This window comes from Ambystoma mexicanum, chromosome 8 (assembly GCF_040938575.1).
Source record: "Ambystoma mexicanum isolate Mex_15411 chromosome 8, UKY_AmexF1_1, whole genome shotgun sequence".
NCBI classification, from domain to species: Eukaryota; Metazoa; Chordata; class Amphibia; order Caudata; family Ambystomatidae; genus Ambystoma; species Ambystoma mexicanum.
Window position 1 is genome coordinate 1,510,655,524 of NC_090929.1, and position 144,179 is coordinate 1,510,799,702.

At 46.2% G+C, this 144,179-nt stretch overlaps 1 protein-coding gene across 1 annotated transcript; it reads right to left on the minus strand.

Annotated features, from left to right (window-relative positions):
• Nucleotides 1–20,270: 20,270 nt before the first annotated feature.
• Nucleotides 20,271–108,497, minus strand: LOC138473168 (calcium homeostasis modulator protein 1-like). The gene is made up of 2 exons (XM_069611710.1): nt 107,408–108,497; nt 20,271–21,674 (listed from the first exon to the last, which is right to left on the minus strand). Exons 1-2 carry the CDS (start codon nt 107,954–107,956, stop codon nt 21,210–21,212), a joined length of 1,014 nt encoding a protein of 337 aa, XP_069467811.1. The 5' UTR covers nt 107,957–108,497; the 3' UTR covers nt 20,271–21,209.
• Between the last annotated feature and the right edge of the window lie 35,682 nt (nt 108,498–144,179).

The window sequence follows — 144,179 nt, forward strand, 5'->3', positions numbered from 1 at the left end:
TATGGTCCGCAAGACAGAACATGGAAACCTTGCGAGTGTATCCATGCACCTCGTTTGCTCAAAAGATTCCATCAAAACCATCCAACCAAACCAGGGCCAGACAGGAGAACCACCATGAGAGGGGCCTTAGGGGGGAGTGCTGTCATGATCCCTGCCCCCAAACCCCTGAGACAACATGCTGGAGCCAGGCCTCGATCACCCACATGGACCTTAAAGACCTCTCCATCTTATCTGAGACCCACTTGGAGTCAGACCTGGCACCTGTGGCGCCAGGCTCATACATAACTCTGAGGACAACTTGGAATTGGACTCTGTAATGTACTGTGGGCAACATGGATGCCCCCACATAACTCAGTTCTGTGAACTGAGCTATGCGGTCTAGCTTTTGGGTGTGGTTCAACCCAGGGATACCTGGGATACCTGGAGGCTATTTAAACCACACCCGGGCAGAGGAACACGCTTTGCGTTACTCTGCACCTGCAGCGTGACACTCACCGTGTTCGACTCAGTCTCCTGTAGGCCTTTGCCTTTTCCTCCGCATCCCGCGCACCTGCAAGAACAAGAACAATGTTAATATTATACTTACATTGGGGAGTATCCTGCTTCCATCCATCCCTCCTCCAGTTCTGTGGGCAGCATTCAGGGCGGTGTCATCTCCATCTCGGCACGCCACATCCTGGAAGAAGCGAACGAAAGGAAAAGACATTAATACGCATACTCGTATCCCTGCTCACTCGAAAACAGCAAGAAGAGTCAAACGCTTACCTGGACTCGAGTCATTCAGGGAAACTTGAATTCCGGAGCACACCATCAACCTGCAAAGGGAAAAAGACGAGACAGGTTAGCACATAAAGGACGACAAGAAGGTGCTGCATATCGCGCTTACTCACCGCACCTTATTCTCTCAGCTGGCAGCCACGCTGGGACGTTTCAGCGCCTGTAGGGGACAGAGAGGGAGACATTGATCAGCACAAGAAAAAGCGAACAGTGCAGAGCATCGTGCTTTCACTCACTGCTTAGTGGTCGGCTCCCTTAAGCAGCACAACACCATCTCCGACCTCGTCAACACCTAAAGGAGAAGGGAAAAGTTATAAAGGGGGCAAGAGACAAGAAGAGGACAATTCAATAAGAATCAACAAACCTACCTTATCAAACCCGATTGGGCCCGCACCAGTGAAGCAACTAGGTTGCATAGCGCCCACATCAACTGACACACCCCTGCACCGAAGGAGCAGGACGGAGAGCACACAACACCAGAAAACAAGGTGAGGAGAGGACATAGGGGAGGGTTTGGTCCCAAAGGGAAGAGAGGGTTAAGCATCCAGAGACAACAGAGTTTAAATCCGGAAATCCTGTGTTTCAGGCCCAGTCTCCAGCTGAACAGATTCCGGGGAAGGGTTTGAGGTCCTGAGAGGTCCAGACAGGCTGAGTGGTGTCCCTGTGGATACCAGGTGAGCGTTACAATAACCTCAATAAAGATATAAAGATGTTTTACCCTGCCTTCTTTATGTCACTCCTGGTTGTCCTCCCGGAGTGGTTCGTTAGTGCGCTCGGTGTTGCATTGTCCAGGTTCATCTGGTTAAACAAAAAGGCGAGAATTAAAATATCAACATTGACCCTTCCAGGGAGCGAGGGTGGTTTCGGTATTCTGGATTCCCAAGGATACTACCGGGCTTCACAGCAGAGGGTTATGTTTGAACACATGAGGGAGGATCAGAGGATTTACTGGACATTCTGGTAAGACCTAGAGGTGCACCCCGGGAAGGTGAGAGACTATCTCTGGGCCCCACATAACGATATTACACTGAGTCTGAGGAACCACCCAACCCTGGGGCCATCTGGCCTACATGGCGGAGAGGTAAAGCAAATGCCACCTTGTCTACATGATAATCACTGCTGACCTTGGTCTGGTGCCCTCTAATTGGTCTTGATGGGAGTAGTGTAAGTTTTCACAGCAATGGTCAGACGGGGGGGGGCAGTTGGAGCGCGCAGGTCAACTCTCCCACCAGGGTAGCTTTAAATCCATAGAGGAATTGCGAGAGGACATGCCTACAGTAGAGAGCCTTATTTTTGACTACTAGATACTTAAGGGGATACTCATGGACCCCAAATGGATGGAATTACTATCTAGGGACCTCACGTCGTTTGAGAGGGTGCTGAAATCAGCTACAAGTAGGATAGGGATGGTATTGGGCTCTACAAAGTACTAATTATGGGGGATCTGGGCGGAGGCAGAAATGTAAAAGACTTTGGGAAGAACTCGCAGATAGGGAAATAGGGGGGGGAAGATATCGGATATAGAAAAAATAGCCTTCCATGGGAGCCTGTTAACTGCCAGAATGGAACACAACTTCAAACTTCTCCAGGGTTGTTATAGAGACCCCCTTAAATTGTTAAAGATGTTCCCTCAGGTCTCTCCCAAATGTCCTAGAGGGTGGGGCCCCGTAGGGTCTTTCTCACATATGTGGTGGGGATGTCCAAGAGTCAAGGTGTTTTGGGCGGAGGTTCTAAGCTGAATTAAAGAGGTTTCTGGGGAACAGTTTGAGCTAGGCCCCCTTCAGCTACTCCTGGCTCCTGGGTCTCCCGACCATTGCCAGGTCAGAATTTAGATTGACCAGACCTCTAGAGACAATGCTGAGAGCGGCTCGAGTTACTACAGCTCAGAAGTGGAAGGGGGTGTTCACACCGACAAGATCAGTCTGGGAAAAGAAACTGCAGGACATGGTCACAATGGAAGAGTTGACAGCCATAGTGAACGATCAATTGGGGGCATTTCAGGAGGAATGGGGATTTTGGATAGCCAGATGGGAAGCGGAAGGTAGGGGAGATCCCGTGAGGGGTGGGGAGATGGGTGATAGGTAACAGGGGACGACTTGGTTGTGGTTGTATTGTATTGTGTTGTTTATTTATATACCGCCTATAAACAGGACAGCGTTTCAAAGCACTCAAAGAGGGTGGGAACAAGGGGAAAAAACAACAGTCACTCAGAGCCCTTGAATTTCTGAGACGATAATAGTCTGCACAGGCAGAGTACGCACATAGAATATATTTAACAGTTGAGACAAAGCAAATAGGCCTGACAACGATTCTGCAGTTTTACCAGTGCGATTAGAGCAAGAGGATAGGGGAGAACACCATAACGAACTTCAGGCATGTTGCATTTGGATCGTGCAAGTGCATAGATGGTAAAATGGCGGGGGAGGTCCAAGTGCACCCAGTTGGTGTAGACAAGGGTAAGTGCGAAGAGTGCGACTCTCTCGGGTTATTTCTAGTGCCGTGAAGGTGTATGGGTGTAGGGCCCTGAGGCAAGTGCGAGAGAGGACTGGCGGGGGTGTCGGGGACCAGTGACACTCTGAGGTATACCAGGCAGCCAGTCAGCAAGCTGTAAGGAAGAGGAGGGCGAGACAGAGAGAGCAGAGAGCTAGGTTAGAAGGATAGAGGGAGACCAGAGGAAGAGGAGAAGAGGAAGATCTTGAGAGGTTTCTGGAACTTAAGAAGGTCAGGCTTAAGACAGAGGGCGGCAGGGAGGCTATTCCAGAGGGAGGCATCTGCTAAGGATAAGGATCCCTCCAAATCTCTGCTTGGAGAACCGGCTCACTCGCAGAAGGTTGGAGGTAGATGAACGGAGGGTTCGAGAGGGACAGTAGTTAGGTAGGCAATGTTGCAGGTAGGTAGGTCCCAGGCCCCAGAAAGCCTTGTGGACAATGCAGAGAATCTTGAACTTGATCCTTGCAGCCATGGGAGCCAGTGAAGGAATTTCAGTGTGGGAGAGATGCGGTCCCTGGGCTTTAGGCCAAGGATAAGTCTCGCAGTTCTGTTCTGGATGAGTTGCAGAGAGTGCAAGGCTGAGGAAGGGAGGTTGAGGAACAGGCTGTTGCAATAATCCAGCCTAGGGGTCACTACCCCTAGGGAAACACAAGAGGTGTTGGAGAGGTGGGCCTTTCTGAGTGCTACACTGCATCAGTGTGCGAAATGGTTAAATTAAAAACTCCTCCCGGTTCAACCTAAATATGACATTGTTTATAGTAATCAGTGCCATGAGACGTTGTTAAAGGGGGGATGGGATTGGGAGGGGGGATTTTAATTGGCTGTTGAGAGTACGAAGATTTGCGGTTTGTCACTAAAGATCATTGTAAAAAAAAATAAACACGACCACACTTGACATTTTCTCCAACTTTTATCATGCCATTGGTTCTGAAACATAAGGATGCATTCTTTAGGGATAATATCTGCAGTGGTCCCCCCTCATCGTCAACCCATGTTAATAACCTTGGGAACTTAGACCATTGGTCCTTACATTCTTTTTCTGCATTCATCACGACTTCTTCCCATTGTCGTGATAAGGCCATTGCTTTACACACGACCAGTCCATCGGCCCATCCCTCTGGAGTCAATACTGTTCCCTTGATTTGTAATTGGCGTCTCTCACAGCATTCTCTTACTTCTTTCTCTGTTTCATCCTTGCATTCTAACATCTGATTTTCCTTAACCCTGATCCCTGCTCCACTTATTCCAGGCTGCTCATATTTTATTATTTGGTTAATAGTCTCTTGCTTTTCTCTCGACTTCATCTTTTGTACATAATTGCCTTCTCTTTGGGTTTTCGCCTTATTCTTCCGTACCAATGAAGCTGTCTTACCATAGAATTGTCCTGTGCAAGGTGTGTCATGCAGTGTGACTTTTTTATTGTCACTCCTGTGGCTATACATATTTTAGATGCTCCCATAGCAAAAAGAATAAGGGAACATACATAACAGCTTTCATGTTACATTTTTCTCCCTACTTTTTCATGTGTTTATACCACATTACTAACTCAGACAATTTGTTCAGAAATATTTAAAAAAACATAGTTTGTACCTTTGTTATTTCATCTGCATCATTAAGAATCAATTGTCGAAAAGCCAAAATAATAAGGAAGACAAGGCAAATTATTGAAGAGACTGACACTATAACCATCTATCCAAATGAACGTATTGGTCTTCTCTCTGACATGGTACTTCTTGTATTCTGAAATATTCTCATTCTCTTTTTCTTTAAATGCGTGTTTAGGTCACCATTATCAAGTTGTTACCCTTTTTATTACAAATAAAATTGCAATGATAGCTCTTAAAATGATAGGGCCGTTTTTAGGATCCAATTTCTTTTACTGCATTCATGTTTTGTCTTACTAAGGTTGTATAATATAGGTGAAAAGAGCATGCAAAAATGTACGCAATGTTACAGTTATAGACAACATGAAATAATGTATGTATATACCTTGTTGCTTTGTTTCTAAAATTGCTCTGAAATTGCTGCAATGTGCACTGCCCTTCAAATTTGGCAATAACTGAAAAGTTCAGAAATGCTCTTTTATTCTGAGAAATATTTGGTTTTCCCCTTGGTAGCGGGGAATTTCTTCTCTTGCTTCACTGACATTGGTTGCCAGAGGGGTAGGGTTCTCTCCTTTGTAGAGCTTTACGTCATTCAGATGCAGCCAGGCTCTTTGATTTTTTTATTTGACAGCTGTGGGTGTGACCTCCTCTTCTAGGTACGGTCCTTCAAAAATGGGGCTAACTGCAAGTGCGCACAAAGCTTCATGCTAGCACCTGGTTCCCTGGGTACAAATTAGGCTGTTTTAAGAATTTGCTGTAATCACTGGTTTGGCTGTCTTCCTCAATCTTCTTTGACCCTTCCCTCCGCCGCTTAACCTGTTGAAAAATAAAAGAAACACTAGTGGTCATATTTGTCAAATAATCATGCATCTCATCTCCTCACCTCATCTCATCTCTTAAAGCCTTTACTACACTGTGGGCATCAGTTTCTGTTCGAGTGGGAGGAGCAAGGGGTATTCTCATGCAACGTCCAGTCACCAACTCATGCGTAATTAGGGGGTGATCTGAACCCGGCTGGTTTCTTAGTGCAAACAAAGCAAAGGGCAGACAATGCAGCCACCCCTTTTTCAGAGTCATCTTCAATTTTGCTATCCTTCTTTGAGAAGTTTGCTTAATCTCTCACAGATACCACTGGCCTGTGGGTGATAAGCAGACAAAAACCTAATAAAAGTACTATTTTTTCGAAAAACTCATTTACAAAATGCGGGCCATTGTCAGACTGCAGGGCTTCACACACACCCCCATCTAGGGAACATGTCACGCACGAGGAATTTGTAGTGCATGTACTATCGGGGTGTGTGAATGAACCTGCCTCGATCAATCTGGAAAAGGAACACACTACCACTAACATGTACCTATATCCATTGCATACTTGCAACATATCCACATAATCTATATGTAGGTGCTGAAAAGGACCATTAGGCCTTGAGATTGCTCCTCTCACTGTCCTTAAGGTGTCTCCTGCTGTGAACATCAGGCATACAATGCAGTTCACAATAAACTGTGCCATATGTTCCAAGACATTTGGTGTGAACCAGTCTTCTGCAATTGTTGCAGCAAGACTCTTTCTTGTTCTGTGCGCTGGGTAGTGAAGCTGCTCCAGTGCCACCTTCAATAATGCCAGAGGCATAACTGGCTTTCAGTACTGTCCTGTCTCCCTAAAGCCTCAGTGGGGTATAAAGAACACCCACGTTTTTTCCATAGGTCCTGCTCTTCCTGTGGGGCTCGTGCTTGCAATTCAATTACTTGTACACTGGATAACATATTAAACCCTTCTGTCATTACCATGCACCATCCTGACAATTGTTTAACACGTTCTAGATCAAAATCAGAAATGGTTTGGAAATATGCTGCCTTTTTGGCTTCTACGTCTGTGGCTTCGTTACCGCAAGAAATCAAATCTGCCCTTTTAGTACGGGCTGCGCATTTCACAACTGCGATAGCCAATGGAAGCTTCAATACAATAAGCTTGTCCAATAGCGTTGCATGTTGCATGGGTGAGTCATCTGCATGGAGGAAACTCCTCCTTTTCCAGTGTGACAATCCTGTGTGTATGGTTGACATCACATAGGTGGTATCAGAGTACACAGACACTTCCTCATCTTCGCATATTTGGAGTGCGCCGATAAGCTCCATTAATTCTGCAGCCTGTGCTGAACAATGCGAAGGCAGACTTGCCCTTGTCACTACCGCGAATTCATAATTCTTTTCTTAACTTCACTACTGCCGTCCCAGTATGCCTTTCACCAGTTCTTTGATCAGTTTTTGAAGAACCATCCATAAAGAGAACTACCCCCCTCTGAGTGCATTTTCTCTAACATGGGGAATATCATCATATAACTCAGTATATGCGGTGCAGTCATGTACATAATTCTCTTTCCCTACTAATTCAGCTAGAAATGTCACTGGATTCCCTGTTCTACATGTAACAATTTTGATCGCTGGATTCAAAATAATCACCTCATATCCTGATGCTCTTTGTGCAGTCAATGTGCTTTTGGGTTTCTCTAGAATAGAAAATAAGGAGTGCTCGACAAATAATGTCATTGAGCACCCCATTGTAATACCTGCAGATTTTTCAATGGCAAAAGTGGCAGCAGCTAAAGCTTGTTCACAGGGATAATGTTCTTTCATTAATGGGTCCAGAATCCCACTATAATAAACTAATGGTTTATGCCCATGTCCTAAAGTCATTTTCTGTGTGAGAACTGCTATCATTACGTCTCTATTTGAGTGTGAAAACAAATAGAATTCTTCAATATAATTTGGAATTCCCAACACAGGGGCTGTACACATTGCTCTTTTTAATTCAGTCATTTCCTCTGTCCATGTTATCTTATCCTTGCCTACCTCTGCTTCATTGAGTCCTTTTAAGGGAGGTCGTATGTATGTACTGTAATAAAAAACCCAGGCCCTACAATAATTACATAGGCTTTAGAATTGTTGCATTTCCCTAACTGTCTCTGATTCAGGAGGGTTTTGAATTGCTTCTGCTCTCTCAGGTGTCACTTTTCTCCCATCTTGAGAGATTAACTGTCCTATGTATAGGACCTCTTCCTGACAATATTGTAACTTCTCTTTGTCCACCTTGTATGCTTTCTCTGTTAGTATGGTCATGAGTCAAACTGAGTCTTCTCTGTATCTTTCTTCTATATCACTGTTTACTAATATATCATCTACGTACTGAATTATTGTACTCTAAGGCCGTACATTACCTAGGTCCATCTGGAGGACCCTGTTAAAGATTGAGGGGGACTCACAGCACCCATGAGACAAACAAGTAGGTTTTAGACATGTATTTCTATACAAAAATGAAGTCAAATCTTGTGAGTCCTCCTGAAGGGGAATTGAAAAGAACACGTTTTTTAAATGTATTACTGTTAAATACTTGGGCGTGGATAGGATATTGCACAATATTGTAGCTGGATTTGGATCTACGGGAAACTCTGCTTCAACAATATTTTTGAGGGGGTGGAGATCGTAAAAAAATCTCCATGACCCCCCTTTTGATTTCTTCACGGGTGTACACAGCTGTGTTTCAAGGGGAATCTGATGGTACTAATATCCCTTGCTGTATTAAAGCAGAAATGGTTTCAAATATGCCCTCATCCTCTTCTCTGGAAATGGGTTACTGCTTTGCTCATGGCAGGATAGCTCCAGACTTTAGCTTGATTTTAACAGCTCCTACTCCTCTTAGTAGACCTGCATAATAAGGACTACTAGTCCACAATATGATTGGCACCTTTTTTAAATCTTCCTGAAATAATTACAGTTTCTTTCGCACTAATACCATTCCTTGTGGTATGTCTCTGTTCTCTATTTTAATCCAGTAAGTAAGACTTATAAAAAATACTATTTCATCGTCTGAATAGTCATCTCTAAAGAACTTCTCGTCTGTCAAATCTGTCAGTCTATATCCTTCACCAAGTGCTATCAGTGCTGTCCATCCTCTTCCCTTATCATCTGTCCCATGGACAACCACTATTTCCTCTCTGACTGCTGCTGCTCTAACTCTTTAGGAATCATCTGTCCGTCTTCACCATCCATAGGTATTTCTTGTCTAAATAAAATTTAATCAGGTATTCTCAATATTTTACCTACTAATCTGGGAAGCCATGTTAACAGAACAGTCACTCCATACAAAAATACCTCTGGGTATAAAGGAACCCCTTGTAATACCATCTGGCCTGCAAATGCCAATATTATCGCTCTTACATTCAGAAGATGTATTCCTGGAGTGGAACACACAACCCCTTATTGCTATATTGAATTTTGTCATCAAATCACATCCTTATATGTTAACTGGTGTCTGTTGAGAAAACCATAGTGGCATAGACATCATCATGTTCTCCTATGGAAATTGGTAATTCATCAGTAAAAGGAACTAAACTTGTCGCCCCAGAGAATCCCTGAGCATTAATGGCAATGCCAGACATTGGGTATTTTCCCTCTCGAACACAGGAACAAGTCGCTCCATTTTCTAGAAGAAACAAAAATGTCTTTCCTCCTATCATTACCCTGACCCTTGGCTCCTCTCTGGGGTCTGGTGTCACTGATAGTACTGAACAAATCGGGTCACTCTGTGGGCTGTCCTATTGTGGATATAAATTCATCCCAGTACCCGTAAAAGGATTTCCTTGCTACCATGGTCACAATCCCTATCTTAGGGGTGGATGTTTGTGGGGCCTCTGCATTCGTGTTCCATTGAGGTGCTGCTGCTTGCTGTGTCGGTACCTGCTGTGCATGTATAGGCACTTGTTGTAGATACCCCTGAGGCATCTACACTTGTGCTGGGTTTTGTAGTGCCTGCTGTATTTGCGGCACATGTGCCTGATTCTGTGTGTTATCTTGGGCATAATACTCTTGTGGTCTGTATTATACTGCAGAGAATAGCACATCCCCCCTCTTGGAGCCTGCCAGTTCTGCTGCATGCCTCCTCTAACTTCTACATGTTCGGGCTATATATCCCATTCTCCCACAATTCCAGCATTGATGCGGCTGTCCTCCATTAAAGCCATCTCCTCCTTGGGGGTTCTGAAATCCCCCTTGTCCGCCTATAGGTGTATTTCCTCTGCCTCATGGCCAAAATTTATATCCACCTGGACCTGAAGGATCCCCTACATTACTTGACTGCACTGGCTGTACTCCGTGTGTAACCACACCTTCACCACTTGTCAATACCGCTCATTCTATAGCAAATTTCAACCATTTATTCTGAACTAACTTTGCTTCCTCTTGCTTTCTACCCTCAGCTTTTTTCTTGTTCTTCTCTTGCAACAATCGACAATGATGTACAAACGTCAACTGTATTTCTAGCCAGGGCGTCGCTTCCATCCCTACCTGTTTCTTCACCTGCCATTGCACTGGCTTGGACAGTTCCTGACACAAAATGTGGTAAAACAATGCCACTGTTTTATCCCACAGTTCCCTCGTCTCACGACGCCAACATTCCTGAATCTTTTGAATAAAGGCAACAGGATCTTCATCCTCCCCCATTTTACTTGCCATAATCGCACCCATTTCTGATGTGTCGGAGTAATGTACTCTAAGCACTCTCCATATGTCTGCTCTGCAATTATTAAATGGCGCTCTGTCTGTACACTTGCATACCCTGCTCATCTCCACATGTCGTCAACTCTCTCTCCTAGAGTGGCTGCTTGCAGGCCCTTTACGGCAACCGCAGTCAAACTAGGCAGTTTAAATTTCAAGTTATCTTTATCCACCTGTGGCCACAGTCAAGATTATGATTGTCCTCCCCCTTTCTCTAATAATGGGAATTGTGTATACCCTCACCCATAATCATACCCACCTACACTTCTCGTTTTCCAGTCTCCATGTCGGGCTAGTTTGGCCCGTATGTCTTCGTCCTGGCAGCAACCTTAATCTGCTCACATATGGCGGGCATGCATCCCCTGCACTACACAATCAAACTGGTGGTCGTTCAGAATATGGTGTTGGTTCTGGTGTCTTCTCTTTAGGGTCTTCTAAATCTGACCGTTTTACCTCTTTTTCTCTACTTGAATCTATTGAAAAACCACATGCACCCTCTCTCAGTGCCTTCTCGTTTTGCTCCCTTTCTTTGTCAAACATCATTATACCTCAGCTTGTAGTGCTATCATCCCTGTTCTCATCGTTAAGGTCTAACCCGCTTACGGACAGTGCTCTATGTTAAGCTGCCATTATGTCACCCAATATACTTCCTGTTCCTTCGAATAGAGATCCCTCATTGTTCCCTTTAGTTTTATATCCATCCTTGTCCCTCATTTGCCTACACAGATCCCAATCGTTCTCCATAAGCCTTCTGCCACTTGCTTGCTATCCCATGTCTCTATTCACAGTATTCCCTGCAACTATCTATGGGGCTGTTGTGATCCTCTCTCTTCTTCCCATCGTTCTCTTGCTTCAACTGGCACAATGCATCTGTTAACAAGAAAATCTATGTTGCCATCTTTTTGCTCCCTGTTCCTTCTCATTTCTTCTTCCCTTCTCCTCATCTCCCTGTTCTTTTCTCCCTCTCGCCTTCTTTGCAACCTACATTCTTTCATTCTTTGGGCTTCTATTTCACTGTGTTTCTTCTCCTCTATTCTCGCTTTCTCTTTTGTTCCTCATACCTTCTTCGTTCTTCCTTTTCTTTCCTCTCTTTCTACTTCTTCTCCTTGTATGCTCTTTCCTGTTCCTTTTCTTTCTCTTCTCGTGGTTCTCTTTCTTCCCTCTCTCTAACACCATCAATACCTTTTCCGTTGAACTTGAGTAATATATGTCCTCCCATCCATTCATTTTGCAATATTTTTGTCTCTTGGCTTCCTCCTCTATTTCTATTTGTCTAATTCTTCGCTCTTTATATTCATTGCGTGTCGATATATTTCTTTTGTTCCTTAATCTTACTTTCTTCTATGCTGTCTACACTATTATAAGTGGGAGGTGTGTATATCGGATTGACATACCCTTCTTCTGCCTTTAATTCCTTTAAAGGATAAATTCCATGTTTACCTTATGCTGTACTGTCATTTTTGGGAGGAGTAAGAGGAGCTGAAGGTGTTACGTCCTCCTCTTTATGCTGATTATACATCCACTTCTTCTCGGGCGGGTCTTCTTTCTCGTTTTTAATAAATTTTCCATAATTCTAGAATAGATAATCTTTTTGTTAGCTTCTTCCCTGTATATGCGTATATGTAGCATACAAATACATTGTCGTATGTCGAAGTACTGGTTTTGACAACAAACCTTCTTGAGGCCACGGCATGAGTGTTTTATTAGTTGTGCCCTTTTTAGGTGTGTATCTTGGTAATGTCCTGCATATATGTAAAAGAGAAGTGTCCCCCATGATGACAAGTCGATCTCGACTGCCACTACTTACCGGGTTCTTAAATCACCTATAGTAAAAAATCAATTTGGGCAAGCACTATCAATCGCCGACCTTTACCAAAAAAGATCAATATTTTAACCAATTTTAAAGCCTTTATGATATTGTTTCTCTTTATTTCTACGTTTATAGTTCTACCAACTCATGCTGGCCTGTTCTTCTATTTTTGCCACCACAAGAAACTTTATTTAACTTTTACTATGCTTTCTCAGCATCGCTAGATTTTAAGGCCTGATAGTCAACTAATTTTATCACTATATTTTTAGATTTCTTAGTTTATACACTATTAAAATTTTACACTGATGTATTTATAACCCCAAATAAACATTCACTTTTCTGTTCCTGTGATAACCTGCCTTCGTGTTGGTGCGGATTACTGCATCACGTCCCCCATTTTGGATTAACGCTGCTTCAGGGCTGCGTACTTCCACCAGCCCGTTTGTCTCTATCTTTTCACCATATGTTCCCATGAGTCCCTCTGCATCAACTCTTCCCCAGTCAACCAGTTCAGCTTCAGTCTGCGGGGCACCTGTAAGGACAGGACAGGAATTTCTTCAGAGGGGCACCTGCCGATCGATTCTTTCCACATATGTGTTTTGCACAACGTTCTTCACAGGAAGCTCCAGGATCTTCTGGCTAATGGCAAAATTTGTGGATAGTCTGAGAGCCTAGATCTGGGCCTAGGTAGCTGGATCTTGAATCTTCCTCTGCTACCAAATTGTGCAGTAGCATCTTGGAGCGTATCTCATGCACAGAATTGAATTTTACTACTAAATGACCTCAGACCCAAATAACCGGACAGACTCAAAGAATATGGCAAAGTACTACTTTATTGTCAGCTCAAATAAAGTAGGGAAATCTGGTGACCAAATGAAATGCAGCTCACACACTCTCATCTAACTTTCGATTACACATAGACTTTATACTTCGATGTACATCAGCTATGACGTCATCATACGAGGCAAACAGTAAAACCTATTGAGGGGAGGGATTGGTTATGGGAACATATATACCTATAGTATGTATAAGTGTTAATAACATTATTGGCTGCCCTTTTTTGGCAGGCACGCCTCGAACTACCTCTAGATATGTATAATACTGATTATGAAAAATAATAACAGTGGATTGGGCTCTGCAACATTGTATAGCATGCTGCTACATGGCCACTCATGATTGGTTGGCATACTCTCCCAACCTTGGACATTCGGTTCGCTAGCAGCACATGAACCGAATAAAACCCAGGTACAGAGAACAACGTCAGACCACTGGCCACTTTGATCAATTAGCCTACCATCTCTCAACAGTCACACCACGAGCCAAGGCTTCTCCTTTGTAGTTGACCTTGCTGACTGTTTTCTTTTCTGGGATTTTTAAGGGAGTCAGGATACACCACTATCTTTGTCTGAGGTTTAATGAATAGACCTTGTTTTCGAGTCTTGCACCCTGTGTCAGTAGAACACACATGTGTCCATTTCAACCTGCTATTTACTGCTTTTTGATTTAATTATGCTGGGTGCTATTACACTTCTTAGCCTCTGGAGACTTGATTGCTCTGTCTTACATGTACTTTCTTCTTCCTTGAGTGTCCAATACTTGGCACATGCAGATGTTTTCACTTCTGCTTAATATTAAGAGAAATGTGCCCTTCGTTATAGCTTATCCTGGTTAACTCCCTTTGTGCTTTCTAATAATGTCTTGCTGTGTCATCTTTAGCCTCAGCAAAACAGATATTATTTGTTTCTTGCATGAAGCTGTTTCCTGCAGCGTTTCTCATCTGCTGTCCAGGTTTGTTTCTGAGGAGGTTTTGACACGATCCGACACCCATCTTTCCATCATGGCCACTTTCGTTACATTATAGTTTCTACTGTAGCAGCTTCTGGTTATCTCGTCTATCTTGCGTTTCTGCGTCTATACATTCACTACTCATCTGGTTACTTATCTTCTTTGTATATATGCTTTCTTCATGTCTGCATACATGTTTCTCTTGTTACTTCAGTTACATTATCATTATCATTCAGTTACATTATCATTCGCATATCGTTTCTCTACTTCTAAATATCTTCTCTTCATGACGTCACTGTGCTCCGACTTCTTTTACAGCTCTTCTATGTTTAATGGTGTATGCCGACAACCTTCCACCACATCAATGTGAGTGTACATTCGATACGGCTGTCTAAGTGCATAACGTCTCTCAAATCTTCGGTGCGGTATTGAGAGGATACCTGGTATCATGCACAATGTCTTCCTGTTTTGCTTCCAGTATGACGGAGACGAGGAGGTGGGCACTAGTTATGACATCGTCTACTTCTCTACAAAAATGAAGGAATTTTGGTTTTGGGTGCACCGTTCAGATGTTCACAAGTACCCCCTTACTGCATCTCCGGCACCTGAAACAGTACAATCAAATGCGTGATCACTTGCCTCTTAACTGTATGATAAGTAATAATCCTTTATGATTCAGATGCAACAGCACTTGGTACATAATAAGCTTTCTTTCGTAGGATTTTTTATATGGGTATAAGCATGTTGTGAATTTTTATATGTGGGAGAGAATATTTGGCCATATACATATATTCTGTGTTTTGCTCCTATCAACGTATCTACCTCCTCATTGCAACGTCAATTCAGAGCCAACAACCGGACACCAACTTCACTGATCCTCCATTTCGGGGGTTATCTGCTAAAAATGTTTGGTGCTTCTTTTAATGTTCTCTTTGCTGCAATAATACATCTATATAATGGTTTCCAATTGAAACACACATTTCAAGGTTCATCAAGAGCACGACAGCTCCACTTCTCTGACTGGGTACTGTACATATTAACATGTTTATGTTTTGGTTCTCTTGTCATAATAAGCATCTATGCAGGTAGCAATGTTATATGGTTAAGACATATAAAGGGGGGTGTGATGGGGTGGGTGCATGAACATGGGAGGGAACATATTTGGGGAAGGAAATATATACACTGACAGCTACACAGATGGATTGATGGTTGGCCAGAAAACCCAAGTGACCAGCTCAATTACAGTGAAGTGGTCATGCAGAGTAAAGAGGGAAGTAGGTGAAAGAAGATTATATGATGAATACAGAGTACTTGGATTAGATACAGTGGCAGATGTGAACCATTGAGAATGTGTGGTAAAGCCACATGAGCTCAGTGGGGAAACAGAGGGAAAATGGGAGCTGCTATGTCTGCTACTTGATCCCCCACGCGTCCGGAGCACTCAAAATGTTAGTATCCCAGGACACGTTATCTCTAGAAGCTCAGTGTTTAGTCAATCTAGCGCTATGTCGGATTTGCAGCTTGTTCCAGGGGCCCAGAGTACAACTTGTGAGGATGGACAGAGATAAAGTAAAATGCACCAAGAATGCCAAAGACCCACAGTGTAAACGATGCCCACTCTTGAAGATAGAAGGTGTACTATTTGTATCAGATAGATGCAAGAAGCGGTAGTGAGCTGATGGGTCATGAGGGCTGGTGGGGTTCGATGAAGAGGTCATATGGGACCTGAACAACAAATGCACCACAATATGGAACACGTATGTCCCAAAGCTAATGTGGATTGAAATGAGGGAAGCCCCTGTGAAAGTGCAAGCACCAGAAGAATTTAGACTGTGCTTCAAAGGCCTTGGCAGCGTTCCAGTGGCAATAGGGGCAACAAGACTATATACATTCCAGAAATAAACAAAGGCACTGCAGCATTAATGGATTTGTACTAGATGTGTGGCCAGTGGGTGTATTTGCACCTCCCACCATCAAGAAGGGGGGCGTATGCTCATTGGCAACAATGCATTCAGCCATACTTGTAGTTCCTGAAGCACACCTTGCAATAGCACTGACCACTGTCACTGCACAGTCAAAGCAACCCATATGCCAGTCCCTGCAGACAAAGAGAAAGTGGTCACTGTAAAGACAAAAGAGGAGATCAAATGAACTATCTGAAGATTCCTTCAAGGCACTGAAAGAAATACCAGACAAGTATCGGCTGTTCAGCAAGACGGAAGTGTTCTTTGCATCTATCCTGTTATCTGGGGTCCAGATGGCAGCAAATTCAAAGTGGCTCCAGATTGTAAAATGGTAAATTATCCGGCTGGCAAATGATACTGAGCAAGGATTGAGCAGGGCAGAGGTCCTGGACCTCCAAAACAGCTCTGCTCAGATTCAGGGCCCTGGTGCCGCCATGATATTGGTCACTCTATTTGAACTACTAGATGCCCACCATTAGAACTCTTAAATCCCTCACATGGTAACTGATTAATGTGGTCCTGGCAGAACCCAGGTGAAGGTCCAGGGAGAGGGCTGTTGCCAAGGGGGAGCACAAAGCAGGATTTCTTGTGATTTGTACTGCGAGTTGCACAGAGTGAAGATAACAAATCTAGGTCAGTAGCGGGGAGGTGTGGAGGGGCACCTATGTGTCTGGGATCCAAAGAAGTGCCTCGCATTTCAGAGGGGCAATTTAACCTCAAGACTATCCACCGAGCACATGTACGACTACCAGGTGCACATCACATGAGTTGTTTGTGGAGAGAAAAGCAGTCTCAGTTGGGGATCCAATCACATCTCTGGGACCCAACAGTAACAAGACCAGAGGTCATGTGGGTCATGTGGAATGGGATTGACTTAAAGTAATGATACCCAATCACTTGGCATCCCATATGGAGCGGGTGGTATTTACATAGGGGAGGGCCAATGAGCGGGGGAATTAGTACTGCATATTGCTCGCATCATGTGTGACGACAACTGCATATAAAATGTATTGTCCTGCTTTGAACTAACCAGTGTGCTTCATGGCAGTCGGGTTTGAATGCCCCTACTGACATGCTATTTTCATTATTTGTGAAATAAAACCTTGTTATCCTTGCAAGAGGTGCACCAAGCACCAAGTACTTTTTCCTTAGAGAATTGTCAATTCCTTGTCTGTTTGCCGGTGTAGACCCACAAATACGCCAAGCAACTGGAAATAGAAGAAGTATTAATATATTGTGAAAACCAGTTCAACATTTAGGGGAAAAAAGAAGAGATGATAGAAAAGAAAATTAGATCCAAAAATGCGTACAAGTCATATAATGAAAAAATAGAAACCAGATTTCAAGTATTTATAAATAAATTAAAGATGTAGATAGAAATCCAGGTGAAACGAAAAGTGGTGTATGCAACAAATCATAGCAAAGAGACCACTGAACTTCAAATGAAACACATCAAGCTATTTTATCATTAAGGCCATGAGGCCATAATGTTTATAGAGTCCCATTCCATAAGGTGTTTTAAGTGTTTCCACACTGCGTTTGTCGCTTTACAGAATATATACCTAGAAAGATGGGAAATTGAATGATGTTGTAAAGAAAATGTCAAACTTCAGATAATCTAAGATCTTATAAATGACGGGTTGAATGGTGCTCATTCTATCAGGTTTTTGTTATCTTGATTGTGTAGCCTACATGGTAACATAATTAAGATTTCAGGGACATTTGGTGGTATAAATCCCACTGCTACAATCAAAGGTGGTGTATGGTTGTAGTTTGAAAGTATTTCCTTTGATCACATTGTTACATTGTTACATTTTTAACATTTAAATATTGGAATGTACCCACTATTGGTTGTTGTATAAAAAATGGTTTCACAGCACTTACTTTGTCTGCTTTAATCATTTTGTTGCGTAGATTATTACTGTGTGAATAGGTATAAATTGGAAGGTCACCAAATTGTTCCAGCATTCTGTGATCTGATTTAGTATTTTCCATTTAGAAATAATGATAAGGGGGATTTGAAATCTCTGCTTTGATCTACAAATGCAACAACAAATAATGATAACACATTTGATCAACATAGGATACCTAGCAACTTTGGTTGAACAAAGGTTTTTCAAATCAAACAGTTTCTTCCAAATTGAACTACTTATACCTTAACCTAAGAAAGGTTCATCTGAATTATATTTTATTTCAACACAGACTTTTCTTTGATTGATGTAGTAACACTTCATTCAACAAAGTGATTAAAGCAGACAGACTATGTGCCAGGAAACGATAATTTCTACAATGACCAAGAGTGGGCACAGTTCCATGTTTAGAACTGTCAACATTGTGATCATTTCAACCACGAAGATAAAGTTTGGCACACAACACTGACACAACTATCAAGCTATAAATGTATGCCACTTGAGACAGTAACAAAGTATTTATTGCCATTAAATGTCCATGCATCTTTTACGACATAGGCCCAGCAACCAGGGAAGTGAAAAATGGATAGAATTACATTGTTCAAATATTGATTTAAAATATCTTAGAGCACTTGTAGATGGACATTTCCTTCAACAAGGTCATTAAATTCACAAATTCGTTTTCAGAACTTCTCTTGATGAACATACATTGACAAATTTATTTTAAACTTGAGTGATCTCCTTACTCGCATGTGTTCTTCATTGATTCTTGCATACAATTATACTGATTTCCTCTGAGTATCTAATGACAATTTTTGTTTGTTAATAGCTTCATCTCTTTTTATATGCATATATGTAATTTCTTTATTTTTACTATTCTACTTATATGCAATTTTGGATTGAACAATTTCTATCTTGCTTATTACCCCTTTGTCCCACTTTTGTACTCATTTTCACACAATAGGAATCTTTCTTCTAGTTACTTAGTTTTCAGTATTTGTAGGTCAACGTTTTTTACCGCCCTTATTCCCCCATCAAGTGAAAAGTTTTTTGGTACTTTGTAAGTACGTGGTTTATTTCATCTGCTATGCATGTTTCACTAGGTTCAGTTGCCTCTTTCACTTTTCTTCCTTTTGAAGGGGCAGTCAGGTTGAGCAGTGCATTACTTACCTTGTGGCTATTGATCCATTGTTTCACTATGAAGACGTTTATATGAAGTAGGACCTGCATAACGAAGCAATATGGACTTTTGTGTTCATATAGTGATATAGCCATTGTTCTTATCTGTTATTGTTATGTTTAGGGGTGAATATCTCCTGGATATGGTGCTTCCCGGAACAGTTGGTGGCCTTAACATTTTTTCCTGTGAGGAGGATGGTCTGGATTATTTCCCAAAGATCAGTTTCAATGAATTATCAAATAAATTATTATACATTGGAATTAAATGTTGTGATTAAGACACAAAAACATACAGGCATTTCGTAAAGTCAATGTTCAAATCAAATACCCTTCCGAGCATTCAGAGTCTGCTCTTTTTATTTTGAGTTCTTTTATGGACAATCACATTGCTTAAGTCCTCTCTCATTTTGTGTGCACTACAAGCCAATCGATTTATACCATCCTGAATTGCTTCTCTAGATAGTCAGCTGGGGTGTATTTTGGACAGCAACACCAGCAAGTCATGCTTACTAGTACCTCAATCTATTAACAGTTTTCAGTGCACTTTCATCACCTATTTTTTGTAAGGTAAAATCTGGTTGCCATGAATTGCCAATATATTATGTAGGCCTTGAGCTACCTACATCCAATGCACCTCATGATGTACCAGCCTCAAATCAGGAAATAGCATGGGATGGATGAAAATAGTCGGGGAAATTAGGTAACAAGAAAGTCAGTAATTCTAGATGGCTCATGCAATTGGAACTCTTGAATGTGTGCCACATACAGGTGTCAGGAACTCATCTTGACACATGAGGCTTTACTTTAGTTTTTTCAGACATGACTTAAAAGTCTTTAATAGGAAACAACCCTGCTGTGGATGCTCCTTCGTCCAATAACTCTAAAACACAAAATGGGTATGAAAAGACCAAGCCTAGAAGAAATGTGTGGTCACATTGAAATGGCAACCCAAGACCGTCAAAGCTGAGATGGACCTAATGGTTCAGAGGAAAGATCAGGAACAGTAGAACATGGCACATTGAACATTGGACCACATATACAAAAGAAACCCCTTGACCTCACAAGATCTCCGGCACTATTCTTTACATTAACGCACACATCGCACCTATCCATATCATAATGGACCTAAAAGACTCACATAACAGCAAGCTCAATGATTCAACAGGAACTACGAGCACGGATCCATGTCACGCGACACAGATTAGGAAAACTATATTTTTATTTACATTTTGAACCACACAATGGCATTGCACAAATGTGCTGTATGATACACTTACCACTTCTTTAACCAACTAGGGTGGAAGCACATGTCATTTCACTGAACCTCTGTATTCTAGGACCTGTAGACTTGGTTATCAATGCATCATGGGTTGGCAGTAAAATGCGCTATTAAGAACAATCCATGGATAAATACCTATCAATCCTGCAGATACAACATAATGAAAAATCTGTGTGAGCAGAAGGGTTCTTCTAAACAGTAAGAGACATCTGCCATTTTCTCATTGCTATACAATGTCAGAATGAGCTGACCTCTCACCCTGCTGATAAATCTAACTAAAAGCAGGAGTAACCAAGGCAGCGCGCACATGTTTCGACATTCAATATTGAAAAAATGCTTTCTACGGAAGCTCCTTTTTAGGTATTAGAGATTTTCTTTTGTAATACTGCCTAGCATACAAAGTCACTATCACCTAGTGGAATCCTTTTGGATCATTGCTGATGCAATATCATTAACCACAGTTTAAATATATTTCATTATAACGAATCCATGTCTTAGAACCATCTCTTTCAATGTTCCACACTAGCTTGCCTCCCATTTAGTGTGAGCCTGCTTCTTCACAGAGTGAAATTGGACGCATCGTTCTTGCGAAAAAGAAGTCTCTTGCCCGCATCTAAAAGCTCATGTTCGCTTAAATCGATCAAGTACATTTTCCAGCCAGAATTCAACCACAAATGAGATCCCAAACGGATCTCACATGATCAGAGATCCTCCTTAGGCTGCATCCTCTTTTCGCTGCATGTATCATCTCACGGTGTGATTGCAGGGTATATCGGCGCAAACGTCGTCAACCATATAAGTTGTGCGCTTAATTTCAATGCAAACTTTGTACTGTTTGGTGTCCGTGGTTAGGGCACAAATTCAGACCTTGCTGTAGTATGTTATAATCTCCTTCTTGGGAAGAGTGAAGTTGTTCAGCTCGTTGTGTTCTTTGAGGCACCCGTTTCCGTTCTGGTGCACCTCTTGGTTGAGGTTAAGAGCTGGTTTGCAGATGTGCCAGTTCTGCAGTAGCTTGTTCATGGTCCCCTGGTCCGTGATGCCCAAGAGCTTCTCTTCTTCCTCGTTTTCGGGCGCCTTGGGCTCCTGCAGGTGCGGGTGCACCAGTTTCATGTCTTTGTTCATGTTCTCGAAGAACTGCTGAATGCAGACTTTGGCGAAGCTCTTGGCATGCTCGGTGCAGGTTTCGTCGAAGAGCTTGCGTTCAATGTCTATGTAGTGCGACCAGTATTTGCTCTTGAGGAAGGCCGCTTGAGTGAAGCATGGGCGGATTGACCGAGCAAGGAAAGCCATCATGGTCATTAGCAGCACAAATGTCCAGCCGAGGGCCTGAAGGAGAAATGAAAACAGGAAGAATTTAATGTTGGGAAGCAAACTATGTGCACTATATTGAATGGCTGTTGGGTGCAAGTCATCTTTCACAACCATGCATTGCCACCCTTTTAATCCATTGTCTTGTCTGTTATAGGGTGTAGCTGTCCATAGCTGCATTTCAATCATTTGATATATCCAAGACTTTTCGGGTTAATCCCCTATAATGTCATATTATTCTTGCTCAAGTCAAACGTCATCTTTCCTCAGTTCCGTTTCCACACTATTATCATTTGTGCCTAGATATGAAAGGGGAGGGGGCATACCTCTATAGTCTACCTGTTTTAGGTCTGGGCTTGTTGATCCACTGAACCTCACAATTTGGACAAGTGGCAAGGCTGGATTTAGAGCCCAGGTGTCCTTCTAATTCAGCAGTAAAAGAAAGTTCTATAGACCATGTTTACTCTGCTGCTGCTATGTTTTGCTTCCAAACCTCGTTTTCTCATTGTTTATGTTTACATTTTTTTGTCGACCCCTGATATATTTAAGCAATAATTCCTCATTGTGAGGGCTGTATTGGGTGAGCCAAGTGTGCACACAAACAAAATACAGTATTTATGTCATCCATGGAAATGAGCGACTTTTTCTATTTTAATGGCTCCACCTGAAAGCGTGTGGGAGTCAAGAAGGTTGCTGGGAGGAGGGTGCAGTGCTGGCCACTACAAGGAAAGTGGGGATGGAGATTGGAAGTGGAGAAAGCATGCAGGAGACAGTGGGGTTCAGTGCAGGTGTAAAGTGAAGTCCCTGGCAGGCGAGAGTAGCCGGAAGCTCGCACGGAAAACAGAATTTTATTTATATAGCGCACAAACAGCCTGAGGGCATCGTGGTGCTGTTACAAGAAGGCATACTTAGTTACATACAAAGACAAGAAACAGTGGGGAGGAAACAAGGGAGAAGACAGAGATACAGCCTGATTGTGGTCAGTGGGTCATAGTGAGTCTGCTGACAGTAATGTAACCAGTCTACACTCTGAGTGCAGCTGTTACAAGGAGGCAGAGAGGGGTGGGTCTGAAGGGTGAAGAGCTGGGCACAGGTTAATATGGAGGGGAGTGGATTTAATTGAATAGCATGGTTTTTAGCATTTTATCGTAAAGTAAAGCCCAGGTTTAGAGAAATGTAACTGGCCTAGGGCCCTGCCCCAGGTGTTTTGCACCTGCCAGATTTGCAAAGTTTTGTAATTGGGTGGGGGTCATGGAATGGGATATGCGTCCCTTCTGTTTCATTCCCGCTCCACCTGCAAAAACGTTTGGCTTTATGCCAATACTTCTGCAGAGAGGCCAAGGGTGGGCCAGGCTGTACAATAGTGGGACAGTACCAGCATTTCTCAGTGGGGTTGCCATACCTTCAATGGGACAGTAACAGCAGAGAAGATATGCGTTTATTAGGCAGTGCCACATCTTGACAGTAGAGCTCCTGTGATTTTCTTTGAACAGTACCAGAACTTCCCAGTAGAGATGTGAAACAGTTCATCGCTTCCGAAACTGGCACTGATCCATTTAATTTGATGGTACCAGCACTTATTTCAATGCGACAGTACCAGCACTTACCCTATACCTTTCAAAGGGGGATTACCCCAGTTTTCAGGAGAAACGCTATATATTTAATGAGACTTCACTCTACCATCTAACCGCGCATCTAACCATGGCTGCTACATACTTGTTTGGACAATATCAGCGACACTATATACATTATGGCAGACACACATATCCATTTTAAATTAAATCTATTACATAACGTTCTACAGGTACTCATACACAATGCCCTTCCTCTAATGGGCATCAAAATCCACTTCACGCTGCAATGTCACCTTAACCTTCTATCACATTTTTCATAAATTGGGTAATTAGTTTCTTATCAACAATTTTCAAGACTTTTCAACATTCTTTTTTTGTCATCTAAACTCTTCATATTTCCCTCCTGTACAATCACTGAATAAATATGTTCATATCTCCATAGTGTTTTTTCTTATTTTTATTTATTTTTGTTAAGCGCTGGCCCTACCCAGAGGCACTGGGAGCACCTTACATGGTTCAAAGTCTGAAAAGGTGGGAGTTAGAAAACAAGGAGTTACAAAATGTTTTCAGGAAAGGGTACAGGACATATAGGGGATAGGATTAGGACATATAGGGGATAGCAGTGGAGGAGGGCAGTGTCATGTATGGGACGTGGAGGTGAGGGCCGTGATCGGAAATGCTGCCCGCCATAACCTGGGCATTTATCCATTTGTTACGCCAACTTACATCACTTTTGCTCATTCGTTTAGGCCCCTCTCCCTGTCGCCTTCACCATCTCTACTGCCTCATCAAATGACGCATAATGCACCCTGCAGTGAGCCTCTGCAGTGCCTTCATTCACGGATTCACCTTCCGGGAAGGAAAGGTGCTGTATCACTCTGTACTGCCCTTCTTCCTTTTTGGTGACCAATCCCAACGGTGATACCACACAATTCTCCAAAGGAGGGGAGGCGAAAGGGCCCGCCACCCTCCCCAATAGTATTTCCTTTCCCACTTTCTGAGCCAATACCGCCGGCATCGCCAATGCCGACTTCAAATTGCATGCCTCTTTGGCAACCACCGACCCGGTGAAAGGAATCCTGAACCCCCACCTAAAACCTTCCCATGGAATTTTAGCAAGCATCGCTAATGTTATGATACACATTCAGAAAAGGAACCATGGCCTGCAATCGTACCGGTGTGGGTAAATGATTTTTAATCATGCTTCGATTTCTCCTTGGGCTTGGCACTGCTCCGCTGTTTCCCTTCCCCGACTGTGGAGCTGCGACCCCCTGAGCCTTTGCCCTTTGCGTGCTTGAATCTACAAGCGTTGCAAAGGCACATTTCCCCTCTGCAAACCCCCAGCATTCAGGCTGCTCCCGCTGGAAGCTGGAACGGTTGTTCCAGGAGGAATTCCCTCACAAAGACCCCGTGCCTCTGTGTGGGTAAGACCATCAGTTTATCCCGTATTGTGGCCTCTCCCCTTGAACCTTTTCTCCCGATGCCCTGGCAGGTACCATCTTGCCTATGTACTTCGTCCCAGGTCATAGGTGGCCACACCTGCATCTTCAGTCTAAACCCTCTAACATAGTTGAGCCAGGCATCCCCTCCATGTTTTAGATACTGCTCATGAATGTATTGCTCATACGCAATCGTTGCTACCCCATCCTGCGGGAATTTCTCTAACATGATGGTAGCATACATCCTAAAAGCCCTCAGCCAATTCTGAATAGTGGCCTCCACCTTTGGCCTCTCTCTCTCCTTCTTCTCCCTCTCTCTCTCTCTGTTAAGTCCCTTAACCCTTCACCCATGGCTTCCATCCCCACTAATTCCAAAATTTCCAATAATTCCTTCCGCCATAGCCTCTCCTTGTATGCAAAGGGTATGTGCAATACCAATGCATTCACTGCAACTCTTTCAGGGGCAAAGTGAGGCATAGGCCTCCCGTATACTGTAATATTGTTTGCCATTCCACCCTGAACCTGACTGGCTGCTGGGGTCGCTACTGGCTGCATTCCCTGACTGGCCACCCTCATGTCGGGCTCCCAGGAGCGAGCCCCGCTACAGCTGACCCTTGACCCCACCAAGACGATCCTACCGTCTGAGGACCTGTTGGCGGTGGCCCCCCCTCTGTCAGCTACCCCACTCCTACTACATGACCTGCCCCAGGCGCGGGCAATGCCTACCCCACCCCGGGGCCCACCTCTCTTGATCCCAGGTTCTCCCCTTGAAGGTGAACTGCTTCTGCATTTCTGCCCAACTGGTTGAATGCATTAATATTATTACACAGCATCTGCCCATTACTCCCATTCCCCCATGCCTGCAAACATTGCATGAACATACCTTTTACCATCTCCAAGGTGTGGGCCCTCTGCTGCTACCGCCGGATTAGCTACGGGCCGGTTGGGGGTACCGCCACGATTCCTTGGAGCCTCAGCAGGTACAGGCGCTGTTGCGACTACAAACTCCTCCCCCCACTATTTCCTTTATTGGCTGCTGCTTTGTGTATTCCAGACAGCGTCAGCCTGTTCATTGCTGCCATTGGCTTTCTCTGTCATGACCCTCTTCCTTTTCCTTTTCGATACTGGATCCTCTTCCTCAATGTGCTCTTCTTCCTTTTCTTCACCCTCTTCCAGGGAATGTACTTATACTCAAGCCTCCTCATTCGATGTGGTTGGGAACAAGAGTGGTGATTCAGCCCTTTGGTTGAGCCCAGCAACCTCTGCCCCCATTTGGGATGTCACCAGCTCCATCCAGTTTGTGCCATGCTTGTCGGCAGCCATCCGAGCCATGGCGGGAAATGCCTCCAGATCCTTCTGCGGGCAAGTAAACCCCTTGGTGCCCTAGCTCTGAACCTCCATCTTCTTAGCTCAGAAGGCAGTGAAAATGTCAGTAGATGTCCCCCTGGGGTGCTTCTCCCTAGCGAGCTCACTTTGCGCAGCCCACAGAAACCACTGGTTTCATTAGCACACTTGTGCCGTGCCCCCAGATGAGCCCGCTTTGCGCAGCTCACCCTACTTGTAGGTCTTCCGTTGAATATTTGTGCTGTTCCCCCGTTAAGACCGCTTTGCGCAGCTCAAACATGCAGCAGGGTCCCTCTGAAAACTTGTACTGATGACCTAGGTGAGCCCGCTTTGCGCAGCCCCCTTAGCCTGTCCTTCTGGCCTCCGTACCACGGGGCCCGCTTTGCGCAGCAACCGGTATCGTAGGAGTATTGGATGAGCCCTTTTCTCTATGTGAGCCCACCTGTTAATTAACAAATGTCTGTCCGTTTCACCCAGGCGGCCCCTAGCCACAGTATTGCAAAATTGCTCGTATTCTTCACCCCTGCAGCCCGTTACAGTTCCTCGTGCTAAAAAGGATGTTCACACGTTCCCAACTGAGTAATTTACAAGTGCCTGATTTCAAAATGTTCACCCTCTGAGGCCCTATCCACCTTAAAAGTTGCTCCCACGTTCCCCAACTCGAGAGTCTGTTTCACCCAGGCGGCCGGCCCGATGCAGGCGCTCTCCGCCCAACTCTCCTCCTTTCTTGGGTCCTTACACAGAAGGCGCTGCTTTCCGGGACCGCCCGTGCTCCTCGTTGTTCGCTGCTCTTCGCCGCTGGTCTGCTCTCCTCTCCTCCACTCCGCTCCGGCTCTCCTGATTACCGTAGCTCCGGCTGCCCTCCGAACGGCTGCTTCCCTGAATTCTGGACATCGAAGGCGGCTCTGCGCGTTGTTCCGACACCAGCCCCGCGGCCCACGAGCTTGCTTCAGCTGATTGCTCCTCTTCTCGTTCGCTCCTTCCACGATGTCCAGCAGCCCCCCCCCCCATAGCCCCCAAAATGGGGGGAGGGAAGAGGAGGGAGGCCCTTGCCCTGGTTATCGGGGTGCCTCCTCCATTTTGGCAGTTCTTCCCGTCGTCACCTTCATTACTGCAGATCCATGCGGGCTCCACATGTTCTTTGCAGTTCGCACACATGAAAGAAGACAGAATCTGCAAGATATATGCCTTTCTGCCGCATCAACACTGATGTGGGTGGAGACATTGGCGGATTCCGGGCATTGAGCTGGGAAATGCACATAGCAGATTTGATGCCCCGTTAAAAACAAATTCACGGACAACTGGATAGTTGGTTTTTGGTATTTCCCCACAGCTGCATCATTTTGTGCAGACCTGTTTCCTGGGGCGGTAGGAGCGGGTGGCTGCTTGGGCAGCAGATCTAATTGGATCAGTGGAGGCGCAGAATGAGCCTCTGTGCTCACCGCAGAGAAAAAGCTCCACAGGTACAGGGTGCGTGTCCCCAGAGGACTATGGCACGTACATTCCGTTCTAACAAAGGAATGCATATGCTGTACTGCTCTGGAGACACACATCCTGTGCCCTCGCCCTTTGTGTTGATAGCCTTGAAAGTGGGGGCAATTTATAAGTGATGACTCAATCAACAAGCCCTTGTTTTTACACAGTATGTGCTTAACATTTCAATATGCCTGTTATGTATTTAGAGATTCACACATACAACCCTTTTATGAAAGGCTTTTTAAATATAGAGATCTCTAATCAGTGGTATATTCCCGAAATGCTCTGTAATTTAATGCAAAGCAGACAGGAATACTCATTGGTGCTATTTGTCCTATTTTCCACACTCATAGAGGTATTTTGAAAGAGTACAATAGGATTGTACCAGACAGTTCACCTCAGAATGATAACTTTATATTTGAAAATAATATATTCCACTATGGACAGTTTGAAACTGCAGTCAAGGAAGGCCTCCCCTAAGAGCAGGTGACAGAAGAACCATTTACTCGAGCAGCAACAGCTGTGTTTTCACAGTAGATTTAACAATGTAATGAAACCAGCTTCATTTGCATACCAATAATTTATTGATATTGAGGGGTTTTTGTCACGCGGGAGTGACGTGTAACAGTGGGGGGGGCGCATTCTAGTGTTGGGCACTGAGTTGGCTAGAAACTGGCTAGAAGCTGCTATGATTTTGAGAACCTTGCAAAATGAGGTCATCAAACGAAGCTGCTAAGGTCTGTAACAGGAATACCTTACGGAAAAGGGCAGATCGTTTTTAACATGACTGGATAGTCATAATTGTCGACAGATAACACAGATAGGAATAGGTAGGATAACATTTGATTTGTTCTGTATATCTTTAAGTACTGTGGAAACGGCTTTGTGTGCTATGGAATGGAAACCTAATGTGAAGTGATTTAATGGCAGGCGGGAGCGGGGGTGTGGCTGGGTGGGGGGGGGCAGAATATATTTTAAGAGGAAGTCGATCTTAGGGATAGACCTCAGGGTACTAAAGCGAGGAGTTCCGGGAGGGTAGCTCAGCTGTAATGTGTTTGCCTTGGAAGCAAGAGGACACGAAGCAACACAGGTTCCATCCCCGGGTCCACGCTTAGACACCTCTGGGTGTTTAAGCGAGTTATAAATACGCAACTAAGACGAAAACCAATTACTAACACACAATTCCAGTAACAGCGCCTCGATACCGCGGGCTGTGTGAGCACTTTAAAAATGCAAATAAATAAATAAAATGCTGCAGCATGTGTACCTCTCACCCACCGTCGTCTTGCCTGCAGACCAGTGACAGAGGAGGCAAGCGGGGGAAGGTGGCCATTAACAGAGAGAGACAGAGATGGATGAGAGGGAGATGGACCAGGCAGACAGGGTGAGAGTGGGTGATAGATGAAATAGAGAGGATGTGGATGAGATAGAGAGGGAGGTGTTGAAACAGAGAGGGATGTGGATGAAATAGAGAGGGGGTGGATGAGATGGAGTTGACAAGACCGTGATGGGCGAGATAGTGAGGGAGCAGACGAGGCAAAGAGGGAGAAGGAGGTGACACACATTGGAATATGGGTGAGACAGAGAGACAGAGAGGAAGTGAGAGAAACGTAGAGAGGGCTATAGAAGAGAGGGAGAATACACAGCCACGGTGGTATTCAGCAAGAAAGTGATGTGAAAGCGGGTGATCTCTCCAATCAAAGGGGCAAGAAGCATGATCCAGCCTTTGCAATACACCCTCGGCAATTTGGGGGTCCCCTTTGCTGCCAGTGTCTATAATATGACTCAGATACCCTGGATGGTCAGTCTGGACGATATTCCTATGGTGGATAGCTGTGCATGTACAACCCTGCATCTGCATGCCATTGCTACCTGGTAGATTAGGGGACATGCACCAATTCACGAATGAGCAGCAGTAATATTAAATCCATATTCACCATTTATATTATACATAGCCACCTACCCAATGTGAAGGTTGTCATTTTCCGTATATATATAGAGGGGGAACCCCACATTTGCTCACTCTAGGTGGGCGCTCTACCTTATTCTGGGGAAGATAGACAGTTAGTATAACAAGAGGTAGTTAGCAGGTTTTGCAACAGTTAGACCAAAATATTCAATTAGTCTATTCTTGATCAAAGTACAAAATGTTCATTTAATCAAAAACCCAATTCATTGACATAAAGGACAATTCAGGTTGTCAGTATAGTGATAAACGCATTCTAAAACACAATCCTAATAGTGACAATGTGTCTTCTTGGATGAAGACTAGTGTTGAGTTAATGAACACAGCAGATTATGGATAACATTCAGCACATTTGCTAATTTCCTGTTATCATACTCTAGAAAGGAGTACCATTTTCTAACTCTAGTTAATCAATATACTAGAGCTTTGAACTCAACATGTTTCTGTTCTCATTTGTTGAAATTGGAACAATCATCAGGAGGATGGTCGAAATAGTCACATTGATTGTGATAATGTTCAAACATACATATCGCCAGTTTTACACGTTTGACAAAAGGCAAAGGTTTGATCGTTTTCTTTGTATGGTGTAACTGTATGAGCGTAAGGTTTGTCTCTGGTGGATGCTGTCCCCTTGTATATCAGGGCTAGTCATGAGGGGTCAATTGTGGCTATCTATGCCGTTATATTGACCTTGTAGTTACATGGTTTGTAAATTCCCTTAGATGTCTAGGGATCAATGGCTTTGGGGTGTGTTGGTATAGAGGCTGTAGAATTCAGGGTCTCTTCACGTATTTGCCTTCGGCGTCCACTGCTAGTGGCTATCAATGTCCAGATTCCGGATCTGAATTTTGCGTAATCGCCGCTCTTAGGGCTCGAGAAATCCTTCTATGTACGTATATTTCTTTTCTCGGTTTAGTTCAATGTCTACGAGCTCAGAAACTGGGCGTTGATCGGTTTCTAATCACGGGATGTATTAGTATCCTTGTCCGGTAACTGGTTTTGTGCATTCACCGGTCCGCTAGCAGTGTCTCCTGGATAAAGTTCTCGGGCTTTATCCACGGCGTTCTGTCTGTTTTAAAACATTTCTCATTTTCTGTCCTCAGGAGAATTTTTGCCTGCTGTCATGACTCGTCCACACTAGCCGTGGTCGTGGTCACTCTGGAGGAGAAGACACTGGGAGCGCTGGGCCAGCCATAGCAACTTAGAGCTTTGATTTATTTTCTTCAAAAATTGGGACCCACTGCCCTTCTGACACCACTGGCCTGGGGCCAGGCTCCTGTGCCAGGTTTTGTGAAGGATTTGAGCACTTTGCAAGGAACATGACAGCCTCTGGTAGCATCCTGCCCATATCAAGATGGCAGTTCCCGGACTACTTTGTACATCAAACCCCAAGGCAACATGGCAGCATTCCCTTTGTGGGATGTTTTTGGAAGCATGATCATCAGCTACTATATCAAGAGGTAGCCTTGGTTTGGCAAAGCTTCAAGAATTTCTCCTCAATTATTTTACCTCCTTCCAATGCCTTCTGCCAGTTGTTGTTGTGCTTTTTTTCCTTGCGGGATGTGTCTCCATTGTGCTTTCTCCATCTTTGTTGCATCCTGTTTCTCCAGCCTGGAGTCTTGATCCCTTTCACATCCTCTTCAGTCACTTCTTATTCCACTGCATTTCCTTCCAAATCATTAATTCTCCTGCCAACTCTGCGTTACCACCCTCTCAGCTCCAGCAATGCCTTATGTTAAGCCTACCAACTTCAGTCGTCAGCTTCCTCTAGGTTTTTTTGGTGAACGGTTGGCACCCTTTTTCGAGATCACTGCGCTAGGTAGGTGGCTTTTTCATTTATTGGGAGGTGGCAATCGGAGAGGATAGGTTATGTCTCTCAGCACAACATAACAAAGAAGCATTTTGAGGTGAGACCAGTCACAGACATTTGCTGTAATTTGAGCATCTGAACCATAGGTTACACAGATTCAATGGCATGGCACAGATGCTTACTATTAGTACCTGACAGGGGTGTGGTTTCGGCCTTCCATCCAATGAGGAGGGTCAGAACGGGCTCCACAGACGTGGAGGCCACCATCTTCCCCTGCCGGATAATCAGGTAAATGTGCCCCTGCGCTCTGGCGTCCCCATGCCCGACCCCTTTTCCACATATTTAGCTCCCGCTATGACCTCCCCATTTACCTTGCGCTGCTGTCCCTCACTTGCGACGGGAACAGTAGTGTTCCCATTGCGTCCCTGACACGTGACTAGCCGACATGGAAAGGGAAAAGGGACTATGTGTAGTTCCCTTCGACCCGATCCATGGCAGCCATCTTGTTTTGTAGGTTTTTTTTTTTAAGTTGAGAAATGGTGTACACATGCCTGGGTACTAATAGCAATATTACCCTTTCAGGGGGGGGGGCATTACTGGGGTATTACCTGCTCAGGTAATATTGCCTAATTATGCGCTCCCCTTTTGTTTTAACTGCAGCAAAAACATTTCAATGGCAGCCGTGTCCATTGTCTATCATCTCTTCTTGCAGCTCCGGAGATGAATGCAAGATTTGTTTGTAGGCCTAATCATTTTATCCAAAAAGAGTTTCCGACATTGGATCGAACAGGAAATGCTTCCTTTTCTACAAGGAATCTCTGCATGTTTCCGGAAGAATAAAGAAGGGCTCAAGGATGATTGAAATCCCATCACTTGTGGCTTTTATTAGATTGTTGCTCGTCCCTAACGATCATTTGAATGCAGCTCTCAGGTATTCAGACTGTCTCCTGAGTATTCATTTATTCGATCCCGTTCCTTCCTCAACATTGTCTAAGTGGGTAAAGGGATGAGTCTCTCAGGTATTGCCATTTTAAAGTTACGGGTACATACCTTCATGGATGCCAAGGCTTTCTGATCAGCGTTAGATTGGAAGTCTCAGGTCGGCAGTTTTTAATGTAAAACTTTATAATGCAAATCTTGAGGAGAAATGAAAGGAATATATACTCATACCATGGAACGAGGACAGGTCATTTTTCAATGTTCTTTGTCTCACAGAACAATAGAAAATGTTATGGAAAGATGGAAAGTAGCATGAACCAAGGTCAATTAGGAACTCTTGCATTTCATTCTAAGGTCTGCTGCAGTTATATTTTGATCTTTACAGGAACACATTTCAGCTGTTCCTTTCTTCTATGAGTTTCAATGGATGCCTGGTTTTCCCTTCTGTCTTGGTTGGTCGCTCTTGGTGCAACCTCCTGGAGCCTATGCCATTTTACAGGCTGATGTGTATTAAATGCCATCCGCATTAAAGCCGCGTTCAATCTTTCCTAGTGTATGTGCAAAAGGTAAGTTATGCAGGAGTATTCCTTCAAGTCTGAGCATTCTTTTTGGTTCAGCAGGGGTACACTCACCGGCCTATGTTTCGCTCGTTGGGCTTTTCCAAGACTGGAAAAAGGTGCGGATAGCAGAAGAAAGAGACTCTAATGGGAGTAGTTTTCCAGGTATTAGACTTGTACGTTCTAGATGTTTTTACAATCCAGAATAAAAGGCCATAATGCTCTCTTGCAAGTCATTAATAGAATCCTTCATGATTAGAGAGAGAGAGAGAGGGAGAGAGAGAGAGAGAGAGAGAGAAAGACATAGAGAGAGAAGAGAAAGAGAGAGAGAGAGAGAGGGAGAGAGAGAGAGAGAGAGATAGAGAGAGGGAAAGCTGTTTGGCCCTGCATTGTCTATCCATAAGAGTGGTAAGAACTGTTTGCTGCCATTGACTCTAACAGAGAGCAGGAAGGTTAGCAATCGCTGGATAGTAGGTCCTGTCTAACTAGTCCTTCCACATGTTTCCACAATTGTGGATCATTGGCTCCTCCATAGCTCCAGTGGTGTCTGGTGATCGATGCATTAGAAGCAGCTGTTGGCAGGAGCAGTTCCTTTGCAACTCCTAAAACAGTTTCTGACTTCTTTGCACGTTGCTTGTCTTTCACAAATGCACCTCTGTTAAGGGAGTATAATTTCTCTGTGTTGGGTCTTTTGTGGTGGACAGTGGGATTAGCCACAGACCGCTGGCGCTGGGTTCTGTGCGCAGGGGGACTCCGACAAGAACAATGGCGGAAAAAGAGTGAAGAAAAACAGGTGCAGGGCAAGGGTGCGATTTACAGGTCCATGGGTATCTGTCAACTGCTTGGAGGCACCACATTGTTCTACACAATGGCGCCAACAGATGCTGTCACTCGGGTGGACATCGGCAAACGCACATTGCACAGCGTGTGGGGAATGGACCAGCCCTTGCAGTGGTAGATTTGAAAGGTCAAAGGCATTTCTGCTGTTATATACAAGAATTACATTTTACACGATGGGTGCCACGTTGACAGGAACAAACCAGTCTTCGATATGAGCTTCTGGCCAGATATGCAGAAATGTGGCTAAGCCGGAAAATAGATCTCCTTCATTTAGAGGGCGGAGGCTTGGTGTAGGGTTTAAGGCACTGGGTTGAAGGTAAACGTTGCCTGGATCTGCTTCCGAGATGTCATATTATATCGAACTCAGTCATAACTCGCTCAGCCTCAGACCGACTTATAATTAATGCTTTCATGATTTACATTCCATATGTATGGGTTTTGAGAATGTATTCGAATAAACGTATATGGAATTGATTCAATATCTATACAGTCATTAGTCAGTAAAAGGGTTTAAAGCTAACGTATGCGTGTTCCTTTTGTGATTGCTTTACAACGAAAGGAAATACAACGGGAAGGACTTAAAAAGCAGGCCTCAAACATCCTTTGGCTGATGTCACGGAGGCCCGAGTGGGACGCATAGACGGTTCCTCCAGAAGATATTGACAGTCTTTTTTTATTTCCTAAAGCAGCACAAAAGTTCAAGTCAAAAGTCTTACCAGTGCCCAAATTATTCCACCCTTCTGCCTAACAGCGTTTGCCACTCCTTGTCGCCTATCTCAATGCAAGCTTTTCTGGGTCCCATAACGCCAACTGCCTGGCCATAAAAGTTCACGAGAAGTTCAAATCTAACTTGACTCTTGGAAATGTCATCAGGATATCCCTCTATGTCACCTTCTCTGTGTGTAGGTACAGATCTAGCTTCAGGATAATTTGGCGATGGAGCCTGGAGTCCCCACTAGTACTCTCCAAGTCTCCTCCTGCATTTTCAGCCCTGCACCCCTAGACATCTCTTCCTTCTGTGCTCCTCACTGCGCAGAGCTCCTTGCCTGGTTTTCATACCCACTCCAGCCTCTGCCACTTGTCTTTGACCAACTCTGCTTTCTCCTCCCTTTCTACTCTTGCCGTTTCTGCACCTCCTTCCGTTGTTACAGCCTATTCCTCAGGGGACCATCTCCTGATACCACTAAATCCACCAACTCTTCAGCACCTCCTCCAGATATAACCACCTCCTCCAACTCACCAACTCTTCCAGATATTACCACCTCCTCCAACTCACCAACTCTTCCAGATATTACTGCCTTCTCCAACTAACCAACTCCTCCAGCTATGACCACCTCCTCCAACTCACCAACTCCTCCAGATATTACCACCTCCTCCAATTCACCAACTCCTCCAGATATTACCACCTCTTCCAATTCACCAACTCCTCCAGATATTACCACCTCCTCCAACTCACCACCTCCTCCAGATATGACCACCTCCTCCAACTCACCAACTCCTCCAGATATTACCACCTCCTCCAACTCACCAACTCCTCCAGATATTACCACCTCCTCCAATTCACCAACTCCTCCAGATATTACCACCTCCTCCAACTCACCAACTCCTCCAGATATTACCACCTCCTCCAACTCACCAACTCCTCCAGATATTACCACCTTCTGCAACTCACCAACTCCTTCAGATATTACCACCTCCTCCAACTCACCACCTCCTCCAGATATGACCACCTCCTCCAACTCACCAACTCCTCCAGATATTGCCACCTCCTCCAACTCACCAACTCCTCCAGATATTACCACCTCCTCCAACTCACCAACTCCTCCAGATAGTACCACCTCCTCCAACACACCACCTCCTCCAGATATGACCACCTCCTCCAACTCACCAACTCCTCCAGATATGACAGCCTCCTCTTCCATTTCCTCTGCTCCTCCTGCAGATATTTCCGCCCCCTTCAGCTCTTCCCCACCTCTTCCTGAGACCTCCTACTCCTCTTGTCTCCAACTACCTCCACTCTCCCACATTCCTTGTATCATGCTTCAGATTTCTCCACCCACCAACCACAATCTACTCCAACAGACCATAAACCCTCAATCAAAGTCCTAGTTTATATAGGGCAGTAAATCCTACTCTTGGGCAGGCCTGCACCTCTGTGTGGGCACCTGTGTAGTGTGGTCTGGGCTGAGCTGTGACTGGGTCATGTCAAGGGCCAGAGTTGTTGGTGTGCATAAACCTCTTTCACGGCGAGGAAACAAAAACACTGTATTTGTGACAGGCAGAAAAGGAACTGGAGAACAAGGTTTGATTGGTTCGGAACTTCCGCAGTTAGACTGGGTAAGCTCAATTTCATCAAACCCATTCCACAATTGTAACTGTGCATTAGCAGGACTTCTGTGGCCTGAGTCTGCATGTTGAACAACAGGCTTGCAAAATGTCCTCACCCCATCGCATAGTTGAGGAGATTTTATTTAGGGTGAGTATGCACGGTACTCGCCATTGCTGGCAATAATGGGATGTTTAAAACTTTTATTTGCCATTTGCTTGCATTAAATGGAAAATACAAGTTTGGCTGTGAAAGGAAGTTTGCTTTGTCTTGAGTCCTATAAACACATAAATGCATATGCCATTAGACAAGAATTGTACTACTGTTATTAGTATTTAATTATTGTATTCTATTAATCAATTAATCAAAAATATTCTATGTCAAAAATCTCATAGTTTTAACGCATCCACATTCACATGCCTTAAATTTGAACAACTATAATACATATTACCTGAGTTGACTAAAAACATATACCCACTTTTGCAGACTGTTCGGAAGTACTGACATTAATTCATGGGTCGGCACGGTGACATTCCTTCATTCGTACCCATTCATACTTAAACTGCATACGTGCTAATCACAAACTATGATTCCATGTGTAAAAACAACCTTCTTGTGGTATTGTTGCAAAATACAGTGTGCCCAACATGTTTCATTCTTTTTTGCCTCATGGCTTAATCAATAGAACTTCTTCAGGGGCTAATTTGTCTGCATCCATTGGGGTGCTTGTCTATCATGTGAGTCTACACATTCTCGATGTTTTTTCTTAAGATTTTACAATTTCACTTAGCTTATTAGTGCATGTACATCTAATTCAGCATGCCTTGTGTATGCTCTTCAACGTTCATGTCTTGTGTCGCATTTACTTAGGATCTTTCAGTTTATCCAAATAAAGTTTTTTCTCATGCGTTCATTGTCGGTCTTTGCGAATTCCTTTGATTTACTTGTTCCTGGCATTTTCTGTGGTGATTCTTGTGGTTGCATGCATTGTCGCCATTCTTTTTTAACTGTCAAGGCTTGTTCATTCCGAATTTGGCACAGTATATCTGTGGCCTGTTTAGAAGTTATGCACATCTTTTGTTGTTTAACACCACAGGTGCTCATATAGCCTTTTTGACCCTTGAGTCTCTGCTTCAATACGTTAGAGTGCTTTAGCTTGAGAACATTGGGAATTTATTCAGGCAATCCTAGACGATGAAATTAAGCCTCTCGATGTGAAGAAAATTATTCGAAAATGGGAATATGACCCAAGTGTCCATGTCAAGTTTGGTATGTACCTTTTTTATAAAGGTGGAATTTGACAGGGACCGCAGAATATGGGGGGTGTTACTGGAAATGTAGAACTAGGCAAGAGGAGTGTGTAGGTTCTTGGTGCGTTCCTGTGGGGTTAGGGCTAGGAGGGAGGAAGTGAATAAGGAAGGATACAGAAAGAAGTGGAATTTGAGGGGGACGGCAGAGTCTGCAGAGTTCTAATGTACATGTAAAATTAGGCTAGAGGGAAATATAGGGGTTCATGGTGTTGGGGCGAGGAGGGAGGATGTGTACAAGGAAGGACACAGAAAGAAGTCAGGGTTCGCAAAGTGTCTAACTTCAAGCTTTTATGTCTCTGCATCTTTACTATTTATATTATTTTATGATTTGGGGGAGTTGTGTTGAGCCATATGTGGCACCCAAAATGAACTGTTTTGCAATTCTTGATAGATGTTTTGGGCTTTTAGTTGACTATTTAGATTCTGTATTCAAGCCTGAAGCAGAAAGTGGTCTAATCATGCTTACCGAAAAGCCATCAACCATCTTTCACCTAACACTATTCCAGCGAGATTATTTTTTTCTCCTGCCAGAAAGAGTTCAAAATGCAGCCTGAGACACTGCTCCTGGTCGCTCCCCTTCCATCTTAATGCTTCTCATTTAAGAGAACCAGCTCTTTTCAGGCTTTACAATGCATATGAAATTAAAAGGCTAGAGGCAAAGCCAATATTCAGTTTGAAAAACTACTTACATCAGTTTCCGAATATACTTTTAGAACTGTATAAAGACTCTGCTGCATACATATTAATATAAAAGTTTATAACAGAAGTGCATTTCTTTTTCTGGTTGTGATAAAAGACCAAAAATGGTGCTGTTGATCATTTGTTTTTTCTTTAAATTACTCTGCTTTGCTGTGGCAAGAACATTCAAGTAAAGTGATAGGGGTTTGGGTGGAGCAGTAATGCTTAAATTACTTTGAAGTATGTTTTGGGGAAAATGTTGTAAGCAAAATCTAGTTAATGTTAATGTTTTAGCATTTTCTGTTACATGTTTTACATCCATCAAAAGGTTTGCTTGTGGTGGGATGCACTATTTCACAGGAAGTACCTACATTTTTTGTCCACCCTAATGATGGGGAGAGTGCATTTTTGTTAGTTCGAGTATGAAAACTAAAGAGCTCGACCTGCAGGACAGGTAGCATGTTTATGAATTTGCAAGGCCTGTGAACAGAATGTCCCAAGTAGCTGTAGCGAGTGGGGAAATGTATCAAAATCTTTGCCAGTGACCTCAAAAGAATGAACCTCTGTTCCCAAAAAAAAAAGAATGTAATAATTCCTATGTTTAGGTTTGGCTCTGGCTAGCGGGCCAGTCAGAATGACCCTCCAGGAGGGCTACTGCTAAAGGCAATCAGCAAAGAAGTGGGCTTTCAGAGCCACTCTGTTTGGGAGGACATATGTATTGGTGAGCAACCCAACCCCCAGGCCTGCTGTGGACCAAAGCAATGTGACTGTCACTAGCCAAGTCATCAAGACCACAGTAGAGGGACCAAGGAATTCTCCCCATTCTGCCCCTGGGCCCATAAATCACTTGCAGGAAAGGAAACCTGGGACCCCAATGCCAATCGCCTGGCAGTCCATAAAGCCAATTAGGGGACTCTCATCACAACTGTAAAGTAATTAAACCATCAAGCACTAAATCATTTGTATTCTAAATTTTAATTGTAACCTTTATTTCAACTTTCATTAATCATTCAAAATAAAGTTATCGACATACAGCAACATAATAATCTCTCTAAAATGTAAAGCAGTGGAAGAAAGAATAAGTCATCATTCTTTTTCCTGGCTTTTAAAAAAGTTATCTATATAGATAAACAAAGCAGGTAAAACCCCACCTATTATTTACTATACATATACATATACTAAAATACCTACCATTTTCGGTCCAAAAAATTCAGTCATTTCTCCTTCGGTTTTTCTATGTGGTTGACCGAGAGTCTTGTGAGTAAATTATCCATAGGAAAGAGCCCAAGATCTGACAGGCTACAGCACTTTGGATCTGCTTAGCCGCTGATGTGGAAGAGTGGGATAGGGCTAAAGAGGAGGGCTTAGTTGTGGTTCAGTTAGTGGTGATGTGCTAATGGCTAGGACTGTGGTTGCCATCTTGGGAGAGTTTGTGTTTGTATCATAAGGTAGTAGAAGGGGAGTTGGTTAATCAGGGGAAGTGGTGAGTAGGCTTTACAAAGCAAAACAACCTTCAAACCTGCCCTCCTTCCCCAGGCCATTTGGAGACAGGTCCCATTTCTCTAGCTCGCAATGCCAACTGTTAATTTTTTTCTTTCTTTCTTTCTTTCTTTCTTTCTTTCTTTCTTTCTTTCTTTCTTTCTTTCTTTCTTTCTTTCTTTCTTATAGATACATTGTATTCAGTGAGGAGGAAAACCAAGCATTTGTGAGTTTTTAGATGAGGGCAAGAGGCAGTCTGGAATCTTCAGTCATTAGCATGAGCAACCTGCAAAGGGTAACGGGAAGCAAGAACCTTCAATTCAGAGGAAGCACTGAAAACACAAGCACAAAGCGATCCCTATCCCAGGATATTTTAACATATTTACCCGACAACCACACCAACTCATTTGTCTCTTCATTCCTGAAGGACCCACATGCTCCACTCAACTCTTTCCCAGATTCTTAAAGGCTGAGACGCCCCTTTTATATCCCAGGTGTTTCTGTTCCTATCATCCCTCCCCCTGTGTAGCTGGGTGTATAGTCATTCCATCGAATTCTTACCATCGACAGACCATTCCATCGAAAAAAATGCATCGAAATAAATTGCATTGAATGCATTGTTTTTATTATTTTTTTAATGGGGGAGTCACTGGCCACCACAAAAATACACTCAATCGCACCTCACTAGGTGACCGTGGGCCTCATTACGACTTTGGAGGTAGCCATGCCCTTAACAAGGGCATGGCTGCCTCCAAAATCGTGTCCAGGTCCGGGGTCCCTGAATGGGGAAATACCGGGCCATTTGGAGTATGGAGGGCCCGGTATTTCCTCCTTCAGGGACCCGGGCCCCGTCCTTCCCCATTCCCATTCGAGCCCTCATAGAGCTCAATGGGAATGGGGAGGGAGCTAACAACGGGCCCATTACGAACGGGCCCGTTGTTAGCTCCGTGGTCCCCTCGCGGGACCCGCTATGGACGTCTGGAAAAACCAGACGTCCAGAGCGGGTCCTGCGAGGGGACCTCGTAATAGTACAGAGTGGGTTTAACGGCGCCGGCACCATTACCGGGGCCTTTAAACCCATTTCGGACATGTTGTAATGAGGCCCCGTGTCCTTTGAAATCACTATTGCACCTCACTAGGTGACCATGTCTTTTGAAATCACTGAATTTGTGGATGAGTTAGTTACCATCTCTCATTCTGTGTTGAAATCAATAATAACACAATCTGCTGGACCATGTCCTAGTCAAGCAGGTCTCTGTATTAAAACAAAATAGATGGACCAAAAACAATCAAACCAAACAGGGCGCTCTCTGACACAACCTAACGATCCGGATCTCATAAAACTGAGTACTCAGTTCATCTTAAACCATAGCACATTCGAAATAATTGCTCACACATACCTTAAAATAAATGTACTTCACATTTCCATGACCTCACTTCACAAGACCTTTTAAAGCACTGGGGTTGATAGCCACATTTAACTGAATTGCAACTGTTGATGCCTGAAAATTGAAGTCAGAGAGCAAAGACAATATCTGTCACAAAATCAAGTTTCGCACCTAACGTTTTCTAGTAAATATAGTTATGCCCAGGATAAAAACTCACAATGACAAGGCTCATTACACCCAGTATCCCGTTGGGTTTAATCCGCGGCATTCTGTCTGCCAAATGCGACCACCATTTTGTTTTAGCGCCATTTAAATACACAACGTGACATCACACGTACAGGCGGCTGACGGCACGCTGTGTTTATTCTAAGTAAACATTAAACGTGCATAATCGCGCGTCTGTTACCCTGAAATGTATTCACCACAGTTTCTAATGTAGGGCTTAAATGCAGGTGGCCGACCCGTTTGGCATAACAAGTGTCTGATCCCAAAATAAGGACTGAAATCGCAAATAGTCATAGATGCCAATTCAAAAAAACACAAAATCGCAATTTTAGTGGCACCAGAGTTGTACACTAGAGTTCACAGTACCTGTCCCATTCGAACTGAATTCTGTGCACATGGCAAAGTATTAAATATGGGAAAATAGAACTTAAAAGGACAGGTCAGTGCGTAAATATTTTCACAAAAGTAGTTAAATAATACAAAAACATTCATAAAACCCAAATGTAATCCGATAGAATTTTCTAACGTCTAACCATTAGCTGGCCAGATCACAATTAGGAGCATAGAAAAAAGGCAAAAGATGATCAATCATTTTTCACAATCATTAATACATTGACAAATGATGTCCCTGTGGTCACTCTGTTCTTTTAGAGAGATAAACGTTTATCCCACGTGATAACCTGCCATAAACCCCCCATGTAAAGCTTGTTCAGTCACTTATTCAGATAGTGTCTCAGTGCACCATCAATGCACTTCATATGACATGCGTTTATTTGCACGTATTAATCCTCTTCCAAGAGTGCTCCTTCCCAAAAGCCCTGAATTGCTCATCAGGAAGTGTCTGGCTGGAAGTTCCCCACTGCAACTAGAGTTCATAACTAACGTAGAGCAACCATTAATGCTTGCGAACCGACGCAGCTTCAAAAGCTACCTTTTGGTCGTGCTTACAATAAAAAAGCAAGGACTGAAACCAACAAATCAGTGTTAAGTTATTCTCTGAGCCTAATAATAACCAATCTTCTGAAGATCCATGCAATCGAGCTCATGCGATAATTGGTGTTCCTGTTGCTTTGTGTCAAATGAAACATGAAAAGGCTACCTTTCAGTGGTGATCATAATCTAAAAGCAATGAACAAACCCAAAACTTAAAAGTCAATTGTTTTCCTCTGAAAACAATAATGACAAACCTCATAAAGGCTAAATTCAATAGAACTAATTCCATGATCTGCAGTCCTATCACTTTGTATGATGCCTAATGTGCCAGGGGTTTTAAGTCTCATATTACGCACACTAAGGGACATAACAGGGATTCACTTATTCCCTTACACAAGAAATCCTCATTTGTAAATGTTCACTCTAGAAGAATACCAAATAGTATTTGATATGTTTTTTTTATTTATTATTGAATATAGTTGAAAATGACATCAACTTTTTCAATTTATAAGAAATAGCAAAATCCATGAACATCAAATCCAAGTAGAAAAAAGATTCATAAAAGTTTACAAAATGCTAAAATATCATCATACAAATTTATCAGAAAGAGATAAGCAAGGAACTCTTAACTTCATTCCATATTCAAGGCTTTTAAAAAATGGATGGTTGCAATTCTTATGCTCATACGTTCGGTGGCTGCTATGGCGATCCATCTATTTCTAGGATCGATTTGTGCAAAATACGCAAAGTGGTTAACAAAGTGCAATTTTCTTAAAGTGGATAATGCAGGACAGTTCAATAATAAGTGTTGTAAAGTTTCGACAATCGTTATATTTTTGCAAAACCTACACCAGTTGAGGTCAGAGGGGATTTGCTTTCTTCTTGTTTTAACCTCACGGGTGGGCCAGATGTTAAACCGCAACCGAAGAATGGCCGTTCTTATAGCAGCAGATGGTGCCAAACGTAAATAAGCAGCAGTGCCTTTATAACGCTTGGGTCCAAAGATTGTAGCGTCAAAGTCTTTGTAGGTTAAACACTGAGTTCTAGTGTCAATCCAGTCCATCATATGCACCTTCTTCTTTGCTTGCTCCGGATGAAATACAAGAAGCTCAAGTGATATATCAGCGTTCACCATAATTGATAAGATTTTTGAAGACCAATGTCTCGGATATTTTTCTGCGGAGCTAAGCGAATAGCTAGAGATGGAAGATAGTGTGGAATTATCACATGAGGATAACAAGCATTTGCGAAATAGGGCACAAAGACGCCACTTGTATAAGGCAGTTAAAGAGGTTAATCCTAATTCATAGTGTATCAGCACACCAGGAATACACTGTGGAAGATGTAAAGTTGCACGCCAAAACTTAGCTTCTAATAAATTGAGAAAACCTGGGGGAACAATTAACGTTTCTAAACCATAAAGGATAGTTGCTACAACATTCTGGTTCCAATATGTGATGGCAGCTTTGATAGAGAATTTGCCATATTTGGAAACAATTACTCGTGTTTGACAGATTGCCGTGACTAGCTTATGTTTAATTTTGTTCAGGTGCAAGTCTAGCGTTGGACAACCATCGAAAATTAGGCCCAAGTAAACGTAATTTGGTACCATCTTTATGGGTATTCCCTCAATTTGCCATTCTAACAAGTGTTTACGTAAACCTTTAGGAACATGTACACGTGTATTTGATATGTTTCAACTCTGTGCCCTATAAAAGCAAAGCAAATTATAACCTATTACAAAAAGACTCCCATCTCATGGTCTGTGTTCAAGCCGTTCTAAACAGTTCTGTTCTTGCAAATCAGTTCGGTTTCAGGTTGTCGTACGATTTGTTCATTGTTTCCTCCTCTGGGATCACAATTTGAGCCCAATAAATTAAATGGCTGATTTGTCATCAAGCTGGTGGTGTTCAGGCCAATGTGTTGACAATGGTAACCTGGGATCTTCATTCCTTAATGCACTCAAATGTTCTCAAGGAAATGTGTCTTTCTCCTCCCCTCCATTTCCCGTTCCTCCCTTTCTTTCAATCATTTTTATTTTCCTGTTTTTTTCAATGTGTTTCAATTTATTTTGTGTTCATTGATTGTTGATTGTATATTATGTTATAAGGATATGTTGGACCCATATGTCTATATATTAAATCCCAGAGGAAGGCCTTTTTTTAGGGTCGAAACCCGTGTAGGCTGTCTATTAAAGCTATTAGACGTTTTAGAGACACTACAATGGTGCATATATTAATAGGACTTGAGTCACTATTCATTTGAGAACAACATTGTTTTTGTGAGGGTTGGCGCAAGTGGCCAGACTGTTGAATTCACTTACTGTCTTGAGACCTTCAGCGAGGGTCCCATTATCATTCTGAGCCATGCTTGCCAACCCACACCAGTCGAAATATTTGTTGATGAATTAAATACCTTGGTAGAGAGCTCAACTTGGTATCAGCCCCCTTTTTTTAAGTGATTGCATATCACAATCACGCCGCTTGAAGAAAATACAAGCAAGATGGACGGTGTCCCGACTCTCCGACCACTCATAGGGGGCTCCATCACTGCGGATGTCTGTGCATGGGACAGGGCAAAGGAGCCGCTGTGCTTTTTCAGATGTCCATTTAAGGATGTGTGTCTGGCAAACCATGGCTATGCTACTAACTGGAATATAAGGGGGGGATATGTGGTCAGGTGTGAACCTATAAACTTATCATGGTACTCATGAAGGTATTATTGCTGATTTCAAGGTAGAAGATTAAATGCAGCTTACTGTCCTGAAGGAAAGTCAAAGGTTAGATCTGTGTATTAAAATAGTGTGCCTAAGAGATCCAGTTGCACTTTCTGCTGCTTTGTCGGTGGTCTACCCACCTACATACATTTTGATTGGTGATCCTCATACAGGAACTCAGGAATTGAGCATCTTTACAGATGGGAGCACAATGTTCACATTTTGATGCCCTTTGTGAATACAGCACATTCTTTGTTTTATTTAGCATACGTGAACGGAACATGACACATTGACCCAGTAATATAGTACAAACTGGTTAAATGGTTTGTATGTGATTTTATGGACCACAATTACAGAGTATTATATTTCATCGCGGTCAAAACACCCAATTCTTTTTTTATTTTTTTATTTGGTTGGGTCCCCCGCAAAACCCCTGATTTTTCACCCTTATAACGCCACCCCAACCCCATACCGACCCATTTGAACCCCTTACCCCACTACCCTTTATATATTTATTTAATCATTTCAGTGTTTTTCGGTGTTATTGTCCGCTCAGTTATGTACCACTCTGTAATGTTTGGGAAAATGACTGGATACCGTTAAATGATAACACATTTTTTTGTCTCAGTTTTTATTTATTTTCAATTGATTGTTGACCAAAAAGGCAATTACGCATATAGGAGAGGCACTGTGCAGGTTACATTTATGTGAGTTTTACAAAATTCACATAGACATACATACAAGCAAAGAGGGAAGGACCACCGTTTATGGGGCCTGCTTTTCACAGCAGTTGCTTTAAGTAAATATCACTCTTATCTGACATCGAACTATGGTTCATAGATACAGTCAACAATTGTTTCAATTTTGTATTGGAGCAGAGCTTCAGCAGTATACAATACAAGTATAGTTAACCTCTTACGTTCCAAGGACGAGTATGTTCGTCCTTTTTGCATAGACTTACATAATAGCCTGGCACTCTAAAAGACACTATACAATTCCTGCTAACAACAGGAGAGCCACCTACTGGAACTTCAAGCTGTTTCTGCAGGTGAATTGTAAAGGGATGCAACCTACATGTGTTAAAATGCAAATACATTGCAAACAGAGTCATTGTTAGACAACAAAGTAACTTTGAGCATCTAAATAACAGCTGCAGTCACATTTTCCAGCTGCAAGGTGCCTCCGAGGTACACTCAGAATGGAACCACTGATGATACTTAATGTAAGGGCCTTGGAAGGATGAACGGTAAAGTCGGGCCTAGCCGGGTTTTTCAATCCTTGTCACACAGCACTGCCCAGTTGCCGAGACAAGCACATTGGCTCCAGCTAGCCATCCGGCCATTGGATTCCACTTCATCATACGGTCTTCCGGTCGCAGGCTCCTACCAGCAAAATGCAATTTTCTTGACTAAGTTCTTACAGGGCTGAAGATCGCTCGCAGAAGACTTGCCAGCTCCCCGGCTGCATGTTTAGGAGTAGCGAGGCCTTCTATTTCAGCGGTCGTAGGTAATAAAAACGATTTCAATAAACCGAAAAAAAAATCGATCTAGAAAGACTGCTCTGTGAAGCACAGAGCAGTTAAATCGGACTGTCACTCCCCTGCCTCCGACAAGTGCACGCAGGGGCTGACAAGCGCGCCAGGACCCGGAAGCGGCATCAAGGTAAATCGGTTGAGTGTATGTGTGCGTGTGTGTTCATGTACGTGTGTGTGTTTGTGTGCGTTTTAGTGGGTGGGGGGTCTTTGGAGGCGAGGGAGGTGGCAGGGCCTGAGGAAGGGGTGTCCGGAGGGTAAAAAAACCTGTTTTCGAGTAAATACAGCAAGAGAGGGTGGGGATAGGGGGCAAAGATTATTATTTTTTTTTTTTGTAGGCTGCTTGAAATCGGCAGACTAAAATAGGTCTTTTTGTTAGATGACCTGCAAAAATCTAATTAATGACATAGAAGCATTTTACCAAAGGTGACGCAGGAGTGATCTGCTGCTGTCAATCACGTGCTGGGGAACAATGAGATCAGTGTTCGATGTGCCCGGGAGCAATGAGATCAGTGTTCGATGTGCCCGGGAGCAATGAGATAAGTGTTCGATGTGCCCGGGAGCAATGAGTTCAGTGTTCGATGTGCCCGGGAGCAATGAGATCAGTGTTCGATGTGCCCGGGAGCAATGAGATCAGTGTTCGATGTGCCCGGGAGCAATGAGATCAGTGTTCGGTAGGTGGAGTCTTCACTGCAAGATCTCCAGGAACCTGCGGCAACAGTACTACTGAGTTGGCAGTGCTCTGCCGCTAATGAACAGCACCGAAGAAGTGGTGAAGGGAGGCCATGTTGGAAAGCAAAGTGATGAATGAGCATTCTGCTTGTACAGGTCTCAAACAGGATGCCAAAACCCGAGCTGTGCCTGAACCCTCCTCATGTGCACAGCACTGTCCTCAGCACTTGGCAGGCCCTTCCTGGCACCAGTACCCCTCTGCTCACTGTCAGAATACCTGTACATTATGAGCGTGCATTGTGGAGTTGCTCTTCCTCAGAATAACTTTGCATTATGAGCGTGCATTGTGGAGTTGCTCTGTCTCAGAACACCTGTACATGATGAGCGTGCATTGTGGAGTCGCTCTGTCTCAGAATAACTGAACATGATGATCGTGCACTGTGTAGTCGCTCTGTCTCAGAACAACTGAACATGATGAGTGTGCATTGTGGCATCGCCCAGTCTCAGAACAACTCTATATGATGAGCGTGGATTGTGGAGCCGCTCTGTCTCAGAATAACTGTACATGACGAGCGTGCATTGTGGAGTCGCTCTGTCTCAGAATAACTGTACATGAAGAGCGTGCATTGTGGAGCCGCTCTGTCCTAGAATAAATGTACATGATGAGCGTGCACTGTGGAGCCGCTCTGTCTCAGAATAACTGTACATGATGAGCGTGCACTGTGGAGTCGCTCTGTCTCAGAATAACTTGTACATGATGAGCGTGCATTGTGGAGCCGCTCTGTCCTAGAATAACTGTACATGATGAACGTGCACTGTGGAGCCACTCTGTCTCAGAATAACTGTGCATGATGAGCGTGCATTGTGGAGTTGCTCTGTCTCAGAATATCTGAACATGATGAGCGTGCACTGTGGAGTCGCTCTCTGTCTCAGAATAACTGTACATGATGAGCGTGCACTGTGGAGTCGCTCTGTCTCAGAATAACGGTACATGGTGTGCGTGCATTGTGGAGCCGCTCTGTCCCAGATAACTGTACATGATGAGCGTGCATTGTGAAGCCGCTCTGTCTCAGAATAACTGTACATGAGCGTGCACTGTGGAGCAGCTCTGTCTCAGAATAACAGTCCATGATGAGCGTGCACTGTGGAGTCGCTCTCTGTCTCAGAATAACTGTACATGATGAGCGTGCACTGTGGAGCCGCTCTGTCTCAGAATAACTGTACATGATGAGCGTGCATTGTGAAGCCGCTCTGTCTCAGGATAACTGTACATGATGAGCGTGCACTGTGGAGTCGCTCTGTCCCAGAATAACTGTACATGATGAGCGTGCACTGTGGAGCCGCTCTGTCTCAGAATAACTGTACATGATGAGCGTGCACTGTGGAGTCGCTCTCTGTCTCAGAATAACTGTACATGATGAGCGTGCACTGTGGAGCCGCTCTGTCCCAGAATAATTGTACATGATGAGCGTGCACTGTGGAGCCGCTCTGTCTCAGAATAACTGTACATGATGAGCGTGCACTGTGGAGTCGCTCTCAGTCTCAGAATAACTGTACATGATGAGCGTGCACTGTGGAATCGCTCTGTCTCAGAATAACGGTACATGATGAGCGTGCATTGTGGAGTCGCTCTGTCTCAGAATAACTGTACATGATGAGCGTGCATTGTGGAGTCGCTCTCTGTCTCAGAATAACTGTACATATTGAGCGTGCACTGTGGAGTCACTCTGTCTCAGAATAACGGTACATGGTGAGCGTGCATTGTGGAGGCGCTCTGTCTCAGAATAACTGTACATGATGGCGTGCACTGTGGAGTCGCTCTGTCTCAGAATAACTGTACATGATGAGCGTGCACTGTGGAGTCGCTCTGTCTCAGAATAACGGTACATGGGGAGCGTGCACTGTGGAGTCGCTCTCTGTCTCAGAATAACTGTACATGATGAGCGTGCACTATGGAGCCGCTCTGTCTCAGAATAACTGTACATGATGAGCATGCATTGTGGAGTCGCTCTGTCTCAGAATAACTGTACATGATAAGCTTGCACTGTGGAGTCACTCTCTGTCTCAGAATAACTGTACATGATGAGCGTGCACTGTGGAATCGCTCTGTCTCAGAATAACGGTACATGATGAGCATGCATTGTGGAGTCTCTCTGTCTCAGAATAACTGTACACGATGAGCATGCATTGTGGAGTCGCTCTGTCTCAGAATAACGGTACATGGTGAGCGTGCATTGTGGAGTCGCTCTGTCTCAGAATAACTGCACATGATGAGCGTGCACTGTGGAGCCGCTCTGTCTCAGAATAACTGTACATGATGAGCGTGCATTGTGGAGTCGCTCTCTGTCTCAGAATAACTGTACATGATGAGAATGCACTGTGGAATCGCTCTGTCTCAGAATAACCGTACATGATGAGCGTGCATTGTGGAGTTGCTCTGTCTCAGAATAACAGTACCTGATGAGCATGCATTGTGGAGTCGCTCTCTGTCTCAGAATAACTGTACATGATGAGCGTGCACTGTGGAATCGCTCTGTCTCAGAATAACTGTACATGATGAGCGTGCATTGTGGAGTCGCTCTCTGTCTCAGAATAACTGTACATGATGAGAATGCACTGTGGAATCGCTCTGTCTCAGAATAACCGTACATGATGAGCGTGCATTGTGGAGTTGCTCTGTCTCAGAATAACAGTACCTGATGAGCATGCATTGTGGAGTCGCTCTCTGTCTCAGAATAACTGTACATGATGAGCGTGCACTGTGGAATCGCTCTGTCTCAGAATAACGGTACATGATGAGCGTGCATTGTGGTGTCGCTCTGTCTCAGAATAACGGTACATGATGAGCGTGCATTGTGGAGTCGCTCTGTCTCAGAATAACGGTACATGATGAGCGTGCATTGTGGAGTCGCTCTGTCTCAGAATAACTGTACATGATGAGCGTGCACTGTGGAGCCGCTCTGTCTCAGAATAACGGTACATGATGAGCGTGCATTGTGGAATCGCTCTGTCTTATCCACAAAGGGATTCTTCTTTGCTACATGGGAGCTAGGCCACACGCTGAAAGTAACACAAGTATCTAAGTGTGCATTGCCATTCTAACTTGTGTGAAGGACTTCCCACACTTCTCTTCCCCCATAAATACAGCCCCTCTCTTTTTTCCGCTCCTCACAGAAAATCCTTCAAACTTCCATTAATAAAATCGATCAAAAACCCTCAGGGGCAGTCTCCAACCAGAGTGACTTTGCCGGCAGACTTGGTTCAACCCTGCAGAACTCGTTTGATGCTCTTTTTGAGTATGTTCAGGTGCAATAGTAAGATACACCTCTCCAGTTGTCTCCTCTGTGATATCTCAGGAGAGGAGTCAGACTTCCACTTCTCTGGAACTTTGGCCCCTCCACTTCCTGAGACTCAGGTGGAGCATACTGAGGGTTCATTATATCATCGCCTCCAGCTCCTCAGCTGCTTCTTCACAAAACTGCATGCACCCATTTTGGCCAAACAATCTACAAGAAAAACAAGGTGCAACGTGGCCGTGAGACCATCCATTTGGCACATCTCAAAATACCACCCAAAATGCCAACAATGGGGAGCAGTTACACACACTTTATGTCCATGCAACCCATAGACAACTGGAACGAGTTACAATATGTGTATGATCACACTCTTGTGTGTTACTAAGATATACTGATCTTGGAAGGATGAAAGGTTGAGTCAGACATGCAGAGGTTCGACCCTGGAGCTAAATTGGAAGCACGTCTTCGCAAGAACAAAATTGCACAGGCAACTAGGACAAATGAGAAGTTTGCCTAGACCAGTTGTCTAGGCCCACCTAAAACACTGGTGACCGATCTACAAAGAACATTTGCGTGCGTCGTCCTTGCGTGTGTGCGCGGTTTGATGGCACCTCAAATGTGCGATTTGATTTCACACAGATCTGCAATTTTATGTGCAGTTTCAGGTCGCGTCCTCTTTAACAGCCACATTGCATAGGGGAAACGGGTGTGCCTATACGAGTGGCAGGCCCTATTAAGGCTGTAGGGAAGACCTTCATTGTCCCGTCATAAATAGAATAATTTCTCTTTCTAAAAAGGGTCAGATAGGTAAAAAAAGAATTGACATGGTAAATTGGTCTTGTTATAAATGTATAGGGTAATCTTTTTTTGCCATTCCTTTGGAAGAGAAAAACAACCCTATCGAAATAGAAGAACATACATTTCTATAGGGTAGCAAAATCATCAAAAAGCTCTATGGGTGGTTGTAACATTATATTTAGAGTCCTACGGCGGATGGCAGGTTCATGGAGTGTGGTAGATAATATTTTCCTGTTTTTCATGAACCGTCTGGACCACATTAAAAATAGAAAAGGTACTTTTTCTAACAGGGATCAGGGATGGGTCCTTAAGAAAATGGCACAACCAGCATAAGCCAGAAATGTCACAACCAGCATAAGCCAGCCCACCCCTGCAGGTCGCTAAATATAATTTTATAACCACTAATACACAGAGTTTTAAACACTAGCTTGGAGCCATAGTAAGAGATATGTATCCTTGTTTTGATGGTCCGGTCAACATATTTAAACTACTTGTGCAATTACATTTAGGGCTGTCCAAGGGAGTGCAGGTTCTTACAGGTCTGTGTTTATTGTTTTTGTTTAAGGTCCCTCTACAGGTCCCCCAAAGCATGCCAGCAGGTATAGGTTTGTAAATGTAGAGGGTATGATTTGTTTGTAGGGATCCTGTGGGACAAGAAAACTATGAAAAACAGCCCTATTGGCTTTGCCAATGTTTATCTATGATGGATTGTGGTCGCTGCTACAGCCCATGAGTATGATGTGATTATGGTGTTTATCCCCCCATTGCAAGGGCTGGAAAGGGGGTTAATTACCGGGCAGCCAAAGTTACCGACCCGAGCGAAGCAAGGACGGATAACGAGGGCTCTGGGACATTAACCCCTGTTCCAGGTCTTTGAACGATGGATAAGGCTATTAGCATTCCGGGTTGCCAAAGCGGTAACCCTGGTTGCTAAAAAAAAAGCATTTCACTTCGTTCAACAGGACGTCCTGTTGAACGAAAGAAAATACTTTACAAAGATGGCCACCATGGAAAGGGATACAGAGCCCCTCTTCCCTTTCCATGGTGGCCGTTGGCAGTAGAGCAGAAGAGCTGTGGCGGCAAGTGCTGCCCAACCGGAATAAGGTAAGTTGGGGGGGGATAAACAAAGAAAACGGGACGGAGGTGTAAGTGATTTCAATCCAGAACTCCAACTAAGTCAATGCCTAGTATGGGATGCCTAATGGAAACCCTTATTTATATATTTTTATGTCAAAAGTTTGTTTAATTCTGGATGATGTACCCTTATATAACGCCCCTCTCTTTGAATTCCCCCGGTCTCACTGAACCAAGAAATAGGTTTGTTTTGCAAATTAAAAGATTTATTTGGAGAATTGAACAATATATAGATTACACTTTCATGATTATGAATAATATCTGAATATCACACTGATGAATATGAACAGTGATCAGCAGTGGGTAATATTACAATATCAACAATCTCTTCAATCAGTTAGGAGTAGGAATAGGAAGAATAATCTAGCAGAGAATACTTTGTATGGGTTCAAGAAATTGCAATGATAGGAAGGAATGCAACACAGAAATAAAACTTGATATGACTTCAATCAAAGACAATGAGATCACTCTTTCCCCCCGTTATTACTCACTCCCCCCCACTATGCAATATGAAGAGATGGAATTAGGGCACACAGGTATCAGGAATAACAATCCACAATTGCAGTTTCAATCCCACTTCCCCCCAGCAAGCTTAGAGAGAACAGGAATGCTTTAAAAACAGGTTAAAATGCTTTTGAATGTGATTTGCAATAAATGGGAAAATGCTAAAATTGATTTTAATTCGCTAAATGGGATTCAGAACTAGTGAGAGTTACTTTGGATAGGTTCAGGTCAACACTAGCAATGATTATAGAATGATCAGCAGATGGAAAATGAAATTCCGAAGTCGAAAGCAAGAAATAGCTGTTTTTCTATGGAGTGAAATTTAGCCAAATTGCAAATCGTGGCAACTTTTCCACGTGCGGGAAATGCGATTGTGGAAAAACTATAAGGAATTGGAATGTCGTTTTGTGTTCGTTTGAAAGCTGAGGATCTTGGCTTCAAAATGCGTTTCTAGGACGGATGGTTCAAAAGTTACAGAGGTTTTTGTGAAGGTCGATTTTTCTGAAACAGAGTCAAGATTTCAAAATGACAGATTGCGATTTAAAGATTCGGAACCAATATGGACTTATACTAAGGGGCTATGAAAGTACAAGATACCCAATGGGACACCGGGACAACCACCAGAACAGGGCGCCTTCCACTCTGGTTGTTGTGCGCCAAGACACTTGACTTTCTTCAAAATATCAGCGCATAGATGATAATCACTACAGTTATCACACACAATATAATGAGAAGAATTCAGGATAGACACAAGATTCTATAATGGATAGGTTGAAATGGATTGAATGGGATTACTTTAAACCAAGAGATGACTATAGACAGTTCTAGAGTAAATACTCACTCCTATGGCTTTGGAATGGAATGGACCCGTCAAAGATCTGGTCAAGGGTTTGGACATCACTCGCCACCGGACAGGATTCAGGGCACCTGGACTCTGCTCTCAGCAAGGCACTCTGGTCTGCGCGGCCTCTTGGACTGGATCTGACGGTTTCTGGATTACAGCTCTACTGAACGGATCTGAATCTTGGTTCTAGCACGGGGTTCTTGGCCAGAAGCAAAACAGCTCAGCAAGGCTGTTGAATGGTTTAGTTAGGCCCCGTGGAAGTTTAGGGGTTAGAATTAGGTTGCAAAAGATTCTGAGGCCTGCTGAAAAAGGGTTCAGCTTCTTGGGTTAGGCCTCTCTGCTTCAAAGTTCTAGAGTTTGGTTCTAGAGTCTGGTCTCTGGATCTATGTCTGGAGCCTGGATCTTCCTGCAGGGTGCTTCACTAAGAAATCAGTTGAGGAGTGGAAAATGTGTGTCTCTGGGTCCTCAACAGTCCCTATTTATCCATTTCCAAAGTGGGTGGGGAGGCTGATTATCTATGCGCAACCCTCTAAGGATCTGATAGGTCAGAGGATTTCCCCTCTCCTGATTTGAGACAGGAGCAGTGTGTCATATGTGTCAGAGTGACACTGTGTTTATGGCCCAAAGGAAATCCCCCCCTTTGCTTTTACTTAGGAAATCTATTTTTCCCAAAAAACATATTTCCAAGATACACAAGTTGTTCATAATACATAATTACATGACAGATTGCCTACGGTACATTTCTGTCCGACTCTCATTTTCCTACAAGCTATGGTTCATAAATGACAACTTTTTTGCGCTTTTGGTGGGTTTCTCAATGTTAGTTCTGAACCAATTTTTATACATGCATGCACGTCCCATCCAGGCACATTCCTCTAATTTTTCATGTTCCTAACAGAAACACCATGGCTACAATATGAATAATTTCCGGGGTTCAGTCTCAGAACATCACACAGATTACAGTTTAGTCTTAAACTGTGAGTGAATTTTCCATTTTAACAATCTCTAAGTTTCATATTTTTGTCAGTTCAGTACACTTTGCTATAAGCATATTTATAAAACATACATTTACTTCCACTTCAATCCACATTTTCAGTCTGGCCCGCCTCCAGAGCTGGGCTGAGTCAGAGGGTCACATGGCTTGCCTTCCTGCCAGAGCAGTTGTGGTCCTTCACACCCGAATTAGCATTCCTATTCAGTCCAAGGAAGCCATTCTTTCTTGGTCAGGGCAGCAAAGGAAATCTCCTCCCCTTCTGATTAACATGCCAATGCGAAATGCTCTCCTTTTGGTGGGAAGGAACCTGGTGTGAGTTTCTCAGGTGAAGAAGGCCTCTTGGAAGTTTTAACTGAATCAGGTTACCTTCTGGTCATTTGTAACATAGTTCCTTGTGAATAAAATAAGCAAACCCATCTTTACTTCCAGTCCTTTTTCAACATGAAAATCAATGTGTGGCACTCTTATATGGCATTTTGATGGAAATCTCTTATTTGGCATAGTTTGAGTTCAGTGTTCAAATTTACACATGATAGGTTTTAAACCGCTGGCTTCTGACAGGGGTGACTAACGGTACTACACCCATTTTTGACATATTTCTTTCAGCAAGCAATCTTCAATGTGGATTTTCCTCTGATAAGTGTACTTCTGTGGACATCGTATTCATGTGGATTCTTGGAGTATAATGATGTTCAACACCCAACAAGGAGGTTGGATCTTTTTGGGTGGTTTGTGAGCCATGATTTTTGCAATTTTGACAACCAATAAAAACTGATTTTTAAAACAGCTCTGTGTTTCTCTTGCAATGATTTAGCTCTGTGGGTAGCCAAGTGATGGGTTTTGGCAGTGGTCTCCTGTGTTACCACTGACATAGGCAAAAGTGGATGGCGGCCTATTTTTCAGATTTTTAATGCGCACTTTCTGGTGATTTTTAGCGAGCAGCATGCTTTCCGGCAGCCGTTATGATGTTTCTGCTGCAAGCAATGCACAGTAATGTTGCAGGGCTTGGACTAGTGGGTTGAGACATCCCACAGAGGGTTGAGGGAAAATGGCGGAGGGGGAGCTGGCCCTCAGGCAGCAAGGAATGCAGGCTTTCATCAGTGGTTCAAACACGCATTCCTAGCCACCTGATTGGCTGGCACCCCCCACCAGGGTGCTAATAAATGAACACTGTGACTTTGATGTGGATAGTGTACACCTTCCATGTCTTTTTTATTTTGTCCCAGGCTCTGCGGGAAGGCGGTATTTTGCTGCAGCAACGGGGACTCCTTAATTCAGAATCTCTGGCAGACGGGGTACCTCTGGAGAACCTTGACTCACTCTGGTTAGATGTTTAAGATCAAAGGTTCTATCCTCTATAATTTTTTAACTCCTCCCTCCTCGCTGCCTCTACAAAAGAGTGACGCCATCATCTGGCACGACGAGTAGGCAAAAATTACGGTATTTTGCCAAATGGCCAAAGGGAACCTCGATACATACAAAGAAGCATTGCTTTCTGTTGCCCTTGACATACCATACTCCTACGTCGCCTCTTGTATGTCTATCAAAGACACTGCACCGGCACAGCAGTCACTGCTAACAGGCCTTAGCCTGAGGACTTAGGATAGGTCATATAGCATCCAATATATCTTTTAGAAATGAATTAAACCACTGGAGAGCATGGTTAACTCAATTGTGTTGACGTCCGCAAAGATGTACAGCAACACTAAGAGGCAGATTTTCCCTCCTTTGATGAAGTCGGAAGGTTCGCTCATTCCTCCGAGAGCAGAGGTTCAGTGCCATTGTGAGGTTTAAATCCTGACTGAACAGGGAGAAGCAGCACATGAGTGTCATTGCAGCAATACAGTTGAGAGTGTAACGCTCACCTGATTCTCGCAGAGGCGCCGGTCTTGACTGGGCGACTACCGTATCTTCAAAGGTGATGTGTAGCACCCGGTTGGCTCTTTGGGCTGGATCTCTGTGCACTGTATGCCTGACGTGTAGAGTAAGATGTCTGCAGATAGAAAATATGGGGTTAATGAACTGGGGTTATTGGGGTGTCCCTATCTCTTTCCTCTTCTCCTCTCCGGTAGACCCCCAAAGGTTAACGCTCTCACCTTAGGTAAGTGAATGCCGAGCTCTCCATCTGCCTCGGGGCAGGGTGCTGTAGCCAGTTTCTTCACTGGATAGGTAGCACAGGCCTCTTGACTTCAGAGGACTGCTGTCCGTCGTTTACTGCACGAACGGTAAGTTTCGAGTCATTCAAATGTCTTTTTAAAGTCTTTAGTAATGATGTCTCTTGTTTTGCAGGGTTCCGGCGATGGCGGATGACGGGCTGAAGTGAGTTGAAGATGGAGCTTGTGTGATGAATAGAAGCGCCTGGAAGCACGTGAGTAAGCGCTTGTTGCCTGCTTCACGATGCGCTCTAACTGTCTTTTTATTTTGCAGGTACGAGTTCGGAGCGGCTGCAGGGTGCCGGAATACCCACTGGATTAGATGCGGAAAGGAGTAATGGCACGTGAGTATTTAAGTTCCCCAATGTCTTTAAACGCACCTTGTTTTGTCTTTCCGATGCGGGATGCAGCGCCGAAGGCCTCCGGAGCGTGCGAAGAGTTGGTAAGCTTTTGTCTTTCAGATGCCGGAATGCAGTATGAAGACCTCCGGAGCGCACGAAGAGTAGGTAAGCCTTTGCCTTTCAGATGCCGGAATGCAGTGTGAAGACCTCCGGAGCGCACGAAGAGTAGGTAAGCCTTTGCCTTTCAGATGCCGGAATGCTAACCTGTTCTTTCTTGTCTTTATAGGTGTTGCTGAAGACTGGATTCAGGATGGTAAGCCTTTTTCCTTAGGCCCAGGACTGGATGCAGAAGACACGATGAGCGTCCTGCTGCAGAGGGTGCAGAATAACGCAAAGCAAGATTCATCCACCGGGTGTGGTTTAAATAGCCTCCTGTAGTGCTTAGGTGTCTCCTTCCACAGCCACGCCTAAGTAAGAAAAGAGTTCCTGGTAAGAAAAGAGTTCCTGCCTTCCAGAAGAGTTCCAGTGTTCTAAATCTAGGGAGTGGCTCCAGCCCCACCCAACAGGAAAAGTAGTTCCAAACAGAAGAGGATCAGAGGCTCAACTGGCAGGCAAGTAAGCAGCATGGTCTGCTGCAGGTAAGTCCACCCAAGCATTATGAGCCCGGCGCTTCCAGCGCTGGGACTGGGCATATTTATGAGCCTGGTGCCACTGGCGCCAGGACTGGGTCCAAAAGGTCCCAATTGGGACTGGTTGGCACTCGGAACCTGGGTTATGGATCTGCTTCCAAGGGAGTTGGGAAAACCCTGACCTTTTGGAAGCAGGGATCATGACAGTACCCCCCCTCAAGGCCCCTCCCAAACCGGGCTTCTCCGGGGGTTTTGGCTTGTCAGGAAATGTTCGGTGAAATCTTTTGATTAGGCGAGGAGCGTGGACATATTCAGCAGGTTCCCAGGATCTCTCTTGGGGGCCGTAGCCTTTCCAGTCAATTAGGTAGAATAGTTTAGATTTGGAGATCTTGGAGTCCAGAATGCTTTTGACTTCAAACTCGAGTTCTCCATCCACTAGGATAGGTTTTGGAGATTTGGTTAGTCGGGTTTGAGGTTGCACGGGTTTTAATAGAGAGACGTGGAAGACCGGATGTATCTTCATGTGCGGGGGCAAGTCCAACTTGACCGCTACTGGGTTTACTATGGTAGTGATGGAATAGGGACCAAGGTATCTTGGGTTGAATGTGCGTGGCCCTTTTAGAGATAGGTATTTGGTGGATAGCCAGACTTGATCCCCTACTTGATAGAGAGGGGCTTCCTTCCGATGTTGATCTGCTCCTTTCTTGTATTGTTCTTTAGCCCTTTGAAGGTGAGAAACAGCTTCCTTAAAGGCTTGGGTGATTGTAGAATGCAGGTAGTCTACTGCTGGTGTCTCAAGATCTTGGAGGGGATCCAACTCCGAGGTTCGAGGGTGACTGCCGTACAAAAGAAAAAACGGGGTTTTACCAGTTCCCGAATGGACAGAGTTATTGTAGGCATACTCGGCTATCCAAAGGATATCTTTCCAAGTTTTTTCAGTTTGTTGCAGCATGCAGCGTAAATACTGTTCCAGAGTTTGATTGGTCCTCTCGGTTTGTCCGTCGGTCTGAGGGTGGTGACTGGTCGATAGTCTCACATCAATTTGAGCTGACCGACAGCAACTTCGCCAAAAATGAGAAATAAATTGACTACCTCGATCCGAAATTAGAACCGAAGGAAAACCGTGCAGTCGGACGATGTTTTCGAGAAATTCTCGGGCCAGAGTTGCTGCTGTTGGCAAGCCTTTGAGCGGAATGAAATGCGCCATCTTGGAGAATAAGTCCACGATTACTAGAATCGTATTGTATCCGGAGCATGGAGGTAGATCGGTGATGAAGTCCATAGAAAGCGTATGCCAAGGGCGAGGTGGGATGTCAATAGGGCGTAAGAGGCCTGCTGGTCTTTCCTTTTGACTCTTGTTGTGGGCGCATACTCCGCAGGACATTATAAAGTCTCTGATATCTTTTTTCCAAGACGGCCACCAGAAGTAGCGCTTGATCTTTTCTAAGGTCTTGGCTATACCGGGATGACCTTCCATTAAAGAGTCGTGATAACAAGAGATTACTTTTTTCTGTAAATCTGTGCTGGGTAGGTATAATCGTTCTTGGAAATACAATAAGTTGTCTTTTACTGCAAAGTCCTTTCCCTGCAGATGCCAATTCTGTATATCTGCTGGAGTTACAAGTTGCCTGGCTTTATCCTTAACTTCCTCTATGGATTCTGTGGCGATTACACCCAGAATTCTTTGTTCGGGAATGATTGGTACCGGTTTAGGGTTGATCAAGTGTTCTTCCACTCCCATCCGAGAAAGGGCATCGGCTTTACCGTTCTTTGTACCAGGTCGATAGGTAATTATGAAGTCAAACTCGGCAAAGAATAATGCCCAACGGAGTTGTCTAGAGGATTGGGCTTTTGCGGTTTTCAAATATTGCAGGTTTCGGTGATCCGTAATCACAGTAACGGTGTGTCGGGCCCCCAGCAGATAATGCCGCCAAGCCTTAAAGGCAGACTTGATAGCCAGAAGTTCCTTGTCAGTAATCGTGTAATTGACTTCAGGAGGCGAGAATTTGCGGGACCAAAATGCCACGGGATGCAACTGATTGGTTACCGGGTCCTTTTGTGATAGAATTGCCCCCATGGCAAGGCTTGAAGCATCAGTTTCCACGATGTAGGGGAGTTCGGGGCGAGGGTGTTTTAAGATTGGTGCAGAGATAAATTTAGTCTTCAAATCCTGGAAAGCTTGTTCCGCCTCGGTAGACCATTCAAAACGTTTGTTTTTCTTTAACAAGGCAGTGATGGGCTGGACTATTCGAGAGAACTCAGGGATAAACCTGCGGTAAAAGTTAGCGAAGCCTAACATGCTTTGCACACCTTTTACGGAGGATGGTGATGGCCATTTGAGAACTGCATCGACCTTCTTTGAATCCATACGCACTCCGCCAGGTGATAATATGAATCCCAAGAATTCAACTTCAGTCACGTTGAAAACACATTTTTCCAACTTAGCGAAAAGTTTGTGTTGACGCAATCTTTCGAGGACCATTTTCACGTGTTTCCGATGTTCAGATTCCGATGAAGAATAAACGAGGATGTCGTCAATGTAAACAACAACACATACATCTATGAGCTCTCTGAGGACATCGTTCATAAAATATTGAAAGGCGGCCGGGGCATTGCAAAGTCCGAAGGGCATGACCTGATATTCAAATAGCCCATACTTGGTGCGGAAGGCCGTCTTCCATTCATCGCCCTCTTTTACTCGTACCAAGTGGTAAGCTCCTCTAAGATCCAGCTTTGTATATATGCATGCTTTTCTGACTTGGTCCAGGAGTTCAGGGATGAAAGGTAACGGATATCTATTCTTAACGGTGATCTGGTTCAGGGAGCGATAATCGATACAAGTTCTAAGGTCTCCTTCCTTTTTTGGAACGAAGAACAAAGCTGAAGAAGCAGGGGACTTGGAAGGACGAATAAACCCATTTGCCAGGTATTGATCCAGGTATTGTCGAAGGTGAAGGTTCTCAGGCTCGGTGAGGGCATAAATTCTACTACAAGGAGGAGTAGATCCAGGTATCAGGTCTATCTGGCAGTCATAAGACCTATGAGGAGGTAGAGAATTAGCCTGATCCTTCCGGAAAACATCTTGGTATTCTAGGTATTCGGGAGGTAACTGGGGAGTCTCTGAAGAAATTGCGGCCAGTGCAACACCAGGTGGAGGGTGACAAGTAGAGACACATTCTGGAAACTGGACCGTTCTTGCTCGCCAATCGATCAGAGGATTGTGTTTCTCTAACCAAGGTATTCCTAGAATAATCTGAAACTGAGGGGCCTTGATCACATCGAACACGATCTTCTCATGGTGTCCATCTTGACTTACTAGCGTCACTTCTTGAGTGGTATGCGTTACTGGCCTGGAGGCTATCTCCGTACCATCCACCGTAGTAATGACGTCCTTTACAGCCTTGGGACAAAGAGTTAGATTCATCCTCAAAACCATTTCATGATCCACATAATTGCCGATGGCACCGCTGTCGACGTAAGCTTCAATTGCATGTAATCGATCCGGATTATCAGGGCTAATGAGGACCATAGGTATCACGAAATGCGAGGTCACGGAACTGGTTTTTACGCTCGGCAAGAGGACCTCTATTCTTGTCGGGCGAGGTCGTTTCCCTGCTCAGAGTTTGTACCTTTGGTAACTGCAGCTCCTACTGCCTTCTTGGCAGGTTTCACCGGACAGTCTCGAAGAAAGTGCCCTGAGTTTCCGCAATATAGGCATAATTGCAACTGTTTCCTCCTTTCCCGCTCCCGTTGTGTTAGAGGACCTTTCAGACCCCCTATTTGCAGGGGTTCCCCGGAGTCTAGTCCTTTGGAAGGAGTTGGCGGTTTGGAAAATACTCGAGCATCAAACTTGGAACGATCGGCCTTCCTGTTCTGCAGCCTGTGATCTATTTGAACGACCAAGTCTATGTAATCCGAACAGTCCTGTGGGGGATTCACTACTTGGGCTAAAACGTCTTTGAGCTCTCCACGTAGACCTCTATAAAACAGCGTAATCCTTTTGTCCTCAGGCCATTGAGTTTCCACTATTAGTCTATTGAAAGATGCAATATAAGCCAAAAGGTCTTGATTACCCTGTCGCAACGAAAGAAGCTCATTGTCCAAGGCCTGCCCCTGTGAATGTCTTGTGAACAGTTTTTCCATACTAAGCTGAAAGGCTTGAAAATCATGGAGAACCGGATCATCTTGATGAACTAGAGGGATCGACCAGTCTGCCGCATTGCCACTAAGGTACGAAAGTACAAAAGCTACTTTAGCTTGATCAGTTGGAAAGGCTGCTGGCCGGCATAAGAAGTGCAACCGGCACTGATTGATAAATACTGCAAACCTCTTTGGGTCACCAGAAAATCGCTCGGGTGGAGCCAGAGGTACATTCCCAGGTAGGTTGATCTGCACTGGATTCATAGAGGATGTTGAAGGAAGATTTGCCCCTGATGCGGGTAACGGGGTCTGTCCGGCTTGTGACTGTAGCACTTGTCTAGCAAGATTGTCTGTTCTCTCCTTGGAAATAATTAGTTCCCTTCTTAGAGCATTCGTTTCCTGACGAGTTGCATGCACTTCTGCCCTTAGTTCCCCAAGTAACCGGGCTAGGGGGTCAGTATCCGAGGTTTCCATAGCGCCTGGGCGAGAGTTTTGCGGTAGGCTTTGCGTTCTGTAACGCTCACCTGATTCTCGCAGAGGCGCCGGTCTTGACTGGGCGACTACCGTATCTTCAAAGGTGATGTGTAGCACCCGGTTGGCTCTTTGGGCTGGACCTCTGTGCACTGTATGCCTGACGTGTAGAGTAAGATGTCTGCAGATAGAAAATATGGGGTTAATGAACTGGGGTTATTGGGGTGTCCCTATCTCTTTCCTCTTCTCCTCTCCGGTAGACCCCCAAAGGTTAACGCTCTCACCTTAGGTAAGTGAATGCCGAGCTCTCCATCTGCCTCGGGTCAGGGTGCTGTAGCCAGTTTCTTCACTGGATAGGTAGCGCAGGCCTCTTGACTTCAGAGGACTGCTGTCCGTCGTTTACTGCACGAACGATAAGTTTCGAGTCATTCAAATGTCTTTTTAAAGTCTTTAGTAATGATGTCTCTTGTTTTGCAGGGTTCCGGCGATGGCGGATGACGGGCTGAAGTGAGTTGAAGATGGAGCCCGTGTGATGAATAGAAGCGCCTGGAAGCACGTGAGTAAGCGCTTGTTGCCTGCTTCACGATGCGCTCTAACTGTCTTTTTATTTTGCAGGTACGAGTTCGGAGCGGCTGCAGGGTGCCGGAATACCCACTGGATTAGATGCGGAAAGGAGTAATGGCACGTGAGTATTTAAGTTCCCCAATGTCTTTAAACGCACCTTGTTTTGTCTTTCCGATGCGGGATGCAGCGCCGAAGGCCTCCGGAGCGTGCGAAGAGTTGGTAAGCTTTTGTCTTTCAGATGCCGGAATGCAGTATGAAGACCTCCGGAGCGCACGAAGAGTAGGTAAGCCTTTGCCTTTCAGATGCCGGAATGCAGTGTGAAGACCTCCGGAGCGCACGAAGAGTAGGTAAGCCCTTGCCTTTCAGATGCCGGAATGCTAACCTGTTCTTTCTTGTCTTTATAGGTGTTGCTGAAGACTGGATTCAGGATGGTAAGCCTTTTTCCTTAGGCCCAGGACTGGATGCAGAAGACACGATGAGCGTCCTGCTGCAGAGGGTGCAGAATAACGCAAAGCAAGATTCATCCACCGGGTGTGGTTTAAATAGCCTCCTGTAGTGCTTAGGTGTCTCCTTCCACAGCCACGCCTAAGTAAGAAAAGAGTTCCTGGTAAGAAAAGAGTTCCTGCCTTCCAGAAGAGTTCCAGTGTTCTAAATCTAGGGAGTGGCTCCAGCCCCACCCAACAGGAAAAGTAGTTCCAAACAGAAGAGGATCAGAGGCTCAACTGGCAGGCAAGTAAGTAGCATGGTCTGCTGCAGGTAAGTCCACCCAAGCATTATGAGCCCGGCGCTTCCAGCGCTGGGACTGGGCATATTTATGAGCCTGGTGCCACTGGCGCCAGGACTGGGTCCAAAAGGTCCCAATTGGGACTGGTTGGCACTCGGAACCTGGGTTATGGATCTGCTTCCAAGGGAGTTGGGAAAACCCTGACCTTTTGGAAGCAGGGATCATGACAGAGAGGCAACAGCACTCTCTATATTTACTTCCATGGCTGGCAGGATGGTAATATGATGGTAACTGGCCGGTTATGAAATGATATGATATGATAAGTCATGTCTAAGCGCGACAAGACAAGGGAAGACCGAGGCAGGACAGTACAAACGATCTTACTAGGCCTTGTGACATTCAGATCATGCAAGTGCAACAGCGCCAAAGTGCAGGCGCGAGGGAGAATGGGAAGTGCCAGAGAGGGAGGGGGAAGTGCAATCAGGGCAGCAAAGCTCTCAGTAAGTGCATACATGGCAGAGCAAGTTCTAGGTAAGTGTAAGGAGGCAGGGGGCTGTAAAGGTTACAGTTACAGCCCCCTAGTGCACTGTAGGCCCAGAGGCAGTGCAGGGCAGACTGACCATGGAGGAGCCTGGTACCCATTATGCTCAGAGGGTAGCCATGCAACCACTCAGTGTGGCAGACAGGTAGGTCAGCAGGAGAGAGAGAAAGCAGAGGACAATAGGAAGGTCTTGAGCTGTTTCCGGAACTTCAGGTGGTCCGGCTCAAGTTTGAGCAGGGCAGGGAGGCCATTTCAGAGGGAGGCACCTGCAGAAGAGAGACATCTACCACCACTCTCTGCCTAGTTAACGTCTGACCCTCAGAGAATTCGTGGTAGTTGAGCGGAGGGCTTGAGAAGAAAGGTATTTCGGAAGAGAGAGCTGGATGTAGTGTGGGCCCCAGCCCCAGAAAGCCTTGTGGACAATGCAGAGGGTCTTGAACCTGATGCTTGCAGCCACAGGGAGCCAGTGGAGAGATTTCAGTGCTGGAGAGATACAGTTCCTGTGCTTGAGGCCAAGGATAAGTCTTGCAGTCCTGTTCTGGATTAGCTGCAGAGGGCAAAGAGTAGAGGAAGGCAAATTGAGAAAGAGGCTGTTGCAGCAGTCCACCCTAGAGAGAACCAGGGCTGTGCAGACAGTGAGCTTCTGGGGGAAAGTGAGAAAAGGAAGAATACCTCTTCCTGGTAGTGGGACTTCTTGGCGAGTTTCGAGATGTCAGGAGAGAAGGAGAGAGTGGAGTCGAAGATGATACCAAGGTTTTTTCCCTCACAGGAAGGTGAAGGAAGAGGGCCCAAGGAGGGTGGGCACAGTGAGAGGGGGAAAAGCAGGAGTGGGGGTCCCAATGAGCAGGGACTCTGTCTTACTTTCGTTAAGGCAGACATCTTTGGAGGCACACCAATCCTAAATCGCGGATAGACAGTCAGGAATGAGCGAGAGAGAAGAGGAGGTTCAGGGGAGCCTGAAAGAGTATTGGGTGTCATCCGCGTAACACTGAAAGTTAGAAGAGAAAGCAGAGATCAGATGGGAAAAAGGGGCCAAGTAGACATTAAAGAACCAGGGAGAGAGGTTAGAGGCCTGGGGGACACCCCTGGGGGTTAAGTGGGTTCTCAATTTACTTTTTTTAAGACAAAAGTTTAATTGGCTCGGTCTTTAATGGAATCCGAACAAAACCTTCAGAAAAAGAATTATTGATGCTATCAATGTCGAGGGAGGGATGTAATCAATGGCAAGTTTGGTAGATTTAAATAAAATGAGCATTGAGGGAAGGAGAGCATCTTAGACTGAGGAAAAATGAAAACAGGGAGGCGGAGATAGGGTTGTGTCAGAGCTCATGTTGGTTTGAGCTGCGGGAAATGGTAGACTGGTCAAAGGAACACCAGTCTTCTTAGCAAGCATAGACGTGCTGTTCCTTATACCCTGAACACTTTTTAAAATGAGCCTGACAGTGTGACCGTCAACAGTGGGTGTGGAAGAGATGGAAGGGACAGGGGAAGAGGTCAGTTACTGAACGGAAGCGTGGGCCTTGTGGGGATTGATGGTAAGATTCCATGGTATTCTTTCAGGCTTTCCAAATCACTTTACGGTCACATGAGAGCACTAGATATTCTGGGGGAACACACATATCAATAACAGAACCTGAATTGGTGGAAAGACAATCTCAACATATGTGGCAGTTTGATCAAGGCCAGATCTCTGTTTGCGTGTTCCACTGATCAGGTTGAAACTCAGAAGAAAAATCCCTTCAGTCACTTTTCTAAGTGGGCAAAAGTATTGCTCACGGGCAACCCGTTCACATAGGGAACAAGACTTGGCCTTGCAACGTGGGGGGTCCGGCATTAAGTATGATATAAATCACCAATTAAAAAAAACTCACTGGGCAGGGTAAGTGAGTGATGGTGAATGTCAATCAGGAAGTGTGGTCAGACAAGATCTGGGGAGACATGGCAGGCGTTGATGTTCTGTGAGCGATTAGCACGGGGGCTTCCAGTTGCTCCAGAAATTCACAGCCGTAAGCAGAGATTAAAGCCCCCTCTCTGCAGCACAAGTGGACTTCCAAGACAGTTCTGGGGTGCCCATCTGGATTTGGCTCACGAGTATATTCAGTGCATGCACCCCAGGGTCCTCGAGGATTGGCAGCGAGTAACTGTGAGATAGTGAATTTACTAATAAATCACACCTCCAAGCATAGTGGTCTTGCTATCCATGCCTTTTTTTACAACTAGTCCTGCTCAAACAAGCCTAAACCTCGAAGTACCAGAATTCTGGGCAGTTCAAAGCTCCTCAGCTCAGCAAATCAATTCAGTGATATGACTTGAAAGGTTTAGCAACAGAGCCCAGCAAGCTCCCTACCCAAAGGGTGGACTACAACATGCCCCACTCCCCTCTGGGAGACTAAACAAGCACCCCTCATGGTTGTTGTGTATGTTTTACAGCCCACCCTGCCACCATTTTGTTTTTATTCATAGTGCAAGGCCTGCCCATGCTAGAAGTACACAAATATATATCTAGCACAGAAGGACCTTGTTCTAGCAGTAAAGAAAGTATTTTCTTTCCATTGGTATAGTGAGGCCATCTGACACCATCATTATGGGTGCTGGGCGACCAGAAACCAGAGAATATCGCAGAAGACAGAAGAATGAAGTGCTCTCCTGAGGTCTGTTTGGGCGAGAGGTTTGAACACATCTGAAGGGGCGGTAAGTGCAGTCAGGAGGGAAGGCAGAGGGGGTAGGTCTTGTGAATCCCAATGCACGTTCTTGGTGGGGTTCACGTGCTGCAAAAGGATCGGCAACATTTTTATGAGATTCCAGAAGCACTATTTGCCCCCTCTTTTCTGTCCTCTTTCTGTGTTTGCGCTTCTTCTCTGCACCTCCACTTGCTTCTAACTGCAGTACTCTTCCCCCATTTTCCTCCTTCTTACTGCTTTTACCCCTAATGTCCACCCATAATCTCTTTCTTCTTGCCTCATGCCTCCTTCTTTCTCATCTATCTCGCTTCAGAGTGTTAAGAGCTGTATTTGGCAGTAATTACCATTACCACTGAGTAATAGCTTTGGGCTGTTCTATAACTTGTTCGTCATTTTTTGATGATTTAAGACTTTCATTGAATGACAATTCTGTTACCAATAGTGAGACACTACTAAGACTCATGCCATGTACTAAAGGAGTATTTTAAATCTAATACAATTCCGTTAAGGTTACAGGTAAAACATATCCCTAGCCTATTTCTTGATGACCAAGATTATTAAACTTAATTTAGCCAGGTGGCAACTAAGTGTAGTACAGACCTGTTGGTCTTCACTATTACTATGCCCAGCGAGTGAGTTAAAAGATCACAGAATACTTGGTTCATCAGGAACAGAATTGTTTGACAAATAGTGTGATTTCGGATGCTAGGAATGAGCTTGATTCTACCAATAAACATAGCTGAATTCAAATCTGACACTGTTACCAGGAAGGCAAGTAAGCTGAAAAAAGATGTTGCAAAAATTCAATAAAGGGGCAGTTTATCCTTATTTATCTGAGGACTTTGCTGATCAACCTAACTTCAGGCCTAATTTGGGCGATACTAATACATCTGGAAGAAAAAATAAATGGGTTACATTTTTGGATACATCCTCGAGTGGATCCGAAAACGAATTGGGGAATTAACCCCGCCCCAGTAGCCTCAACTTTCATGGCCAGTCACCTTTTCTAGAGAGGGGTGGCCGACGTAACCGCAAAGGATTTCAACAAAACCTAAAATCACAGGACTAGGAAATGCGTGAATTTCGCACCCGCCGATGGATGAGCATAGCGATGGTAAATGAAATATTACCAATCTTTAATTTATCCCAGCAACCATGAACTAGGGATGAGATATCAGTCCTTCAATATGGCCTTAGTTTTGTGCCTACACAAAATCCTAGTACCATGATATTAACTGGTGAGGTCTGATCATTCTTCCGCACGATAAGACTTGATACTTATTTTGCTGGTAAAAATGATGCACAAGACCCTGATCTAACCAGATTTGGACCTAAATCTGTTTTTATCCCAAGTAATGGGGAGGTCCCAGTGGAGGTATTAACCTTTGAAAAACTTGTGCTATGGGATGTACAGCAGATCACTCGAAATCATCATCATACACAACCGCCTAATCTAACTTTGGCTCAATTTAAAGCCATTGAAGCTTTGCGAAAAGACCCACATATTGTGATTAAGGCCGCAGACAAAGGCAGAAGAATTCCGGTCTGATACGTGAACAAATGTGATCAGGAAGTGTATAGGTTGTTGTCTGTTTCACATTATTATAAAAAAAGTTCTTTTGATCCCAGTGATGGGATACAATTGATGATTTAAGAATTGGTTTTTAAAGGGCATGAGCTGGGGATACTTTCTGATAAGGAGTCCGAATTTTTTAATTCATCTGTAGAGCGTACACCTATATTTTATATTCTACACAAAATATACAAAACTGTGTCATATCCACAGGGTAGACCCATTGCATCTATTTGTGGCTCTATCCTTGAGCCAATATCCAGATAAGTGGATCTTTTCATCAAGCCATTAGCAGCGGATACACTCACGTTTCTGAAAGATACGAGGGATGTGATCAATTTGGTTGAGGGCCTCGAGTTCAATCCATCTCAACAACTATTGGTTGCTATGGACATTGAGGCTCTTTACACTAATATCCCCCAAGATAAAGCATTCAGAAGTCTGGAAACAGACTTAAATAGATGTCTTATGCCATATTAAGTACCGGCTACCTTCTTACTAGAATCTACAGCTTTGCTCCTTCAAAACAGGTTTTTTAGGTTAAAAAATGAACGCTTCCTGCAAAAAACGTGTACGTCGATGGGCTGTTCTTTTGCCCCAACCTTGGCCATTCGATACATGGCAGTATTAGAAGAACAAAAGATCTTATGTGAAGCGAATCCCTTTATCTCCCAGATTGGCCTCTTCTGTAGACATCTTTATTTTCTGGAAGGGTTCAGAGAATGCTCTTTCTGATTTCATGGTATGGCTTAACAATTTGCACCAAGATTTAAGATTCACATACAAGTCCAATTCGACATCCATCCATTTTCTTGATTTACAGATTTTTCTTAAGGTAGGACGACTGGAGACAGAACTTTTTCGGAAACTAACCGAACGTAATACTAGTCTTCGTTTCTCCAGTCATCATCCATCAAGTTTAATTAACAATCTTTTGTATGGTATATTTCTCTGACTTAGGAGAAACTGCACAGATGCCAACCATTTCCATCAGCATGCAGAAATGTTATTAAAAAGACTGCATGCTCGGGGGTACCCAAAGAAATTAGTGAACCGTTGTAGGAAGGGGGCATGGTATGCTAATTGGGAGTCAGGAGGAGATCCACAAGGTCATACGACACATTCCCAACTGCCTCAATTATACAGATAACGTCTTTGTTTTTGGAAAATCTAAAGAAGAACATGACATGGCCCTGCACAGGGTCTGCTCCACGTTCGAGGCGACAGTCCTAACCCTCAACAAAGCCAAATGTGAGTTTGGTAAAGGGTCACTTCGATTCTTCGGTCATATCTTTTCTAAAAGAGGCATGCAGCCGAATCGGGACAAGGTAGCTGCACTCAACACGGCACAACCTCCCCAAAACATGTCCGAATTGAGGTCTGGCAAGTTACTGCTCACGTTACCTCAAAGACTACGCCACATTAAGCAATCCCCTTTGGCTACTCACTTGCAAAGACCAGCCTTTTGAATGGTCAAATAGTGGACTCTAGTTCTGTGGGGTTGGGAGCTATCCTGACACACAGAGACCCCACCGACTCCTCTGGCGTATTCATAGTTGCTTATGCCAGCAGAAGCCTGACGGCCACGGAACAAGCGTATTCTCAGGCGGAGAAGGAAATCCTGGCGGTGGTATGGGCCTGCAAATACTTCCACCTGTTTCTGTACGGGAAGGCGCTCACGGTCATAACGTGCATCAGGCCCTCCTAACAATCTATGGGGACCCAAAGGCCAGAATGCCCCCCAAAATAGCAGATGGGGTTTGCGCCTACAGGACTACAAATTTGTTATTAAACACCACCCCGGCAAGGAGGACAACCCAGCGGACTATCTATCATGGCACCCGACAGGCTCGGCCTGTGTGGGGCCTTCTATAGCCCACGCATACATCAACTACGTCGTGCAACAGCGGAAACAACTCCCGGTAGGTTGGGCTGACCTTACCGCCATGTCCGAGCAGGACAAAGCCCTCCGCATAGCGACTACCTGCATCAAGTCGGAAAGGATCTCACATATGAAATATCAAGCCAGAAATTAGGACGAGTCAGTAGGGATGACATTCGGTCCCTAGACCTGATAAAGGCCAAGCTGTCCATCGTTGATGAGCACATTGTCCTTAAAGGCTGTAAGGTGGTCATTCCAGTGGCACTCCGAGAGAATATTGTCAGGCTGGCTCACGAAGGTCACCGGGGGGAGGGGTGGTGTACCCCACTCTTCTACAATACCTAAGGTGAGTGTGCTTGGCAATTAAAGGCCAAATGTTGATCTAGAAAGTGGAGAAATGTCCTTCGCGTTACTTTTGATGTTTATGCAATAGAGTACGTAGAAGCCAAATGCTGCTCTTCTCTTTAAATGCGTAAGAGAATAAGGTTTCTGGCTCAACTATTTCTCTCAGTTCTGCACTGATCAGCAAATGCAGTGCAACACAAAAAGAGCTCAACTTTTGCACTCATGTAAAATCTCTAGTTTTTGTATACCTGTAGCAGAAACTGTTTGCCGCATTACCTATTACGAAAGAAGAAAATTGGTGTAAAAATCAATTTGCACATTTTTTTTTGCTCTAGTGAAATAAATTTGTATTTTCTTAAAGAAAATAAAGCTGCTTGTTTTCTTTGTTTGCTGTGGCGTGTTCGTGGCTTCCCTTCAGCTCTCGGGTTTCATTCCACTGTGTGCTACTTCTAAAGTTAGGCCTTTTGTGGAGATATTCTTTTGTAGGACTGGAGAGTTGCTTAAAAGGCACAAAGCGCGCCCTTTCTGTTTGAAACGTACAAAAATCGCTCCCTTGACTTTCTCACAGGCAGTGCGAACAGTGTTTCTCTGTCTTAAGGCTGGGCACGCTAATGGACGTGTTTAGGCCACTAATCTTCAAAGACCCAAGGCAAGATGGAGGCCCTGAGCATTAGAGTGCCTTTTTAGTTTTGGCTGGACAGAAACCAATCAATCTTTTTCTGTATGTGAGCTTTCAGGTACTAGTGTCAGATATGCTGCACTGTGGCGCAGCAAAAATATTCTCAGAGGGCAGTATGCTACCAAGAGCCCTCGTGTGGCCTCGTACATAAACACTTGGGGACAGCAGGAAGGCAGCCGCAGAGCATCTCATTCCCACACGCCTTTCTCAAGCAAGCGCTCTAGTGCTTATTTTGCTCTACCTGTTTCATTGGCCTGCCTGTCAAAGTCCGTGAGGCTGAGGAGGCCCTCCGAGTGAGGAAAGCATGGACCCTCCAACCTCTCCGGCCTCATTGCGAAAGGCCGCAGTGCTGTCTAAACATGCAGGCACAGAGAGCACATAAAACGCCGTAGTTCGCATTACTGTCAACACTCAGGACCAACACCATCTCTGGCCTTGGTGTCAATTGCAGTGAGGCCGTGGATCAGGGGGAGCGTTGGAACACTGCCCTGTGTTTCCCTGGATCCCATCATCCACCCCCCATTTTTCCTCAGCCTGTTGCAAGTGGAAGCAAAATCAGGGAGGTTGGCAGAACTGGGCATGTGCAGGGACAATCCCATACCCTCCCTCCTGGGGCCTTACAGGGCTCACTGGCTGTAGTGGGAATTGGACAGGAAGGGCTCTGTCCATAAAGTGCTTCCTGTTTCCAAGTACAGGCCAAGAGGGGGAAGTGCAGAGGAATGTCAGTGGAGATATGGGGTAGAGGGAGCTGGAGGAGAAGGATGTGTCTGATGTGGGACAGGTAAGGCTGATGGAGCTGGGCACAGTAAACTGAAAGCAGGCTTAGAAGAAGCCAGAGCTGCGGCCTATAAGGACTAAAGGGGGGGAAATGGAGGGTAGGGGGGATCTTGCCATCAGATAAGGCCTGCCTTTAAGCAAATGGGGAAGAAGGACTGCACAGCCACATGTGCTGATTAAGCAATCAACTTGAGATGGGGGCATTGCCAGACCCTGTAATGCCCCCCATCCAGGGGTTTGTTGTTATTAGCAGCCCAGCATGGCTTCCAGGATGCTAATATATATTTTTTTTAAGTTGAGAAAAATGGTGTGGTTGCCGTTTCGCAACTTAAAAATAACCTACGTAAAAAGATGGCTGCCATGATCAAGGGAGAAAGGAAGTACACATGGTGCTTTCTCCCTTTCCATGAGGGGAAGCTGGGATGGTAGACACTGCAGCCCAGGTAAGTGAGGGCGTGGTGGGGATGGGATGGGGTGAGGGCTTTGAGGGAATTTGTTGTGGTTTAGGGGTGGGTGATAGTGTAGCTGTGCCTTCGGGTAAGAAGGCAGTCTGCTGCTGCTCAGGGGGCTCGGAACAGGGCACTACCAAGGGGTAAAGCCAGCATTCCGAGCTCCCTGATTGGCTAGGAGCCCCCATGACATCCCCCTCCAGGGTGCTAATAAATAAATAGATATATTGTTTGCTTTAAAAACATGAATAAATAGTATTTGTAAAAGCATAAGCTTTCATTTTAATGTCTGTCACAGCTACAGGCCTGACTCAGAGATAAGGAGGATAGCTGTGTTCCTGATACAAGGCCTTCTTAAATCCCACATCTAAAGCATTCTTGACTCCGTGGGAGGCCTATGAACCGGTCACGAGGATATCATTTTTCATACCTAGAAAGTGCTTTTTTCCTTCTCAGAAAACGCCTTCCCGATTTGCTGCTTTGAAGACCCCTTTCTATGCACTGAAAGAGCCTTGACAGCGCCAAGTGTGGGGGCAATATCACGTTACCGAAGCGGAGCACACCGGCTGAAGGCACCCACTCCTCTCTGGCCACCATGTCCTATATTTAGAATCCATTGGTGAGTGACATGTTCCAACATCTGAGCCGGCCAATGGTGACACATTCTTACACCCACTTCATCTGCTGCCGCCTCTCCCAGCTGACCGTTTAAAGGGGTCAGGCCACGTGTTAGGAGTTCAAAAGCGAATTTCTGAGATGTATGTTGCCACTTTTCTTGCTCTATCCCGGAAGCATTTCAAATGGAAGTTGCTTCTTCTACACCCAAGAAGTTCATTTGGTGATCTGTGTACAGGCACGTTTGCAAATGGCGATTTTATGGCTTCACCCAGGTTAGCCCTCCCCACCCTTTCATGATCTATTACCAAAAAATGATCTGTTGCAGAGATCCAATGAGACACATCCTTTTTTGTAAAAGCACATGAAGGGGAAGGGGAGGGTCACCTGGGTGAGGTCAGTGGCACCTGTGGAATTGTCCCCCCATATTGGCCTGAGCGAGCTCGAACCAACTAAATTGTGTATTTTATCGCACACATTTCAGAACAATAGAGTAAAAAAGCACACCCTTTACAATGGGTTCTGTAGGGTAACACATTCAATCTGCAATAGGTGGCAAGCCATTAACAGTACCCAAGAGCCTCTTGCAACACCTGTTCAGGATGGGTGCGCCCAAAGAGAAGGCGACAGGCCTGCCTGTACATTACAAGAAAACATCATGCTGCCGCTTCTGTAAGTAGATCATGAGATATGCCAACATAATGGGCCTCATTACACGTTGTGCGGTAAGGGTTTACTGGTACCGGTAAGGGTACCGGTAAACCCTTACCGCCTTACTACGAGGTCCCTTTGCGGGTCCTCCCTTAACGCCTGGTTTTTCCAGGCGTTAAGGACGGGACCCGCAAAGGGACCTTGGTGCTAATTACGGTACCGCAATTTGCGGTACCGTAATTAGCCCCTTCACCATTAACATGGAGCCCTTTGGGGCTGACTGGCAATGGTGAAGGGGCAATGGTGGATGGCGCAATTAGCGCTCCCACTCACCTTGGAATATGGCGCTAATTCAGCCATCCACCAAGGCGGACCCGGTAAGGGACCGGCCGCAACCATGGCGCTAATAGCGCCATGGTTTACCGCACAACGTGTAATGAGGCCCAATGTGCCAGTGCTGGGCTTCTTTCATGCTGCCAGCCCAGTGCCCAACAATATATGCCAGCACTGTTCTATATGACACACTTTCATGCAGTATTTTAGTTATACACTGTTGTATTTCGTGCAGCGTGAACCTAGCTCGGGAGCAGCAGAGCACTTTACGCAGCACTTTATACAGTAGCGCAGTACTGGTGGCGGAGGGAGAGCAGGATTTTAGTTATACGCTGTTGTATTGCGTGTAGCGTGAACCTAGCTCGGGAGCAGCAGAGCACTTTAGGCAGCACTTTATACAGTAGTGCAGTACTGGTGGACGAGGGAGTGCATGATTTCAGTTATACGCTGTTGTATTGCGTTTAGCGTGAACCTAGCCTGGGAGCAGCAGAGCACTTAACGCAGCACTTTATACAGTAGCGCAGTACTGGTGGCGGAAGGAGATCAGGATTTTAGTTATACGCTGTTGTATTGCATGTAGCATGAACCTAGCTCGGGAGCAGCAGAGCACTTTACGCAGCACTTTATGTAGTAGCGCAGAACTGGTGGCGGAGGGAGAGCATGATTTTAGTTATACGCTGTTGTATTGCGTGTAGCGTGAACCTAGCTCGGGAGCAGCAGAGCACGTTAGGCAGCACTTTATACAGTAGCGCAGTACTGGTGGACGAGGGAGTGCAGGATTTTTATTCGACCTGCGGTTATTGTTGAAAAGGCCAGCTTTTTAGTGCTTTGTGGAACTGGAGGATGGCAGGTGCATTTTGAAACTCTGCCGGGATTGAGTTCCAGATGGGCGGGGCACGGAAAGAGAAGCACTGTTTGCATGTCCTCTCTTTTGGGCACTGCTGTCAGTGCCCAACATGTGCCAGCCTTACCGTGCCAAAAACATTCTTATGGTGTCTTAGCCCATCAGTGTATGCAGCCCTGATATTGTAAAATCACATTGTCATCATGCCTGCTGCCTCCACACACACACACCAATACTTAAAGATACATATGTGCATGCACACATCCCTATACATCTTCACACAGACACATACATTCACACACCACTCACAAATAGACACTTTTCCGCAGCACTTCCATTTTATTCTGCCTCGTCCCTTGGCTCTGCTCTGGTGCCTCTTCTGCCCACGGCCCACACACGAAGGACGGAGGGAAGCTGATTGTCACCTTCCTGACTGAGTCTCTCTTCCATGCCCATGGAAGTAGGACAGCAGGAGACAATGAGACAGATGTCTTGCAACTTCGTAGGAGCCTGTCTCTCTTGCACCATCTAGTACCTCCAGGTATAGGAGCAGGGGCGTAGGAGACACATAAAATCTGGGGGGGACAGGGGACACCTTGGGGACTTTGCTTTTTTAAATTTATTTATTGTGTTTTAGTCAAAGAACTCAACTTTTTCCTAAATTCAAATTAAAATAGCAGTACGTATTAAATTACAAATATCACTGTTTAAAACAAGCGAAAAGAAGAAAAGAAAACAAGAAAATTCAAGGATGCAACAGCAAAGAACATGTCTTTATATGTTGCATTTCTGGATTTGTCATCTGACTATTAGCTCATGGTAAGATATTATATGATATGATATGGCATTTATAACGCGCCTATACACAAGTGTTTGGAGGCGCGACGAGGCAAGGGAGGGGGAACAACGGGAAGACAGACATCGATCTTACTAGGCCTGGTGTCATTCAGATCGCGCAAGTGCATGGGAAGGGGAAAAGGGAAAAGTGTGAGGGAGAAGGGAGAGGGGAAAGTGAGAGAGGAAATAACAATTACTTCCAACGGGCCACAGCTAGGACGCCAGCTCGTTAAGAGGCAGATCACCTGTAAGTGGATTCCTGCCAAATAAAGGAGTTGCAGCCTTTTCTACCAACTGCAAGTTGCTACTTTTTTTGTGTGGGGCAAGGAGACGTGTGTGTCTCTTGGAATGGAAGGATGGGGGTTTCAAAGAAAGAGGAAATCTTGCTTGTACCTCTGAGTAAGCCCTGTTATTGGAGTAGAGGGACCAGGTGTGTGATGTTGCTGCTTTGACTGTCCTCTGGGGGTTGGGGGTACAGCAAACAAAGAGGATGAGCGATCGCAAGCCCAACCCCTTATAAGCACTCCGAAGGTCTGCGGCCGGATGCGTCAGAACCTGGGTGGGGTGTATGTGGACCCAGGGGGGTGGCCAGAGGGGCAGCTCACTATGTGGGCTGGCCCTCTACCGCCCCTGTGAGGGCCAGGCCAGCCTCTCACGATGAGTCTGGTCCCTCTTATTCCATCTCATGCTGGCTTTAGAGCCTAGCCTTTCTTTGCCTTTGTTATTCTGAATGCAGAGCTGGACTCTGTCCCTTTCTCATTTAACATTTGCTGCAAAGCCTGATCTATTTGATTCTCTCATATATTACTAGGACAGCCTTTCTTTGCCTCTCCCTTGTCTCACTGCTTGCTTACTTAATACATACATCCTTGCTTGAACACTCAACATATTCTCCCTAACACAGCAATGGCAGCTGCAGTCCGCTCCGTGTCTTGAATCGGCCTCTTATTTCCGCTTTACTGTTTGCCGGGGAAAGGCATTTGCCAGTCCCTGCCATAATGGTTCTACCTGGCCATGAGAGGGCAACAGCTACCCAATAATGGAAGAACATGGGCATATGATGCAAGAGGTTGGCAACTGCCTTCCTAATGCCTACACAAGAGACACAACTCTTGCTTTTGTTTCTAACAGTAATTCAGTGGATGAAGTAACGCGAGAACACACATATTGCTTATAAATGAAGGGGATGATGTCACACTTAGTTAAGACATTTTGATCACGCCAGGAGCTAATTTCCAGCTGCAATTAAGCGTATACCTTTTAGACTTCTGGCTTTAAATAATGTTAGTATCACCTGGAAAGCACAGAGGTTGTTCAACAGGGTTCCTGGAGCACAAGGGGTACCCTACTCGTGGGCATGGATGATTGGAGGGTATTCTTGCGCTGGTTTGGAGCCTGGCGCTTACAGCCATGATGGGGGGAGGGGCCTATTTCTTTTGGTCGTATGTACCCTTTGAGGGTGGGCAGACATTGCCTCCTGCTTTAGCCCACTAACAGCTCTGCTTTGCAACTTTATCACACATACCTGTCAGGTGGCATTTAACTCAATGCTACTAATGTTATCAGCCTCGGAAGTCTGGAACCCTTTGCCACATCAACTAGGGTACAGGCTTGCCACCTGAGACTTACCCATGTCTTAGTCGGCATCTGTTGCCCTGTGGGGAAGACACACACAGAAAGAGAAGGGCACGGTGCCCTTGTGGGTTTGTCACACTTCTTCCTCGGGTGGGCACAATTCACTCCGCAGAGAAAGTGGCACATTCTAGGTAACATTCTCCCACTTTGATAATGTCACACAAAGAGCTAAATTGGCTATTTGAAATACCTCTGTCGACTTATTATTGCGCAATCCACACTGATGGGTTTAGGCACCTGTTTAATGTGAGATGGCAATTAAGGGCATTTGCCAACGCACTCAAGAAGCATAGGACACCCTCTTCTTACCAGCGATATGCCATGCTCACTCATTCTTATCACAAATTGCCATTTATCTCAGGTCATGTTAAATGTATTTATTTATTTATTACATGTGTAGCATCACAAAACCCACAAGCATCAAGGCGCAAAGTAAACTGCATGGAGTGGACCACTTCCATTGGCGCAAGTTTTTACTTTTCCACCACAAAATGGAAGATTTTAGCGTAAAAGGAAGGTGAAATCACATTGCTTTTCCACTCTGGAAGAGTGTAAATACCTCGCACAATTAGCGATTTCTGGCGGAATTGACAATGGCTTCCTCTGGACTCCGTCCGCTTTTACCAGGTTTAATTTCCAAGGAGATCCCAGAGGAATCCCTTTCCTTATTTCCAGCATGAGAATCCATGCTGGCAGTAAGGCCGCATTTGTCTGGTGGAGCAGGAAATAGAGGGGGTCCTGGTGTGTCCATTCGGCTCCCGAACTCCACCCAGAAAAATCTGGCTAATTATAAAAAGCGACAGTAATAGTGTTTTCCACCACTTTTTCCGAACCAATTGACCTGGAAAATGCTGTGTTGCATCGGAAGCTGAATGCATTCACTCTGAATATTATCCCACCGGAAGATTAAGCCAGGTGCTGAACACAGGTGTTACATATTCCTGTGCACAATCTGCATTTGGAGCATTAACTCACTGAGCTACCTTACAATTTATATCTCTTCTGGGGCTTTACCGTCTTAACCCCTTAACTGACATGGGTATTTCTGCTAAGACCTTTTTTGGTGATTTTGGTATGTCGCCATTCAATCTCTTGTAACTTTTTTGTTACATAAAATATCTCGGCCAAATTTGGCCCCTTTTTTCCCCAAATGTAGGCGGTCGTAATGTTTCAGACTTTCCTGGGGATTGTGGGTAATACATTCTGGGGTGATTCGCGCAAGTCAGACCTCTGTGGATTCCCACAGGCGTCCTCTTTTCGGAAATGCATGAGGTTCCCTGTTTTCCTTGGTGAATTCGACACCATAGGTCCCTAATCTGTATGTTGTCCACATGAGCAAAATCTGCTCTGCCGAAAGGCTTGGGTTTACCAGTGGGTTAGCCTTTTCCCTTTGCGCCCAGGTAGGTGCACCCACACATGTGAGGTACCGTTTTCGTTAGTACACCTGTGGGAACGCAGGATGGTAGGACATGTGTTGTTGGCGGCGTGTTTCGGTGGGTGTCCAGAGTGAAATGTCCGAAAATTGTGTTTTTTTCCACCAAATTTCAGAGACATTTCCCTCTGCCCACCCACCGAAACACGCCGCCAACAACAGATGTCCTACCTTCCTGCGTTCCCACAGGTGTCCCGACGAAAACGGTACCTCATATGTGTGGGTGCACCTACCTGGGCACAAAGGGAAAAGGCTAACCCCCAATCTAGAAATCTGCCCCCAGGGAAGGCTACACGAGATGCCACCATCCATTTGGGGTGGGGGGAGGGCCACCCCCTTTCCACTAATAACATCCATGGTGGTTCAGTGGCCCCCCACACCCACCCAAAACAAGTTATAATTTGTTTTGCCTCTTTCCTAGGGGCAGATGGGCACATGTGTGTGGCCATCTGCCCCCGGGGGAGGGAGGGGGCGTACTGCCCCAGGCCTGGGGGCTGGATCTGCCAATAGATTTGCCAATATTTGCAGTGGCCTCTCCCTCCCACCCCAAATGGATGGGGGGTATCTCATGTAGCCCTTCCTAGGAGCAGAAATCTACCCCCAGGGAGGGCTACATAAGGTGCCCCATCCAATCAGGGTGGGGGGAGAGGGCCACCCCCCTTTCAAACACAAAAAATCCTGGTGGTCTAGTGGGTCCCCCCACCACCACCCAAAACAAGTTATAATATATTTTTTGTTTTGCCCCTTCCCTAGGGAAGATGGGCACATGTGTGTGGCCATCTGCCCCCAGGGGGGGGCAAAACGTACTGCCCCGGGCTTGGGGGGTGGCTCTGCCAATATTTGCAGTGGCCTCTCCCCCCACCCTAAATGGATGGGGGACATCTCATGTACCACTTTCTAGGGGCAGAAATCTGCCCCCAGGGATGGCTACATAAGGTGCCCCTCCATCTATTTAGGTTGGGGGAGAGGGCCCCCTTTCAAACACAAAAACTCCTGGTGGTCTAGTGGGCCCCACTGGCTCCCCACCAAAAACAAGTTATAATAATGTTTTGTTTTTCCCCTTCTCTAGGGGCAAATGGGCACATGTGTGTGGCCATCTGCCCCCGGGGTGGGGGGCAAAACGTACTACCCCAATCTTGGGGGGTTGGTTCTGCCAATATTTACACTGGCCTTTCCCCCCCACCCCAAATGGTTTGGGGCATCTCATGTACCCCTTCCTAGGGGCAGAAATCTGCCCCCAGGGAGGACTACATAAGGTGCCCCCTCATCCACCTAGGGTGGGGGGGAGGGCCACCCCCCTATGAAACACAAAAAATCCTGGTAGTCTAGTGGCCCCCCGGACCTCCCCACCTCCACCAAAAACAAGTTATAATATATATTTTTGTTTTGCCCCTTCCCTAGGGGCAGATGGGCACATGTGTGTGGCCATCTGCCCCCAGGGGGGGTCAAAACATACTGCCCCAGGCTTGGGAGTGGTGGCTCTGCCAATATTTGCAGTGGCCTCTCTACCCCACCCCAAATGATGGGGGCATCTCACGTACACCTTCCTAGGGGCAGAAATCTGCCCCCAAGGAGGGCTACATAAGGTGCCCCATCTACTTAGGGTGGGGGGAGTGGGCCACCCCCTTGCAAAAATCCATGGTAGCTAGTGGCCCCACCCACACCCACCACCACCCAAAACTGCGTTTAAAAAAAAATGTTTGCCCCCTTCCCTGGGGGCAGATGATCACCCATCTGCCCCCAGGGTATTGCCCCATGCTTTGAGGGTCAGGGGGAGAGGGGCTGCTTACAGAGTAAGCAGCCCCTCTCCCCACTTCAAAAACAGATCCTTGCACGACACACCAAACATACTCTGGGGGGGGGGGATAAATGACATTCCATCCCCCCACTTACAATTGTGGGGGGGATTTGTCCCCCCTGCCCCCCCATGTCCTACGCCCATGCCCAAACTCCCTTGTGCTCACTCTCATTTCCGCTCTTTCTCCCTTCTGGCCCCAAACTCTGGAGTTCTCTTCCGCCTGACATCTGCTCTTCTGCTTCTTTTCATGTTTTCCGATCTGGACTAAAAGCTCATTTACTCTACACTCTTTCCTGCGCTTAGCTGCCTTCCGCTTACGTACCTTATTTTGTTTGCTTTTCAATTGTTCCGTTTTTTGTAGTTGTTGTACAGCGCTTTGGCGAAAGCTCTACCTAAGTCCCAATTAAACACAACATGTATATGGTAGTGGAACTGGATCATTGGCAGTGTTGCCTGCTGTAGGCAGCAGGGCAGCTCCACCAATGAAGCGCCTGCCTTTGACATTAGTTTGCATCCTGCAGGACATATCCCGAAACCCAGCAGCGGCAACCCAGCCCTTTATCCAGTGGTGGAGCCTGGGTGGGGGGAGCGGTTGCGGCTGCCCCCCTCTAACTCACCAATGGTGCCCAGTGCATGCCCAGTGTGCCTCCCAGCACCCCGCGGCTGCCCACCCTGGCACCAAAAGCTGCCTTCATCCTTTCGAGGTCAACTTATAAGTGGGAAGAATTTGCTATGAAACGGTTCAACTTTTCTTTTTATATATTACGTGAAATGGTGTGGTCTAGTGGTTAACCCCTTAAGTGCCAAGGCTCGCCATTTTTGCATAGATTTGCATAATCGCCTGGCACTTAAGAAGACCAGAGCTGCTTACTTGACAACATTGTGTGAGCTGGGCAGTTTCTGCATCTGTCATAAAATTCGAAGCCTTTACAAAAGAAATAGCCACCTCAATGTTAAGTGCTGCAGAACAGCAGGACGTGCTTCTTCTACCGGGTTACTGTATGTTTACGCCATACTTGGAGCTGACGACAGAAAAATCAGCTCAAGATAGAGGAGGCAGCAGGGTAACCCCTGCGGGGTCATGCCGCCAGGACCTGGGACCCTCCCCTGGGGGTCAAAAGGCGAGGGGCGGAACGGCGCCAAAGGCCTAATGGCCCAAAAGCCCGCGAAGGGCTGAACAAAGGAAAAGGGGCGGGGCCATCAGGATTTAAGCAGGCGGGACCGGGGTGCCAGGCATCTCGCTCCTGCACTGGGACCCGGTCGCCGCCTTGCAGGTGGAAGAAATTTCGTTTTGTTTCCCGTTTGATGGCGAGGACTTCGTGGGCTCGGCTTCCCGTTCCTGTTTGATGGCGTGCTCCGGTTGCTGGTGGGTTTCCAGTTAAAGGGCTGGTCCGGCGAAGTGTTTTCAGCGCTGAAGGAACGGGGTCTCAGTGAAGAGGGAGCCACGAGCGCAGGAAAAAATGCGCGGTCAGTGGTACGTGTGGGGGAGGGGCAAGGAATAAGAAAGTTTCCTTGGCGGGTCGGGCCCTTATGGCCCTCGGGTATCACCCACCCTACCTCTGCTTACCTCACGTTAATAGGTATGGGCGCAAGGGCATTAATTTGCGGTATGGTCGCAGCTACGAGCAACAAGTAAGGGTGGAGATATGCGCTCTTGCGAGTGCGCAGCAAAGAGGTCAAGCCTTGCATGTGCGGCATGCACACGGCATTAGGTGATAGAGGGGCCAGGCAGATCAGCGCGTGGGGGTAGCAAGCAGGATGGATTTAACCACTCGATTAGCCCAGGTGGGAAGCTTAATGGGATTAAAAACGGGGCGGGTAGGCTTCCTGCGAGTATCGCGGAAGTTTGACCGAACCGCCTTGGGTTGCAATCGGTGGAAATGTTGATTTTATGGCGGGGCTTGTCGAGGCTGCATAGAGGTTTAATTTTGGATCACGTGCATAGATAAGGGGGTTTGCGGTTGCATCGTTCTGGGTCTTATTTATTATTTATTTATTTATTCGCATTTGTTAAGCGCACAGAATCAGCCCTGAGGCATCGTGGCGCTGGTTACAGAATAGCGCTGGTTGCAGGGAAAGCGCGTCTTAGTTACAGCATACAGAGGCATACATGCATACAGTTTGGGCAGTAGCAATAGTTAGCAGTGTGTGCCTGAATGGCAGTAGGTAGAGGAATTTTAGTTAAAGAGAGAGGTTTTGAGTTTTTTTCTAAACGCTGTGAGGGAGCCTTCTGCTCTTAGAGCGTGGGGGAGATTATTCCAAAGTTTTGGTGCTATGTAGGGGAAACCCAGCCCCCCGGCTGTAATCTTGTGGATGCGTGGTACAGTGAGTTGGTTAGTGTAGCAGAGTCTGGTAGGTCTGGATGAGGTCTGTCTGAGAATGGTGTCTGAGAGATATGATGGTGCAGTGTGGTGGATACATTTGTGGGTAGTAGTCAGTACCTTGAAGGTGATGCGTTCTTTGACAGGGAGCCAGTGAACTGATTGCCTTGCCAGTGAGATGTGGTCCCTTTTGGAGATGTTTAGTGCTGCTCTTAGAGCGTTATTTTGGGTGACCTGGAGTTTGTTTAGGTTTTTTTCAGAGGTGCCGGCTAGAAGTGCATTGCAATAGTCAAGTTTAGCGCCTATGGTAGCTCTTGCTATTGAAAGGCAGTTTTCTTTGGAAAGGAATGGTTTAATGGCGTTGATGAGTTTAGTGCTTAGTGCAGATGCGGAGACAATGGCACTAACTTGTTTGTCCATGGACAGGGTTGCATCAATGTAGACCCCTAGCGTTTTCACAGAGGATAGGACTGGGATAGTGCAGTTGTCGATGTTGAAATTGGCATAGCAGCTGTCTAGCCTGGCCAGTGTGGATTTTTGGCCGAGGATAAGGATTTCAGTCTTATCCCCGTTAAGACATAGGCCGTTAGTGGCCATCCAGGCTTGAATGGTGGCATATATGAGTTTTAGAGCTAGGGCGTCTTTGTGGTATGAGCTTCGGGCGCGTTGCACAAGTAAAAGTGTGTGGACGATAAACACGGGTGAGTCGGGATTGGCATCGCTCTCCTAGGGTATGGGCACCGGTTCGAATATTACCAGCTGGTCAAGTGGCACAGGGAGTAGGGCGCTAGCTTTAACATCCGCGCAGAGCCTGCTAACGCAGGTTCGAATCCCCGCAGGGCCAAAGCACCGTGGTTAAGGTCCTGGGCTCGGCACCGAACAAATGTGGCCCAAGCGGTTGAGTAATTTCTAGGGGCATGTGCTAAGGCTGGTGTACCGGCCATCTTGGTATGAGTTAATAATAAGCAGCGCTTAGGTACCTGAGGTTTCGCAGCACTATATAAATGCAAAATTATTAATAGAAGGTCTCTGTTTGGTCGTGCCACAGCGAGAAGTGTGGGGTAAGAGTGGTCGTGTTGCCGGTTTTGGGCGCGACGTCTCGGTTAAAGGCAGTTCGGAGGAGTAATGCAGCCGCCGTGCGGCACTGGATTGCGGCTGCATGGATTGCAGCTGAATTCTGTAACAGGCGGTACTTTCGGGTACTGCATGCATTTTGATTCCGCAATCTATGGCCGGCCAATTCCAGGGGCCTCTAAATGCATAAACAACTGGTTTGCCCTCGTTCAAGTAGTACTGTGTAATGCACCATTGGGGACACGGGTGCAGGGAAAGTATTGAAAATTTACATGATAGAGTAGTGGTAAATGCAAACAGTATTTTGTACATGGGTTAAAGAATATGGCATGGGGCATCACCAATATCGGGAAAGGTGCATGTAAAGTAGTGGTAAATGCGAGCAGTTTTGAAGAGGGGATAAGAAGGATGGCTGCCTATTATAGTGTTTAGTTGTATGACCGCACACCAAACGAGAGACCTTTTAAGGGAATGGGGACAGGAGAGATCAATGCGAGCAAACAGGTATCGGGCCTGGCATATCGTTCCCGCGGGATGGGGTGACTCCAGGGAGAAGCAGCATGAGGAGGAAGGTTGGTTAATGAGTTAACACAAGTAGAGTCTGTTTTTATAGGGGTATGCGGTGCAGGTCAGAGCGAGGATCAGGGTTTATTACAGTGGCCGGAAAGCGCGCAAGATTCAGGATGAACCAATAATGTTGCAAACGCGAGCAGGTCGCACCGCCTTCCACCCTTAGCCAAAATTGTCCCTGGGGGCACTGGGGAGATAGAGGTCTGCCCTTTTGTGGGGTTTGTCACTAATAAGGGGTTAGTTGGCACAGGGGGCATTGCCGATTTGTGTTTGAGGGAGTAAACTGAAGGGGCGAAACCGGTAAATGTGCAGTTGTAACAAGATGTATCTACAGGATAGTAGGCTGGTAATTTATGTTTGCTTGGTTTTATTGCTCGACTATGGCATTTTCTCTGGTTGGCCCAGCGTTTGGTTTTCTACTGCTAAGGGGTGAAAACATGTGTGGATTTATTTCAGAGGCGAAGAACGATGGGACGGAACGTGTAATTGAGGCTTGGTTATAGTCAGCAGGGCATGGGCTGCCAGGAATTAATAGTCGCCCTTGGGAAGCAGTTAGCAGGCTTTGGTAAACGAAGGGGGTAAGCCATGTGGATTTCTATGGTTTATTACTCCATTGTTTGCAGCGGGGGCATAAGAAATGTATTGGTAAATAAGGGCAGGAGGTGGTAGTTGGGTTGGAAAGTATGAGCAGCCGAGATGGGGTTTAGCTTGTACAGCGGCGCGCAACCCCAACCATAAGAGGCCATGGGAAAGGATGGGTAGCGAAAGCCTTGCGCTCGTGGGTATTATCACCCATCTGCTGGAATGGTAGCTGCAGACATATCGCTTGTTATGATGTTGCGCAACATTTGGGGCTCCCCTCGTTGTACTGTTGCGCTACGGCTTATTTAGAGTTTTTGAGGGCGTACACATCGCCCCATCTGGGTGGGGTAGGCCCAGGACAGGTGGACTTAACGGGCATGTTTGCCGCAGAGGTACAGGTTACGAGTTGTACCTGCGGGACGGCAATGTATTCATTGCCGCGGGCCGATGGTGCAGCTTCCATCGTTAGCCGCAGCTTGTTAACTGAGGAGGGGTGAAGAGCAGAGTTCAGGTTGGACCCGCAGCGGGCCTAAAGCAAGCAGGCGTGGGGATGGTCTGCGGGTGGGGAATACAGCTTGGTAGCTCAAGTCTAATTGGACAAACTGTGCCCCCATACACCTCACTCGGGTGTGGAGTGGGAAGGGACCGATACTCAGAATCTCTCTACACCTGGAAGGAGGGTAGATCTCCACATTGCTTTGCGGGCCGGGGCCCCCCAGTGGTGGCATTCTAGAATCAGTTGCGCTAAGGAGCCACTCGGCTGCCTGTATGGGGGCGGGACAGGATAGCCGGACACCTCAACTACCGTTCTTGGCCTCCCAATTTCAGAAAGTGGCAAGTGGAGGACACAGGCTGGTTATCAAGGTTCCAAAGGTTTAGGAACGCATGTCGCAATTGATGGGGGCACATTGTAGCTGGAAGGGGTCGGGGCTTGGCAGCATGATCACCCTTTGAGCAAGAGTAGAGGGAACAGCACACGTGCAGACACCGAATAAGCTCGGTGAAACTTCTGGGTATTACGCATGTTAAAAATAACGCAGCATAGCAGATACCAATGGAGTTCAGTTAAGTTTCGGTTAGTGCTTTTGCGTTCAGGGCCCTTCCTTCGCTCCACCCACACCCGGGGAGGTGATAAGGGCACGGAGGTAGATGGATACCTTTTTAGGCGGCCATAGTTTAGCAGAAACTGGTGTTCTCTGTAAAGGGTATATTTTAGTTGACCAGGGGGTAAAGGCTGCGCTCTATGGTCAGACATTTTGGCGGTGGTACGGATTATTAACGCAGGGTCATCCAGCAATCTGAGGGTTTTGAGGCTCCTCAGGGAACTCACCAGAAGTCTGTTAATGCTGAACATTGAGGTTAGGGCACGGCACATTCCAGGAGTGAAAAACACGGCCGCTGATTCTCTGCCTCGCTTACAGTGGGACCGGTTCCGAGACAGCTGCCCCGAAGCGAGGGAGGAGATGACCCCATTCGAGGAACAGTGGTGGGGGAGGATTGGGGCGATCTGACCTCGCTGGTAGAGACTGCCCTGGCTTCAGGTACAGCCAAAAGGTACAGGGCTTGTTGGGATCGTTTCATACAGTTCCAGGAAGAGGTGTTGGCAGGTGGCCGGGGGGCGAACCCGGTGAGGGCATTCATAGGCTGGTGCTGGAAGACAGGGAAGATCCGGGCGTGGGTGGGCTACCACCTGGCGGCCTTAGCACATTACGCGAAAGTAAAAAGGAAGAAGGACCCCACTAAGGAACACTACGTCTTGCTAGCCATGAGAGGCGGGGCTAGACAAACCATAGCAAAGCCAGATGAGAGGCAGCCAATCGATATTGGGAAATTGCACGGGTTGGTTAAATGTCTAGGTGCAGTGTGTAGGCAGGAGGCAGAGAGATTGCTCTTCACGGCCCCCTTCACGGTGGCGTTTTTTGGGGCTCTCAGGATCAGCGAATTGGTGCCGGAGAACAAGGCCGGCAAAGGGAAGGGGTTCTTGCGCGTCAGGGACGTCCAAGTGGGAAGCGCTCACGTCGTCATTTATGTAAGGAGATCAAAAACGGATCAGAAAGGAAAAGGGGCGGCGTTAACCTTACAGGCAATTCAGGCAAGCAGGGTTTGCCCGGTGGCGGCGGCGGAAAACTTTATGCAGTAGCGGCGGCCATCAGGAGCAGAGGCGCTGTGGCTCACGCACAGGGATGGGTCCGCACTAAGCCGCTTTCAGCTCAGGAAAGTGATGGCGCTAGGTTTGGATAACATGGGCCTGGCAGGGGGCCGGTTTGGGACGCATTCATTTCGGATAGGGGCCGCCACCTCCGCGGCGGTCGGGGGGGTTAGGGGCGGAGGACATCAAGAAACTGGGGAGATGGTCTCCAGGATGTTATAAAAGTTATGTCAGACCAGAAAAAATGTAAAGATAACCATGGCGTTCCCTTCATTTCATTTCCCAGCAGTGCGCCAAAGGAAACTACGCACAGTGTGGGTAGTGGGGCATTCATTCATCTCAAGGGCAGAGGCAAGTGTCCCAGAGCAGGCCCGCCCTGGTTAAGGCGGAGCAAGGTGGAAAGGTGGCAGGGGCAGAAGTGTCCCAGAGCTGGCCCACCCTGGTTAAGGTGGAGCAAGATGGAAAGGTGGTAGGGGCAGAAGTGTCCCCGAGCAGGCATGGCCGGAAGACATCAAAAAATTGGGGAGATGGTCTTCAGGATGTTACAAACGATATATCAGGCCCGCAAAATATAAGTTAACCATGCCGTTCCCTCCTTTTTGTCATTTCACAGCAGCACAAGGAAGGAAGAAACGTACCGGGTAGGTAGTGGGGCACTCATGCATCTCAAAGGCTAATGCGAGCTGGACTCAGCAGCAGGAGGCGCTGACGGACGGCGAGCTCAAGAGTGAGTGGCACGGGGTGCCAGGGATGAAGTGGGCTCAGCTAGAGGGGCAACTATGGAAATTGCTGAGTAGGCGGCAGAAGCCAGAGGTGTTGGTAATACACTTGGGAGGGAACGACCTGACCAGCCTGGGGAGGGGTGTCCGGCTGAGGGACATTACGAGCTCATTGCAGGAAATAGCAGCACAGTTGGGCGAAACTGAAATTGGATGGTCGGAAGGTATTCCCCGGGCGCAATGGAGGGGGGCAGAGAGCCATGCAGCAGTTGAGAAGTCAAGGAGGAAGCTGAACGGGGCCGTGGCAAAATTCTGCAGGGGCAGGGGTTTCCATCAGACCAGGTATGGCTTGATTGATGGGAAAACACCCGAGTACTTCCTAAACGGACGGATGAAAACTTGTCCACGAAGGAAACGGAGCTCTTTTTCTGGGACATCTCTACCAAATTACTGGAAGGGGAGAAGGAGACAGGAAGAAGGGGAGCCACAGTGGGCGAGAACCCACTCAGTGGCGTGGCGGTGTTTGGGCAACCAAGCACAAATGATAGACTCCGGACGAGCCAGAAGGAAACGGAATGGGTCTTCGCTCTTCCGGACCAGCGCCTCTTGGGGGCCTAAACGGCGGGGGCGTCTGGTAGGGACAAATAAGGCTCAGCTTCCCCCAAAAACAAACGGCGCTCTCCCCACCACGGACACCTGCACGGGCAGGATTGGAACAGGTACAATGGGTCGGGGGAGTTGGGGGCCTACTATACCAAGTATAGGGGGAAGCAAAGGAAATCCGGCAAGCAAGCGCCACATGGACAGAATGAAGTTCACAAATTTGTACAAATAATTCTGTTGTCATGGAAATAAAACTGCGGCCAAGTTTGCCATTTGAAATTCTGTGTCATGCCAATTTGTGGGGATAAGGAGTAATGCATTGGGGTGCATGCGCAAAGAATAATTGGCAGTAAAGGCAAATGGACGGCTGCAGGGGTTATGGAGCTGACGACGGAAAAATCAGCTCAAGATGGAGGAGGCAGCAGGGTAACCCCTGCGGGGTCATGCCGCCAGGACCTGGGACCCTCCCCTGGGGGTCAAAAGGCGAGGGGCGGAACGGCGCCAAAGGCCTAATGGCCCAAAAGCCCGCGAAGGGCTGAACAAAGGAAAAGGGGCGGGGCCATCAGGATTCAAGCAGGCGGGACCGGGGTGCCAGGCATCTCGCTCCTGCACTGGGACCCGGTCGCCGCCTCGCAGGTGGAAGAAATTTCGTTTTCCACCCACCCACCCACAAAATACAAGCAAGAAGCAGGAGACCGGGGGCGTTGCTGTCGCAGGACACCCAGGCCAGGATATGACAAGTTGGCAGTGTTTGGGCAACCAAGCACAAATGATAGACTCCGGACGAGCCAGAAGGAAACGGAATGGGTCTTCGCTCTTCCGGACCAGCGCCTCTTGGGGGCCTAAACGGCGGTGGCGTCTGGTAGGGACAAATAAGGCTCAGCTTCCCCCAAAAACAAACGGCGCTCTCCCCACCCACGGACACCTGCACGGGCAGGATTGGAACAGGTACAATGCGTCGGGGGAGTTGGGGGCCTACTATACCAAGTATAGGGGGAAGCAAAGGAAATCCGGCAAGCAAGCGCCTCACGGACAGAATGAAGTTCACAAATGTGTACAAATAATTCTGTTGTCATGGAAATAAAACTGCGGCCAAGTTTGCCATTTGAAATTCTGTGTCATGCCAATTTGTGGGGATAAGGAGTAATGCATTGGGGTGCATGCGCAAAGAATAATTGGCAGTAAAGGCAAATGGACGGCTGCAGGGGTTATGAGTGCATCCCGACCCCATTGCTGCACATACCTGCAATTGGTGGGCTCTGTCCATAAGCTATGAATTGATTAAACTGCATCTGACCTGTACAGTGTGTGCCCTTTAGAAGTTATTTACCTGGATGCGCTACTGTGCGCCTGATGTAATAATACCTGCCCAGAGCTCACTGTCCATCACTTGGAGTGACAGCCACTTGTGTTTAAATGGTAGTGCAGTGCCACGCCTGAGTACAGTAGCAGAGCAATCCTCTGCAAACACATTTCAAATAACATTGTTTGCAGGGTTTCATGTTTGTGAGGTCACATCAGGGACTTTCTGTGTCATGTACAGGATTACTCTAGGTGTGCACAGCAGAATCGGGGGGAAAGACTGCCCAGAATCACACATCGTGCGTACTTTTATTTTCTTTGCATGTGCAATGTGCGCATGTGTAAAACATGCATTGGGATAGCGTTTTTGGTGATTGCAGTTGTTTATTGCATTTACATTTATTAATGTTTAGGGGTGGTGGTTGGAGTGTAGGTGTGATGATCAGGGTGGTGAGGGGGCATGGAGTGGTGTAGCAATATTGTTGTATGGGATGGTGTGGAGTGGGGTGTAGGATGGGGACTGGAGTGAGGGTGCAGTGGTGTATAGGTGTGGAGGTGTGATGATGGTGTGGATTAGTGGTGGGAGTGGAATAGAGTGATGTCTGGAGTGGTGTGTGTTTCGGTAGTGTAGAGGTGTGGAGTGGTGGTGTCGTTTGGAGGTATAGAGTGGTGGTGTGAGGAGGTGTTGTGGAGTAGTGGTGTAGTGGTTGGGGTTTGTAGGCATATGGCTGTGGAGGTGTTGGAGAATGGAGATGTAGGGGTGTGGACTAATGGTGTGGACTGGTGTCAAAGAGAGGTGGTACTGTAGAGTGGGAGGTTAGAGTGGGGAGTGGAGTATGCGTGTGCTGCTGTAGGGGTGAGGAGTTGTGATGGTGCTGTGACATAGTGGTAGTGTGAAGAGGGTGTGTGGACTGGATGTGTGTTGTGGTGGTCTAGAGGTTTGCAGTGGTGGCATGGAGTGATGGTGCTGTGGTCTAGAGGTGTAGGCCCTTGGCACAGTGTTGTGGCAAAGGCTATTGGTGTAGGGTTTTGATGTAGAGTTGGGGGTGTGGTGTTTGGGAATCTTGCGAGCTTCAATGAGTTATAAATATATAAATATATAAATAAATAAGTAAATCTGCAGGTGTGGAGGTGTAGGGGTTTGAAAGCATGGTGTTGTGTCTAGATGGTGTAAAGTGGTGGTGTGGAACGGTGGTACTGTGGAGTGGGGCTGTGGTGGTGTAGGAGTGTGGCGGTGTAATGATGGTATGGTTTAGTGATCTGGAGTCGAGTGGGGTGTGGAGTGGTGGTGTAAGTGAGGGTGTGGTGATGTGTTGTGTAGAGGTTTGGAGTGGTGGTGTGAATTAGAGGGTTATGGACAGGTGGTGTAGAGTTGTAGTGTGGGGAGGTGTGATGGGGTAGATTGGGGCTGTGGTGGTTGGGCATAATTAGGCATAGGGGTGTGGAGGTGGAGGTATGTGGATGAGGGGTAGGGGTGCTGGTGTGCATGGGTGGGGAGTGGTGAAGTGGTAAGGAATTGTGGTGGTGTAAAGCCATGGTGTGGAGTGGTGGTGTGTTGTTGTGGTTTGTTGTCTGTCAAGACTTGCTTGTCGTGAAGATTAGAGAGACCTCCGTCCACAAGTACCACACAGAGAGAATGTAAATCACTCTCTGTGCAATCTTTGAGGCCACAGGTGGGAGATGCTCGAAGCCAAGCCAAGGCCACTGAAAAGCAAAATGTCAATTAGCACCAAACGATCACAGTAAGCATAAGAGTACACAAATGATTGTTCAAGCTTACCTAGCAGGGGTAGTGGTGTAGCTCCTAACCCCCGATGGCCTAGGATGTTGTTCCGTGGGGGACACGTGAGCAGGAACCCAGATGGAAGTGGGGTGAGTAGTGAGGTATATCAGTCGAGTGTACAAACACTGACTGGCCCACCTGTAGCTGAGTTGTGAGAAAAACCAGAGAGTCTGTGACAAGTATCCTGGAGTTGACAAGGTAACAAAAGGAAGTGCAGAAAGCGGGACGCCAAGACAGAGGGTATTCCAATAGAGGTCCGTGTAGCAAATCCGAGATCAAGTAGTCCGTGGTATCAGAGCGGAGAGTCACAACAGAAGCGCAAATCCAAGCCTAGTCCGTAAGAGAGTTCCAAGGTTGTAAGTCCGTGATGCAGGTATGATCCGTAATCGCCGTACAGAGCTCCAAGGAACAGCTGTGAAGCAAGGAGCCGCGGGTGAATTAGCGTTTAAATAGCAAACGCTTCCGCGTCACGTGACCCACAATCGTAGCACATAACCGGGTGACAAGCACCATGCGACACGGAAGTGATCACCCACGGATGCCTTCTCCCATGCGCCATGGCAGGCGCCAACGAAGGAAGGGAGAGGTTTGGTGCCGAACCCTGCGCCCACCGCATCCTGCATGGATGACACGGCCCAGAGGGAAACGGGGAGCCGGCCGCTCACGTGACTCCCGCCCTACGTGAGTAACAGAGGAGGGGAATACGGGACCTGTGGGTACTGTGGGTGCTATGGGACAACTAGATGTTGTAGGTGTGGGAATGTGGTGTGAAACTGATGGGGGCGAAACATATGGAAGCGTGACAGTGTCAATGTGTAGAGGGTTAGGGGTATGTTTGTTTGGTGGTGGTGTAGAGATGTGGAATGGTGTGATGCCTTTGTGGGGTGTTGTAGTTGTAGGGATTTGGTGGTGAGGTGTGAATGCACAGTGTTGTGGATTGGTGGTGGAGTGGAGTGCTGGCATGGCGTGGTGTGGAGTGGGTGGTCTGGTGGTGTGGAGTAGTGATGTGATTGTGCACAGTGATGTGGGGATGGTGTAGAGTCGGGGTGTGGTGGTTGAAGGTGCATAGGTGTAATTGTATGGGAGTGTGGTAGTGGTGGTGTGGTGGTGATGTGGAGGTGGACTCCGAAAAGCAGAATATCCCTACCTGGAACCTTGACTCTTTAGCCCACTGCACTCATCTTGCCCGGTTGTATGTGTCTGCACTACAACTCTCTCCATTGTTGTATTTTTACACATTGTTTGTTTCTCCTACATCCCATCCCTTTTCCTCCATACTTCTGGGACATTCAGCCCTATGGAACTGGACCAGAGCATTTTTTTAAGCATCAAAAACCTCTTGTCGTGGTCGAACGGTTTTGTTACTGCCCCTCAGTCCTTTTCTCAGCATGGTCAGGATTGGATGTATGTGGTGCTAACAGGCCCCCAGGCGCTGATGCCGAGAAGTTTGTTGTTATGGTTGGGTCGGGGTTTCATTCCTCAAGTTGGGGGAGGGATGTGGGTGGGGGTTGGGTGGAAGGGAAGTTATGTTAAAAAAATCTTGGCAACCGCCAGAGAGTCCACACTTGAAATACTGAGACAACGCAGAATCATAGCTAAGGTGACACATAGATCTAGGCCTAGATGGCATAGATCAACTCGAACCTATAGATCAACACTTGTACAATTCCTACATACCAATGTCAGATAATAGCTTAACTTTCATGAGCTGGAACGTTAGGGGTCTAGGCAACTACAAAAAGATGCGACAGATACAACTTTATGCTGAGCGCCAAGGTGTCCAAGTCCTATGTTTACAAGAAACCCATGCTTGTTCTGAACAGTGCGAGAGGTTCGCTAAGCAATGGGGTCCCCAGAGATATTACACAAATTACTCCACTCAGAGTTGTGGCACCCTCACCTTAATACACAAGGGCCTTAAATTCTATTGTTCCTACTCGCAAATAGACCCCCTTGGGAGATATACACTTATTATCGGTAAACTGCAAAATCAAGAGGTAGCCATCCTGAATATATACGGCCCCAACATTGATGATCCCGAATTCTACCTGCACCTGGCCTCAATCCTAGAGAGTCACCCCCAGATCCCGATCATATGAGGCGGCGACTTTAACACGATCCTAGACGTTGACCTAGATAGGTCAGGCTCCAGACCTCGCCAGCTCTCAAGAGTAGCTTACACGATCCTTACCACTCTCCCCAGACTAGCAGTTGTTGACGCCTGGCGCTTAATGTACCCTGATTCTCGCACGTATTCCTTTTACTCCTCAGTCCATGACTCGCACTCTAGGATAGACAGATGGCTCTTATCAGACATACTAATCAGGTGCCTCTCCCATCTGGCTATCCTCCCCAGAACACGGTCGTATCACTCCCCGGTGGTCATCTCACTGAATTGGGGGCATGACTTTGAAAAGACGAGACAGTGGAAAATGAAGCCTCACGCCCTCCTAGACCAGGCCTTCGCTTCCGAACTTGAAGCTTCCATTGAGGAGTTTTTTTAGGTCAATGCAGGTTCAGTATCCTCTCAAGCCGTCCTTTGGGAATCATTCAAAGCTTATACCAGGGGTATCGTCATATCTAAAGGGAGCGGCATCCTGAAAAACATCCGGGAAGATATCGCAGACAGCGAATCGTCCCTAGCCAATCTTGAGTCCCAATATGCTCAGGACCACTCTCCCGACACACTGGTATCGCTGGGCTCTGAGCTTGACAGATTCCGTGACCTTGCAGAGCAGGAGGTTAAATTCCTAGACAGCCCCCAGGCGGTAAGACGATATGGGGAGGGTGAGAGGCCAGGCCGCGTACTGGCCAGGTTAATCCGCCATGAGTTTGGGGCCCCCAACATCCCGGCAATAGAAAGGGCCGATGGAACACTTGCTACCTCTCCGCAGGACATCAACACAGAGTTTCTGACATTCTATACCTCCTTATATTCGAAGCCGACGGCCCCATATCTTGGAAATTGACTCCTATCTGGAGGAACTCCCTCTCACAGCTCTATCTACGGATGCCTCCGCCTCACTGGAAAGGCCTTTCACTACCGAAGAGCTAACATAAGCCATTGACTCACTTATGGCAGGGAAGGCTCTGGGCCCGGACGGCCTCCCCATGGACTTCTATAAGCGTTACAAATCTATTCTGGTTCCGCAATTGCTGGCCCTCTGGGAGGAGGCATGCGAGACAGGTATACTCCCCCCCTCTCTCTGTGAGGTCATGATAACAGTCCTTCTCAAACCTGGTAAACCCCCCACCGAATGCGGCTCGTACCGCCTCCTCTCGTTAATAAACTGTGACGTAAAAATATACGCTAAACTCCTTGCTAATCGGCTAGCTCCACTAATGCCCCACATCATTCACCCCGACCAGGCAGGTTTTGTCCCAGGTAGGTCCACATCCCTAAACCTCAGAAGACTTTTCAATGTGATTAGCAGAATTAATCCAAATACGCAGGCAGTGGCAGCCACACTGGATATGCAGAAAGCATTCGACTCAGTGTCTTGGGAGTACCTGTGGCGTGTGCTGGTAAAATGCAAATTGGGCCCCAACTTTCTGACCTGGGTCAGACTCCTCTACACCAACCCAGTCGCCAGGGTCCGCACCGAGGACAGATGTTCTACCCTCTTCCAGATAGCCAGAGGGACACGACAGGGATGCCCCTTTTCCCCGCTGATATTTGCGATAGCTATGGAACCATTTGCAGACATGATGCGCCAATTACACTCCCACAGGGGCCTGCACACGGCGGAACAGGCTGATATTGTCTCCTTATATGCCGACGATGCCCTTCTTTACATCCGCTCCCCAGAGACCAACCTTGCTCCAATCCTTAATGACGTGGCCCGATTTGGACACATATCCGGGCTGAAAGTTAACTGCTCCAAGTCGGCCCTATTCCCGCTCACTGACAACACACAACCACCTTCTGACCTTAAGGGTTTCACTTGGTCTCAATCCAACTTTATGTACCTGGGGGTATTGGTGTCCCGTCATACTGAGAAGTTATGCGCCGACAACTATCAGAATTACCTAACTAACCTAACCATCAAAACCAAGAGCTGGACTAGACTCCCTATCTCTCTAGCTGGTAGAATCGGAATACTTAAAATGGTAGTGCTACCTCAACTCCTATACCGATTCACCAACCTCCCACTATGGCCAGGCGAGGAGTTCTTCAAGACGTTACGCGGCATAACTAACACCTTTCTCTGGCACCCCGGTGCAGTACGCCTCAAGCTAACTACACTCACAGCCCCCAAGGAATTGGGCGGGTTCGGCGCCCCGACTTGATCAGGTACTGGGCGGTAGCCCAATCCCAATTCGCTTCCCATTGATTTAACACCACTGACCCCCCCTCATGTCCGACTTGAAAAACTGAAGGTCAGCGAACGCACGATTGGTTCCCTCATTCTTAAGCCCGTCCCGCCCGATCTCGACTCAGCAGACCCTGTTGTTAGCACATCCCTTGCACTTACTAGAGTATGGGCAATGGTCGCTACGCCTCACCCATTCCACGGTGACCTCCCGCTCTGGAATTTCTTCCCTGATGTTTCATATATCTCTCAATCCATGGTGTCTCGCTGGGCCGCGGCAGGCTTCTTGACTCTTCGTGATGTCTATGAACAGGGCAACTTTCTGGAGTGGTCAGACATCCCCCTCTCCCTCAAGCGTAAACCATCAGCATGGCTACAATACTCTTCCCTCCGTAAGAACCTTAAAGCCAGATACCCTGGATTTCCCACAGTACCACCAGATGATCCCATAATTGCTGAACTCTGTTCCGCCGACACCTTCAGAGGGAAGGTATCAAGGCTCTATGGCCTACTACAGACCAGAGCCGCCCCCTCTTTTACCAAACTAAGACTTAAATGGGAGGAGGATCTGGGAGTTGAGGTTACAGATGAACGTTGGTCCTGTATGTATGCGCGCACCCAGGAAGTGTCCTACAATTCTAGGTTCAAACTACTGCAGTTTAAGGTGCTGCACAGATATCACCACACACCTACTAAACTGCATCGCATGTTTCATGACCTCTCACATGCTTGCCCCGGATGTGGCGCCGATCAAGCCAACTACATTCATATGATTTGGCACTGCCCTCACCTGACACAATACTGGCGCGACATATGCTCCACAATATCAGACATACTAGATTATACCATAGACCCTTCCCCTATGCGCTACCTCTTCCACGATTTCCCCAGATTGAAGCGTGACTCTAGGAAATTGGCAGGGCTCTGATGGTGCTGGCGGTTCGCTGCATACTATTGGCCTGGCTTCGGCCTAACGTTCCCACTTATGGGCAGTGGCTAAGGGCAGTCACCTGGGCACATGATACCGAGGAGACCTGGGGGGCACTTCAGCATCCCCACTCGAGACCAAGGGACATTTGGCGGCGGTTTCGCAAATACATGTCTTCCTTGACCTCCAATTCAGACCGAGAGTTTGCTCCTCCCTCCCAATCCCCTCGAGGATCCCCCCTGTAATTTGTCCATTGTTGGCCCTGGGCGCGCCACTCCCCTTGTCGTTTGCCCCTCTCGAGTTGCATTAGATCTCGCACTGTACTGTAACTCTCCTTGTATAATTTGCAAATTGTTATCATGCTATGCTTATTTCTGACCTGGTGTTGTTCTCTCGTTTCTGTTGTCAAGACAAATAAATAAAGTTGTTAAGTATGATATGATATGACATTTATCACGCGCCTGTACACAAGTATTTCTAGGCGTGACAAGACAAGGTAGGGAAGAAAGAGGGAGGACAAAACCACGGTCTTACTAGGCCTTGTGTCAATCATATCGTACAAGTGCGGGGAGGAGGAGGGGGAGAAGTGCTTGGGGGAGAGGGGGATAGCATGAAAACATTAAAATCAGCAATTGGGAAATGTCATGACAGTACAGGGCTCCTCAAAAGCCAACACGGCTGAGGTATAGCCATTCTTAATTTGCAGGCCAATGATTGGCCCATTTAAAGGCATTTTACTTCTGGCACCCACTGAAACGGCCATTCTAACTAAGCCATTTTAATTGTGCCTTTCAACCCTCAGTTGTTGCTGTTGAAATGTGGAGTGCTGGGAGTGCTGGGAGCAGGTAAAACACACTCATGTCTCCCAATATGTGAATACTGGAAAGAAGACCCCATCAACTATAAAATAGCTCAGCTGGTTGAGCTCTCACTGCTGTGATCTGAGCGTGATCTGTAGATCGCAGGTTCGAATCCCAGCAAGGCCAACTCAGCCTTTCATCCTTTCGAGGTCAATAAATGAGTACCAATTTTAGCTGGGTTATATTGTATGTAAAGATGTGCTCTGTAAAGCGCTTTGGATTAAGGCGCTATATAAATAACACATCATTATTAACTATTTTACTGGGGTTGGAACCACACATGCACACAGATGCACACACACGCATCCTGTAGCCAGAGGCCGCCCTCAGCCCTGGCAGCGCCCGGGTCAAAACAAAATGTGTGTACACTCCCCCCTCCTCAAGGCAGCAGGGGGCACCAAAGTTGGGGTTGTGCTGCCACACCAGCACAGGGCCTTTCAAATGTTGCTCCGTGCTGGTGTAGCAGCAAAACTCTATTAAAATGAAAAGCATTGGGATGACAAGGTGCATTTCAAATCATGGTAGATGGGCATTGGCAGAGCTCAATGGATGTGTTGGCAACCGGATACCAGTGCACACTGCAGGGTGGGCAATAAGTCCTTTGTGTAAGCCCTGTGGATCTCTCACGACTGTGATAACAGAAGGCACTTAAAGTCAGGATACGACGGTATTGCAAACGCTCTGTAGACGTCTCTATACTGGGAGAGAGGTGTGGAAAGAAGCACATTGAGGGAGCATGGTGCCTGTCTCAATACATATATACTACTATGTGATATAGGTCAAGACAGAGGTGGATTGTTTGAGTTCTCTGGATGTCCCAGTACTGGGCGACAAGTGCATACTGCAGGCCAGGCAATACGTGAATTGTGAGAGCTCTGAAGAGGCCGCAATACTCTGATGCAAGGCCTCCCCGAGGTCAGGCAAGATGTACATTGAGAGAGACCCATGGATATCACAGTACTGGAACAGAAGTGCATTCCACAGATCAGGAAAGAGGTGCATTACTAGGCCTTTTGTATCACTCACTATTGGGAGATGGGGAGTGTGAGATTCCATGGAGAGTTCTGTACTGGGATACAGGTCAGGAAGGAAGTACAATGAGCGACCATCTCATTGCCAGTACACTGTAGTAGTACATGATGCAAGCCTGGACAGAACTGATGAAGCTCTGTGGGTATCTTAATAGTTGGAGTCCAATGCATGAGTAAAGCTAGAGGAGCATTGCAAGAGCTATATTGATGTCTCAGCGCTAGGATAAAAGTGCATACTGGAGGTGAGGAATGAAGTGCTTTGTGAGAGTTCCATGATTGTTTCAGTGATGTTACACTACTAAATCATGCAAGTCTGGATAGAGGTGCTCTGAATAAAGCCAGGGTACAGATGCAGTGCCGCAGCTATATTGATGTCTTAGTACAAATATAAAAGTGCATATTAGAGGTGAGGAATGAAGTGCTTTGTGAGAGCTCCATGATTGTTTCAGTGATGTTACACTACTAAATCATGCAAGTCTGGATAGAGGTGCTCTGAATAAAGCCAGGGTACAGATGCAGTGCCGCAGCTATATTGATGTCTTAGTACAAGTATAAAAGTGCATATTAGAGGTGAGGAATGAAGTGCTTTGTGAGAGCTCCATGATTGTTTCAGTGATGTTACACTACTAAATCATGCAAGTCTGGATAGAGGTGCTCTGAATAAAGCTAGGATAGAGATGCATTGCAAGTGCAATTTTGATGTCTCTGCAGTGGCATACAAGTGCATACTAGAGGTGAGGAATGAAGTGATTTGCGAAAGCTCCTTGAATGGTTCAGTGAAGTTACACTACTAAATCATGAAGTCTGGATGGAGGTGCTCTGAATAAAGCCAGGGTACAGATGCAGTGCCGCAGCTATATTGATGTCTTAGTACAAGTATAAAAGTGCATACTAGAGTTAGGGAATTAAGTGCTTTGTGAGCGCTCTATGACTCTCTTAGTGTGAGTACCCTAGTACACGTTGCAAGTCTGGCTAGAGGTGCTCTGAATAAAGCTGAGATAGAAGTGCATTGCAAGACCTATATTAATGTCTCAGCGCTAGGATAAAAGTGCATACTGGAGGTGCGGAATGGAGTGCTTTGTGAGAGCTCCATGAATGTGTCAGTGAAGTTACACTACTAAATCATGAAGTCTGGATAGAGGTGCTCTGAATAAAGCCAGGGTAGAGATGCAGTGCCGCAGCTATATTGATGTCTTAGTACAAGTATAAAAGTGCATATTAGAGGTGAGGAATGAAGTGCTTTATGAGCGCTCTATGACTCTCTTAGCATGGGTACCCTAGTACACTTTGCAAGCCTGGCTAGAGGTGCTCTGAATAAAGCTGAGATAGAAGTGCATTGCAAGAGCTATATTGATGTCTCAGCAAGGGGATAATAGTTCATACTAGAGGTGAGGAATGAAGTGTTTTGTGAGAGTTCCATGAATGTCTCATTCATGGAACTCTACGGACTCGGGTACACTAGTGCAAGACACAAGCCTAGCTAGAGGTGCTCCGATTAAAGCTGGGATAGAGGTGCATTGCACGAGCTATGTTGAGGTCTTAATACTAGGATACCTGTGAATGCGGCAAGTCAAGATAGGGGCGAAGTGTGAGTGCTCAGGGGATGTCAGAGTACTCGGATCGCAGTGTACAGTACACGTGATGATGGATAGGCGTGGTGAGAGTTTGAACTGCCATACATTTCAGCAGTCTCTCCTTGGGCTGGTGCTTTTGTGCAACGATCTAAAATGAACTCTTCTAATATATACAAGAGATGACTTTATGCTAGTTTGAAAGTAAGCAATGACCATGTACAGGGCTGAAACCCACAACTAAACACTAACAGGCATCTATTGGTTTTGCCGAATCTTTTATTCACATACTCAAGACTTAGCATGTCTTAGGCATGGAGTTGCCTCTGTGACATGCTTTGCCCACACCTTCACTGGCTACATGTGAAAACCGACAGGTTGGGTCAACTTACAGTCAGGTGAGTGTTTGGGGTGTACAATGAGAAAAGAAGGCCATATAATGACATGGTTTTGTGAAAGTGTACGATTTTTTAGTCGAGTTTCTAGATATAATTTCACCCATGGGACGTATCTGAAATCGAGTACTCGTCTTATACTATTAAAGTGCTTGGCTATTATACACCTTTAGGTACATTGGACGAACATAGATATATGCCCTTAGCAATTGTGGGGCCACTGTCTTCCATTGCGGCCTGAAAAGGTGTAGACACATGACTCAGCAAGGAATCCGGTTGAACAATGACGAATGAGTCAGCATTTTACCGTTGGCCCTGTTAGAACACTTTCCCGTTAAACTCAATGGGTGAGAAGGAGAACATTAGATGTGGGTCAACCAGTAGCTACATTATGAAGTGCTGGGACTGAAGCTCTGACCAGAAGGCAGTGTGGTCTATGGCTGATTTGCTTTGTATTCATTTCCATGTTAATGCTTTTATCCACTTGGTCTTTGGTTTTGATTTCATGTATGTAACTGTAGGTGACATAGCCACTTTCACTTTCAGGGAATGCAATTTGTAAATTGTTTAGTGTGACTTACTGATTGTAGCTGAAATAATGCAATAATCAATAATTTGTAAAGAAAATGTAAAAAAAAATGCGAAGACAGTGTTTTTCCACAGCTCTGCTTTTGCATCTTTGCATTTATTGGGTTCTATACCTGTGTTCCAACCCCACAACACCCAATAATTCAACTGTGGGTTCTACCCTGATTATGGGTCTCGATCATAGTCTTAATCATCCTTGGCGAGTTGCATGCCATATGTGTCCTGCTGCTTGACGGCTTGTGCACTATCACAGAGTCCTGGCTGCATGCTGCAGCAGGACCAGCATTGACTCTGCGAATCGGTCGAAATTACCGATAAAAAAGGTTCGACCAATACAAAAAGGTCGAAAATGCATACCACCCAGCGAGGAGAACGAGTAGACTGTCCCCTTGTCTGTGCACTGTTTGTCAAATAAAAAACTGTAAACTCCAACAAAAAAAAACAAACAAAAAAAAAAAAAAGAAGAAAATGCATGCCACCAAAGGTTCGAACACCAAAAGTTCGAACCTTTGGTGGCATGCATTTTTTAAAAAAAAACACAGCGGGGGCTGCCGCCCGCAACACCCCGCTCACTATACTAAACAGTATAGTGAGCGGGGATTGCATGGGGAAACCCCTGCAGCTGCTCGAAAAAAAAATGGAAAAAAAAGACGGCGCCGGTTCCGTTCACAAAAGTGAAAGGGAACTGGCGCAGATAAGTAGGGTGTGTGTGTGGGGGGGGGGATTGGGGGTTTGGGGGTGTTGTGGGTGTGTTGTGGGTGTGGGTTTTGTAGGATAATATTATGTTCTGATGGGAAATGTACGAACATTTTGTGTTCGTACATTTCTGATGAGAACTTTTCGGTCACGAACAAAGCGGCCACGGTCGGATCACACAGATCCTTGACTCTGGCCCTTCCGCCGGGATACAACATCCTAAGACCGGATCGCCTGCACGGTAATGCAGGGGGAGTAGCTCTAACTTTTCATTCTTCCATTAACATCTATCAAGTAAATGACACCTGTATCCCTGACTGTGAAGCTCTGCAAATTCACTGCCAGTTGATAGTAACACTTCTATCAACATTATTGTCATTTACCGCCCACCTAGCAACACGCAAGATTTCCTAACCCACTTATTCAATCTCATCTCATCCTCCCTCAAACCCCAATGTAAAATGATCATTCCGGGGGACCTTAATCTGGGTCTTGATGACCTCTCTGACTCTCTTGCCAAATCTGTACAAACTACTTTAGAAGGTCTTAGCTTTTTACAGCATACGAAACAAACCACCCACATTGGTGGTAGGATCTTGGACTGGGTCGCTTCACATAAGGTGGTGATAGATAGTGTAGCGACAGACCCCTGTCCATGGTCTGATCACAACCTAATTCAATTCCAAAATCAGAGGCAAAAACGCAATCTTCAAAAACTATTCTACTGAAATTCAGAAATTAAAACGTCAGAAAAAGAGAGCTCTTCATCTCTGGAAGAAGACCAAGTCTACAGAAGATACATTCAACTATGCATCTGCAGCTAAAACCGCCATCTGCACAGCAAAGAAATCTTCCTATGATAAAAGAATCTAAGAGGCAGCATCCGATACCAAGGAATTGTTTAGAATCTTGAGAGAGCTGGAGGATCCTCACCCTCGCGTCGCCACGACTACTAACGATTCCAACTGGTGCACCACCAACCAGAATGCAATGCTACTCAAAATTGAGAAACTCAAGAGTGGTATTGCTTTTAACTTAAGCACCTTGGACGGCTTTACACCTACTAGAAAGTATGAAAGACCAATCACCCCACAGCCTCAGTTAAATTTAGGGAGGTTTCTGAAGCAGAAATCTTGGATATCCAAGAGAGAGTTAAACCGCCAAATTGCAGGGGTGATATCTGGCCGGCATTGAATGTTAAATCCTGCGCTGTGCCGCTCGCCCTTCTCATCACAACATGTGTAAACTCCTCCTTTCGATACAGCCACATTCCAACAGACATTAAACAGTCTTGGATCTCTCCCCTCTTGAAAAAATCCACAGGCCAATTTATCACTATTCTTATTGAAGATTCTAGACAAAGTCACTCATCTTCAAATTCAAGATTTCTTAAGTCTTCATAACATCTTAGGTCAAAAGCAATCAGGGTTCAGAAGCGCTCACAGTACTGAATCCACGCTATTGGATCTTAAAGCCACCATCATGCAGCACTGTGATCAAGGAAAAACTGCTCTCCTGATGCTGTTGGACCTAACCGCGGCGTTTGATCCGGTACACAATTACATTCTTGTTGCCAGACTGCAAGACTATGCCTCCTTCTCTAGTGAGGCTTCCAGCCAGGCTCATTCATTCTTGATTAATTGGGCACCCAGAGTTCATCACGAAGACGCCATGGTTGAGTGTTATGTACTATCCTGTGGAGTACCACAGGGGTCCTGTGTGTCCCCCACTTAATTTAACAGCTTGACCCTTCCTCTTTTTGAGTTGTTGGATGCCGAGGCCATAGTGTATGCTAACTATGCCGTTGACACACAGTGCCTCATGCCACTCTCAGGCAATCATATTCATGACACCAATACAATAAACACCATCTTCAACCATAATCACATATGGATGCTTCACAATGGGTTGGCAATAAACAATGCCAAAACTGAGATTATGATTACTGGCATAGCAACCAAGTTACGCAAACTAGACACTGCCTGTCGACCTTTGACTCTTGGATTAGTTCTTGATCAAGAGCTCAGCATGAAAACTCACATCAGTAGCCTTGTTTCAGGCACTTCCTGGATCGCAAATAGGAGAACACTAAGGTCAAATACCTCGTGCCTCCTTCAAACTCCTAAGGCCAAACTTGCTGCCGCGTCGGAAGGCTGTTTTCCCATTGCAGCTCCACACCTGTGGAGCGCTCTGCCCCCTGACCTAAGGTCCTGCCCCTGTTTAGCGACCTTGATGCACAGGAACATCCTCTTTGAATAACTGATGTTCTGGCTTTACTTCTGAACTACGTGCCCTCCTGTATGACCTTTTCTGCTTTATGTTCCTTGTATGTTTGTCTCCTGTCTGAGTGCTTCTATGCCTAAGGGCTCTGTTCCAGTGCTATAAAAATAAAATAAATGCATAAATACATTACTTGAGCCTTCAAGAACATAGTCAAGGGACCAACCTACGACAACTGTAGCTAATTTAAGCCCAAATTTAGGTTATAAGCTTTGGCGTCCTCCTAACAGGTGTTACCGGTGTACCTAAAGCATTCATCTCTGTTTACTGAACAAGCCATCGCCATCTTCTCCATCCACCAGTCTTGCCCTGCTCTCTGGCTCCCCTACATCCCATGGTTCTCCTCTGTGTGATCATAAGAGGTCCTGGAGAATCTGAGATGAGCAGGTGCCTCGAAGGCCGCAAATGCATCTATAAATTATAAACATTTGCACCATGGTATTTTGAACAAGCCAAGTTCCTTACTTATTTGTAGGAAGTCACACTCCTAAAGCTGAAAACAAGTGGGAGGAACTCTCTGAAGTCCTTTCTTTTCTGCTTGATCCCTAAATCTCATTATATGATGATTTCAGTCATCCCCCTTTCCGCTGTGAACCCTCGACATTGTTTGGCATTAGAGTAGCTTTCTCCCAGCGAGTCTGCCCTCAGGCACTCTGCCGGTCAGTTCATGGTTTGTTTTGACCCTCGGGGCGACCAGAGGGTCTTGCTGAGCCGGCTGCTCTAGCTCATGATTCTACTTTTAGTTTCCACTTGTTAGCCATCATGATCTTCTGAAAGAATTGCCTCCCTGTATCATGAGGGATTCATTTCAATATTACTAACACCCCTTTGGGGTCCCTTCAAATAGTGTGAAGCCACTTTAACTTTGTCTAAACAAAAACGAATCTTTTGATTTTAGTTGTGTGTTGCAATTTTTTAAATCAAAATACATTTCAACAATCTAGTTGTTTCACACCAAGAATAAAGTACATCTGAAAAAGAAAGTAGCCCTTATTTCTACAGAAGCGGATGATGACACAGGAAAACAATGAGTCTCTTTGTTACTTGCATCTCATTTGCTATCTATCCAATTTAGCTAAGGTTTTGGAGAAGGCTTTAGGGGCACCTGTGGCCTACAAAGTTATTAGACATGTTTTATTCTGGCTGTGGGTCCCAGATGGGTACAAAGAAAGCCCCCACTGCCTGTTTGAAGGTACAGGGTCAATGCAGCAAATCAGACTCATCACACAGCCCCTGTCCATTCCATTAGCACTGCTGTCTCTCTCCAGTATGATCCAAAGGCCCTTGGGTTTTGGGCTTCAGAGTTCAATTACTCTCCAAAGCAAAGGTCCTTGCTTCTATTTTTGTTACTGTCTTCTCCCCATCCAGGGACCTGCTTCGCCTCATCCTCTCTTTCAGATCTTTACCTGCTGCGTTGGGTTACTCTCCTCTACTGTGAAGGGTGATGCAATAGTTTTACCTGGCACACTAGTCTACCCTGCTTACAACACTCCCAGTGAAAAGCGGAAGCACTTGTTGAGTAGACCAATGCTGGACACTCGAGGGGCATACAGATGGGTAGTTGTCTTGAACTCTAAAACTAGTGAAAACGAGTGTGAAATGCCTGTATGCTTATTCATGGATGCCAGTCCACCTGGATGAATGGGAGAGATGAGTCTTACTGGCGGTGGGAAGGGTAGTGTCCACTTGTGCCCAGTAAATGACCCCATGACATGAGTCTTAGCTCAGTGCCACTCATCTTGTGGTAAGTTGGGTAGGCGGCTGAGGGGTAAAAGGAAATTAATGTGGCGATGGCTGAATGATGGTCTCATCTGGTTGTGCTTTCCTCCCTACTTGTATAATGTACATTGACTTTTAAGATTGGCAGGATCTTTAGCTATCATTTGCTACAGTGCTAGCTTGCTGTGCTTTTGTGAATAGGTAAAGTAATCGTATTATTGTGTATCTGACATCGTGTAGTCGCTGTACGACAAATGATCCGTCAAATTAAATGAATAAATGTGTTTTGATGCCCACTCCAAAACCTTCACATCTGCGTGCTTACACAGGGGACAAGACAAAAAGGCACTTTTAAATCAGGCCAAGAGGCTTCAGGGAAACACTGTCTTCGAGCCAAGATAGCCCCTTTGGGTGGGTAAGGGAAGGCCGCCAATCAGCCCACCCCTCTCCTTTCAAGGGCCTACTCTGGCACGAAGATAGGTCTTCCCTGAAGCTGCTTTGCATGCTCCAAAAGTGTATTGAGGGGAAGGCTGCAATTTCCTGTCTCTCGTTACTCTCCCAGCTGAACCCCAAACTGAGAGGCCTCAAGGCACTCTGATTAGAATCCATGTCTCTAGCTATCAAAGTCTTTAACTTATCCACGAGGGTACATTTCCTGCCACTGTTGGCGTGCTCCAATTTCACAGGTGGGTAGATAGGACATAGCTCCTAGACGCACTTAAGTCAGCAGTGTTCACTTGCAGAGTTACAGCTTACCAATAAATCAAGTCATTCCTTGTTTCAAAGCACTCCCCAACATTACACTAAATGAAACTAAGGAAAATAAAGGATCAAGTGATCTTTTAAGAATCACAATGGACGAAGAGGTGGCCACCGGAGTAGGTCCCAGAACTTCCGGTTCCAAAATCAATTCTCAAGCCACTAGGTGGCACCTTGATCCCACTGGAGGCCTCCAAAAGGTATTTCCTTTGAAGTGAGAAGCTATTGTCTTACTATCTATGGCTTGTACTATTGCTACTTTGAATTAGCGAAAGCCCCACCAATATGAGATGTGGTGGTTTAAATAATTGCAAAGGATGCATTCAAGCGATAATACCAGTTGTTTTAACTTGGGCGCAGCAATGGAAAGTGAACTGCCTATGAACACAATGAATGACAGCGAGCAGTAGACTCAGTGACACCCAGCAGTGTATGACTGCACACTCAGCACCTAAACAATGAGTCTTCACATTCTTACCCCACTCAACGTGGTATCCTCCCACACCGTCCAACACTGCAGCCATGAGTCTTCGGCTCAGTCAAAAGGGGCCTTAAGTTCCTGAAATGGTTTTCATCCCGTACCCACCACCACCACCACAGCATGCTCTTTCCCTGAGGCACCACACGTAACCCACTCTTACCTGTGAGATGCAGCGCAGGTATCTCGTAGCGACTTCCCGGGCAATAATCTCATGCCCTTCATAGATTTCTTTGCACGGGAGCCTGGCCAGAATCTTCTTCAATTCCTTTTCTGACAATCCTGTGTCTGTGTTGTTCCCCAGTTTATCCAACGGCACCATGGTGCTAAATGCACAAATGAGGCACTTGCCATCTAGTAACGTCACTGAGATCCATACGGCCGGGGCAATCAGCGCCCGCTGCGTCATGGAGGCAAACATGTACCGCAGCACGGCCGGGTCTTTCTGTCTCATGCCCGTTGGCCTCTTCCACTCCTCCGCCAGCATCGACACATTGTTGTTCATGACAAAGCCCAACAGGAACAAGACAATGGGGGGCACGACTAGGATGCCCATACCGTAGGACATATTGTAACTCGGCAGGCATGGGCAGTTGAAGTCGAAGGCCGAGTACATGTGGGCACTGGCCAGTGCCATGATCCCACAGATGCCATTCATGAAGGATTCCTGGTTGGACTGCAGAAACTGGAAGATCATGCGAAACTTATCCATCTCTTCTGGTGCTTTTCCCGCTGCTTCTAGCGATCAAATGGGATGCTGAACTCTTCCTCCTTGGCTGGCACACGTTTTTGCCTGATTTCAACAAGAGGTGCTCCCTCTACTCCACCTTATCGGTTTCTGAGTTGAAGTTGATTGGTTTCTCGGAGTCAAAGATAACAGGCTCTTTTTCTGTTGTTAAAGGTGGTCCGGTCTGTCAATTTCAGCTCTCGGCGGATCTCGTCTGTCAATTTCAGCTCTCAGTGGGACTTTAGAGTCTGGCGTGCCTTCTGACACTAACGCAGGTCAATAGTTGAGTTGCCCGTTATCCCAGAACCGAATCACCGCCTCCCGCTTCTTTCTCAGAGTGGCTTTGCTTTCCAGCTCTTTGATGTGTCGCTGTGTGTACGGGTTCTGTATTAATGGTCTGCAGTCTACGTCTGCTTCTTCCTACTGTGGGTTCGGCGAGAGAGCCAGTTTGCAAACGCAGGTGTGCGCTGTCCACTCCCACAGCAGTCTGTAAACAGGACACCACCGCCCTCCCTCTTCCTCTGCGGAGAAGAAAGTGCTCTTATGCAAAGATCCAGGCTGGACTGGTTCCTGCGACATTGAGGGGACGGGGGAGGGGCGGGCCCTGTAGAAAACCTACGTGAGAGCGTGGGAGCATCCTGGGTATCTCGCCCTAGAAATATTTCAAATTCCCAAGAAAATATCAGTGTGGCGAATTCTGCGATGTTTGATTAAATGGTTGAGCGCCTTTTAAATCGGGATGTTTACTAGGAGTACACACCTACATTGTTTCCCTCAAAAATCATAAACACTTGTATCCACTGACATATACATGTTTAAAGTATATTTTTTTAACTTTTAGGTGCCAAAAGTGGACAGCAGTTACCTTATATTATAAAAACGAATTGCTTGCATTTGTACAGCCCAAAAGCGCCTGGCAGGTTGTGAAGATTGAGTTGACCCTACAAACTGCATGGTGAAGGTTCTTATAATGTAACTGTGTGAATAGACTTGCCCGTTTGGCGCAGAGAGGACTAGACAGGGCAATGGCAATAGTGTGGGTCACAAGCAGCCGAAGAAAGTAGGGCGTGCTACATAATCCTCTGCTTACTGTTTCTAAACACTGGCCATATGTAGAGAGCAATGCACCGAATGTTTCAGGTTCAGTAAAGCACCCCTGCTAGTCTGCGCCGAAGACATTGCTCGAGAACGATGTGGCGCTTCTCGACCAATGCGCGCCACCTCGAACCTTCAGAAGGGGACACAAGTATGTACTGCTCTATACGAAGTTTTGCTGGGTTCATTTCAATCTGAGCCCATTGCTGGTCACAGTTATGTTGGACAGCATTTTATTTCGAGTGTTAGTCGTGGTTCCCAGCCACTCCATGGATAGCAGGTGATGGTCACTTTCTTTTGTTTTAACTACTTTGAATGATGTCACAAGTGTTAGAAACAGTTGCAAAACAAAAACATAATCTATGATGGACGAGGAACCCATGCCCTCCCATGTCATCTGGGGTGGCATGTCTTGTTTTATGTTCCCATTTAACATGTGCATGTCTTTGTTGACCATCAACTCGTTCGACATTGTGGCTCTCGAGTGTCTGGAGAAGTTAGAGACTGTACTTTGAAAATTATTCATGGCACCACAACCACCCAGTAAGACAGACCTCCCAGCAGCAGAAGTGGAGTCGTGGGTCTCCGCGTCAAGTCTTGATGACATCACACTGCGAATCACTCGGTTAAATATCTTCAGAGCACCAGTACCGGATGGGCTTACAAACCTCACACTGAAAGAACATCCGGCAGAGTGGGCCTCAGTTATATACACCCTATTAATGCGGATTTCCACCACGCGCAAAATGCCATCCTCTTGGAAGAGAGCAATCATCGTCCCCATTTTTAAGAAGGGAGACAGGGACAATCCGAAAAATTATCGTCCCGTAACACTCTTTGATGTCATCGGCAAATTATATAGTGCAATTATCCTAGATCCCTTTCACATATGGTGTGTCAAAACCGGGGTTAATGACCCACCCAAAACTGGATTTGTGAGGGGTGTTGGAACCACAGCTAGCATCTTTATTATCAATATACTAAAGGGCCGTGCTCAATGTAAGAAAGCTAAAATGTACATGGCTGTCATCGACCTGGTCCAAGCTTTGGACCAGGTCGATCGTCAAGAGCTGTGTACCAAATTGAAAATGAAGTCATGCCCAAGATCTATTCTGGAGCCAATAATAGCCATGCACCAAGATACTTCTTTATGTGTCCGACTAAAGAAATCTGGACTGTTGTCTGAAGAAATACCCACCGGCAGGGGAGTGAAGCAGGGCTGCCCAATGGCTTCAGCCCTGTTTAATTTCTTCTTAGCGCACAAAAAGCACCCAGGCCCTGATGCAAGAATTTTCCTGCTCACATTGGATGGAGTGTCCCTACCACGCTTACTTTATGCTGACGACATCGTCTTAGCAGACCAAACGCTGGCGGGGCTCCAAAGCCGAATGCACATCTTGCAAACTTTCATTACTGATAACGGCCTCGACATCAACAAAGCATAGACTCAAATTCTAACGTTTGGGAATTCAAATAGAGGCAAACATGCCTATTCTTGGTCACTGGATGATGAACACATGGAGCAAGTCACCACGTTCAAATATCTAGGGGTCTGGCTGAGTGACACAACATCAGAAGCTCCCATGGTGTGTCGCTTGAAAACTACAACTAAGGCATTGTCTAGCCAGGCACGTGCCGTGAATCAAATCTACGGACGGTTGTCCATCTTACATGTCCTTAGGTTTTACTGAGCCAAAGTCATACTAATATTTACCTATGGAACAGAGGCAATGCCAAACATTCCAGAAAAAATGTGGTGCCTCTTAGAGGGGCTTTTCTGGAAGAAAGTACTTGGCCTCCCCCAATCTGTCCCCATCCAAATCATACAAAGAGAATTGGGTCTGCCATCATTAAACTCAATTGTCCTTTGGAAGAGCCTCACCTTTTTTAGAAAATGCTTTGTTTCATCTCGACCAGAGATCATGGAAATGCTGCGCAAAGAAATCATGACATCCCAGATCATAATGCTACAAAAGTGGGGAGGAAAAATGTGTTCTGCATTGAAAGAAATTGGGAGTTCACTCTAGGTACTGATCACCGATCCTAACGAAAGAACAAATTAAGACAACTCGACTGGATTACTACCATCGAGTCTGCAGAAAGATATCAATCAGTTGCACACATTAGTGGGGAGTCACGCAGAATGGACACCATTTGTGAATATCTGAAACAATCTCCAGACAAAAGACTAAGAGAAAAATGGCTGCGTATTCGACTCAATCTCCAGCCGACGAATGAGGTATGAGCTACGCGTGGGCTATGTGCAAGTAACATCTGTTGTTTCTGCAAGAACGAGACTGAGATAGAAACTCTAAAGCAGTGGGTCATTTCTTGTCCAACTCTCATAGAGAGGCGCACCATCTTTTTTAATTATCTACTCACTGACTTCCAAAAACAGGACATGGAAGCATGTTGGTCAATTTTGATTGCTGGGAACAAAACGAGCCATGTGATTGCAATGACAACATTCTTGGAACACTTGTTTGGCTGATGTTTATAGCCCCATAAGCCATCTTCATTCACATGTCTCTTCCGGATCTGAATCTGTTCTGAGTTTTTAAAGAAAAGTTAATAATGGAAACTGCATCTCATGATAACTTACAGTAACTGACCACTTGTGTGGAATGTAAATTTGACTACTTCATGTTGTGTTTGCCATTGTTGTTGTCGTTTGTTTGTTGTCATCGTTGTTTGTTTTGGCTTGCTGTCTCATGTTTCATGTTTGTGTCTGTTTGCTTTGCTTCTGTTTGTTATTTGTTGTTTCTTTTTGTTTTGTTTTGATTTAGCAAAAAAATGGTTTCAATTTATATGCAAATAAACAAAAGGAAGAGTACGTAGGCAAAGCAGCTGCTACCAGAGCAATCCATTTGCAAGGTGGTTTGCAATAATTGACCAAGTGGTTAGTGAGCAGGTTCTTGTCCTGGTGGTGGAGTGGGAAATCATCAGTGGGATCATGGACTGGAGACATCATACACTGGCAACACATTGGATGAGCATTACTTACAGTAATTGACCAAGGGGTTAGTGAGCAGGGCCTGGTCCTGGTGGTGGAGGGGGATAGCATCAGTGGGATCATGTACTGGAGACATCATATACTGGCAACACATTGGATGAGCATTATTTACAGTAATTGACCAAGGGGTTAGTGAGCAGGGCCTGGTCCTGGTGGTGGAGGGGGATAGCATCAGTGGGATCATGTACTGGAGACATCATATACTGGCAACACATTGGATGAGCATTATTTACAGTAATTGACCAAGGGGTTAGTGAGCAGGGTCTGGTCCTGGTGGTGGGGGGGGGAAAGCATCAGTGGGATCATGCACTGGAGACATCATATACTGGCACCACATTGCATGAGCATTATTTACAGTAATTGACCAAGGGGTTAGTGAGCAGGGTCTGGTCCTGGTAGTGGAGGGGGATAGCATCAGTGGGATCATGGACTGGAGACATCATATACTGGCAACACATTGCATGAGCATTATTTACAGTAATTGACCAAGGGGTTAGTGAGCAGGGTCTGGTCCTGGTAGTGGAGGGGGATAGCATCAGTGGGATCATGGACTGGAGACATCGTAGACTGGCAACACATTGGATGAACATTATTTACAAAAAATGGCCAAGGGGTTAGTGAGCAGGGTCTGATCCGGGTAGTGGAGGGGGAAAGCATCAGTGGGATCATGGACTGGAGACATTGTAGAACTTCAACACATTGGATGAACATTATTTACAATAATTGACCAAGGGGTTAGTGAGCAGGGTCTGGTCCTGGTGGTGGAGGAGGGAAGCATCAGTGGGATCATGGACTGGAGACATCGTACACTGGCAACACATTGGAAGAACATTATTTACAATAATTTACCAAAAAAAAGGGAGAGTACTTAGGCAAAGCAGCTGCTACCAGAGCAATCCATTTGCAAGGTGGTTTGCAATAATTGACCAAGGAGTTAGTAAGCAGGGTCTGGTCCTGGTGGTGGAGGGGGAAAGCTTCAGTGTGATCATGGACTGGAGACATCATATACTGGCAACACATTGGATGAGCATTATTTACAGTAATGGGTCTTTGAGTTTGAAAACAGGAATTAGGGGCAGGTGAGATGCCACTATAGGGTGCCCAGGCCCTTTGCCTGGACAAGGGGTGATTTATATTTCTAGAACCAATCCAGAAGACCTGTAAGGTGGTTGCGGTCTCAGGTTTGGGCGTCCCAGTGGTGCGGCGCTAGAAGTATGCATGTTTTTGTGGACCAAGGAATTGCCTCACAACCTGTGTAATAAGGTTAAGAGTAGTGTCCAAGCCCAGTCCTCGAAATACCCCAACCACACCAGGTTTTGAAGATGACCATGGTCATGTAAAAAGCTCCTTTCTATATGTGTATTGATAGAATTTATAAATAGTGGCTGCAGAGCTGGAAGCAACAGAGTGCTGGACATAGGACAGGGGTGCTGAGCACGAAGGAGCGCCGTGGCACTGAGCACGACGGAGCGCCGGGGCCCGGGACCCCCACCAACCCCCCCAGGACACGCCATCTGCCCTAAAAGCCCCTATACTTACAATGGGACCTCCTAAAAATGTGTCCATCGCCCTTCCCCCGCCCACCCCCGGGAAAATCAAAAGTCAACTTTCCTGAAATAGGGGTTGCTCCCAGAGGGTTTCAAGAAAGGTGCGTGGGTCGCAGAGGAGCTGGGATTAGTGGGAGAGTCAGGGAGCTCCAAAGGGGGAGAAGTAGGGGTTGAGTGGAGCTATTTAGATTCACTCTATTCAAATGTAGTTTGTGTAGTTTGTGTGGCTATCATAAAAGCAGTCAGTGAGCCAACACTGGGCAGAGCGATGAATAGGGCTGACAGGCTATCATAAAAGCAGTCAGTGAGCCCACACTGGGCAGAGCGATGAATAGGGCTGACAGGCTATCATAAAAGCAGTCAGTGAGCCCACACTGGGCAGAGCGATGAATAGGGCTGACAGGCTATCATAAAAGCAGTCAGTGAGCCAACACTGGGCAAAGCGATGAATAGGGCTGACAGGCTATCATAAAAGCAGTCAGTGAGCCCACACTGGGCAGAGCGATGAATAGGGCTGACAGGCTATCATAAAAGCAGTCAGTGAGCCAACACTGGGCAAAGCGATGAATAGGGCTGACAGGCTATCATAAAAGCAGTCAGTGAGCCCACACTGGGCAGAGCGATGAATAGGGCTGACAGGCTATCATAAAAGCAGTCAGTGAGCCAACACTGGGCAGAGCGATGAATAGGGCTGACAGGCTATCATAAAAGCAGTCAGTGAGCCAACACTGGGCAAAGCGATGAATAGGGCTGACACAGGCCCCAGCATTGACCCGATTTCAGGAAATCATTTTTCTAAGATCCAGTCTCTAATTTCAGTGCATTAACACTGTTGGCATTTTTGTTTGATCCCACTACACTTCCAACATTTCTACATTTTTTGGAATAAAAGGGGGCATTTCATTCTGGCGACACCGCCCTGCATTAGCGCGCTCCTACTGTAAAGTTTATCTGTGGGCATCTTTTCATTGTCGGTGCTTTGGGTGTTCCAGGGTGAAGCGAGTTTCTTTTGCAGTGGGACACAGTGCACCAGCGCTTTGCTTTATTTGGAAGTATAATGGTGGGAGTGGCTAAGCACGAAATGAATTATTTTTAAACATTCAAATGTGTATTTCTTCTCAATAATGCATAGAAATCTGGAGAGACTAGTTAGGTGTGAATATTCAGGACTGGGTTAACTTTGCAGGAAGCTGCTCAGGAATATAATAGAGGCTGCCTGCTGCTTTATGCACAGTATGGGAAAATGCCACATGGCGCCCATGCTTCAGCTATGGGATGTGTGCAAGAATAACCAGTGAGGACAATGATGACGTGCGAGTACTCACCACCTGGATTGTGTGAGTAACACACATTTGCGGAGAAGCAGAAACAACGGGCTCCCCATCAATGACCAAGTGTCCCCCTCATACTCTGGACCTCAGACCTCATTACATACTCACCCCGTCTTCCTCCTCCCAGTGCGATAACCCTGAAGGCCGCTGGCCCTGAGCGGACCTTTTTACAATCACATTTCTTCATTTGTTTATCTGCGTAGCTCCACCCGTTTCGTGGCAGCAACATATAGTCTCCCTCTGCCCACAGCCCTTCCTGGGTTTTTTCTTTCTGCCCTTGTGCAGACCCAGGTGTTATCTCCCCCGCTCGCTCATAACAGATTTGTTTAGCAATCTTGGGAGAAGCAGGCGGGGATAAGTTGGGCCCTGCACAGTAGGACAGCACCCTTTTGGGGATATACGGGGGTAAATTGGAAGTGGGGGAGGGGTCAGGGAGGATTGTCCTAGCTTTCGGGAGGGGCAGGCATAGGGTGATGCAGGGAAGAGATGGAGGAGTGGGGGGAATTGGTGTGAGCAAAGTTGTTTAGTATTATCAGACAACAAGAAGAAATTGATACAGTGTGTGACTTTTGTGAACTGTATCTGCAACTGTTTGTGAACACACCATCGATTGTGAATTACGGTTTCCTATGTTTTATGTGATGTTTTAGATGTATTTTTTTTGTGACTTATCTTGTTGACTTAATGATTTAATGCTTATTTTAACCAGTTTAAATGTAGATTAAATTTGCGAATTGTTTAACTTTAATAGGCTCAGGATTTCTATCTGACCTATCTGTGCAGTGCACCTTTGTGTTTCATAGCTCTGTCTTACTTATATATTGGGAATGGGTGTGACGCCATGCTCCTCAACGAGGGGTCACTATAGGTGTTAGCAAGAGGGCAGGGCATGTCCAGCAAGGGGAGATTGGTGGAATCAGGGCAGTTTCTAGCCAACTTGGTGCCCAGGGCGAAACACCAGAATGCGCCCACCCTCCCCCAACTGGCACCTGTCACTCCCAAACTACGCCTATGTGTCGTGCGACAAAACCCCTCCTCACTATGAATAAATAATTGCTATATAAATGAAGCTGGTTTCATTACATTGTAATGCAAGTCATTTACAGAAGAATTCTAATATGAAGATACAGCTGTACTGTCCAACTAAATGCTTTTTCTGTCACCTGCTCTTAGGGAAGGCCTTGCCTGAATGCAGCTTCAAACTGTCCATACTGGCACACTACGATGGGTCCAAAAACACCAAGGGAATAGCTTCAGCTAGGCGACGCGAAGGACAGACGCAAGCAATACAACACGGCAACCACAGAACGGTGCATCCCGCCCACACGGACAAGTACGCTCTGTCCGTGTTACTCAAACACTACCAACTCCCAGCCACTGAAGAGTTACTATCCGCAGGCAGAGGGGACGGTGGTGACTGCCCAATCTGCACATGCGGATAGTTGTTGGAGCTGTGCCAAATCCAGAATAAAGTGGTTCTGAAGAAGATGACCCCATAATTTTGGTCATCGAAACCGGTCGACCCCACAGATCATGAGATCTATTATGATCAGGAAAATGTTTGTTAAATGAATTTCGGATATGTCATTTAACTGTACATACTCTCCTAGTGCGAGTATTACTTTTAGGTTACCCCACATTGTTGGGATTTTTTAGCATCCTGGAACAACGATTGATGTTCCAGAAGCCTGCTACCCAGTTGGTGAGTAAAGACTGAAGGAAATTCCCTGGGGCTGCACACTTCATTTGACTACAGATGAGACATGCTTTAATTTGAACTGTTTCAACCCACCTTCGTTCCTTTGGATTTTTAATTGGGTATGATTTATTCATGTGATTAAGTGTTGATGAGGGACAGTTTCTCTTGCTATCCCTATTAGATATGCGGTGCACCATCGGCCACCTAGAGAGAGCTTGCCCTACCAGGGTCAGGGTGAGCTTCTTGTGAGGGACAGCCTGCATGTTTTGTGATACTAGTACGAATGAGAACGCTACTTTGTGTGTAACATATTTACTCCTTGGCCTGTTTCTTGTGCTAAAAAACACTACGGTGGGACTAGCCTACCTTGGTCTGAGGGCCCACTGACCACTGGCACTGTGTTGCAGGTGTTCTGTTCATACCACCTCACTTGTATTTCGCAAGGGGCAGTACTAGACGAACCATATGAATTATTTTCTGATGGAAGGTTAACATTCTCAGGTGGACAGTCTCGTACACTCTCATTCTACTCTTTCAAAATACCTCTATGAGAGTGGGAAAGGGGACACATAGCACCAGTGAGCCGAAGTGGACTGGCAACCAAAGGAGGCCCTGGAAATAATTACTAGGAACCAAAAGAGGCCTCAGAAATAATTTTTAAAGTGGCCCCATATTACACATTTTCCGCAAGCCCAATGATTTTCCTATGAGAACATTTGGAAATAACGCACAAGTGAGGCCCAGGTGCAGAGGCCTACCAGGAAAATCTACAGAGCCTCCTGTGGGGCAGTCCACCCCTGCCAGTTAGGTTTCCTGTATGCTTTGCATTAAATCACAGAGACTTTCAGGACTATAACATTGATCAGAGATCTCTATATTGGATAAACAAGTCTGTGATAAAAGGATAGTATGTGTGAATCTCTAAATTCATAACAGATGCATGGCTTGGTGCTCACATCATGGTTCACAACACTCACCTCAACATTAAAATGTTTGTAACCATAAACCATACATACTCATTTGGACAGCTTACGTTTTTGCATGTGAGTATAAAATGGCTGCAAAGTCAGACCCTCAAATGGGTTACAATGCTCTTTTGCTTCTTGTTTCTGAAGAATTTTAGGTGAGGAAGCGCTGGGTCTCAGTGTGAGCATGCCCAACCCCCAATACAGAAACATCTTTTGGGAATTATATCTACAGACAGGACAGGAAACTGCACAAGAGAGACCCAATAAACAATGCACAGAAAGGCTACACAGAAAGGATTGTGCCTCTTACATACCTTGGCCTTACCAGTAATAAGCTTATGAAGCGTTTTAAACTAATGCATGGTAAAGGGTCCACATTTCCTCAGCCACTACCTCCTCACTATTACGCAGGCCTCAGGGGTTATTACTGCAAAAACGAGCAGGCCCATGCTTTATCTAACAGCGCTAGCATTAGCATTTCTCATTAGTGCTGGCCTGCAGCTAGTGAAAATCATGGTGTGGCAGTGCAGAAAGGGTGTTTGGCCTAGTGGATGTGCAATTTGAGGCAACTTCTTTGATTGCCTCATGTGTTTAAGTGTGGGCACATCAGACAAAAACAGGCATATGTGCTGTTACACATGGCAGCACCACATAAATGCCATTAACCAACAGGGTGGTGGCTTGTGCAGCGCACAAAAAATTGCTGCACACATATCACTGCATTGATTTGCCATGGACTACTGTCTGCATGGTGCATACAATGAATTCTACTTTCCTAATCAAGGTGCCAAGTGACATTGAGTTGCCATCTGGTGTGTGTGCTAGGCAGTGGCTGGCTTGTTTAGACAATTCAAAGACCTTTGATGCTGAGCACATGCATTTAGTCCATGGGGGTCATTACAAGTTAGGAGGTAACCATGCCGCTATTAGCACCATGACTACCTCCAATACCGGTACCGAGTTCGTCCTCATTCAATGGGGACTTACCGGTCTCTTCCGACCTTTGCTGGACCGCTAAGTCCCCATTGAAAAAGCCATTCCCCATTCCCATTTGAGCCCCCATAGGGCTCAATGGGAAGGCGCTAATAACGGTACCGCAAATTGCGGTACCGTTATTAGCTCTGAAGTCCCTTAACGGGCCCTGTCCATAATGCCTGGTAAAACCAGGTGCTAAGGAAGGCACCCGCTAAGGGACCTCGGAATAGGGTGCAAAGGGATTACCGGCACCAATGTCCTTAACGGTGCACGGTATCTCTTTGCACCCACCTCGTAATGAGGCCCATGTCTTTGACAGCACACGCACTAGACATTGCTGACCTTATTACATCAAACGAGCTAGACTTCCTGGCCATTACGGAGACATGGCCTCATGCAGCAGCAGGCCCGACTCTCTCCTTAGCCATTCCAGATAACTACCCCATCACCAGACTAGACAGAGAATCCTCCAAAGGTGGAGGAGTCACTGTTATTTCTAAATCCCACCTCGGCCTAAGAGCCCTGCCTAATCATCCATTCCCCTCAGCTGAACTTCTATCCATGAAGCTCCCTCTCGCCACCACCCGTCCTCTAAAAATCCACCTTGTGTACAGGCCCCCGGGCCCTATATTCACTTTTGGAGGAAGATATTTCACTACTCCTCTCTGCCAACACCAACCCAGGATCACACATCTTGCTGCTTGGAGACTTCAATTTAGGCTTCCAAGATATAACTGATGACCATGCCGCCACTGTAGCAAACTCGATCTTAGAACTAGGATTCTCCCATCGCATCACTATGCCTCCCCATAACAAAGGTAGAATTCTAGACTGGATTGCTGACCTGAATTGTGAGATCAATATACTCGCTAATGCACCATGTGCCTGGTCGGACCACCATATTGTCTCTTTTAACTTGCAGTCTAGCATCGTACCAAACCTTACTAATGCTTTGACACCGCCACCCCTTACCAGAAACAATAAGAATATCAATGTAGAGAATCTATTGCCTCTGTTGAAAACTATCCTTAACCACTCAGCCTCAATCACTGACCCTTCAACCTTAGTTGAATTATCCAACTTAAGACTCAGCCAAGCTATCAGTACAATAGCCCCTCTGAAGATGTGCAAAGCCAAGCCTCTTGCTCACCGCTAGCCTCAAAACTTTACGTAACACTAAAAGACGAGCAGAAATCTCTTGGAAAAACCACCCTTCAGCCCTAAATAAAGATGCATTCATAAAAGCTGCTAGCTGCTATAAATCAGCTATCCTCCAAACCAAAAGTGATACCTATAACAACAGAATCATCAATGCCAAATCAGGTACTAGGGAACTATTTACCATCCTCAGGGAGCTCGAGTCACCCATACCTCCTATCGAAACATGCACTAAAGATAAAATCTGGTGTTCTGAGATTCAAAAAGCCCTACTCAATAAAATATTGTGGCTCTAAATTAAAATAGAAAATAAAAAACATAGCATCTCTTCTGAACCACCAGTACAGAAGAGCTAGCCTACTACTGCAAATCCTTGTAGCTTGTTCAAATTCACACCTCTCTCTGTTAATGAAGTCGAAAACCTAATAACCAGCCTTAAACCTTCCAGATGTAAGGGCGACATTTGCCCTGCAAAAATGATCAAAGAGGCAGCGAGAGATCTCGCTCCCTTCATCATGACATTTATAAACACATCATTCAAAACTAGTATTGTCCCAACAAACCTTAAAGATGCCTGGGTACTCCCCCTTTTGAAAAAACCTAATCTTGATCAAAGCGTCCCCACAAACTACCGACCCATCATCACAGTACCTTTCCTGTTAGAAAATGCTAGACAGGGCTGGCTACGTACAGACACAGGCCCACCTAGAAATCAACAATCTCCTATGCCTGCGACAATCAGGGATTACACCTAGAAATGGAACTGAAACTACATTAATAGACTTGAAGATACAAATGGGTGACCAAAAAGACAAAGGAAATCTACCCCTCTTACTATTGTTAGACTTATCTGCCGCATTCGACTTGCTCATTTACATCCTGTGTAATTATCTATCTTCCTCAACTCATTTCTCTGACAAAGCAAATGCACGGATCAAATCGTTCCTGGAAAATAGAACAATGAGGGTCTTTGCGCCCAACGCATCTGCTGATCCAGCTACAGTGACTTGCGGAGTACCACAGGGGTCTTGCGTTTAACCAACGCTGTATAATATTTTAGCAAGCCCTAGTCTGATGACCTTGACCATTTGGGTGTCACCTACACTAACTATGCAGATGACACCCACATTCTCATCTCCATCACTGGGAATTATGACCTCAACTTGAAACCTCTGAATAAAATCTATCTCGTCATCCAGGCATGGATGGCGACACATGGCCTTTGCCTCAACGATGACAAGACGGGACTACTTCTTATTGGCTCCCAAACTAAATTAAATAAACTTGACAACAAGTTTAAAGCCTTCAATATAGATGACATTAATATATCAGTGTCGAAAGAAATCAAAACACTGGGGTTTTATCTCGACTCAACCTTGACTTTGAACCGACAAGTGAATGCAACAGCCTCCACCACAGCCTACACCTGTAAACTAATAAACGCCTGCAGACCGTTCTTGTCTACAATAAGCTGCTCTACATTGGTCAGAGCACTTATTCTTTCTAAATTGGATTACTGCAATGCATGATACCTAGGAACAAACAAGAGAAATCTAAAAAAAAATACAAATACTGCTAAATAATGCACTTAGATCGGCCCTCAATATACCGAGATTTCAGCACATTTCAGAAGCCAGACGTAACTAGCAATGGCTTTCAGTCAAGAACAGCATCTCTTTCAAAATGCTTGGTCTCACCCATAAATGCCTGTCCAATACAGCACCTAATTATTTGTCATGCACATTTACAAAAAGTCAATCTGACTGACCAACTAGATTGTCACAACAGCATTGTCTCAGAGTCCCCAGATGTAAACTTCAGAAATCAGGGGGTAGTAGCTTCCTGTCCTAGCTTCGAAACGGTGGAACTTCCTACCTACAGACCTAAGAGCAGAACCTTCATTCACTTGCTTCAGAAAAAAAGTTCTCACCCAGGAGATACCTTAATGTTGGTTTAGCCTTGTCAATTTGCAACCAAATGCCACCCCTGTAATTAACTTTCACCGGCATATCTGTACATATGATGTATATAACTTAATTGTATATTTAAAGTTCCCATTGACACTTCATTTTGCCACATGAATGTACATAACTCTTGTATCTTTTTCGCTGTATTGTATGACTCTCACGCTGTATCTATGTACTGTAATTGTAATCATGTAACTTACTGAATGCGCCTAGATACCTGAGGGTTTGGTGCGCTATATAAATAAACAAATCAAATATAAGATCTTTGGTCTAAAGGCTTGGTAGTCCGTTTAAGCGTGACAGCGCGTGTTTCCCATCTTGCTTCCCTCATATTCCCATTCATCACAGTCGCCCAGTTCCATATGCCTTTTTTTCCTCCCTGCATCTCGCTGGCTCCCACTCCCTGCGCTGAGGGGGTCTTAAAGCAACTCATTGAGCAGTCGGCTCCAGTCCACTGTCACCCCCTCTTCTAACATCGGGTCCTGGGCCCGCTGCAGGATATCCAACTCTGCCATTACCCACCTATGGATATCTTCCAACAATTGCTTCACAGATGGACCCTGGGGTTTCTTCCATGCTATGGCCACTCTCCTCTTGAACAATTCCAGCATAAATTGGGCTAATCGCTTTCGCACTTTATGCCGTTTCCCACTTGGTAACAACCCCACTATACACACTCTCGGGGTACATTCAAAATTGGAGCCCAGCAGCTTATTGACTGTAGCCACCACAGACTGCCAGAAGTTCTTAATCATCGAGCATCCCCATATCATGTGCCAGAACCCTGCCAGCACCAATCTACATCTCAGACAATCCATACTTAAGGAGTGATTCATTGCATGTAGCTGTACAGGAGTCACGTATTGCCTATGCAGGACATTAAATAGTATCTGTTGAAATGTGGCATTTCTCGATACCTTACGGATCTGTTCCTACATTGTACCCCAATCTGCCTCTGAGATCTGCTCCCCGATGTCTTTCTCCTACTTGTCCTTGACCACCAACTCCTCCAAGGGAAACAGCTCCTGCAATGCTTGATAGATTCGAGATGTTCTGGCTCCCCTGCCTCTTTTGTCATCAGTACCTGTATTAGTGCGTTCGTGCTTGGTTGCTCCGAGATGTCCGCTCATATTTTTGCTAAGCGATTTACCATCATCCCGTAGTTAAGGAACTGTGCCCCAGAGAACCGATATCACTGTCTCCTCTCCTCAAACAGCATTACCATCCCTCCTTCAAACAGAGCCCCCACCGTGTCACATCCCTTCTCCATCAACCCCAGAATACAATCCTATGCACAGCCAACCAGAGTTCCAGATCCACGCTCCAAGGTAGCCTTGCGCAATAGAGCCCCACACTTGTCTATGCCTTAACAGTTTCCTCCAGATTTCCCGCACTGTGGTCCCTTTCCCCCATTGGTCCCACATAGTAATTCCGCTCGATTTCGATGGGCCGGTAGGGATCCCAATAGACCCATCAAGAATTCTACCCCGGAGTCTGCCCACATCAGCAGGGCTTTGCAGTTGCGCTGCCATAAAGTACCACTCATAATTAGGTAGATTGAGGCCCCCTTCCTGACGCGGGTGTTGTAGCTTCACCAGCAAGACCCTTCTCCTGCCCGAGTTCCTCAGTAACTCTCCCACCCGCTCATATATCATATTGAAGATCTTCTTGATGGGATAGGGGATGTTGGTGAAATAGTAGAGGAGCCTCGGGAGAATTACCATTTTGCATGGTGCTACTCTACCCATCAGCGATAGTGGTAGTTTCTCCCAGAATTGGATTGAGTCTTCTATCCCTGAAAGTGCCCTGCCTGAGTTATATGTAAACGTTTCCTTCATATCATGAGTGATCTACATGCCCAAGCATCGAAACGACTCCCCTTCCCATTGGAGCCCCCAGGCAGGGAGAGTTGTGAGGTCTCGGTTGCGAAGGCCCCCCAATGGGAACAGCAACGATTTTTCTCTATTGATATGAAAGCCAGATAATTTCCGGAAGTTGCTCAATGCTTCCAATAAAATGCGTAGATTGTTTAGTTTGTTATTCACGTACAAAAGTATGTCATCAGCATGTAGGGAGAGCACATGCCTTTGCCCTCCCGCCAGGATGCCTGCATCTCTCATTTCTACCCTGAGGTACCTTGCTAATGGTTCTAGTACCATTGCAAACAATATTGGGGAGAACGGCAGCCCTGTCGTATCCTTCTGCTTAGTGTCCATTGCTGTGATACCCAATCATTTGTTTTTACTCTCGCCATTGGTCTATTATACAGCAGTTGTAGCCATCGACACATATTGTCCCCAAACCCGTAGGCTCCCAATGCTTGGAACAACCACTCCCACTCAACGGAGTCAAAGGACTTCATAGCATCGAACGAGGCTAGTGCCAGCTCTTCCCGAGATGATGCAGACGGTGAAGATTCATCGCTGTGTTGCGTCCCCCTACAAACCTGCATTGGTCCGAATGTACCAACCTCTGGATCACCCCAGACAATCTGGTGGCTAATATCTTGCCTCAGACTTTCGCATCAACATTTAATAATGATATCGGTGATAAGATGCACATTCAAGGGGGTCTTTCCGCTCTTTCAATAAGACAGTTATTATTGCTTCCCTCAAGGAGTCAGAGAAACTCCCCACCTCAAAGGCCTCATCATAGACCCTCTTAAGTTGGGAGGTCAGCAACTCTTAAACCAGCAATATAATTCCACCGGGAGTCCATCGCCTCACTGGGCTTTGCCCTCCCCCTAGGGCTTCCCGTATTTCATATTCCCCAATTGGTTCATCAAGTTTCTCCCGTGTATCACTCGCCAGGTCCGGTAGCTGTGCCATATCTAGAAGTTCTTGTGCATCTTCCCCCTTATAGGTTCCCTCACTCGTATACAAGGATTGGTAGAATTGCTGTAAGGTTTCATTGATCCCCGCCTGGGTAGTGGTCATCTCCCCGGACCCTTGCGTAATTTGGGTTATAGTATGTCGAGGTTGTTCCCGCCTAATCAGTCAGGCCAACAGCCACCTGCTTTGTCCCCCTCACCATGCATCCATATGTCTCTCTGACCCCTCTCGAATTTGGAAAGTACGTCCTGTGCGTCCCGATGTGATGCCAAGGCTTCTGTTAGATTTGACTCTCCCCCCCCCCATCCTGCCATTATTCCTTGTTCTAAGGAGGCTATCTCCCCTTGTAATTTCCGCAATTTCTCCTGCAGAGTTTTTCTGACCCCTGTTATTTTAGCTATATAGAAACCCCTAATCGTGACCTTGAATGTCTCCCAGAGGGTGCCCCATTTCTCCACTAAACCTTCATTTATCTCAAACAAGTTAGTTATTTCTTTCTGCATTGTCTCTCTAAACGCTCCTTCCTCCAGAGCTGTGACTGAGAGCCTCCATGAGTCCAACGATGTTACCGCCTGTTGTTTTAATAGCCCCGATTTTCCCGTGCTGTCCAAGCTATGGTCCCATAGGCAGTTGAAATCCCCCCAACCCATATGAATAACCCATCCCAGTATCCTCCCACCAGTAGCATCACCGACCGGAAGTATTCCTTATCGTCTATGTTAGGGGCCTAAGAGTTGGCTATGCATATATCTCTACCTTCCAAAACCTGCTGTAGTGCCCTAGTCCTTCTGGCCTCATCAGTGTTCACCCTACTCACCTGCAGGGGTACCGCAGCTGCTTCCCAAATCAACACCCCTCTAGCGAATTTCGAGAATTAAGTACCTACCACCGCCCCCCCAGCATCTCTTGAGTAGTTCTAGGTCTTTGCTTATCATGTGGGTTTCTTGAATTAGAGTTAGGAGTATCCCATGCCACTTCAGGAACCCTCCCACCCATTAACATTTAATTTTTAAAGCCCAGATCACGGACGTTCCAACCACTCACCCCCCATGCCTGCTACCGTTCTTTATGTCTCCCCTCCTCTCCCACTTTGCCATCACTCTGTTTTGTGTATACTGTCTCAATCTGTCCCTCGAACCTGGTATTAAACATTAACCAACTAGGCAACTGTGCCCAACTTGGTTGCACCCCTAACGCCCTCCTCCCAACCTTCTCCAAACCACTTCTCAGTTCCAGCTGCCCCCCTCCTCACCCTCTCTTTCCCACCCCCCTTGTTCTTTAGCCCTGAACCCTCCCCTCAAACCTTTAACCCCCCCAACCAAGTCGCTTTTCCCCCTTCCCCATAACTTTCGACCGTTGAGCCGATTTCTCCCACCTTGTCCCACCTTCCCGCAGGCAAACGATCATTGATCTAGAAAAGAAACAGAAAGTATAGAAGAAAGAAGAAGAGAAAAAGGAGAAAAAAGGAAACCCCCCCTTACCACCCGTCATCACCATCATTTCTCACTCTCATTTTACTTCCAACTCAGCTGGTGTGAATATCTCACTTAACTATATTCAATGGGCCCCCGCCAATCTGTGGTGCCTTTTTTCTTGATAACCTCCCAGTTATTAGGGGGTATACGCCTCTGATCATCCAATTCCTGCTCCTTTCTGCCATTTGTTCGTCCATATGGTGCAACAGGAGCTATGCCAGTACTGTTGCCCCCCACCCTTGATTGTGTCTAACTGGAGAAATCCACTCCTCCTGGCTTGCATGCCTGTTTGGTTGTCCCTGGGGTGGGGGGTGATCTGTGCAGATTAATATGGCCAGTCTTAGTATGTTGTGGCAACCCCACCAGGCCTCCTCACCTACCTCTGTATTGTGGCAGTGTTCCGTGTGCTGTCTCTCCACCTCCCGCTGGCCATGCAGATCTTTCATCAAGGGGCCCCTCCTGGTGCGCTGCGCCTCTCTTCCTCAAGTCGGGTGTGTCCCGACTGCAAGCCTGAGTCTCCGTCTCACTCTGTTGCTTTTCCCCGGTCTGTTGATGGTTGTCGCTGCTCCTCTTTTTCCTCTCCGGTGGGCTGGCTGCAGGCGGCACCCGCGCAGAGTCCTCACCTCCTCTACGTGCATGGGTCCCCTACTCAGTTTCAGTGCTAGCCCCGGGGTCTTCCGTTGGTCCCAGTGGCCATCTTGGAATCTCGGTGCGTAGTATCACCGAAAAACATTCACTCGGTCTCGAGGTTCCGGGGCCGTGTCCCGATACTTTCTTTTTTCCCTTAACGGTGGATCCAGCATTCATCTGCAACCTCTGCAGCTCGTTGGTCGCAGCTTCACATTAGAAGCAGGATGTTTTACAGGATTCCAACAGGTGGTTCAGGAGCCACAGACAGCTACATGCTCATGCTTTGGCTGCTGGCCATGCTCCCAAGCCACTAGAATACTTAAGCAAGAAAATTACAGTTAACCTCCCCAGGGATGCGCCGTATGTAACAAATAAGTTATATAAAAAAAAAAAAGGTTTTGGTGTTTCAAATAAAGAGACATGAAAATAAAGAAAATAGTTTTAAACTTTTTTTGTGTGGCATTTTTATTTCTCTTTGAAGAATTCATAAGTTTGGTCAGCTAACTGATACTTGTGCTTGCCTGGTGAATAAAAATGCCCCATGTTCAGTTCTTAACACTGAAATGTTATGCACATACTGTGTAAAAACGGGTTGTTAAATGAGTCATCCCTTATAAATGTCCCCACTTGAAAGGCTGTCAACACAAAGAATGAGGGGCACAGGGTGTGTGACTCCAAAGCATCTCACACACTGAGTTTGGAATATGCAGTCCTTTGTTTGAATATTCAACGCATCACAGTTATCCAAAAGTCGGCAGAGAGCAATCAGCCGAACACTGTAGAGGAGCGCTCACCGGCACAGCAGGCTGCTTAATCTTTTGTGCTGCCAGATCAGAGTCAGCTTTCTGGGTGGGCCCTTTACTGCGCCCCCTCCCCCCCTCTCCTGAGCTGTTCAGCTCTGCTTCCCGGGCCATCGCCCGCTCCACCCGGTGCCAAGAAACGGGGCTGGGTGGGAGAACCATCACCCTCACAGGCAAAGTGGGGAGGTAGTTTGGGAAGTGAGTTCAGCAGCAGAGAAGGGTATTTAGCTTGGGCGGCTACCCCTGAGGTGGCGAGTGCAGCAGTGGAGAAGGGGAGGTAGCTTGGGCGGCTACCCCCAGGTGGCGAATTCAAGCAGAGGAGAAGAGGTGGTTTGGGCAGCTAGCCCAGGCTGCGTTTTCAGCAGTGGTGGGGTGGATGCCACATGGCGGAAGATAAATGGTACAGCTAAACATGTGTTCTTTTTTTCACGTTAGCAGGATAGGGGCAGTAAGAGACAGAAGAACAGAAGGTGGTGCAGTCGGGACAGAGCAACGTAGGTGGCGAGGAGTAAGAGGATCTTGGCAAGAGGTGGAGAAGAGAAAAGGAGAGGGGTGGATGGGATGGCATTCCAGTGCAGAAAGAGGTGAGCGCAGTGGGTGGGGGGGAGATGAAAGAGGGGATCACTTGGTTTCAGGGTTTCAAGGACGATGATGGTGAGTGAGGACTAGGTTCGACTAAGGCAGTTTCAACTCTGATGGGCAAGAATGAAGGGGAGATAAAGCTTGATATGGTCGTGGTGCTGGCATTGGGCGGGGACAACTAGGGGGCAGCAGAGAAGAAAGGAGGGGAAGAGGGGTCTAGGTGGGCTCAGTAAGTTTACAGGGGTGGGAGAACGATTAGGTGAGTTTTAATAAAAAATGTGAGGAGTGTGAGTTTGGTGGCAAGAGCCAGAATGCTGGTGACTAGGGAGGTTGGGTCCTCAAGTGGATTTGGGCAAGTGCTTCCCGTGAGAAAGGCCAGGAGGTACTGAGGGGAGGCAACTGGATACGGCTCAGGGTAAGAAAGGACATTTAAAATGATTTAAATTCGCTTGTGGTTATTATTGAACTATAGGATCACAGGATATCCAGCTTAGATAGCAACACAATTAAAGTCCGTAGTATTTTCTTTCTCAAATGTAATAATGATAGAGCATATTGTAATGCATTATAGAATGCTAGGTGGCAAACAAGCATCTGGGGTGTTTTGCAGAAGATCTGGGATAACATAACATGGCATATATTAAAACTAGGCTAATCCGCAGAGGTGTTGGGCCCTCCAAGCCCGCAAACTTCTAGTATCGCTCTGGCATACCTTGGGGTTTTCCCCGAACAAGTTGGCAGCAGAATCGATGGTTGGCTGCGCCAGCCCAGCACCAGGTCGTCTCCTCCATCGCGGAACCTGAGAGGCTGCAGGACTCTCACATATTTCAAGAAGACAGGAGACGCGGGCCTGTGGAAAGATCGTCAGGAACCAGTTGGAAATCATCCTGCCCGAGATCAGCCAGGAGTCCAGGCAGACCAGGACGGGGAAGTGAGAACCTTCTGGAGGAGTCCGCAGCCAAGCAGCACCAGCAGTCCACAGAGTGTAAGTACTGACCCAGTCGAATGGCAACTGTGGGTGTGAGGGAGGGTGTTGAATACTGTGGAGTGTTGTTTAGTATCGCTGAGTATTGTCAAAGTATTGTTTAGCATTGGCAGAGTGAGTAGGGACAGGAGTGAAGGTAGAAGTCTGCTTTCTATGTTTAGGGCACATTCGGTTTTAGAGGTAAATGGTTCTGGTGAATAACCTAGACTATTGATTCGAGGGCACGGATGACAGAAGATATGTAAATAGTGGTTTTCCTGTGGGTTGGGTGTTTTAGCTTGGGTCATAGATGACAGTATCCCTGTAAGGGTTAGCAAGGAAAGCTGGCCTAGATTGCGGAAGGTGAGTTGACTGGTTAAGTTTCCTGGAGTGAGACATTTCACAAGCTAGGCAAAGCAGCGGGTAAAGTTGGACCACAAGAGAATATTGGTAACCTCTGCCTGGAGGCAGGAAGACAGCTGTGGGGTTTTGTGTTGTTGGGAATAACGGGCTATAACAGTGTGCGTGCGGTATTCGATTTTTCTTAGTGCTACCTTGTTTAGTAAACTTGTGACATCACCCATAAGGTTTGTACATAGGACACAGAGCTAGTATTGGAAGGTTGGGTTTGGCAGTGAGGTGAACAAGTGGCGGTGCACTGAAGGTGCATGCGCAATATTGTGGGTGTACCTGAGGAGGCAGTGCTTGTGAAGGAGGGGCGGTGCGCGGAGCAGGCCTGATAAATTGTGGAGCAAGAGAGGCTCATAGAAACTGAAAAGTATTGTCATTATATTGTACCTTTCTCCCTGAACAGCAGATTGTCGAAACCCTCGACTTGAGGTCAGGTAAAGGCACAAAGCATCTATTAAGGGAAATACGGGGGGACATGCCCCTTCAGAACTTGTGTAATACACTCCCGCCCTATAGGGAGAAGATTTGTAAATATGGTACGGGGGGACATGCCCCTTCAGAACTTGTGTAATACACTCCCGCCCTATAGGGAGAAGATTTGTAAATATGGCCTAGAATGGTCCAAAAGTACAGAGGGAAAGTTAACTAAACCATGCAACAGTTTCTCCAAGGATGTGCAGCAATCACTACAGACACACGAACAGGGTGCCCAAAAGGGGAAGAAGTTAACAATATGCATGGCCATATTCGAGTTGTGGCGCATGTTCTAGGAGTGCGAGGAGGAGGCAGCGGGGCGTCAGTGGATGCTGAGCCAGCAGGAGGTGAAGGAGCCAGGGGCTCACCCCTCCGCACCTCCCCATGTCACTCCGAGTGTAGTATCTGATGACACAGACGATGAGCAAGGTATGTACCCAATACAGGAATTAAGAGCAGTAGAGGGGTATTTAAATCTGACATATAAGCCACCACCATATTTATTTATTTATTTATTTATTCGCATTTGTTTAGCGCACATGCAGCCCAGAGGCATCGTGGCGCTTGTTATAGATATGATTTGTTGTACATACATTGAAGTCATTTATTAGTTGCATGAGAAGATTGCAGCTATGAGAAATGGCTAGTTGTGCATACATTGAAATCATTACTTAGTTGCAGGAAAGCGAGAAATAGCTACAGGGAGGAAGAGGGAGAGGAGATCAGAGAGGAGAGCGAGGCGAACTAGAAGAGGAATTAGTTAAACAAGATAGTTTTCAGCTCTTTTCCGAAGGCAATGAGAGATGTTTCTGCTCTGAGTGTGCTAGGTAGTGCGTTCCATAGCTTAGGGGCAATGTAGGGGAAGCTTATTCCTCCTGCTCTAGCTCGTTTGATGCGTGGGACCCTGAGCTGGTTGGAGTGGCATTGCCTAGTTGGTCTGGAGGAGCGAGATCTGACTAGGGTGTCAGACAGGTAGGAGGGTGCGGTCAGGTTGATACACTTGTGTGCAGTGGTGAGTATTTTGAAAGTGATGCGATCTTTGACAGGTAGCCAGTGTGCTGCCTTTCTGGCTTGTGCAATGTGGTTCCTTTTTGGTATATTGAGAGCTGCTCTTAGAGCATTATTTTGTGTTGTTTGGAGTTTAATGAGATTGGAATTGGAGGTGCCAGCTAGTAACGCATTACAGTAATCTAGTTTAGCTCCAATGGTGGCTCTGGCGATAGAGAGGCAATTGTCTTTGGTTAGGAAAGGTTTGATGGCATTGATGAGCTTAGTGCTCAGAGCGGAGGCAGAGACAATGGAGTTGACTTGTTTGTCCATGGAGAGTGTAGCGTCAATGTGTACTCCTAGTGTTTTTACAGAGGGTAGAACTGGGATGATGCAATTGTCTATGGAGAAGTTGGTGTATAGTGGGTCTAGGTTAGTGAGTGAGGATTTTTGACCAAGGATGAGAATTTCGGTCTTGTCTCCGTTAAGACATAGGCCGTTTGTGGCCATCCAAGCTTGGATGGTGGCGTAAATGTTCTGGAGGGTGGCTGTGTCCTGATGGTAGAGTCCTGTGAGTGGGAGGAGTACTTGGGTATCGTCGGCGTAATTGGTGTATGTGATCCCGAAGGCATCCAGTTTGTCAAAGAGGGGTTTGGTGAACAGGTTATATAGGGTAGGCGCCCTATATGAAGGAGGAGGGGCCGAAGGGCGTAGGACAGCCAGCTACTGAACGAGAGATGAGCAACAAGGTGCAGAAGGGCGTGAAGGATGGGTTCGGGAGCATAGCCACGAAGGAATGGATAGGAGGACAGATACTCCTGAAGCTGGAAGGGAAAACAGATGGGGGGGGGGCAGAAGGGGCGACTAAGGCAATGGAAAGCCTGAAGGGGAGCAGCGAAGCATCAGACTGGGCTGAGATAATGGGTGAGGCAGATAGGAGAGAGAAGGAACGGGAGGAGAAGTTAGAAAGAGGGGACAGGGAGAGAAGAGAAGTTGGAGCGGGAGGATAGGGAATGAAGAAAGGAGGAGGAGAAGGAGCGTGTGGAATGGGAAAGAAAGAAGAAGATCGAGTGGGACCTCAAGGAAAGAGAAAAAACAGAATGTGAGCAGCGGGACAGGAGGACAAGGGAAGTTGCAGAGCGGGAAAAATGCAAGTTGGTTGAGAGGGAACAGAGGAAGTAACAGTTGGACAGACAGGCAAGGGAACGAGCGCGCAGGGAGGAGGACGAGTGAGCAATAAGGGCGGTAAAGACACAAGGACCAATGGTCAGGGGAAACAACAGACTTGAGGAGGACAGACGAACCGAACCAGATAGCACAAGCTCACAGGGCAGGAGCACATTAGAAAGAGATGGAGCAGGCCTAGGACTCAATGGGAATGGGGATTACGGAAGAACCAGAACTGTTAATGACGGTGCCGGTACTTCAGTGAAAGTCTGCGGGCAGGTGCCATCCCACCAGCCAGGTCAGACCTGGCGGGCAGGACGGCACTCGCCCGCATACTCGGAGTGTGCCGGTCCAGTAACAATGGTGGCGGTAGGCTTACCAGCACCACTATTACCAGACCGGCACACTCATAATGAGGCCCATTAATTTGAAGAATGCATTCTTCTCAGTACCACTACACCCAGACTCACAAGACTTGACCAGCTTTATGTACAGAAACCAGAAGTGGAAACATACCAGAGGTCCTCAGGGGTACTGCGAGTCACCATCTATCTTTAACTGAGTGATTGATGCAGATGGACCTGAGCAACATACAGATGGAGAGCACAGTTTTGCAGTACGTAGATGACATTTTGATTTGCAGCCAGACAGAAGATCAGTGTAGGCAGGACTCAGTTCACACACCAACTGCATTAGCTGACAAAGGGTACAAGGTGAACAAGGCCAAGTTACAATACTGCCAGAAGGAAGTGCTTTACATTGGACAGACAATCTCACTGCATGGCTGACAGATTACTCCAGGAAGGGCAGAGACAATACACAGGACAGCCAAGCCCACAACAGTGAGAGAAATTCAACAGTTCTTAGGGCTGTGCAGCTATTGCAGAGCATGGGTCTTTGACTACAGTACACACACAAGGCCTCTGTTGAGCACTCTGAAGGAGGTGCAGAAAGAGAACAAAACACTGACATGGACTACCAAAATGACTGATGCATTTGACATGCTGAAAGTGGAAATATGCACAGCACCAATGCTATGGATCCCAGACTACAAAAAGGAATTTTTACTGTTCTCACACGATGTAGTGATGAAATGTAGTGATGAAGGCAGTATTGACACAGAAGACATGCATGGGACACAAGCCAATAGCTTTACAGTGGGAAGCTTGACCCAGTAATGAGAGGACACTATCAGTGCGAACAAGCTTTTGCAGCTGCCGCATTTGCTGTGGAGAAGTCAGAAGCAATAACCATGGGGTGCACTACCACTCTTTTTGTGGAAACACTCCCTCTTTGCGATACTACAGAAGCCAAAGAGCACACTGACAACACAAAGAGCATCAGGGTATGAGGTGATATTATAGAATGCACTGCTGAAGATAGTGAGGTGCAGACTTGTCAACCCAGCAATATTCCTAGCAGATGTCCTACAGGAAGGAGACTATGCACACGACTGCACAGAAAATATAAAGATGTTCAGTGATACCCGTCAGGTAGATAAGGATGCAATTGAGGGGGGAGACATGATTTACATTGACAGATCATCAACCATTGACCTGACAGATGGGGTCAGGCATACAGGAAGTGCAGTTGTAAGACTGAAGGAAGATGGGACGAGTGATGTAGCAGCAAGTGCATGATTACCATCCCACTATTCAGCACAAGCAGCAGAACTAGTGCCCCTAATACTAGCACTAGAAAACAGCATAGACACGGAGGTGACAGTATACTCAAACTCCGCTTATGTGAAGTTCACAGTGCACTCAAGATGGCTCGGAGGTGGATTCAAGAGTGCGAACGGGACACCGGTACAACATCCACTTCTATTGGTCAGACTGATTGAAGTAATTAACTACCCAGCTCGGATAGCAATAATGAAGTGCCAAGCACACACTAATGGGTAAAATCCCATCTCAATGGGGAAACGAAGCAGCAGATTTTGAGGTAAAATGCGCAGCATATTTTAGGGAGCTATTAGAAATGGAGGCAGCTCCACATGCTTGAGAGTGCAACAGGAATATGGTACTAAAGGAGGGGTACAATGTACTGCCAGAAGCACAGATTATGGAATTGCCTGTGCACCCCGGGAGGAAAAGGAATTGTGGGATAAAAGGGGAAGTACAATGTCTTCAACAGATGCCCTCTGGTGGCAGAATAACACAGGGAAAGTGGTCACTGACACAACTGCACCATCTGACACACGCCGGGAAAGAGGTCATTGCTGCCTGCATTGGAGAAACATGGTTCTGTCATAATTTGGCGGAACACATGTCTGAATTTGTCAGTAATTGCTTGATGTGCAAAGAGTTTACAGTAGGGCATACACTGAGATTTGTGAGAGGAGCCATACCTCTACCAGTAGGTCCATTTCAGCATTTACATGTTGACTACATTGACATGATCCAAGTGTGCCAACGGTACTGCTACATGATAGTGGTTGTGTAAAGGAGGTCCCAGACATGGCCTGCACCCCTTCCCCTCATTTCGAGGTACCAGGAACACGCTCGCCAAGGTATGTGACGTATGAAGAGCAAATGAACCTACAAAGAGCTGCAGTGGACCTCTGCCCAGTATACATCAGAAGATCCATACCGTCTGAAGCACCCATAACCAGACAACCCTGGGCAGCACGGTACCCTATCAGACAGCCATACCAGCCGCTGATACAAAATGAGGAGTACCTACACATGGTCCACGAAGAGACCCCAAAAGCCTTAACGGAAGGCCAGTGGAAATGACACAAGGGCCTGAACAGATTTGAGAATGAACAAGAGCAGCTATCGAAGATAACACTCCAGTGCGAGTAACTACGAAATTGAATGGAATAGGCACAGAGAGGAGACAATGTTACAACGCCAGGAAACAGTGTTACGAGACCAGATGAAAGCAACCGTCCTATTAAACGTGTGTAAATAGGCTTGAAACGCAAGATGCTAAGAAATCGATATTGCTTGCAATGCTTAGTAGAAGATAGAGTGGCTAGCGCCAACCGTATATCTACCTCAATAAGGCACATTATACAAGTGCGACTCCATTTTGTAAAAGCAGAGAAGGTACCCAGGCGGCCAGAGGCCTGCCAGGCCAAGTTTCGAAACCCAGCCAAAGGCAAGAGAAGGAGCGGAATCGAAACTCAACAAAGAGCGGCTCATGCCTAGGAAATCGAAGTCAACCGGAGAAGGGGAGGAGAGCGTCAGCTCACAAGACTCCAACTTCAGAGCATACCAGCCTGCCTCATGAAGGTCAAGATAAGGGGAGCCCATGCAGGTGGCTAGGCTGACACAGAATTAAATGCACTAAAAGCTGGAAACTGGAGCAGATTCATGGTGAACTAACACGTGACCAGCCAGGCGCGAAGAAGTACCATCGCCTGATGTCATCCAGGACCCGAGGATGCCATAACTTTTCCCGATAAGAGACTACAGTTTCAAGGCCATCCCTAGCCAACTAATTGACACGTCGCCCTAAAACACTGATTGATGGAAGGGAGGCAGGGTGAAACTTGGGACACCAGGCTCAGGGGTGTCTATTCTGCATGCTGCTAATTAAAGAGGAGATTTATGTTTAGGGGTGTAACTTGCCCAATCACAATGGACCATGTAATCTAGGATCCTATAGACACTGTAGCCAATGAGACGTCGTACTTGTAGTGACGTCAATCACGTGTGATATAGAGGGATGGGCGTAGACGCCCACCCGATAAGGGTTATCCAATCCACATGCTCCATTATCATATACAGATATAACACCTATCACAATGATAGAGTATTAAATTCCAAAAAATCTGCAGTGGGTCTGAAGGAACCCGCCTTTCCAAGCATAACCCTTCTCATTCCCAAAAGCAGGAAGAGGAAGGGGCGGTGATCCCAAAGTTCCAGAGAGGAAACGATGCGATCGGTAAGTGAAACAGTAAACTCGTTACTTTGGTCAATGTCGTGTAGGCATTAGAGCCAGCAAGGGAAAGGTAACAGAGGGTGGTGGAGAAACCATAAAATAGTTAGAAGTAGAGAAGACTGTATATATATATAGGGGTTAATAACTCGAGCATGAGAAATAAAACGTAAATCATGGGGGCACCTGAAGTAAAAACGTAAATCAGGGGGGCACCTGAAGTATAAACGTAAATCAGGGGGGCACCTGAAGTAAAAATATAAAGATTTGTGTTGTTCCTGCACTTTAAAGAGTGGTCAGAAGGAACGTGAACCCAGAGCCCACAGTGGGGGGACAATTTAGGCTACGATGACGTTTAAAGACGTCATAAAGGGGGTTCGTTCAAATCCCATGATGGGGTATTAATTAGAAGGCAGGTATACGTATGACCAGCTGGTGTCTGTCTAGTCTGTCAAACGTCTGTCATATATGTTCTGTTGTATGTCGAATGTAAAATAATTTTATTGGTGATTGTTTAAAATGCATTTTGGATTTACGCAATTCTGTAACTGAGAGGGAATCGCCACTGAATTGATGAGTTTTGAGTAAATTGTTGGTATAAAATTTGGCAGGAAAAGATTGGATTGGAGCTTGCGTATTTGGTGCTCATACTATTAAAAGAGTAAAAGAACTGTATAGTTATTGATTGGTGACGGAATTAAGAATGGAGGAAGTTACCCTGCTTGCGCATTTATGCAAGCAACTGCCCAAGCATGCAACAAAGCTGAAGAAATATAGCCAGGAGTGGGTTAAGGGCACCGCAAATAAAATGTTTATGCCGTGACCCCAGAACGGGTCACTCTCTAAGGCTGTTTTACAGCACTTGACCACCTTCCTACATGCTACATATAGTGGCAAAAAGCTAGAGAAACGTCTTGCTGTGCTGGAACTGTGGAAAATGTTTGAAGAAACGAAGGTGGAAGAACTACCCGCAGATTGGATATTAAATGTATGTACAGAGGGGGGTGAGACGCCTACCTCGCCACCTGCCCCACCTGAACCAGTAATCGAAGGGAGTAAGTCAGAGGGTCTTTACCCGCTAAGAGAACCTAAGGCAGCCACGGGATACAGCAACCCGGCATATGAGTCGCCTGCATGCAGTGGTGACGACATCAAAGGAAAAGGGCAGGAAAGTAATCTTGCCTCCGTAGTCCCGAGGGACAAGGAGAGATGCGGTGATGAAGGGAAGGATCAGGTACAGAGTAGTACATCTCTTGAAAGAGAGGGAAAGAAGCAGAAAGGTAGTAGCGAGTTAGCATTCGCAAAGGACGAGTGGATGGGAGGTCAGATATTGCTAAAACTTGATGGTAAAGGGAGTGATGACATGAGACAGAGGGAATGGTCTGATGAGGTGCTGAGAAAGGAAAAGGAGAAAGAAAAGGATATGAGAGACGAGAAGATAAGAAAGAAGAATAGGCGAGAACAACTATATCGCGAAGAACAAGGAATACCGCTCAGTCGCACACAATGCACAGCCTATGCGAAGTACAGGCCGAATATGCTAAAGATAGAGGAAGAAAGGAGAGTGCAAGAAAGGAAGGTAAAGAAGCGGGAAGACGAGGAAAGTAGAAGGGAAAAAGAACGTAGAAATGAACGGATGAGGGAAGTAGATAAGGCTAGAGAAGAAGCAAAGAAGCGAAAGGAAATAGATGAGGAAGCAGAACGTAAGTACAGTCAGAGGGCACGAGATTTAGAATATTTACAACGGGAAGTTAAAAAACCCAATCCTGTTGTAGAATGGGAAGACATAGAAGAATTCTTTCCTGCAAGCGATGCGGTACTAAGTACAAGCGGGACAAATATTGAAGATGACTTCGACACCAGAAGCATCGGGGAAACGATTGATAAAATTTATGATGAGATGGGGCTGTAACTAATTTCCCAAGGGGGAAGGCAGGATGAGCGCTTAGAGAGCACTCTGCTATATGACACTGAGGATGTCACCCAAAGTAGTGGGAGCAGGGGACTGTCCCTAGAAAGGCTAGAGATTGGGCAGAACGAAGAAGATGCAAGAAGTTGCATAAAATGGGAGTATTCAGGGTCTGACTCCGGTGGGGAAACGGAGGAAGTGGCATATGACGAAGAGAGACGGTGCGAAAAATGGCTCCCAAGGGACCGAGAGGTACGATGGTCAGATGCTAGCGGGTCCGCAAGTAGGACACCGAAGTCCACTGGACAATCCAGCCGACATGAAGAAACACCGCGCGGTCAGAGGGGGGCGTCGGCACCTGCCTATGCAGACAGGTTAAGGGCATTGCCAGCCAGACGGCAAGGTGGGAACGTAACCCCGGCGGTAGACCGGAGAACTATGGGGAAAGAGAAGGAGGACTGTGCTTTCCAATTCCCATTGCTAGAAAAGGGGGGAGCAAGACCACAATATATTCCATGGCCACACATGGACTGAGAGAACCTTAAAAATAAGCTTCCAATGCTGACATCGGGAGCCGGAAAGTGGATGCATGAGTTAGAGAAAATGACGGGGGGTGTCACCTTAGCTATAGGGGACATTAAGGGCCTCCTAATTGCCATACTGGGTGAAAGAGCCGATGATGTGTGGAAACGGGCAGGCTACCCTAGGGTAACCCTAACTGACACCTCCCATGATGGAGCGCCATTTAATAACTGTAGAGCAGCAGTGTGGAAAGCGCATTGTACGCTATATCCAGACACGTCTGATATGGGAGTGATAATGACTCAAAAAATAAAAAAGTCAGAGGGTCCGTTGCTTTATATCCAGAATTTTCAAGACGCGTGGGTGCTCGAAACGCATGAATCTTGGACAAAATCCATCCCTGTATTCTATCATATATTGTGCCAAGGGTTACCAGAACCAGTGCAAAAACAGCTGAAGAAATCGGTAGGAATAGAGGATAAACCATGGGCCGAAATTCAGTTGACAATTGCACATTATTGCAGATTGCTCCAAGAAAAGAATCGCAAAAAGGAAGCAACGCGTAAGGGGGAGGAAGCAAAGCTGGTGCAAAGGAAGCTCTCGAAGTATGCTCTCGAGGAAGCAATGCTCACCAGCCCGGCCGAACGAAGCATACAGCAAGCGACTAACCCCTCGCAAAATAATCAAGGTAGCACGGGATTTTACCCGAGGAGAAGAGGGTTTGGAAATAGAGGATGGCAGAGTAATCAGGGAGGGTTTCGAGGTAACCAAGGAGGGTTTCAGAATGTTCAAGGTGGCTTCCAGGACACACAGATGGGCAATCCAACTATGCCAAATGAACAGATGGCTCGACCACCGCCAATATGTTGGCTGTGTGGAATGACTGGACATGTGGCACGCATGTGCAGAAGCCACGGCATGTGGCAAAATAACCAAGGGATGGGGGCAGGCATGGCGAATCAACCTGCCATCCCGCAACAGAGCGGTGCCCAAAATTACACGGTGCATCAGCAGGCGGCAGGCTTGCAGCAAGGTGCACAGCAAGTGGTTAAACCACCGAACATGGGGAGTATGCCACAAGGACAACCCCAGCAGGCACCGCCGCAGATGGCTAAGGGCAATAATCCCAGAGGGGGAATTAACCCTGGAAATGGGGGAAACCCACAAGTGTACAGTGGACCGAACCTATATATAAAATAGGACAGCTCACGGGAGACCCTGATGTGTTCTATCCTATCAGTAACACCAGACCCTAATAGGGAACCTAGGGTGAATGTCACCGTAAGGGGTAAAGAATATTCCTTCCTAGTTGACACAGGTGCAACGCGTTCATGCATACGAGAAGGCACATTTTCCTTGTCCGGCGAGGCCATAGATACCCAGAGTTTCACTGGAGCTCATAGTAGAGTTCCCTTCACAGATGCACTCCCAGTCTCAGTGGGAGAGCGCAAAATGAATGTACCTCTATTCTAGTTGCGTCAGACCCCAGTAAATATTCTGGGTCGGGACCTGATGACTAAACTAAACATGACCATCTCGTTTACAGAGAATGGTATAGTGTGCTCCACCCCAGGAATGCACTACTCAAACGTGTGCAAAATGATCAGGGCATATTCTGGACGTGCAGCCATGAGGGCTATACCGCTGGAGCCAGAAGTCTTCGCATATGGCGTGCGAGTGCTTATGGTGGGATTGCCGAGCCTCGCAGACAGAACTATGAGAACCCATGATGATTTTCTATTCAGACCAAAAATACCCATGCACTAAGAGGAGGGACAAGTATTCCCCCTAATGATACAATCTGCCGCAGTGCGAGGGAGAGTGGTATTGGTTGAAGGATATGACGATGAAGGCAGACAATGGTGTGCAATCGTTGCCATTAAAGAAGGGTATCGAGGGACTGATGTCGCCGATGACGATCTGTTCGAAGAACACCCCGACCTAGAAGAGACAAGGGTGGAAGTGAGTCTCATATTTTGGGTCAAAATGATCAAACAGGAGGTGCCACAGAAAATGATGTTGGCACTAATACGCCCAGAGTACTTTGATAACAACATGGCCCAAGTGCCTGACGCAGTTTGGACTACAGGGCCCTATGACATAGGTCTCCTGAAAGGGGCAGGTGAAGTAAAGATTAAGCTGAAGCCAGGAGCTATTTTGCCGCGAGCACAACAATACCCCATGTCCACAGAAGCGGATGAAGGGATTGCAAAGACAATTTCCGCCATGATGGAACAGGGCATCTTAGTGAAGTCAGAATCACCTTGCAACACAGTGATTTATCCTGTCAAGATATCAAAGGGAGGGTCCTGGCGTTTAATCCAGGATTTACGAGCATTAAACGATATAGTCGAAGCCGAGTTCCCTCTAGTCCCTAATCCATCCACAATACTATGCAATATACCAACTGAAGCAAAATATTTCACGGTGATCGATTTGAAAAATGCGTCTTTCTCGATTCCATTGCACCGTGACTCACAAGACCTGACGTCATTTACTTTCATACAAATGCGCCTGAAAAGTACGAGGTTGCCACAGGGGTACTGTGAGTCCCCGTCAATCTTCAACAGGGTCCTGCAAATGGACCTAAGCAATATTGCGGTGGACAGTGTTGTTTTGCAGTATGTAGATGACATTCTGATCTGCAGCACCACTGAAGAGCAATGCAGGCGTGATTCTGTCCAGCTATTGACTATACTGGCTGAGAAGGGATACAAGGTTGACAAGGAAAAGTTGCAGTACTGCCAACAGGAGGTGTTGTACATAGGGCAACTGATCTCACATGAGGGGAAGAAGGTAACCCCAGAAAGGGCTGAAGCTATCATGAACACAGCCAAGCCACGCACAATAAAAGAAATGCAAAGCTTCTTAGGACTGTGCAATTATGTCCGAGCATGGGTCTTTGACTACAGCCCGTATACCAAGCCCTTGCTACAGGCCCTTAAAAAGGCCCAGGCAACAAGAGAAGAAATTGAATGGAATGAAGCAATGGAGAAAGGGCTTACAGAGCTCAAGGGGGCAATTTGTAAGGCCCCAGTGCTCGGGATTCCTAATTATGCAGAGGAATTCTACTTGTTCTCACATACCGATGGCAGTTTTATGACGGCAGTGCTCGCACAGCGAACCTCGCTGATGTACAAGCCCCTAGCATATTACAGCGGGAATCTGGAGCCTGTCATGAAGGGCCGCTTTCCATGCGAACAAAACCTAGCTGCTGCAGCATTCGCTATCGAAAAGGCATCGTCCATTGTGATGGGATGCTCCATGACATTGTATGTTGAGCACTCACTGTTTGCCATACTAGAGAAGCCAAAGGGTACACTGACATCTAAAAGAGCATCCGCCTATGAGGTGATTATCTCCAACCCATCGATCAAAATAGTGCGATGTAAAACCGTGAACCCTGCCACATTCATAGCTGAACCAGTCACAGAGGGAGAACCTATACACGACTGTGCGAACTATGAGGAGTTCTATGATGAGATCCCCAGGGTAAAAGAGAATGCCCTGGCGAGTGGGGAGATCGTCTTTATTGACGGGTCTTCAAGAATCGACCAAGAAGACGGACAAAGGTATACAGGCGTTGCCGTGATAAAACACCCAGCGGAAGAGTTTCGAGTACTCGTTAGTGCACGAAAACCTTCTCATTATTTGGCACAAGCTGCAGAGCTGTTGGCATTGATACTCGCCATTGAGAATCATGCAGACCAGGAAGTGACGGTGTACAGTGACACCGCCTATGTGACATCCACAATGCACGCGGGCTTAGCACGCTGGAAAAGGAGGGGCTACTTCCGAGCAGACGGCACACCAGTGCAACACGCGGCCTTATTGGACAGGCTGATAAAGGCACTACAGCTCCCAGTGGGCATAGCGGTCGTGAAATGCGCTGCTCATACCAAGGGGACAGATTTCGTGTCACGCGGAAATCATGAAGCGGACACGGAAGTCAAGCGCATGGCATCCAAAACTGAAGCAATCATGGATGTGGAGGTGGCACGTACCCATGAGAGGATGATGGTAGCACGAGCCACACCTGAGGCCTATAGTAACATGGGGCAGACTCAGCTAATGGAACTCCAAGGGGAGGCACCTCAGGAGGAGAAGAATTCATGGAAGTGTCGAGGGTGTTCTTTAAACCCCTCTGATGGGCTGTGGAGGCAAGACAGCACTGGTAAACCAGTAATGCCTGTCGCCCTCCTGAATGTAGCATTAGAACAACTCACTACCCCATCCACATGACAAAATAAAATATTGCTGCAACACTCGCAGAAGACTGGTTCACACCGAATTTAGCGGAGCATGTTGCATTTTTTATGGTGAACTGCATTATCTGCCAGCAATTCACTGCTGGGCACACATTAAAAGTAGTGAGAGGAATCATTCCCAGGCCAAATGGACCATTCCAGCACTTACATATCGACTACGTCGACATGATTCAAGTGTGCAATGGGTACAGGTATTCAATTGTGGTGGTGTGTCCCTTCTCTAGATGGATAGAAGCAGGCCCCTGTACACACCCCGACGCTGCCTGTGTTGCAAAGTTCCTGGTGAGGGAAGTGTTCCCTAGATGGGGGGTGTGCAAGGTAATGACATCAGATAATGGGGCCCATTTTGTAAATTCAGTTTTCGAACAGATTAGCTTGTTGCTTGGTATAAAGCACAAGTTCTCGTCAGCGTATCATCCTGAGGGGAATGGGATATGTGAACGAATCAACGGCTTACTTAAGGAAAGGATAGCCAAGTTGAAGCTCACTTTGAGGAAGGGATGGTTGCACTGTCTACCACTGGCATTGTATGCTCATCGGAACCAGCCAGGCTCCGACCATCATCTCACGCTGCACTAAATAGTTACTGGTAGAAGGATGAGGACCCCTCTTGACCCCCGAGACAGAGCTAGATGTGATGCCCAGCCAACTAGGGAGGTACTGGGAGAAGAGATGAAAGCCTATCTGGACTGTTTGACATCCAGCACCTTTGTCATTTCAGACCAACTGCAGCGATGGCGAGACGGGTGTGGCGCAGCACAGAACGCAGCAGGAAGTGCTGAAGCAGACACCGAACAAGGTGTACATGCGCCCCTCGTCTTCCCTGATGACAGCGTTTTGGTGAAGAACTTCACCAGAACAAGGTAGGATGAACCACGGTTTAATGGCCCATTCATCGTAGAGGACTGCACCCCCTCCGCCGTCAAGCTCCAGGGCAGAAGGGCATGGATCTTCCTAAATGACATTAAACCCTACATAGGAGAGAGCCCTCCTGCTACATCCAACTGCAAAGAAGCAACAGACAACAGGGAAGAACCTCAGCACGTGCAGACAAGATGAATGTTGAGGAAGAAGGACGCATGAGCAGAAAACCAAGACAAAGAACCCGAATGCAAGTGTGGCATAAAACTGGACAGGTTCCCCAAGCAAAGGGGGATAAGGACATCACTAACACTCTGTACATCCCAGTTGCAGGGTAAAGGGAAGCACAATCAAAGCCACATCAACATTGATAAAATGAACTGTTGAAAGCACGAAATGCCCAAAGTAATACAAGAATCAAGACTCTGCTAGACTGTAACCAAAACCTTGCCTGAGAGTGCAACGCAGTATCCAAAAGCAACCAGTATCGAGACTTTAATCACAGAATTCATGGTACATTCCAGCAGAAATCTCAAGTGGGATGTGCTAACCTACTTTCAACTCGTGGTGTTATCATACCCGTCACTCATAGGGAGAGAAGCCAGTGTCACAGACTTAATTCGAGATCCTGCAAACAAGAAGGTAATCCGGCAAATGCTGACTGTCATAACGGAAGCCTTCATCAA

Bases quoted from the DNA above. Each gene is read 5' to 3' on its own strand.
- LOC138473168 (XM_069611710.1), bottom strand. From the start codon at position 107,956: ATGGATAAGTTTCGCATGATCTTCCAGTTTCTGCAGTCCAACCAGGAA. The intron at 21,675-107,407 runs GTAAGAGTGGGT...TTTCTCCTTCAG, and splicing joins ACCTGCGCTGCATCTCACAG to GCCCTCGGCTGGACATTTGT.